This window comes from Cydia amplana, chromosome 17 (genome assembly GCF_948474715.1).
Source record: "Cydia amplana chromosome 17, ilCydAmpl1.1, whole genome shotgun sequence".
In the NCBI taxonomy this organism is placed as follows: Eukaryota; Metazoa; Arthropoda; class Insecta; order Lepidoptera; family Tortricidae; genus Cydia; species Cydia amplana.
The window spans coordinates 10,158,661-10,302,839 of NC_086085.1; the positions used below are offsets into that span (position 1 = coordinate 10,158,661).

The 144,179-nt window shown below is 36.3% G+C and overlaps 1 protein-coding gene across 1 annotated transcript; it reads right to left on the bottom strand.

Annotated features, from left to right (window-relative positions):
- Positions 1 to 3,648: 3,648 nt before the first annotated feature.
- Positions 3,649 to 104,014, bottom strand: LOC134656158 (cell adhesion molecule Dscam2-like). The gene is made up of 37 exons (XM_063511682.1): positions 103,961 to 104,014; positions 97,671 to 97,708; positions 67,682 to 67,745; positions 54,587 to 54,645; positions 50,973 to 51,087; positions 50,282 to 50,334; positions 41,221 to 41,296; positions 36,193 to 36,281; positions 29,422 to 29,490; positions 28,498 to 28,642; positions 27,563 to 27,738; positions 26,423 to 26,513; positions 25,696 to 25,846; positions 24,715 to 24,879; positions 24,511 to 24,646; positions 24,314 to 24,433; positions 23,787 to 23,951; positions 23,566 to 23,710; positions 22,739 to 22,887; positions 21,976 to 22,186; positions 21,071 to 21,266; positions 20,133 to 20,299; positions 19,174 to 19,256; positions 16,385 to 16,522; positions 15,774 to 15,977; positions 15,157 to 15,286; positions 14,655 to 14,839; positions 14,116 to 14,295; positions 13,484 to 13,672; positions 11,767 to 11,991; positions 10,519 to 10,727; positions 9,899 to 10,013; positions 8,745 to 8,910; positions 6,397 to 6,548; positions 5,547 to 5,723; positions 4,695 to 4,802; positions 3,649 to 3,794 (listed from the first exon to the last, which is right to left on the bottom strand). The coding sequence occupies exons 2-37, from the start codon at positions 97,699 to 97,701 to the stop codon at positions 3,661 to 3,663; spliced, it is 4,968 nt and encodes a 1,655-aa protein (XP_063367752.1). The 5' UTR covers positions 97,702 to 97,708; positions 103,961 to 104,014; the 3' UTR covers positions 3,649 to 3,660.
- Between the last annotated feature and the right edge of the window lie 40,165 nt (positions 104,015 to 144,179).

Genomic DNA, 144,179 nt, shown 5'->3' on the forward strand with positions numbered 1-144,179 from the left:
CGTTTGTCGCCTTAGGCACATTTTTGAGGCCGGGATTTGATAGTCAAAGCATACATGAATCGTAGGTACATAATTGTAACCTTGTGTGACCATTGTTCTACTTTTCTATTTCAAAATAAAATTTAGCTTAGTTTGAAAATTGGCTACAATTGGATACCTGTTGATAGTGAATACTTAGGTGGTAGAATATAAATTGAATAAGACCTATTTCAGTGTAAAATGGCAGTAAATGAACCTTTAGCTAAGTTATACTTATAGTAATAGAACAGACCGCCTATCTACTTAATCTATCTAATTTAACTGTTTAACTTAACCTATTTGAATTATATTCAACGATTTCTGTTGGCAACAAGTCATAGAACAAGGGCAGTGATTGGTACAATCTGTGTGACTTTAAAATTGTCTATTTGGCACATTCAATGGCAAGACGTTCTATAAAACTCACATGATACGATTCTTAAGCAAGCAAGCAAGAATACGATTATAAGGTTGTTGGTATTCAGTCAAAGCGCGAGTGCGATGGATCCTACTGAATTAAAATTGGCATCATACATCTGAATAAGCCCATAGACCCTAGAGTGTCGTCGCAAATATTACGCGAAAAGATAAAAATATATGAATGCGGCTCATAGGAAATCGTATTAAGCGATTTTACTGTAGATAAAAATGTAAAAGATATTATAATATTTTGCAAAGAGTAAAATCTTTCAAAACGTATATCGGTAACACAAGTTCAACAATTGTAATGTCCTTCAATAAGTTTTAATCGTTTCGTCAATATTGATATTGAAAATGACAGACAACACTGGATTACTATTAATAATCGCTTACTCACCTAGTAATAAAAAAATAGATCAGAAAAGAATTATAAATGAAGAAAAGTTCGTAGTTCGTTTATTTCACGTCGGATTAAAATGAATTTCAAATATTTTCATAATTAAAGAAAAATTGGTAGAAACGATGTTTTTTGTCGGTAGTAACGGCACCAGTCATGGGACATTTAAGAGGAAATTTGGAGTATTTGTGATATTTCCCTGATACATGTAAAAGTTCTACCGCTTAGCTTGTTAAAAGATGAATATCCTATCCTTCTTTCATGTTTCAGGCGTGTTGTATCAAAGATACTGCAGTTAGTTTCCACATAATTAATAAATTAAAAGTATGTTTTTTTTCTCCAGTCATGGACACCAAAGCTCCAGTAATGGAACCTCGGTAATGGACGTGGATCCAGTAATGGGCCCCCTATAATGGGCATACCCTATCAGTATAAGATATTGGAATAGGGAATAAGTTTTTGGCAAAAAACTAGTTATTAGTCATTTTTGTCACCCGATTGCATTGTCATCCGATTTGCATGCGTATCCAAAATTTCAACTCAAATGCCATTTCCAAGATTTGAACCACACTAACTAATACAGGGTGGATTTTCTTTTTGGGTCAGTGAGGGCAGCTACCAGATTCCGTGCTGCTACGAGAAAACGGTCTTAGAAGACCTTCCCTCGATTTCAAATTAATGAAGATTGGCTTTTACAGATTTTGGAAAAAACATACAGGGTGCGAGGAAAAGGTAATTTTTGACAAACTTTTTTTTTGATGCCAATCGATCCCATTCCTATTGAGGATCAAAAGCTTGTATGGAACTAAAAAAAAATTCCGGCTAGAAAAGCCACAAATCGAGGAAAACTTTTCCCATACAATTTGTATGAAAATGAAAACTTATATTTTTCACATGCTATTTTTGTATGCCAATCGATTCCATTCCTATCCAGTATCAATAGTTTTTTTGGGGTCAAAATTAAATTTCACATTTTCTTCATAGTAAATGTACCTATGGAAAAAGTTTTTATTAATTTGTGGCTTTTTAGTACATTATCGTAAGTTGACCTATTGATTTGTGGCTTTTCTAGCCGGAATTTTTTTTAGTTCCATACAAGCTTTTGATCCTCAATAGGAATGGGATCGATTGGCATCAAAAAAAAGATTGTCAAAAATTACCTTTTTCTCGCACCCTGTATGTTTTTTCCAAAATCTGTAAAAGCCAATCTTCATTAATTTGAAATCGAGGGAAGGTTTTCTAAGACCGTGTTCTCGTCGCAGCACGGGATCTGGTAGCTGCCCTCACTGACCCAAAAAGAAAATCCACCCTGTATACAAACTTACAGGGCAAGTTAAATAAAATTTTGTAAAAACGATATTAATTTATCCGAAGTCCGAGAAGACCTCCTGACATAGTTCGTACGAGTAACTACATTATACTTCTGTATTGTTTAAACATGAAATTACGCCATGGCAAGCATCATTATGTAAATTATCCCATCATAGGAGGTATGCAGTTTTACAGCTCCTATAATGGGATTGGGCAAAATACCTCTATTTTTTATACATCTCTAGAGTCACAACATAATGTGTTGTATACCTTATCTCATGGCAAATGCAATTAAAAAACACATTCTAGTTTACACCAAGTAATAATTAATTACAATTTAATATATGAACTCACCTCTCTTAGCGAAGTTGTTAAGAATTCTTACAAAGACAACTTTTGGGTTGGCGCCAATTTCTTAAAAATTAACCGAAATTAATAAAAAGTAAAACTTAAACAGCTCTATGACTCTTATTTATGGTAAAATATTGCCAGTGTTTATAAACTATTTTTACATACTTATTTTAGAGGATTTCTGGTTTTATGTCCCATTACCGGTTCCACGTCCATTATAGGGTACATTGTTAATAACAACAAATACTTTCGATATTGGCTGAGGCCTTTCAATATTTATAAATACTTATATCTAATTTTGATATCATTCGTACATAACAATTATGATAGTGTGAGCCAACTGCTTTGCGAGTAAAGTTAAATAGACCAGGTATATCAATTTGTTAAGGTTAAAAGGCCTCCCTTGGTCGTTAAGCCTCTGGAATGACCCCTGAAGATGGTTGTTTGTAGCTCGGAGCCGATTGGATCGGCCAAGCCTTGATTACGGGTTGGCGTAGCTATAATTATGTTTAGTGACAAATTCGTTTATGTGAAACAAATCGTTGGATGCAGGTTTTTGTTTTTTTTCCTGTGAATTTTTGTTCAGTTTAAGGTAGGTAAGTCATATTATTTTTATCTAATGGTAGCCGAATTAAAACTACACATTAGTTTAGGCCATGTGTAATTGTTCCATACATTAACTCCTGGACTCTCAGGAGTCTAAATTTGGCAACATAAAACGAAGTTGAGGTTTTAAATTTAAGTAGATTTGTATTTTGATTGCTCAAACGGTTTTTAATCGTTTAGTAAAAATTTAATGTTAAATCGCGTTGGTTTGTAATTCTTGTTATAATATAAGAATTGGCTATAGACATGGAAGAACTAGATTAGAATAAGACAAAGCAATCTATGCTTTACGATATTGGTTCATGGCAAAACATTCATATTTTTTTTTTACAATGTCATCATATGTAATTTAATATTTTCAGACTCGCAAAAAAAAATGTTGGCAAGTACTAAAATGACGTTAATATTGGGTTAATTTACCTAGCCATATTTGAAATTCAGAACCAGCTATTACAATCAGACACGCCTCTAGATGTGTTTCTTAGTTGTGTTGGGAACTACTTTTATTTTAATTTAACTTGTTTATCATGCGATATGCATTGTTTGTAGCCTTCACGCTAGCTGTGCTCGTGATGGGTACGTGGAGAGAGTGAGCCAGGTCCGGACTCGGCGCTGGAGTCCCCGGCATACACTTCTGAAAATCCGCCTCCGCTGCCGCCTCCGCCTCCGCTGCCGCCTCCGCCAGCGCTGCCTGCACCGCCTAATAATAGTTATATTAATGTAAGAAGAGATTTTACTCATAAATATAAAACGCAAAATGCAAAAACAATAGAATAAATTCAGGTAAATGTGAGCATGCAAACCTTTTTAATTATATTTATAGTATTCATGCACAATGCTGGATGAAATCCTCTTAATCAACGCGATAAAACCTTTAATGCATAAAATTATGGCGCAGATAAAATTTATCGTAAAATATCTCTTTAATAAAATGTTGCTTATCCGCCAGCATGATTGATTATTGCTATTGTTTGTGTCACGCTACTCACGCTCATTTGGTCATTTTGATGAAATACCTACTCATTGTCTTGTACCTCCTGCAATAAAATCATGCACACCGAAGCGTGCAAAAGTATCTGACACGATTTTAATTGTCACTTATAAGAGCTCTAAAGAGATTCATAAAGCGTATTAAATATTCCATGCTTTGTTGTCGAAGAAGCCTTCTGTTCTGGTTGTTGTTTAATAATTTTACTAAGCTTTAGCTTTTCATACAAGTCTTGAAATATTATGGACCATTTTTCGAGCAACGTTTCTTTTATTGTTTGAACCTGCATATTTGCCCAAGCCATTATTATTAAGCCATTAATAAATATTTTCCAAGCTGATTTACGTTAGTTAGAAATGATTAGTACCTAAGTAGGTAATTGAAGTTAAGAAAGAAACATAATTTAATGTTTTGGTCAAGGTTACCTAGCGCTATATATTTTAGATTCATCAGTAGGTAATCTAGTAATCTGTGGATGATGTTGTTGGTCTCACACTTTATTATCCTTTGTAGTCTATTTCTGAGTCTTAACCCTGTGTGTTACTGTTTTTTGTCCCAAATAAATTGAAAAAAAAGGCGTATGTGTTTATAAAATGTAATTACCATGGTGTGCGAGGGGCACGCAGTAGGATGTGCCAGCGCAGTGTCTCGGCCGCACCTTCTCGTAGCGACTGAGCTGCTGCAGTTCGCAGTCCGAGTGGTGCTTCTCGACTGTTATACAGATAACATGCATCTATTTAGAACAAATAATAAATTAAGTCACCTACACCTTCACGTGACAACTCCGGATGCGGAGTGAACCGCGCCCCCCGCCCCCGCCCTGTCAGCGCGCGCGCAACGAGCGAGTCAGGCGGGCGGCAGTCGAGCCTGAGGATGGACCCCCGAAGGGCCCGAAACATGTCGCCAATAGCGATTAAAAATTCAAGTGAGTGAAACCGTTGTCGTATAAACAGTTTAACAAATAAGTGGGTACTTTTACTCCAATAAAAGCGTAATCAGAGTTACAGAGATACGAGTAGATGCTCGAAATTTACGAACTTTGATTTTCGCGGTAACACAAGTTCAAAAATTGTAATGTCCTTCAATAATTTTTAATCGTTTCGTCAATACCTATTGATATTGAAAATGACAGTCAACCCTCCTAGTAATCAAAACATAGAACTGAAAAGAATTATAAATGTAGAATTTGTTAAGGTAGAAGGCCTCCCTTGGTCGTTAAGCCTCTGAAATGACTCCTGAAGATGCACGAGATGCACGCGTAGGTACACGAGATAAAAATGAAACGTGGTCATGACATAATCATGCGTTTTTCAAGTTTTACTGTAACATATATATTTTGTAACCAAAACAGAAATATGTACCTACTAGCAACGACCCTTTCGAAAGTGATAAAAAACTATGCTTACTCAGTTGCTAGTTACTAACTAGGGCTAACACAACCGTCAGGATACCTACCATACGTCTTACCCTCAGCCCGATCCCGGTGCCTCTGCGGATGCTTCCTGCACGGCCTGTGGGGAGGAGCATCGTTGTCGCGATGACCGAAGGTCCGGAACTGTAATGTGTGGTCCAGTGTCGCTGCTGTTTCGCCCCCGACAGCGAAAGTTGCGTATGGGCTTATTTCGTATACATCTGTGTGAGCAAAATACAGTGAAATCTCGATAATACGGCACTTCGATGGTCCGGTATACCCAGTAATCCGGCACAAAAATTGGAGTACAACAGTAGAATTTTGTTTGAATTTAGTATTTTAGTAAAATTTATTTCTACGACATGCTAAAAAACACATCAATAATATGCAGATTTGCTTTAACTTCCAGTAATCCGGCTCTCTTGTGTCACCGTTAGTGCCGGATTAGTGAGATTGTACTGTATTGTATATATGTTGGGATTGATTTGGATTGGAAGATGGTAAAAGATACAAGTGTGTTAGACTTATTAGACATACAGTGCTGTATAGACATACCTAGTAATATCTAGGAGATCGATATTTGCTCGGAAAACATATAAAAACTCAAAAATGCGCGTTTTCCCAGAGATAAAACCTAACTAGATCGATTTTTTTCGCCCCCGAAAACCCCCATAGAGCAAATACATATACAATACAATACAATACTCTTTATTGCACACCTCACCAAACTCGTAGTTTACAATAAATGTACAGTAACATAAACAAAGACAATAGAGGTAACAAGAGGCGGTCTTATCGCTTAAGAGCGATCTCTTCCAGACAACCTTTGACAACATATAAATAAATATACAAGAATTGCTCGTTTAAAGGTATTAGATAGATAGACATACGAACCCGAGGCCGGAGACAGCTTGTCGTGCTTGTAGTCGTGCTGACAGTTGCGCATGTTCTGCTGTTCAGGGCACACTGATTTGTCGGTACTGGCGACAGAGTGGCTGCAGCGGCGCGTTTCTTCATCCACTGCTCCGCCGCATGGCCACAGGGTACTAGACAAGTATGCATATTTTTTAATTACAAATATGTTAAACATGTGATGTTGGAAGGGGCCGACATAATTTCATACAAGCGTACGGTTTAACTCGGTTTATCGTGTAATATTTGGACATATAATTGTTGCCCGTTGCTGAAACAGGCCTTATACTAACACCGATAGTGTGGTGTTGGCGTCTGGTTTGATTAAGGTTAACCGAAAAAAATATAATTAAGTACCTACTTATTAAATAGTAATCTCATAAAAGTAATTGAACAGTAGGTAGGTACATTAATTAACTAAAAGGCATACGATTACTGCACAAGAAAAAAGTACAATATTGACTTTAGTCCTGAAAAAGTTAATAAAATCCACTGGTAACTTCGTTAGTAAAACGCGTTCGGTCAATAAACTTACTTTTTTTCATGTAAAATGTAGCGCGAACAAAACAAATGACAACAGAGCTGGCGTTCATTTGCGCTTTACTGGATGCAAATGCCTGTGCACACTAGCGTAGTGTGGCGAAAGACGAGCTAATAGTAAAGACACCCTTTTGTTCATAAAGATTAGCAAAACTCTGTTAAAGTTTGTATCTTTCTAACAATCGTAATGTCAAAACAAAGGTTAGATTAACGACTTAACATTATATAAACGGCTTATTAGAGTTTATAAAATGTTAATAATGCCATAAGCTGTGTTATCTGCCCATTCAAATTGTCACTTTAGTGCAACTGCAAACGAATTAGGTAGTACATTGTCCAATCGAACTGTCATTGTAGAATGTGGTATATCAGGGAATGTTTTGTTCGTCCTACATAATAGTTTAATGGTGACGAAATAAGAGCGTAGTACTTAATAGTATACCTAATATTTTTTTTTCATAATATACCTACTTAATGTTATTTTTGATGCCTACATGGGCTACATGATATAGATTAGCGCTCTTTATTGTCTATATTTTATTCTTGTCTCTGGTATGACGTGTTGCCTTTTGCGAGTTTCATTTCCGCTGCAGCAGCAGTGTAGTAGCGTATGCACCTTTTCAGAGATTTGTACCTGAAGTGTACTTACCAATGTAACTATTTTTAAACGACTTTTAATCCTATAAAAGCATACCTAGTTTACCTTAACTGCCACTGCAGTAGTAAGTAGGTTAACTCCTTATTTCATTTCGCAGAATTCACCGTTTGTAGAGCGATATCTGCCGTAAGTACCTTGAAAAGAGGTCCAGAAGGCCGAAAAGAAAAGGTGGGAAGAAACGAGTTGAATGCATTCAAACGAAATGGTAGAATTAAGTAACTGACATGTCCGGATGGAAAAACAAAGGGGAGGGACATTGCCCAGTAAACTATAATTAAACTTAAAAAAAGTGTATATTTTTGCTGTTACCGATCTATTTTTAGAAATTTATTTTATTTCGAGAATACCATTCATGGAGATTAGGGGAAAAAATCATATTTAGGGCCAGTAGCACCAACCACATTTGACAGACTGATCATCGTCAGCCGGCGCGCCCCGGTGCTTTACTATGAAACTTTCCATACATAAAAAATTTGCGAACTCTTTAACGATACGAACAGTTTGGTGCAACCGACCCTTAATGTTATTGAAGCCGAAAACATAAAAGGATTGTTAAGGTGCATAACTTAACTGCAGCAGGCAGGCTTTGTTTGCTCTGCAAACTTAAGCTACAGGACTATAGGTACAGTATTGTTCAAGCTTACCCAACTGCCGTCTGATATAAGCGAGCTATTATTCCGGTTACTGCCAGCATTGGATACATTCGGGGCACAAATCGCTCTCAGGTTAGTAAAGTTGAATCGTATCTGAAGTTAGGTTTAACTGAGTTGGCGATTATAAGGAGAGAGCACAATTCTATACCATTCAAGTTAAAAGGAGCTCTCATTGTGGGAATGTTCATAGTTTAAAGAAATAATATTATAACGATAAACTTAACGAAATGTACTGCGATGTAGTTTAACGGATTAAAATGACATAATATTTTATCGTGGCAAGTTCGTCGTTTTAATTATTCAACTCCGAAGATGCCGCTGCCTGTTAGACTCAGTCTACAATATAGTTATATATTAATTGCTTACCTACTCACTACTGGCCAGTTTGCCGCAACAGCCAGTACCCATTCAGCTTCGGCGTTTCTCCAACCGTTCCTGCCGAGCTACCTTCTTGAAATGCCACTAGTCGTTAGTCTTACCTTCGCTTAGCCAGCAGGACTAGTATCAATGCCGTGACAGCGACAGCAGCCAGTGCTGCAAAGGCCAGCGATACTGCTCCGAGTACCCGCTCGGCCTCGGCGTTGCTTCCAACGGTCCCTACTGAGCTGCCTTCTGATTGGAAGGCTACTGGTCGTCGAAGACGCTCTGAGGAAATAATGTTAAATTTATAATCGACGTCCCATGATTCAACAAAAAAAATATTCTACGAGTAAATATAGGTACTTAAATGAGGCAATTACAGTATTAAAATTCTGCCCCACTACGCATTAGGTACAGACGTAACCGCCATAGGAAAAAATCACTGTTTCCCGTTATCCGCGCCAGTATACAGGGTGCTTCCTGTAACAAGAGCAATAAATTAAACTAAAGGCTGTACTCCTCAAACTGACCAAAATTTTTTCAGCAACTTTTAAAAATTATGAATCCTTTAGACTTCCTCTTTTTCATACAAAATAAATATTGCTTTCGATGTACGCTGACATCAGTGTGTTTGACGTTGCTTGTCACGCTTTAAACATAACAAAATTTGCAATACATTGCGTCTTAGAATAAACTTTAAAGTGTAATAAAAATCAAAACATGAGTTATTTTCAAAAGTTGCTGAACAAATGTTGGTCAGTTTGAGGAGTACAGCCTACAGTTTAATTTATTGCTCCTGTTACAGGAAGCAACCTGTACCTATACTGTTTATGTCATTGAGAGAAAACTTGTAAGAGCTTTAAACCGAACAATTTAACTTCACTGCAACTTGTAACTTTGCTGAACCGCCCAGACAAGCAGGACGGTGTCAAAACAATCGGAAATGTGTCGCGAGTTAAGGTCGAAAGTTTGAGTGCTGGTATGGCCAACTTAAATTTAATCTCTAAACAACGTACTTACAAACTTTAATACAGAAATAAGCACGTATTCTGGACGGTGTGCTTTGTAAAAGCTGTGATTTGGGACAATGAATAGAATTTAGTACCTACTTGAAGCTAAAGTTCCTACACAAAGTATGAGGAAGCGATATTAACCCCGATTGCTCCTCACATCCCTGCGCCAGGTGCCCCGGCTCCCGAATCCTTGACTTTCGCGCTCGGCCTGTGATAATGCGAAATGCGAAATTTAGGATTATATAGTCATGTGTAAGTACCTCCAGCGTGGGTAGTAGTTGCAGCGTAGATTATGGCTTGGTGTCTCGATGACTCCGTAGACGTCCACAGCCGAAGGGCATACCACGCGCCCGCTGTTAGACCACCGATGACCACCTGCCCAAAAATATAATCAATCATTTATTATACCTTCCTACTAACTAATCAGTAAAGGATATAATCCAGATTCAGTGTGATCTTAATGAGTTGAAATTGCATAGCAGTATGTCAGTCTCTTTTCTTGATTGTCTCAAATTGCAAATCTATCTACGAAGATGGGGCGAGTTAGATCAACATCTGTTGATAACACCCCAGCTACACCCGCGTTGGCCCATTAATTATAGCAATTTCACGAGACTCACATCCCTTTCTGCATATACGAGGTCACAGCAGTCTATTTCTGTACTCGTAGGTACTCTTACCTCCCAAAAATCCTTTCCGTAAGTGACGCAAGTTCAGCATTCGTCCACGACGTTGCACCGGCGTGCAGCCTAACTACACACATTACACCACACGGCCCTTCTAGCGCCCAATGCAAGAAACTTTCTATTGCTGTGTTTGCCAACACATACGAGTATAGCTGGCACTGCATTAATCGTGCTTAATACTCGGAGTAGCTTACCTCCCTATGATGATGTAGCGACGTGAGATCGGCGTCAGTCCACAACGCTGCGCCGGCGTCAGCCCGTCGCCACTGCAGTCTCACTAGGCGCGCATTGCACCGCACGGCCCTTCTAGCATCTAACGCGAGGGCACTGCTGTTGCTCCATATCGCCGCTTCGGCGCCCTCCTCTTGATCGCGCCGGTCTCCCCCTCCCTCCCATACTAACACTAGGGAACACATGTTTTGTAAGGTTATACAATACAATACAATACAAATCCTCTTATTATTTATTATATTATATTATTGCACAACCTCAGAATAAATGTACATGGAAACAATACATGAAGACAGAAGTAAACAACAGGCGGTCTTATCGCTAAAGAGCGATCTCTTCCAGACAACCTTTAGGTAGTGGAGAAATGAAAAATGATATGATATGGTTATAATATTGTTTTATAAGATTCTTCAATCATTTCAAAGTCGTCATCATGACTCTATGGACCGAATAATTCGTAGATACGGGCACGGGTGAGCAGGTGATTAAAGCAGCAAATGTAGAGGCAATTTCTAACATTATTAAATCTGAAATGTACAACGAGCTGTAAGATTGCATGTACACATTATGGATGCAATTCATTCATAAAATGTCCATGCACTTTTAAAGCTCGCTGTACAGGTAGGTATTTCAAAATTAGTTTATGCTTGTCTTATAGCTTTCATCCATTTGAGTTTTTACGACAAAGTCGGTGTTCGCAGACATTAGCAGTTAATCCAAGTTAAAGACTTTCGGACGCCTTAGTTAATTTCTAGCTAAGTTTAGACCTTGACACTAAGTGAATGCACTTAACCAAAGCCTTATCCGAATAGAAGCTAGTTTCTTCTCTGGGTAGGTATGCAAAGTTGATGTACCTACAAGTAACCTTCAGAAAAAAATAGTTATTTATATTTACTTGAGATTAGGTACATATCTAAACCATACAATTTTAACTAATAACTTTTGTAAAGTAATATGTACATCCATGCCCTATAAATATAATTGGGTTTGAAGGTTGAATTATGGGCGCCACAAGACATAATACAGAACCGGCCATAGCACTTTTTTTCGGTGGTGCAGGCACAATGGGACAAAATGTATTTTTCAATAGGAGTTTGACCAAGATAACTCTGTAACAATTTTGACAGCACAGACTGCGAAAGTGTCATTTTTTATACGTCATAATTTCATAAAAGTCAAACATCTTGATCTAACTCTAAAAGTATCCTAACCTGGTGGTTTCGTCTTGACCAATAAAGGCGCCGACGGTGGCGACGGCCCCGCTCTCGAATGCGCCACCGCGCGCACTGAATACGACGCCCCACACGACAAAGACCTGAGCATCACGCTGGATGCCTCTCCACCAGCTTCTAGCTTCCTCTCTTCTTCTACTCTTGAACTAGCTTCTAAGCTGTCCACGCTGTCATCACGAACTCGCACCCACCATATGGTAAAACCTAAAAGTAAAACTGTTATTACCTATATACACTGACAATCCAACCTCTAGACTGAGCTTAGGCCAATCACGGCACGGGATTGACTCGATGATGGAGTAACGCTACCGTATGTGTGGCAGAGGGGGTAGCGCGACTATGCTATGTCTAGAGGTTGGATTGTCTGTGCCTATATATAATCCAAAAGTAATAAGCGTGATGAATAAACAAAGGTTCCGGTTACCGATTTCGGGAAACAGAAAGTTCTCATTGCACAAAGTTCCATAGAAATATCTACCTATTACTGGCAAACTATCAATTTCAATACCAAGGTAAGGAGCACCTGTATTGCAGATTTGAAAGGCTTCGATTCACGGGCAGCAATGTTATTTAATTAGAAAATAGAATAGAATTTGTTTTGTTTTAAAATCGAACGAAATAAAACAAAAGCAATTCTGTTCGCTTTAAGAATGATTAAATCATTTAGGTAATTAGACTAATTAGTAGATTAAAGTGTCATTCAATAGAAGTTGCTAACTATGTAAACAAACCGCCATACTAAAATTGACACTGAATGTCAAATTACTAGTAACTTTTGTTTACAACATAGTTAGCAAGTTCTATTGAATGACACTTTAGATAGAATTATGACGGTGAAACGCTTAACAAATTTCATACTAATGGTCAGTATGAAATTTGTTAGTAATTTTTCTCTCTATTGACCCATTTGGATCACTCTGGTTGGAATGACACATTGATAATAATGATAATATTAGTCTAACATCGTTCAGAACATAGGCCCTTTAAAGACTTTAAAAGTAGAACACTAACAGGCTAAATCGGCACAGTCATCTGGATAATTTCCGTTTGGCATAGTAACACAATCACGTATAGGAGCGAGTCGCAGACGGCGGCCGTAATCCGCCAAGTGAGTTGACGTGCTTAAATTGGGGCTTGGTACAAGGATAGAGCGTCGAGCGTTATTGTCAACTAAAGTATTGGAGGCTAAAATTTCTGACTTGCGGTTTTCAACCGTGATATTGACGAGAATCGTCAGTTTTCCCATATTGAAATCGTTAAAAATGTAAAGCTGATAGGTGTATTTTTAGCATATTATTAAAACTTTAGAAGCAATTTAGAATTAAATTTTGGCATCGCCGTCAAGTAGACCTGGTTTTGTGTTTTAATTCTTTTCGTGTCGAGGTTTCTTTTCTATACGATGAATGCCCAGTAGGTTTTGTTTTATTTCATACTGAAACACTGTGTCATGAGTGTCATGACTATGTAGAATCGGACCACACAAAAACGTAGAATTTTCTGTGTACCTGTATTATATTATGTAAGTTTCGGTTGACTTTAAATAATCTACTGAACTGAATCGAGTACAAACGGGGCCAGGCAAAATCACCGACTTGAATAACGTCAAATATGGTGGCAGCAGATATTTTCATTCAAATTTTAACGAACATTGGCGGACGGTTTGGTGCAACCGGCCCCAAGGTGCTTGTGTACTTGCCATGTGGGGGCGCAGCAGGGTGGTGTGTGGTCCGCCACGTGAGCTTAGCTTCCCTGTGCGCCGCATGGTCGAGGAACAGCGCTGGCGCAGCCGGAGGGACGGCACACTCCACGCGGTACGTCACCTCTTCAGAGCCGAAGGCGTTACGCGCTGAGCATGTATAGTTGCCGCTGGTTGATGCGTCAACTTCTGTTGTAAATTCAAGAAATAGAATAGTGTAAAATTGTTCTCAACCGTTGAACACAAAAAATTGTTATGGTGATGAGGCAAAATCATTTATATTGTGACTGAACTCAAAAGCACTAAGACATGGCTTTCCGCACAAGAGCTCTAAATATTTTCGAGCTGAGAAAGCGTCGCACCTTATGGCTCCTCTACACGATGGGCCAGCGCCGGCCACTCCAAGGGACCCATTTATGCGTTAGAGTTAGAGGGAGCAAGTGATATTGCTATCTCATTCTACCGCATGGCTGCGTCCCTTGGAGTGGCCGGCGCTGGCCCATCGTGTAGAGGAGCCATATATTACAAAGAGCGTGGGGGATCTGAAGAGGAGTTCATGTGCAGACTGTGGTGACACGCTCACTTAATGTGAGCGCACTGGACTTACCGAACTATCTAAATACCGCACTGACCATGTATAGCAAGATGTCCATGCGGCGTGAGATGCGTCCTCGGGTCGTGTGTGACGGGCCGGTCTCCACGCAGCCACCGCGCGCGCGGCATCGGCTCTCCTCTCCACACGCACGCCAAACGCAGCGAATGGCCGCATTGTACTCGTGCCCACACGCCGAACGAGAGCAAACGTACTCCCGCTGGATACAAATAATGATCCTATATGTAGCTTTTCATAAAAAAATCTAAATTATGTATTGCATTTTGGCCACTTTATTTATCACAAGATTGTTTAGCTTGAACGGGAATAACTAAGACTCTCCGTGCTGGCAATGGTACCCAGCTCAATTCGTTGTGTTCTATATGTAAATATGAAGATGTATTTTTATGAGAAACGGGTCAAAACTCAACAGTTATGACGGGATTCTTAGTCTTGCGAGTTGACGAGCAGATGGCTCTACCTCGCCCGCCACAGACAGCGTGGCCACCCACGCCTTGTACGTGACATCTTCGGACTAGAACTTCAACTCAGTTGAGCCACCTGAACCCACGGACTTACCTCTAGAACTAGTAGTTGCAGGTTGAGGAGCGGACGGCTCGCCCTCACCAGCTACAGAATGCGCGGCCACCCACGCCTCGTATGTGGCGTCTTCGGACAAGGACCTCAACTCGGCTGAGCCACCCAAGCCCACTATTGGATCACTGTCTTCAGCCTGCACTGTTGTGGTTTGCGGAGGCCTGTCCCTGATTAAAAAAATTCGAAACATAACAGAATGGTGTTTGTGATCAACTTACGAGTGTGACGAACTAGTGTTAAAAACTTTACTCTCATTAACACAAAGAACGACATGAAACTGCAGCGCATTATTTCACATAATTTCTTTAGTAGAAAATCCAAATCATATCCCGACAGGGGTTCAGATTCATAAACTGGACTCACGATAGGTACAATTTATTTTTTATCATAACAAATCACATATGTTGCTAACACGCTAAACTCACTTGTTTTTTTTTTTATTCAACTGCGTAAAAATATCCCTAAGCCCGAAAGAAGTATTTACCTGCCAAGTTCACGATAGAACACTGTGTAATAGAGCACTGGTCCATTAGGCCGACTAGGAGGTAACCAACTAATTGCTAGGGAAGTCACTGACGTTGCGACGACCTTCACAGCAGCTGGTGGTCCTGGAGCTATAACAAGTCACTTAAGTCAGCTAGCAGCTTTATTTACAACAAGTGTCATACAAGTCTAAGGACCACATACACCATCCCACTAACCCAGGGTTAAGCAGTTAAACCGTTAACTTAGTGTCAAATTGTACTGGTAACCATGGTAACTTCAGGTTTAAATAAAATAAAATAAAATAAAATTAAATATCATTTATTATCAGGCAACTACGGCCCATAGATACATTATACCTTACAAACTAACATACATATAATAATAAAAATCTTACAAGCTAAAAATAACCCGGGTAACTCCGGGTTAGTGGAATGGTGCAAGTGGCGCAAAGACATATTTCTAAAAAAGTCTAAGTTAAGTCCATCAAAATGGGATTGTATGTATTCGTACTTATATTTTGACAGTCCTCTTTGACATAACATTTGATGACTTCATAAATGTTTACCGTTAACTACCTAATACAAATTTTGTTTAAAAGTATTACAAGAAAATTACCATCTTGTTGCGTTACACAGTGCACAGGATGAGCCGGCACACCATCCCCGGCCCCAGTATACGCCAACGCTTGTATTGTATAGTTCGTGTACGGCCTCAACGCCAGCAGGAGCGTCTCCACGCCCGCTACCCTCTTGACCTCCGCTCCCGCCCCTGAATTGCCCCCGCCGCTCCCGCGCACCTCCCACTCCAGCCACTCCGCCGCTGCCGACAAACAACTGCCATCATTCAGCTTGGAATATTGAGATTGTTTCAAGTTTATTTGTTAAATGCAAAGGTTAATATCCAATGAGAAATGTGTTCGCGTGATCGCGTTCAGTTTATTCGAATTGCGTAATTAAGGAAGCAGTTTGTGCGAGTTTATTAAGATTAAGTTATTGCTGGACTTTATATAAAACTGCGCGCACGTTTATGAACCATTTAGCGCCCCAGAGTTATTGTGCAGTTAAAGAACACATTTAAGTATACAGTCACTTGAACGCTTCCTACTATAATATTAACAGATATCGCAGCTGGTATGGCGTTTAACTTCAATGGGGAAGAAAAAATATGATTTCAATATTGTTTCTCGTACAAGTCTGCACACAGGTTATACATTTCCTCATACTCACTATGCTCAGGGCGGTATAGCAGCTTGTATCCGAGCAACGAGCCATGGTGCGCGTGCGCGGGCGGTGGCGACCACTCCACCTTCAGGCTCTGCGGGGATACGGCGCGGCAGCGCACGCCGCGGGGACCTTCTGATGGCACTGCACACACATGTTGGTGTCCTTTATTCTTAATTACAATTTTTATTGGTGTTTACCGATTTGTGATAGGTACACAAATTGTTACTATGTAAGTACAGTCAGCAGCAGAAGTTGCTAAGCGGCGAGGTGTTCAAAATTACCTTGACGCGCTCTTATTCTCTCAATAATAAAGTCGCGTCACAATCATTTTGAACACCTTGCCCGCTTAGCAACTATTGCTGCTGACTGTACTTACACAAGCTAGATTATTAAAGCAAAATTAACTGTATTATAAGTTAAACTCTGTTTAACTGCAGCACTCATTTCAAGTTAATTCGTAGAAACTCTTTCCTTTATACAATTAACATTCCTTTCAGATTATAATTGCTAGACGCGCTACATAAATCCAAATGCTCGCTTTTATAATATTTTGCAGCATTTTCCTTGTCTATTCACTTAAATCCGAGTTAAGCAGTTTCCTGCTCATGAAATCCTCTTAAGATTTTGCATTGGATTGTAACATTGTTGGGTTTTGTCGACAACACAGCGGTGAGATAATATTATGGAAGATTAGTACGTATTGTTCCAAAAGTTACTCTAGAGAACAGAGATGATGTAAGTTCAGATTTGAAAAATGAAATGAAAACAGAAATGAAAAATTATTTATTCACTAACAAGCAATGTTTAACAAAATACAGGTCGGTGCCCCTTTTTATTTAAGTATATACCTGATGTGTTAAGGCACACCGTTCTTCCTTAGTGATTAACTAAAAGCTAAAAGCAAAAACTATGATAGGTAACAAGTTTGATAACAATAAAGTAAAAACTAAACAATTTAATAAGATTTGTCGAGGAAATTCGGATTTTTAGATAATTAAAATCAAATCTCAAAGTTAGATTAATAAATACTACCTATCAAGGTAATATTTATTAACTTTTTGTTCATGATACCTTTGATATAGGTTACCTTTCCGTTCATGATTCGCGTAAGCGCAAACTGACCCGAGAATCTTATCATTTGTGAGCGCGCTGCACGGACAATCAAATTGGTAGGTAATAAATACAATTCTTTGGTTACTGCCAGGCATAGACTAGGAATCCTCTAGACTGAGCATAGTAACGCTACCCCCTCTGCCACTTATACGGTAGTTTTACTCCATCTTCGAGTGAATCCCGTGCCGTGATTGGTCCGTGTCTTTGAACGGACCAATCACGGCACGGGATTCGCTCACCTCGTCCCCCCGCACCCCCGTATTTTTGGCAGCATCGGTTTCATGAAATAATTGCTCTAAACTCGGTCTAGAGGATTCCTAGTCTATGCTGCCAGGTGTCTGTATTTTCAAAAGTCAGACTTTGGATATTATTAAAATTGGCCGAATTTCAAAAGGCTTGTTATTTGGGTCGAGTCGCATAAGAAAAACCCAAGAAAAGCTACAAAAGTATTAATCAATTCCGCAGAGTTCCCGAAGCCATAAATCGCACGTCACTTGCCAACACCAGATCACTTCCGCTTATTACCGCTCCTATAAGTAAGTGTCTGTCAAAGTCAAAGTCAAAATATACTTTATTCATGTAGGCCTAGCAACAAGCACTTATGAATCGTAACATACTTATAAATTATCTTAAGCTAATTATCAGAGCAATTTATTGATGTTATTATTCCATAATAATATTGGATTATTATACAAATAAAATTTAACACAAATTTAAGAATTTATGGCACGAAACTCATTTCAGTTGCGTTTACATTTGTGACTTCTAAGCCCCCCTTAAAAGATTGTTCCTAGAAAACTTTAATACAGAAATAAAGGCCAACAACTGTAATTTAAAGAGCTAATCACTGCATAGTGTACCGTACCCTAACTGTAATAACAAACATTAACCTTTTCGACGCCGTGTCAAACACAAAAGCTGTCACTCAGACGCCACGTCATTGAAATGTCAAAACTGAAATTGAACTTTATGCATATGCACGTAGGTCTATGTTGCTCTGTGGTCTGTGACCGATTAATCGGTCTTTGGCGTTGAACCTACGGTGCGGATATATCGGTCATTGGCGTCCAAAAGGTTAACAAAAATAACAGTGTAACTGTGTAATTACAAACATCAACAAAAATATGGGTACCTAAATACTCTAAATAGGCTGTTGTAATATAAAATGGTACACTGTATGTACATAGTACAAGACCAATAAAAATAACATTGTATGGACCTGAATTGTTAAATTATGCTACTTGAGATTATTTCATATTGATTTCTTATTAAAGTACCTACCTACCCGATAAAAGTCCTAATTTTTACTTCAACTAAGCTCTTTCTATTGCTACAAAAACTAGGTATAAACGTTGTACTTGTATGCCTGCGGAGTCTAACAGCTAGTCCTTACCACTTTCTTGAGTCAACGTATTGACGGACGTGGTGGCTGGACCCGCGCCAGCGCTGTTGAAAGCTCTCACGCTCACGGAATACCTAAAACTATAAAAGTTGTACTTGTATGCATGCGGAGTCTAACAGCTAGTCTATGCTTACCACTTTCTTGAGTCAACGTATTGACGGACGCGGTGGCTGGACCAGCGCCAGCGCCGTTGAAAGCTCTCACGCTCACGGACTACCTAAAACTATAAACGTTGTACTTGTATCCATGCGGAGTCTAACAGCTAGTCTGTGCTTACCACTTTCTTGAGTCAACGTATTGACGGGCGCGGTAGCTGGGCCAGCGCCAGCGCTGTTAAAGGCTCTGACGCTCACGGAATACCTAAAACATATTAGCGATTTGTTTTTCTAAAAACAAAGTTCAAGGGTTATTATTAGACTGGAAAACTAAATAATGACGCTCTTCTCGTGTATAAAGGAGGTTGAAACCTATTTGTATCCATAGTTCTAATGGTTTTGTTTTATATTATAGCTGCCCAGAAGCCTATATCAAGAATTAGGCTTTGCATTACCTATATATCGTACTCTTTATTGTGAAAGAATAATATTGCATGTGTCTTGGCAATTTTTTATTCGTGGACGACTATAGAGGCTAAGTATACCTACTAAAAAAACATAACATATAGTTCGCCTCTAATACTATCAGACTTAAGAAATAACTTTCTTCATTATAATCATTATCGAGAGATTCGAGAGCAAGAAGAACAATTAAGGTTATCGGGTTATGACAATACGATAAGAATAAAGTGAGAAAATCTTGCACACGCACACAAAAAATTTCAAACCTAGATAAAAATAAGGTTTAAGAGAAAAAAATAACATATTTGAAAATTAAAAATTCAATGAGTTCACATTTGACTTTAATTTTCAAATATTAAAATACAGGTTATCTCAAATGGTCGCGAACTATTAGGTAATAAGTATAATGCATTTAGTTTAGTTTGTCTTTATATTCCACTAGACTCGCCGAGTCGAGTCGAAACACGTAGCCGCAGAAATTCGACTGACGAGCAATACGCGCGGAGAGTTGAATCGGCGTGCCGCGGCTATTCGTCAATGGACGCAGTTGCATAGAAAATATAGGGGGCGAATTATTGCGATTCGATTCGATTCGCCTCGGCGAGTCTAGTGGACGCCAGGCTTTAATTATTAAATGATCGAGTCAAGGCAAAAATTGTCTTTGGTAGGTAATATTTACCGAGTATAATGCTCCAGCCCCTCGATAGTGTATTTAGTGATCTGGCCCCGCACGGTAGCGAACTCCATCCCGACGTTGGCCCCTCCTGACAGCGTGCCGTCCGCGGAGGCCCACCACCACACGGAGTAGCCCAGGAGCTCGCCGTTCCACGAGGAAGACGGTGGTGGCTGTAACAATAGCTGGTACGTACTATACACATTAAGGACCCATTTAGACGGTGAGTTCGCATGCGAGTTTCATTACATTGCGTCGTTCGATCGGTCGGCTGAATTGATGTAACCTCAATGGTCCGCAATGTAACTAAAATCGTATACGAGTTCGCGCGCCGTCTAAATGAGCCAAGCCAGAGTTCAGACCTAACGTTATCAAACACATATTGGTGGTTGTCAAAGAGGTTGATTTCTATTTTAATATAATCTTTATTGCAGTAGGTAGCGGTTTACCGACGACGTAATTTTTTGGATAAAAACGAGACAAATTAACCAAATGCATAGCTCGCTACTGCCCTATTTGTGTATTCTATGTTTTTCAGGAGGCCTGTTTTTAATTTCTGTGAAATTTTCCAGAAGTTTTGAAGAGCTTTCCTAACATTTTGGAAACTTTCGGTATAATATCACACCTGTAGTGGTGCGGAGGTTTCACAAGATAAATAATTAGGTCATATAATTAATCCTATCTTTAATTTAACTATCCCTACTAATATCACAATTGCGAAAATAACTCTGTCTGTCTATATTACTTCTTCACGCTTCAACCAATTTTTTAAATGAAATTTAGTATCGAAATAGTTTAAGCCCCCCTTCCCTTCAGGGATAAGAAGGTTGGGTGGAATTTACTATATGGAAGTGGTATATATTTAGTACCTATATGAAAATAATAATTCTGCGCAGACGAAGTCTCGGACAGAATCTAGTAGTAAATAAGTATTTAAACCTTACCTGCCATGCTAGTTCAATAGTGGAAGCTCTCGGAGCCGAAGCCCGTAGACTCAGCGGCGCCCGCGCAGGCGGTTCATGCGACGTCAGAGCGAGCAGCGCTCTCGTGTGAGTCGACGCGAATTGAGCCGTCACCGTGCGAGCTCGGACCAGGTAGGCTGTGGCTGGCTCGAGGCCGGATATCGTGGCGCCTTCGGTTCTGTTGTGAAGGTTAGTTTATTGAATATACCTTGTACACAATGACTAGAAATGTATTAACCACACGCAAGTAGGATATCAGTGATATCACACAAGGTGTTAAGATAATGATAACTCCAACTGAGATAGGCTGTTAAGTGTTAACTTAACAGCCTATCTCAGTTGGAGTTATCATTATCTTCCAAGTTCGACTTAACCCTTAATAGGGCGTTTTTTTTTGTTGTCCCCTACTCTTTTTTTCAAATTTGGGATTTTTTAAGTTATTTCTACTCAGAATCACGAGCTCTTTCTATCCTAATAGGAGAAAAAAAGTGTCCCAAATTTTCCATACATTTTTCGATCTTTCCATTACGCTACCGCCTTATACAAAGTCTATGAAAAATGGTGACGGAATGGAAATAGAAACCCTTGGACACTTTTTTCTCCTATTAGGATAGAAAGAGCTCGTGATTCTGAGTAGAAATAACATAAAAAATCCCAAAATTGAAAAAAAAGTGTAGGGGACAACAACAAAAAAAACGCCCAATAAGGCAGAAGGATGTCAGAAATTACGCAAAATTAAACTCCACCATTTTAAAATAAAGTCTAAATCTTGGCGGTAAATACATACTCGTACATACTTTTTCGTTATTAGGGCGGTTAACGTTGGCTCTGAATTGAGTTCGGGACCTTGATACATCCCCCGTATAGCATTGAATAATTCAACGTACTCCGAGTAACTGTCCAAGTTATGTGCCGAAACCGACACATTGTGCGTATCCGCGTCTCTCCAAGTATCCGAGCTGGTTGAGTCGTGTTTCCGATACTGCACCACGTAGCCCAGGACGGGCGAGTTGCCGTCGTAAGGGCGCCGCCATTGCAGACGGACCGATCTCGATGTGGTCTCTAAGACTCTGAAGTTTGACGGTGGCTCCGGAGGTTCTAAGGAAACGTAAATACACACCAAAAATAAATACTTGCTAGGTATCATCTCTTTTATGCCAAGTTGCGTCTTACTTATCGAACGAGCGAGCGAAGCGAAGTGAAGTTCTTACATTCAACTTGGAGCACACGGCTGGCTAGGGGCACGTCCCGGCATTTCGATGTTTTTAAACTGAACTATCAGAGGATAGTTTGATACACAATAACTTAAGTAAATTTGTTCTAATTTAAATGAAATTGGGTAAACGTGTAGTTGAGGGCATTATATTATAGTCATTAAATTATGAGCAGGCTCGATCAAGGGGTTATTGAGCTAGAAGAGCTTAGAAGGCTAAAAAGCTATTTGTGAGGGGTCTTGCTATTCTGGTCATCTTTTTTGCAAGAAAGTATGGTCGAGTTTGGTATCAAATGAAAGTACTCGGCTTAAACATTTATAATATTGTTTTAATTTACAATTTTAAAATAATGATTTAACATTTTGACGAACCGCGAGTTCTTAGTTCGGGGCGAACTACTAGTAATAATAGGGTTGTAATAGGGTCAGCTACTTACCTTGCACTGCAAGATGAACGAAGTGGTCGGACCGGCCATAAGGATTGGTCGCCTGACACCGATAGACGCCGGAGTCTCTTCTGTCAGCCCGCTCCACTACTAATTCACTCCGCAGACCTTCTGCGCTCCGGGTTTCTGATATGCTCATTCTAAAAATATGTTTCAGTAAGATATACAAAAATATGGGTCAAAAAATTAATGTAATGTAATACGTACGCTTTGTTTACACTGTACATTTCTAATAAAATAGTTCGACAAAGCAAATGTAACTTTTTTAGGATTAGTACAGTAGAATTGAAAGAGACAGATACTTTGAGTATCACATTGTCACGTAGACAAATATTATGTGACCATCGCATAAAGCTAAACAATTCTACACTAAGTGATAGTGGAATGATCGGCAAATAAAACAACTACTAGTAAAATTACGCTTTTATGATAAACCAAGTCCGTCTTTGCAGCTGCAATTCTTTTTTATGACTATCTTTATGTAAGACGTAAATTGCCTTTGTCCGTTTTCCCGGTTCAGGAACGGAAAAACATCGGATAGGGTATTTTTATGACAACACACACTAGCCTTTCGGCGCGCGGGTAGTTATGTTAGACTGATTTTATAGGACACGGTGGACTCAGCAGGAAGAGCATTGCGCAGCGTTAATATAAGTAATATCGCTATGTACCTGTCTATATGGAAATCTTTCAGCTCCTTATAAATATAGATAGACAATTAGACAGTCTTACAGAGCTTTAACATAGTGTGAACCGTAGCAGTTTTTTGTTTAAAATTAGTTTTTAATTTAAGATCCATGTTTATACTAATTCCGTACCTATAATCAGAATTAGGCAGTGCCCGTCCAGAGTGACTCCACGACGTAGAAAGCGGACTGTCTCCACGGGCTACACACGCCAGCCTCACCGTGTCGCCAAGCTTTGCAGTCACATTCACCGAGGGCGTCTCGAATCTTGCCGGTTCTATAAACATTTTGTTTTAATTTTTGCTTAGGTATATAGTGACACCACAAATATTAATAGCTGTAGCTGTTCTTACCGTTAACGTGTATGGTGAGTGTTTTGGACAGCGCGGGTGCGACGCCGTTGTCGGCCCGACACCGATATTTGCCGGAGTGTTCGGCGCGCGCCGATTCTAGTCTTAGAGACCCGTTGTTAAGTACCGCAGGCTCCGAGACGGCTCCTAACGTAGTTTCGGCACTACCTGTTAACAAATAATTCCTTCATAAGTTACTCTAACTATGGATACGTAGGTAAATAGATATTCATATCCCAGACCACATTTCAGAGATAATGATGTGATCAAGACCAATACATTAAAAATCTTTAAATAAAATAAAAAAAATTTGATGGTGGTTGTGAGGAGTGGTTTAATTTGCCTGTCGCGATTGGAACTTTGATCGATGTCAGCGCCGAAGTAAAAATGCTTAGACGGGAATAAATTAACACATCCATGACTAGCACTGTATATACATATACATATAAAAAAATTACACAAAAAGATGAACTATGAATATAAAACCTAACACACGGGAATAACTACTACCTACTTAAATTAAAACTTACCAGAGAACTTGGTCCAATAAATAGCCGGTGAAGGATGCCCCCGGGCCTCGCAACTCACGGTTAGCGACCCGTTGAGCAGCACCGCCGTGTCCGAAGGCTCGATTTGCCAATACGGAGGCACTGAAACAGAACTAACGCGTGAACTCACCGAAATAGAAAAAATAAACTTCACTCCAAATAGAACAGGAATCGAATACCTTTGATAGCTAATTCCGCAGACGTATTAGCTTTGCCGGCTGTGTTGGTGACGACACATGTGTAGATTCCGCTATGGGCTGCAGTGAGACTTTTGAATAGCAACATGCTGTAAAATTCAGCACCTCGTTCATCAACCTAAAATGTAATAAACAGTTAGAATTTAAACTCAACTTTAATGATACTAGCATAAGTTTCAAAATTACCTGTAGTGCGCTAGGAATGTTAATTTGATCTTTAAGCCACGAGAAATAGACGGGCATGTCACCAGAGGTGACAGTGCAGGTGAGTTGCGCTCGGTCGCCGGCTCTTAAGCCAGGTGGAAATACGATTGGCGAGAGCACGGGCGGAGAGACCACCGTTATTTGCACCTGGAAAAACGTAACTTTTAACACATTTCACACCCAGGCTTTGCAAAGTACGAACGTGAACGTACTTACAGTGATTTGTGTGCCCCCGCTAACGCCTGATAGCGATAGTAATTTTAACGTACTATGGTTGTGCAAATTTGATTTCATTTCCGAGTTTTAATGTGATGTTAGCTTGAAATAGCTTCTAGCAGTGACATATGATTGTTTATTTTTCTTGGAAATTAAGTATTCTAAGCAATCTAAACGTTGTACAAGTAGTTGTACAACGTTTAGACTTTGCGCGACATTTATTCAGTAAATAGTTATATAGAAAGTGTTATGTTATACAGATAGAGCTAAACTTTTAAACAATTTTTATTTCAACTCTTTTTAAAGCCAGGACCAACAAATAGTATGATAATTTTACTATGCATACATTGATACCAGATCTCATGCATTTTTATTCCACGTATTTTTGCACCCGGCTGAAAATCTGAATCCTATCGGATAACGTTCTATAGCATTTTATAGAATATTTTGTAGCGAGAACAGAGATGAAAGCTAAACCCACAAAATCGTATATTGATACTTTTAGTCTGCTTTATATTGACGTACTTATTAAAGCTATTGTTATTTCTATTTACTAAAAACTCCTTTGTACAGGTGAGCACATTTATTTCTACAAAATACGTTTCTTTAGAAATTGTACACAGCCACTACAAAGTAACGCAATACCCACCGTAAGAGAATATTTCTAAGCGAATAATAAGAAGTAGCCTTTCAAGTCTTAAGGTTATTTGAAATTCTGAGCATATTGAAACAATGAATAAAATATACCTCTCGCCGAGCTAGTTCCCCGCCAGGTGTCAGGACGGAGCAGACCCACCCGCCCTGGTCTCTATTTCGATCTACATTGCTTATGGTGAGTTGACCGTCGATTTGCTGATATCTGGGATCGTTGCCAGTTCCTCCGTCCCATTTTACTGAACTATAAAAATATAAAGCAGTTTTTTATTACTTCATTTTATCTGTATTGTATCTTACGTACACTGTTTAAACAAAAACCGTGGTTTCGGGGCCTGAGGAAGCGTAAGGGTATAGGCGGTGGTAGGGTTTCTGTCGCAGGGGCGTCGGAGGCAAGCGGGATAACATTTCGCTTCCTCGGACTTCGTGTTGAAACTGTTACTTTAATTGTGTTATGAGTTTTATTAGACACAAGCGACCCGCCCCGGCTTCGCACAGGAAGTTCAAAGAATTTACACAAAAACTTTACAAATTATACACCAAAACCTTCCTCAAGAATCACTCTAGTCTACCGCATGAAAATCCGTACAGTAGTTTTTGAGTTTATCGCGAACATACAGATAGACAGACGCGGCAGGGGACTTTGTTTTATAATATGTATTGATGATGTTCATTTACGGTGGCCTCCTTAAATGTGATTCCTCAAGAGCTGGGTCAATTTTTATTGAGACCTATTCAAATGCTCTTCTGTAAAGAGTTGAGCGTGTTTTAGGGAATGGGCGAAAATTTCATTTAATAGATATTTGTGCGGTTTACTTACTCAATTGGGAATCCGTAGTATGGACACCACACTGTTGTGTCTGAACCAGCTACTGCTTTCACAGGACTCATTGATCGAATATATGGAGGCCCTAAAAGAAATTGTGACTTTAATATACAGGATGCTTCCTGTAACAGGAGCAATAAATTAAACTAAAGGCTATACTCCTGAAACTGACCAACATTTGTTCAGCAACTTTTGAAAATAACTCATGTTTTGATTTTTATTACACTTTAAAGTTTATTCTAAGACGCAATGTATTGCAAATTTTGTTATGTTTAAAGCGTGACAAGCAACGTCAAACATACTGATGTCAGCGTACATTGAAGGCAATATTTATTTTGTATGAAAAAGATGAAGTCTAAAGGATTCATAACTTTTAAAAGTTGCTGAACAAATGTTGGTCAGTTTGAGGAGTACAGCCTTTAGTTTAATTTATTGCTCCTGATACAGGAAGCACCCTGTATAAGTATTTCTAAATGCTTTATTTTATTCCTTATTTATTTTATTATTAAGCCGTCTAAGTAACAGGATTGGGGACTATTGCGAGTGCGAGATCTTCCCGCAAAGCTTCATTCGTGGCATAAGCTTATCGGTACAATTTGGCTAATTTATGCTAAGCTCGCTTCTCCTAATGTGACTAAACGTGTGAAATCTCAGTCAAGACGAGCTTTAGTGTCTACCGTAATGTCAGAGTATATTATATAGAGCAGTTAAACTTTATATAAACGTTTTGAACAATGGTACATGCTCAAGTATCGTTCAGAAAACAACTGATTAACAGTTATTGTGTCCGAGAACTCTAAAATTATAAAAAAAATATGTGTCCTGCACTAATTTCTACATAGTTAATAAACAGGGATATTTAAATAGACAAATATTAAATAATGTAAATGGGTAAGAGTGTAGATAGTACAATAGTGATACGGACTCTTAACCTTTTCGACGCCGTGTCAAACACAAAAGCTGTCTCTCAGACGCCACGTCACCGAAGTGTCAAAACTGAAATTGAACTTTATGTATGTGCACCTAGGTCTATGTTGCTCTGTGGTCTATGACCGAATAATACGTCTTTGGCATTGGACCTGCGGTGCGTATATATATCGGTCATGGCGTCCAAAAGGTTAATTAGATACTTGCCATAGACGTTAAGCCTGGCAGCGTGAGCGACAGAGCCGTGGGCGTTGCTGGCGCGACACTCGTATCTTCCGCCATGTTCAACCTTCGCACTACTCAACGACAGCGTAGACAAGACGTAGTTACCACCAGGCCCCATCCCCGCCGGCCCGCTGTCTCTTCCCTCGGTTATCACCGCCCTAAACATAAAAATAATCGCAAATATACTTCGACCACTCCACTAGCCTTTCAGCAGGCTATAACCTTATTTATTGCACATAACGCGTAGTGCTTGCGTTGTTTTGTACATCAATACCAAACGATCCGAGTAAGGGCCGATAGCCGGAGGTTATACGCTTCCCACGATGTAATAAATGTCGTCGCCATACTTAAAAGGGTCTCATTGAGATAAACTGGATGGGAGATTTTCTTTTTTTTTTATCTGATATGATTGAAATAATAAGACAGCAAAAGATATAACATCATTTTAAGTACGTTCTAATATGATTTGTTCTAACTTTGACATGTTCAGGAAAAATTTAAAAGTTATATCTGCGAAACGTCTGAATATTTTTTAGTAGGAAGTATTAGGTAGGTATATTACATTTTTACTTACCGAACATAATAAAATGAGATTAGTGCGGCCAAGCCAACGAAATTTACCAACTGTGCCATTAATTATTTTAAAGTGAATTATTTATACAAAACTGATGGGGCAGCACCCATGCATGATTTTTTACAATTTAAAAACATAACATCTTGCGACCTTCACCAAGGAGGAGTTTTGGACGAAGGGTGTCAAGTTTCAGCGGTTCCGCGGCCGGCTCCCTGACACTGCGGGGTTGCGTATTGCATCGCAATCATAATGTGATTTTTAGTGTTTAGTTTATATTTTTACGCCACTAGTTGCCTGAAATAAAGATTTCATTCATTCTTTCATAGGCACTCGTATTACTGACCCATGGTGCGGCGGTATTGGTTGCGAGTCGAGCGTCCATTTGAATCGAGGCGGCGGCTCGCCCACCGCCGAGCATTTCAGAGCCACCTGCGCTCCCGGTTGCACCGCTTGCTCGATAAACGTGTACACCAGCTCGGGTCGAGAGTCTGCACACACAAACATCATATCAACTATAGGATATTGGCTAGTTATATTATTGGCAAGCTGCGAAGTCGGTGGAGGGGGAAGTGGCGCAGATCGTCACAAACACAGGTAATCTTATGGAATGTCCGCCATTAGTACTAGCGGCAGCCGCTTGAACTAATTTTACTCCATAAGATTTAACGTAGAAAGTCTGCCAAAATGAGGGCAGCACCAGTCGTGCACCTAGCGAATATGCGAAGTACGTGTGGGGGGATAATAACGATGACTACTTACGGCGTGGGAAGAAAGACTTTAATGGGACGACATGTTTGTACTATTTGAAAACTATCAACTGACAGATATGTAAGTAATGATTAATGATTCCCACAGTTATTATACAGAACAAAGGAGAAAACTCGCGATCGAAACAACAATTTAGTTGGGGAATGCGACCGCTTATTTCAGTTGCATCTCGTGAGCTGTTGTATTATAAAATGGTGTAGTGTCGTTACAAAGTGTGACGATGTCATCATTAATGTCAAATTTCTGTGAAAATATGATTAATAACGAACACTCCCTCACTTTATTTGTTAAAGTTGGTGCAAAGTTAGCTTAGATGGATTTTAGGGTGCAATTCAGTAAAAATTGCACCTATGTGTGGTGACCTCGCGTTTTTCGTAAACACTTCCTGATGCAATGTACACCGACACAATATACAAACACACATCTAACGATAACAACCATGTTAAAAGTTTATCGATGTAATAAATCTTATTTTATTACTAGTTGCACTCCCACTCACCCGGCGAACGTTTTATCCTTTTCCTCTTCAACGGACGCCAGGCCCGTTCCGTTAATGAGCACCATGTTACTGGAAATGTAAACGTCCTTATGTAAACATGATTATTAACACGCATTACGCTTTTACGATCGCGTCATCGGCAATAAAATTACCCACAGACAACGTAGCGTAAATGTAATAAGGGCCTGTTGAAAAATTCACTCAGCTTTCCGTTTTACTATCCACATTCGTTCAGAATTTATAACCTCGTAAATCGTAAAACCGGCAGAAAATTTACAGCTATGTAGAATCCTGAATTGCCGAGATAAACCGAAGCCCCGATAGCTTTGGCTTATCTTTGCCGTAAACAACGGATGCCTATAACGTATTTAAATCGTTTGTTTTCACGATTTTATTGTAACTGTTTGTGAAAGTAATAAAATAAATAAACACACGCATTTATTTTATCTCCAGTAATCTGTTTTAGAAATAAATTCCAGTGATCGCTAAGTCAACAGCAGCGCACATATCAAGAGTCAGGCCGGCTGGACAGAACTATCCTTCAAAGCGATGATAAAATAGCTTGTACACAAAACGAACATTGTGACGAGCGAAAAAACCATCTACCCCCCGACATCCCCACCGCCCGCCCCCACAAAGATGGATGCCAACGCGAGAAATATCCGGGGAACTATTCCAATTTGGAAAGTTTCCTTCTGGTGAAGCAACCGCACTTGGTTGCCCCCAAATATAGTCGAAAAATTTCATCGGGAATCCCTTGAGGTCATCATATTTTACGGGTTTAGATTAAACATTCAAACTAACATTTGACGAGCATTTGATCTGTATAAACTGAGTATGTAAACAGACACGAAATTCCGATTCAGATTCAACAATTTGGTATAGTTTTGATCTTATTTTGATACGACCTTGAAAATCGGTCACGCTGTTTAGTGCATACGAAATGAACTGAAATTCGTGCGTAAGATGTGCGCTAATCACCAAGCCGATTGTCAAGGTCGTATTAAAACCAGTTGAAAACCATAACAAGTTGTTAAATCTGAATCGGGCTCCGACTGTACCTTAAAATTCCGGGAAAGGTCATCTGACACAGTAGGTCACAGAGATCACGTAGCTAGGCACCAACTTTACTAGTCAAACACAAATCACACATTCGGCGAGATCAAGCCCGTTTTGTGTTTGTACTCATCTGCCATCTGGTTCCGTTGCTTCTCGTTTTGATAGATTAGTAGACCGCGGTGGCATGTTAGTAATCTAGGCAGCGACGTTTCCACGTGTCGAGGACATACTCGTAGAAAACGTGTAACATATGCTTGAATGGGCGATACATTTCCTTTCAGAAATGGTAGACGTTTTCACGGTTCGCTTGCTAAAGATTTCTTACGACTCGTACGACTTCTGGTTTGTACTGTACATTTTTATATGTTTGTAAATATGAAAGTTCTGGAGTGGAAAACCGGTCGCAATATAATTTTTAACATACATAATATGAATTTCCTAGCATAATGGTCATAGTCTCATAAATTGTCTTCAGAACAGAAGCACCATCATAAATCGCCAGGTGTTTTAGAATACTTAAATTTTGATAGATTAATTACTAGACCGTAGCATCATTATAACTCTAAAATATTGTTATTGATATTCTAACTAAGCGTTTCTTTCTCGCACCATAAGTAGGTATACGTACTTTCACGAGCGGATAGCACGGGCGAGTGAAGTAAAAATGAAGTGATTTACCTACGTAAATTTGTAGGTAAATTTGTAATTTAAATTTGTAAATTAGATTACGCATCATATAAACTACCTAATGTTCTAAAATTTATCGACAATTTCAAATGGCGTGTGACTTTGAAACCTATTCAGATGATAAGTACATATCAATGATTTTAATCTCAAGTGTTCAGTGTCCGCACCTCATTACAATGAGTGTAGCGCACTGAGACTGAAATGAAATTGATATCATTAAAATTAATTGGCTATCATATTTCACAAATCTGAATAGAGCTGCCGGTAGACATCATAGGTGCATGATGTGTAATACGATGGTCCAATTAAATCCAGTTCGTTTCAATTTCGGTAATTGGTTTCCTATGAATTTGATTTGATCTGACGTTAACGAAATACATTTCCGAAATGGAACGTTAATTTTGATTCGGTATTACTTATTAATTTCTCTTTTATGCATTGGTATTAAATGAATTCTCTGAATTTACACAGTAATTGGATTTTTTACACATCGATAAAATCTTTTGTGATATTTATTCTGCATAAGGGACTAAGTAACTTGTCCACCGATAATGATAAAAGTTTTTGTACTCTAGTACTTTTTATTCCATGTATAACAATGCCTCGTTCCATTAAGGTATTCTTCCTTTTTCTTACAAGTATAATACTCTTACAAGTACATAGTCAGAGTACTGTGAAATTATCACTCTCCACAGTTGACACCCGCGACTTACCCGCTTATGTGTGAAGAGTAAACTTAATAAGTAAGCGCTGCCACGCACCAATTTTCTCTGAGCCGACTATCCGCAGTCCTTATTTTTCTTTCTGAGTGAGTACGGAATTTATGAGAGACCCCAAAGTAATAAAATACCTTGTGAGAAAATGAAGGAGCAAATCGCAATATATTTGTTTCTTCGTGGCTTACGGGAAAATGTCTTTAGTATCCGCACCTAAAACACTATATATCTCCTTATAGTGTTATGCAATTCATTATGTGCCCCGGCCACTACCTATTCGTTTTGTCCGAAGGAAGAAAGATACATTTGAATTAAGAAAGCTTTTTTTTCCGGAATACATTTGTTGTATAGTAACAACCTTGAGGATGGGTAACTAAAAATCTTATGACAATGCAGTGTTGATGTGTGATCATGAGCCATATTCAAAATTTAATAACAGGTCATGAATTTTATCTGGATTTGTTATAGATTTATGATCTGCCAGCAGTTCTGCCAGTGTCAAAAGTGACTTCAACCAAAATCGGCACTTGACAGATCACCGCCATTACAAATTCAGCTCAAATTCATAGCATGTTATTACAATCAGAATACGCCTCTCGGTATAGATAAAACTTTGTAATTAAACATCTGTATGTCTTGATATTGATTAGTTATTGATAAACTTGTATTTTATCCACTTTTATTACTGCTATTTGGATATCAAAAACAAGCACAAATTCCGTTTCTGCAGTGCTGCAACATCAGCATACTCGTAACAGCCTTTTTCCGCACTAATATGCCTACAGCATTGCAGAAATAAGATTTGGTATCCAATAATAGTGTAATATTCCGCGGCGCTGGAATCAGCCTGTCACAGATATAGAGCGCGTGGATGTCGCAAGTGCACGATTATAGGTACTTGTCAGTTGACGCAAAGATTAAGCAGTACATTGTGACTTTGACATTGCGAAGTCACATTTCAAACACAGTGACGAAGACAGATATAATTTGATGCACAAAAACTAAGCACTTATATTTTCGTGTATGTTTTTCTATTAAGTAAGAATAAATAATAACTGAAAAATATGACAAGCCACAAGACAAAAACGATAAGACTCTTAATGTTTATTTTTTTTTTGTTTTGTTAAAGGTTTACTATTTAAGAAATAGGAAAATTTCATTACCTTCTGTATTTTTTAAAAGAAATAAGTAATGTACCTACTCTATGTAATTTGTATGTATTATTAATTTATTAACTTGCTTACTAATGTACCTATTTAATAAGTTAGGTTTGCACACTTAGCAAGGACAGAAATATATATTTTTAATCTAATAGTATCAGGAGTATCGAATGAATGCCTTATAGAAGCTTAGTACAAAATAAACATGAACTTTGGCTCCCTTTCGGTACGGAACCCTAAAAAATATTAAATTAAAATTATTTTCATTCATGAGTTTACTCTAGGGATTAATGGGGCTTATGTTTTCAAGGGACTGAAAGGCGGACCGAGGAAAAACCCTTTTGTTGCACATTCTATTCAAAGGCACATCCATGTTCTTCGCTAACCCGTTTATATTTATAGCCCGTCTTATTATGAACCGCAATGTATATTCCACTTACTAAATTCACAATATCTTAACTTACTTTACTTCTACCACTGGAAAAACGACCGTAGACTCAAGATCGTAAAGTTTAAGTTTCTTTATTTTATTTTAAAACACAAGAGGTGAAGAAACACGTAGTTATATTTTAAGCTCGGCCAGACTTTTGTTACGAATAGGCTGAACAAGATTCATAATTATATTATAGCTCTTTTTAATGAAAATAAGTTTATTAGAGAGAGACTTCACTGTTTCATTTCGTAGGCTTTAATTTTCTATGTCTGCGTGGTGAAATTAACTTACCTTAGTAGTTAATAGAAGCTAAGATTAAGTATAAATCAAAACGCTTGCTTAAATGAAATACAGATGTCATTTATGAAACAAAATTTGTAGAAATAAGGTGCTTATAACGGTTTAGTTATTTTTAGATTTAGTTTTTAAGTTTTATAGGTAAGTTATTTCAGTGTGTTTAATTTATAGGTATATTAAGTTTGTAAGTAATGTTTGAATAAATACTTTTTGAGACCTCATTATAATATTTTACGAAGTAAGTACGCTTGAGAATGTACAAGATAAAATTGTATGCCAGACAATTATACAAACATTCATAATCGTATATTATCTTTGATTTCTGTTTTCAACTGTCTATACTTCGTTTTTGTTAGCATTACAAATAAGGTAAACAATCTTGATGTGTCTTTTAATTGAAAAACACATTTTAAAAATAAGTTACGGTAAATATGTAACAATTATGAATCTAATACGATCTTTTATAGTCTTCTGCTTTCATAAGTAATAGTTATTGATTTTTAAAAAGTGTTTTTCAATTAAAAGACAAGTCAAAATCGCTTACCTTCTTTCAAGTTCTTTCTAATGCTGAAAAAAATGAACTATAATGTTCATAAAGTATATTTATCATTAAGACAAAATACAATATTATTAAATATCTGGTAGGTATCATTTTGTTTTCTCGTAATAATATCCGGAGCCAGGGAACCTTACAAGGATACATACTCAAGTTAATGGAAAAATAAACGATCTCTAGAAATCCGCATTTTTTGCACTATTTAATAATATGATTATAATTTATTATTGCTGTTTCGTTGTTAGTTATTATTCTCTTTAGTAAGTGACTATTATGTTTTAAAGTGTCATTCAATAGAACTTGCTAACTATGTAAACAAAAGTTACTAGACTTACTATTAAATTGACATTTAGTGACAATTTTAGTATTGCGGTTTGTTTACATAGTTAGCAAGTTCTATTGAATGACACTTTACCAAACTAAACTGATGTATGTAGGGGAAATAGAGGTTGCAAGATTGTTTCATTTATTACTAAATAACATGTTTCAAATATAATAGAGTATTTGACTACTAGTCAAATCAGTTCCTTTTTTCGACTGTCAAAACGATTTTGCTTCTATGAAATTTATATAAAACACTAGCATGTGACGTAACAATCAAATAACCTACTCTTTGTTTTATTATAGAAATTGTGTCTAAAAATAACTGCTGTCTACGTTTTTTTATTATTCTTCTGGTCCTTTATTTCATGCATGGTGTAAAATAATTTATTTTTTCTACTCGTCGACTGCAATGCTTGAAATAAGACTTCATATACCAAAGTTAAATCGCATACTTTTTTCACTATGGGACCCCAACTCAACTATAATATTCATTTCGATACTGTTTAGGAAACTATAATATTCATTTCGATACTGTTTAGGCATCTATAATATTCATTAAATACAGTCAAATACCCTTCTGACGTCAGTGTATGTTGGGATTGGCCTGTGAATGAGCTACGCTTTGCTACGGCGTAGCCGAGTGTAGGTCATCGTAGCAGAGGGCCTACCGCGAACCACGTTCGACGTGTTGCCTCCCTGTCACACTTACGTACGAACTTACAAGTGCGACAGAGAGGCAACACGTCGAACGTGGTTCGCGGTAGGCCCTCAGATCGTAGCACTATTAGGGCTTTTTCTAAAATAAATATCGAAAACCCGATTCTTTCAAATCTGGACATTCTTGGGCTCATTCTACTCAGAATCGACAGCACTCTCCATCCTACCATTAAAAAAAGATGTCCCAAAATGTCCATTCCATTACGTCACGTTTTTAGTATGAGAAAAGTTTTCACTTGTATGTAACGTAGTGGAATGTACAATTTTCATACAAAATTTTGGGACATTTTTTTATCATCAGGATTGAATATGCTAGTGATTCTGAGTTGAAAGAACCCAAAAACACCAGGATCTGGGAGAATCGGGTTTTCAATATCTATTTTAGAAAACGCCCATTAACGAAATTTAAAGAGTTATCTTTATCAAAGTACTTTTTACAAAAGGTATTCGCTTATTGTAAAAAAAGATCAACATCAGCAGTGCGCATTTAAGTACTTCCTAATGCTAAAATATTTAGAATGTGTTATTCAGTAAGATAAGGGACATCATAAATAACATTTGGAGCGTACTGAAGCTGAAACTGGAAGTTTTTCTAGCGATATCTCTTTGTTCAATGAAAGGAGTTCCGGATAAATAACGTGTGTAACTTTTATGGGTAGGTACCTATGCACCTACAATATTTTTTGTTCAATAAGATCATAATGAGCTAGAACCACCGGAAATTTAAATTTTAGTTGAAAAATTAGATATGTTATGATATGTTAATGTTATGATATTTCTTATAGCTACATTTCTACGTTGTACCTTAATGAAAATACTTACCATTATTTTTATGTTTCTCAAAAAGTGACCTTCTCGAAGAATTTACCCTGTACGCCTTCGGCGTTCTATTTCTGAATAGTTGCTGGTATCTGTAAAACAAAGTTTACATTGAAGAAAATAAGATATAATTTGTTAATTTAGGAAACGGTAAATATATAAGTAGGTAATTATTTAAACTGTCTATTAAGTTTGAATTATATTTAAGATATTATTAAAAATCTAGCATGGTAGAAATAGTTCACAGTTTTACACTTATACACAAATATAAACATATGAACCGCAGGTACCTCATTTTAACTTTGCCTAGTCTTTTTACAATATATTGAAGTAGTTTCTGAATAAAAACAATAAGAGTAAAGATAAAATGTGACGTGCCCCTATTTTCGAATAGAAACCCCGATAACCAACTAACATAGACTAGGAATCCTCTAGACGGAGTTTAGAGCAATTATTTCATGAAACCGATGCTGCCAAAAACACTGGGGTGCGGGGGACGAGGTGAGCGAATCCCGTGCCGTGATTGGTCCGTTCAAAGACACGGACCAATCACGGCACGGGATTCTGACACTTGACTCGAAGATGGAGTAAAACTACTGTATATTTGTGGCAGAGGGGGTAGCGTTACTATGCTCAGTCTAGAGGATGTCTTGTCTGTGCCAACTAATCAATTAGGTGATTTAGGTACCCATTAACCTCGATCGAGTCTCAGCCGCGGCGGTCCCAACAATAACATTACCTATTAAAATCAAATTAATTCCCTCGACGTAATTACAGAACGAGTTTGTATTCGTTTACTATCAATCTGGAATTAAACGTATGTAATTGAGGTCCTGTTTGATGTACCTGAACAAAGGAGCCTGCCAATTACGAGCTTCAATAATAAACTTGGGTTATTTCTCAATCTCCTTTTTAATCTAAGCCTGCATTCTCGCTTGCTTAACGTCGTATGTTTCAAATTGATCAACTGTAAACCTTATGTGTTGTTGATTAAGGATCATTTTCCCGAATTACGAGATCTGTGGGTTTGTAAATGTCAGCAGCCGATTTTGCTAATTGCAAGAAACAAACGACAGAAACACAAAGCGACATACCTACATCAACGGAGGCCGTATTGTATAATTAGAAGGATAATTATTCTCACAAACTCACTCGATAATTTAATTACGAGACCTTACCTCGTTCGGGTGGAAACGAAACTCGAACAAACGAAAGAGTACATATAAATACATAAGCTTGCTTAAATAACAGCGAAGATATGAAATTCAGAACGTACAAGTAACTTTAATGGTAAATACCTGATGTTTTTTGAAGTCTGTTTTTTTCTATAGATCATTATATCTTTAAGTGCGTTATTATTTATGAGTCAGCCATATCTGTGACAAAATATTTGCTGCTTTCTCTAATCGTACAATCCTAATGCACTTTTTGCATTTTAAAACTTGTTAATACCTTAACGTATGGAATATTGACCCGTGAATTATTTATTCGTACAAATGCATAAAAGTATATATCTAACATGTTCCTCTTTTCCCATAGGAATACTACATCAAACAGACTCCTCAAGTCCAATGTTCAATAAACTATTTTATATGCTCATCCTTTTATGTACCATCAGATATCGCGTCTCCGCTTTTGTAGATTTTATCAAGCAAAAAGAAAACCTTACTACCGCACCGATAGCTTGATACTTAAAATTGAGTTTCAGTGACACAAAAAATGGGGCGCCGTGGAAATATTTTCACGGCAAAAAATGAATCGAGAGACAATTTATATAGGAAGCTGACCTACTATCCAATTCGCTACTTGAAATTAAATTCTTTTGACCATCCGCGCGTGAAAACTGTGACATTTTTTCAATGGGTCATTTTTAGAATTTTTGTAGCTTTTCCAACTTAATATTATATCATTTATATCCACTTAAAACATTAATAAGATGCTGACAAACATTGATAGATTTTGTATGCACCGCTATCTAAATGTTCTACCGGATGTGACTTTTACTTATGAAAATACTCCTTTTTTACTTTTCTAACTACCTATTATTCCTCAATTATTAGCAACGTGTAACCCGCATAACGTCTCAGTTCAACGGTAAGTAGGCGTAAAGATAACTGTTAATTGAAGAAAATACAAACAGCTCTCCTACATATTAATTAAACCAAACCCACGCCAATATATACCTACTCACGTAACCAATGTTTTTGTAGTTTGTTCGTCTTATTTTTCCTTTTCTGCATGTACTATGTTGTGGCGTTAAATATGTAGATGTTTTTTCTTTATCTACAACTAGCGACCCGCCCCGCTAACAAATTATACATAAACCTTCCTCTTGAATAACTCTATCTATTAAAAAGAAACCGCATCAAAATCCGTTGCGTATTTTTAAAGATCTAAGCATACATACAGACAGACAGACAGCGGGAAGCGACTTTGTTTTATACTATGTCAGTGATATATGTCGCGGCAAATATGAATACCCACGTTTTATAATTATTTAACAAACGAATATGTTACAGTTAGAGCCGTTGATTTTATATTTGTTTACACTTAATTATACGTTATATTGGTACACATACACCATGACAGAATGTTTGACTTTCAAACTAATTCCACAGTTTGCACAGCGATTATATAATATTTTCCCAACTGTAATTCTAATGGTCGGAGTTCCAGATATGATTTCTATTCAATCCAAAGATTGAGTTGTTGAGACGTAAAAGTAGATACCTACATGTATATATTCAGGCAAGTTCGCCTGTCGAACAAGTTGAATATGATGAATATGACGAAGTTCGTCGTCGCCAAGGCAAGTTTTATTGCGATTCTACTTCTCTCAAACGGCTATTTGCAATTTAAAACTTGTTCGGGCAAAAACGTATTTCTTGTGGAACCATAGAACACTATTATCTATTGGTTTTCCCGCTGAAGTTAGTGCGAGTAACTAATAGACTTACTGCGGAACTCTACTCGAGTATAATGAAAATGTACAACACATTACTCTCCCTAACCTAAGCAACAAATTGAATCTAGCTTTGCATGGGTAGGTGCCTAAACAAGTAACCATTAGATTTACTGTTCCATTTAAGCGACGCATGTAGAACTACAAAATATTTTGTTTACTTTCATAAAATGTTTATAAAGGGCTTTACAATTTTAGAATTATTGTTATAGCTTAATCATAAATGTTAAAATAATAAGACGCTTTAATTAGTGCCAATTAGTAGGCGTAAATTTGAATATTCATAGTTTCATTCAGGTATTCAATAGGACACGGTTCTCAATAACATGCCTATCTAACGAAACGCAGTACCCAATCATAAGCGGCAAATTGACATGCAGTCAGATTCAGGAGGCCTGTCCGAAGTCTAAAAGTCCAAACAAGATTTATTATTGATATGTAACGAACTATTCTCGACTCGCAGTGTTTCTCGCTCGCGTTTATTTGTGTGCGTGAGATGTACTGAGAGTCGTGTCATGTTCGTATAATATGAGTAATAAATCGAGTTGAGATGTTTAAAGTTCGAAGTGTCGCCCTGCATGGTTATGAAGTGCCAAGCGACCGAAACACGATTGGCAGTAGTAATTGAAATAGGTTCCGGACAACAAGGGTCGACTCCCGTAAAATAGTCGTATTTCTGTCGAATAGCTACAAATGTACCGTGTAATAGTATTAATTACGTACTGTTAGCATTTCAAAGTGCACAAAATTGGATAAGGGTAACCGGGTGAACGTAAACTAGTAGAGTGGTATATTAACAATTAATTGTTTAAATTGTAATGAACAAATTACAGTACGATCACGCATGAAAGAATTATTGTTAATATTTCTGTGGCTTGCCCTGCAGTAAAGCGGCTAGATAAACTTACGTATATGACGTGTTTGAATATCATTGAGGTGAAATCCAAAAAAAGAAGTAGTTAAGAACTGTTATAAGTCTTAAGTTAATTAATTCCATTGTGTTACAAAATTTTACCTTAGATTGCATACACCTAAAGTAAGTTTACAGCTAAGGTCAACACACTTACATGAATGTGCCTTTAATAAAAACGTTAATCTTCGTCACAATGAAATCAATTAATGTGAAACTAATAGGTACAGTTTTTGACTTCGTGCATATTTTTGCTATACACCCATTTGGAGTCGTCTCCGTTGTGGGAATGATAATACATTTAGGCTAATCTAATAACTTTTCAAGCGGTTCGATTGTTCAATCAATGTACTTAAAACCAAGTTTGACAGTTGGTTAGTGTGAAAACCGTTCTGCCTGTCACCCCTTTAGTTTGAAATTTAATGTAAAAACTGTATTTTCACTTTAGTCGCCTTAATACCGGTTAACGTTAATCTGCTTGCAGTGAACGGATAGACCTGATCCGCAAACTTAAGCCTAAAGTTCTATCAACTAGCTAAGATGTCTATTACAATAAAAGATGATTTAAGCTTTTACGAATCTTGGATAGAAAGATAATGAAATATTCACGTCGCGAGCGCGAAAACTCTCCAGTGTTGAAACATATTTTTCCCGCGCTAATGGTTACTTTGTTTTTAACCCTTTCATTCTATAAATAGTAAACTACTTAATGGAGAATTTTTGGCAGATTAATCTATGTTTATTTAACTTTGTTAATCTCAATATTGTGACTAACAGTAGCGGTAGCTTAAATTAATCGAAAACGTCAAGTGTCCCAGTTTTCGCAAAGCTATCACGGCAACAAGGAGGATGAGACGCCGGCAGGGCACAACAGATAAAGTTGTCTACGGGGTGAGACGCGAAAATTAGGGTAAGAAGTGGGTCAAAGTCGAGCGGGGTCGACGACCGCGGCCCCGTCTAATTACGTAACGATGTCGCCACCGGCGCCGCACGACTTTATAACCTAACACAAACACCTCTAGACACACTTTCCCTTAACAAGAACACAGGTCGAGTGACTTTCATACTTTTATGTAGAAACTTACATTGTTGTTTGTAGAATAATAGCACTATGGTTTACGGCATTGTTGTAACTTATGATCGTTTAAAGCGTACTTACTCCTTCAGCTGGATAATAATGCATTTATGCAGCTCTCTCCTTTTATATCTGCCTTTCTTTGTAAGCTGGGATAGACCTGCGGAACATAATCATTATATTAGATATTTTACATAAGAGCTTTATTAAAACACTAAGATTAGAAGAAGATCAAAGAAAATCTAATTTTTCTCAAGCTTAGTAGTGAGAATTAACATTTTCGCTGCAGCAAGTTAACAGGTCAATTAAGCATACCTACTTGATTCGACTTGTATCACTTTCAAAAACTACTACTCCAGCGCCACTTGCGATAAAAAATTGCTTATTTAACACTTTCCAAATTTACTTTGAAAGGCTTGATTCCGTTAAATAACATTTTTTTTGTTAAGTGTCCAGCTTTTCATCTACAATTATTTGAGTGTTGTTTTATGAATTTGTGATTAATTATTTATTTTTAATTCTGTTTGTTATTTATTATGTATATAGGTAATATGGATTATTTGTCTGCAATAAACGTTACATTACATTACATTACTGACACAGTTACAGCGTTCACACGCACAGCGTCATCCCAAAGGCACATTTCATTTATATTTTCGGGCATGCCCAATAAAATCAATACTGTGAACTTTCCAAGAGTGCAGTGACCTAGTGACAACCGCGCCACACGTTGCATTGCATAAACTTGCCGGGCCGTAAAATAAAACTGTGTGCCTGTGATTTTCGCCAATTTCGAATTCGGATCATTCATCATCCTCGCGTTGTCCCGGCCATTTGCCACGGCTCATGGGAGCCTGGGGTCCGCTTGGCAACTAATCCCAGTAATTGGCATGGGCACTAGTTTTTACGAAAGCGACTGCCATCTGACCTTCCAACCCAGAGGGTAAACTAGGCCCGTATTGGGATTAGTCCGGTTTCCTCACGATGTTTTCCTTCACCGAAAAGCGACTGGTAAATATCAAATGATATTTCGTACATAAGTTCCGAAAAACTCATTGGTACGAGCCGGGGTTCGAACCCGCGACCTCCGGATTGAAAGTCGCACGCTCTTACCGCTAGGCCACCAGCGCTTTTTTTTTCGAATTCGGATCATTATTTAATCCAATTGGATTTAATGGGTTCTTTAAGAGTTTCATCGTGGTAAAGCATGTTATACCATTCAGGCGCATTATAGCTAATACCTATAGGTCAAAATGGGAATAGGTAGTTAAACAAACATTTGAGATGACGATATTACAAATGTAACTAATATGTAAATATGGTTTTCAAAATCTTCGCCTTTCAACAATTACCTAGTTCGAATGATATGAAGTTCATAATATTAGTAATAACAATAATCCTAATGGAATACATTTAATTACTTACAACTATATGAGGTACAAACAAATGTACACATAATAAACTATATCGGAAAAGTAAAGGTGGTGTTCACTAAATATAATGAAAACAAACGATATTCATGAAATATGTAAGGAGCAAACAACTCATACTTCATTCCGCGGCACAGAAAGATTCATGATTGTCAAAAGGCCCACTATTCACCGAGACGCGGTAAGACTACCTTCAGGGAAATATATATTTCTTGGCCTCTATTTCGTAATATCATACTGTGCATACCTTTTACTCGTATCTACAACGTAAGACGTGAGTAGGTGATGTAGGTATACAAATTGTCTTTAGCCTTTTAATTGAAATGGCACGGGCTTACATATAGTTTTAAGACAAACTGACCAGTTTCACACATCTTTTTTATACCACGTCGGTGGCAAACAAGCATACGGGCCGCCTAATGGTAAATGATCACCGTAGCCTATGGACGCCTGCAACGCCAGGGGTGTTAAACGCGTGTTAAATTTGCATATGAATCTTGCGTTGCAAACCCTCATCAATAAATATAATGAGATATCGTTCTCCTTGGTCAGCACCTAGTTGCTTATATATATCTCTTAAATTGCTGGATATATTTCCTTTTAGAAGGCACAGCTCCCGTGCTAGCAACAACATTCGTTTCATATAAATTCGAATGCCGTTTTAAAGCACACCGCGCATTTCTTACGACAACACGCGGCATTCAGCAGATTTACATTCGCCAGGACAGATTACCTCCGCACACAACTAAAGCGTACCACTTGAAAAACGATAAAAATCCCTTCTGAATGCGCATATTTCCCTGCGTGCCGCGGGACCGAGACAAAGGCCTGCGAAATTACAGTCTTGCTTTTAAATGCGAGAATGAATCGCAATGTCTCATCCCCTCAAAGCTTTGAGATCCGTTGTGCGATGCAGCGTCGAGCCCCAGCCTTCCTTGAATACACAACGTTCGGGAACTGTTTCTGTTTAAAACGTATTGTTTAACTGTGTAGTTCACTTGATTATACATTCATGGATAAGTTTTGGTGGAGCGTAATAATGAAGATAAATGTTATTCTCGATTAACGTATAATTTTCAGTCCTTATACTAAAATAATATGTTTGTAATGGTTAATGAAAACCAACACAAATCACTAGCTTAAAGCTAATAATTTCTCATACGAAATCCCAATCTAGGAACAAACAAGTAGAGACATTTATAAACTGCGCGCCCCTCTCCAGAGCACCTAAGTATTTAGTCCCAGATTAGAAATCTATATATATAAATGCAAGTGTCCTGACTGACTGACTGACTGACTGACTGACTGACTGACTGACTGATTCATCAACGCAGAGCCGAAACTACGAAAGATAGAAAGTTGAAATTTGCACACTAGGTTGCATTTATAAAGTGTACAAGAGATAAGAAGCGATTTTGAAAAATTCAACCCCTAAGGGGGTTAAAAAGGGGATGAAAGGTTGTATGGGGTACAAGTTTTATTTTAAGGTAGGAATTTGAAACTTCGTAAAGATCTATTATATTAAAAAACAAGAAAACTAATTTCAGCGTTTTCAAAAATTCATCCCCCAAGGTGGTGAAAAAGGGGTTGAAAGTTTATATGGAGATCAAATATTTTTGAGAGTGTGGGCCTTGAAACTTTGTATATGATGATATTATTATAAGACAGGAAAAGTAATTTCAGCGTTTTTGAAAATTCATCCCCAAACAGGGTTAAAAAGGGGTTGAAAGTTTGAATCCATTACAAAAGCTTTGAAACTTCTTAGAAAGGCATAATAGCCGATTAAAAAAAAAGTAATTACGACGTTTTAGGAAATTCAACCCCTAAGGTGGTAAAAAAGGGGATGAAACTTTGTCTTGTGGTGCAAATTTTATTTTAAGCTAGGACCTTGAAACTTCGCAAAAAGGTATTAAATTATAAAACAAGAAAAATAATTTCAGCGTTTTTAAAAATTCATCCCCGAGGTGGTGAAAAGGGGGTTAAAAGTTTGTACGGAGATCAAATATTTTTGAGAGTGCGGGACTTGAATCTTTGTATAAAGCCATATTATTAGAACTCAAGAAAAGTAATTTCAGCGTTTTTAAAAATTCATCCCTTAAAGGGTTAAAAAGGGGTTGAAAGATTGTATAGGGTTTAAATTTTATTTTAAGCTACAAATTTGTAACTTTGTAAAAACGTATTATATTAAAAAATAAGAAAACTAATTTCAGTGTTTTCGAAAATTCATCCCCCAAGGTGGTGAAAAAGGGGTTGAAAGTTTGTATGGAGATCAAATATTTTTGAGAATGTGGGACTTGAAACTTTGTACATGGGGATATTATTATAAGACAGGAAAATTAATTTCAGCATTTTTGAAAATTCATCCCCTAACAGGGTTAAAAAGGGGTTGAAAGTTTGAATCCATTACAAATGCTTTGAAACTTCTTAGAAAGGCATTATAGCCGATTAAAAAAAAAGTAATTACAACGTTTTAGGAAATTCAACCCCTAAGGTGGTAAAAAAGGGGATGAAACTTTGTCTTGGGGTGCAAATTTTATTTCAAGCTAGGACCTTGAAACTTCGCAAAAAGGTATTAAATTAAAAAACAAGAAAACAAATTTCAGCGTTTTTAAAAATTCATCCCCCGAGGTGGTGAAAAAGGGGTTAAAAGTTTGTACGGAGATCAAATATTTTTGAGAGTGCGGGACTTGAATCTTTGTATAAAGCCATATTATTAGAACTTAAGAAAAGTAATTTCAGCGTTTCTAAAAATTCATCCCTTAAAAGGGTTAAAAAGGGGTTGAAAGTTTGTATAGGGTTCAAATTTTATTTAAAGCTAGGAACTTGAAGCTTCGTAAAAAGGTATTTTGTTAAGAGGAAAAAAAACTAATTTCAGAGTCTTTGATAATTCATCTCCCAAAGTGGTGAAAAGGGGGTTGAACATTTTTATGGAACCCAAATATTTATTTGAGTGCGGGGCGTGATACGTTGTATAAAGGCATATTATTAGAATACAAGAAAAGTAATTTCAGCGTTTTTAAAAATTCATCCCCTAAAACTTTAAACAGGGGTTGAGAGTTGGTAGAGGGTTCAAATTTTTTTTAAAGCTTGGAAACTTCGTAAATAGGTAGTTAGGTAGTAGGTTTTATTAAATAGTGGACTTGAAAATCTTCTGGGGGTTGAGAGAGATTATATCGAGAACAATCTTATTCAGTTCGGGGCTTGAAACTTCGTAGCCAGGTTGTGAAAGACAAATCTCATGCGTTGTATAATAATTAACAAATGATTAACCGTCCCTACTGCTATCTTTTGCTGCATGCCTGCGTTATCTAAACTAATGTAGAATTTATAACCACCAATATACAAATCCACGCGTACGAAGTCGCGGGCAACAGCTAGTAATCTTATAGACGTATAATAACTAGATGGAAGGCGTGTGACTTTTATTGTGTTTGTGTGCGTCTGTGATATAAGTTTGTGGACGCTATCTTAAAATAGATAGCGTCCACGCACGCACGGAGAACACGCACTAAAAAACTATGCTTCTATCATGTAACTGACAGTGACGTTTGGTTGATTGAGGTTAATTTCTGTTTCGACATAAGTTCCAGGAAACCGTCATTTTGCGGCAGCAGACGTCCGCTTCAAAGTTAAGAGATTACCTGCTATAAGGATCATGGATAGTATTCGAAAATCGGAGTCTAGTAAACAAAGATGACGACAACCCCAAATTTGCGAGAGCGTAAAATTGTCAGTGTATGTGTTGTAGATGACATTAAATATTATTTTTACATTATTATTATTTGCATATGAAAACTGCTACCCTACTGATATTCATAATTTCAAAACAGGAATTGGACTGGCTTTTAATACGTGAATAAAGCATTACGGCCCACGTTAGAAAAGGGTTATAAATGTTAAATCTAGATGGCGCCATGAAATAAAATTGTACTTTTGTGCATGTGACAGCGGCCAGGAAATTCAGTTTTTACATTAAGAAGTCATTAATTACTATGAAAAAACAGTAAAAACGCACGCGAGGAACACGTTGTTGTATAACCGTTCCGCCTCCATGTCCTGTCCGTCTTAAATATTTACTAGTCTCTGGCAAAATCAAACAGTTGACACAAACGATATTTTCGATAAAACCATTATCACTCTCATTAAATTCGTTGAAACAAACGATAATGTTACCAAACACTTCATAGAGACGCATTGTTTGCGCATTAAACTTAACAAGGAACACAGCGAACCGTTTAAGTTTCGCAATAAGTCGGCTACAAGGGAGCTCAGAGTACAAATAGTTTCAATGTCTCTCTCCGCGAGCTGCGGGTAATCGCGGCCAAATGACTACAAGTACAGCGAAACTGCTCCAAATTTAGGATATTGTTTGCACTTGTTTGGATTGTGTGTGAAAACTTAGGGTGGGTAATATAAATAGGCTATACTGGACTTTTTTAAAGTGAGAATTGCAAAGCGTCATGCTGTTGTAAAGGGAGATGCGAAAATGTACCAACTTTACGAACAGAATTCATGCATAAAGCGGGTATGCACTTTTACAGCCCGGGTGCACTGTCAGGTCATACACGGCTGTTTTTCATGTCAGTTTAGAATTGAAAACTCTGTCATTCCTAAGTTATTCAATCACGGTGTATGTTAGGAAGGTTAGACGCCCTACAAAAAAAAAGTCCTACAAAAAATCATGTTCTGCAATAAATGTTGAATAGGCGTAAAATAGGTTGCGTAATGTGTATACCTGATATTTGCCTGATAATAACATTTAATATTTGGCTGTAACAGTATATATCCCAGAACGGCTCTAGATATTATTATCGCTCCGTAATAAATGATAGCTATATCATATTTCACATTTAACACGATCTATCTGAAATCAATTTCATGTCCGTATTATATTAAATTATATAAAACAAAGTACCTACACTTGTTCTTGTTGTTGTTGTTCTAGTTCAACTAAATATACAGCGTCAGCAGACAGCGTAACTCTGTTGAAAGCTACACAGATAATTATTTTAAAAAAGGTTAACACGGTTTCTCCCGAGCATAGGTACAATAGGTAGGTACATGTTTACTTAAATTGAGGGTAACAAAGTGAAACCTTGCGCTTTTGAAGTCCATTAGTAGGCGACGCAGGGTCGACTTTTTCCAAAGCTACCTACCGTCCATTTTAAAAATTCAACACCCCCTTTTGAAAGTCGGCGTCTTTCCATTTGTGGAATGTGTTGCCGTAAGACAAAAACCTGCGGAAATTACACTCTTGTTGCTCAAATACGGGCTCGGCGCGCAATATCTCTCCCTTTGAAAACTAGGGAAACTCATAAATAGACAAAACAGGGACGGAGAGAAAAAATGCAAACGAGAGCTTTTCTCTCTACGCTACACGTGTGTTTGTATGCAGCTTAATTGCTTTATTGCATTGTTATGACGGATTGTTACGGTTTTACACGGGCGCTAAATGAGGCATGAACGTGATAAAGACTTTAGTGCTTTGAGCGGCAAGTACTTTATAATTTGGTTTTATGCTTGGTAAAAATAATAAATATCTTACAAGCTAACCACGAACCTCTCTTAAAACTTATATAAGTGTTGTACGACCCACCAGGGAGCTAGAAAATTGAGATAAAATGTCGCCAGCGCAATTTTCGAAATGACAACGTGGGAGAACTTTACTCTATCTTAATATCATGAATTGTGTAGTTTTATTCAATTCGTGCCCTAATGGTGGGAAGATAGTTTGGACCTTTGCGGCTGTTCAATTATTTGTGGTGGTCCGGGAGGATAAATAATGGCGAGGCTTACGCGTAGCAACCAGTAGCAACATTGTGACACGTAAAACAATGAAAAACGGACTGTCGTTCCTGCGGCCTCCGCGAATTTGTTCCGTCCGAGATAGTGTTGGTAACGACTCGTGTCTTTGGGACTCAACTCAGTTTTTTTTAAATTCGAGACAATAACTCAAAGCAAGGGGCCCTTTTGATCTTGACCACCACGACACCATGACATACAATTAATTCATATTTCTAATACATAGTATAGATTTTTATTATATACTAATAAATAGTTTATCCTGAGCAAACATGATTTCCGAGTGTCTTTTCTAAAACACTTGACTTTATATTTCACGCTTCAGAATTATTAGAAAACTTTACTTGTAACTAAACATTTCGTAAAAGACCTGTTATTCAAAAGACACGTGAAACTCAATTACAACTCTAGTCCGAGACACCAGCAATGGAGACAAAGTGGGACGAAATGCGGGAATTTTACGAATGCCACTAGAGCAGGCTATTGTGCGATACCGGCAAACAAGATGTTTTATGTACCCGCATTTAGAGGGCAATGGATCGAAATTGCCCGGTAATTTGTCCTATTGTTGTGGGTCTATTGTAAACTCTAATAATACAATTTATGATGGCTTTATTAACCTTCGACTGCATTTGAACAACGGCGAGATTGTTTGACGGGATTTTTACTAAAAACTGCTGCCTTTTTGCTTAGTTTAAATTACTTGCAGCGTTAAAAAAAGTACGTGATGCTGTGGTATGCTATAGGTAAATTCACGGTGAAGTGTTTTAGTATTTTTGGCCTTACTCATAATGAGGTCAACCAGTGACATATGGTAACCCGTAAAATTTGAATTTCAAAACATCGAAATGCATGTACCTACATAACGATGTCAAAAATGCTTGAATACAACAAACAACTATGTACTCATATTTCCTGTACCTATTCTCTTTTACCAATTTTATACTTTCCGGAAGAGCAACGCCACTTGCCATTGTGTCTTCATGAAAACCCGGAAATGTTTCAGGTTAAACTTTAAAATAAACGAGACATTCCTCGAACAAGAATTTAGCTTGTTCAGCAGCCGAACAAAAAACAAAGTAAACTAAATCTAGAAGAGTAACTACAAAACTGCAGAAAAAGACAAAGCAGGGATCCTTGCACCTTTTATTTGTCGAGCTAGATCGCGGAACCGCCGCAAACTGCCGCAAACTGCCGCTAATTGGATCGTTAAACTCTTCGAATCAGGTGAGCAATAAATCTGTATTTCCATTTTGCGTAACTTCGTAGATAAGAAAGTTTTAAAGGCGGTTTTGCAGCGCGGGCCGCGGCGTAATGATGATGTAGTGATAATTTCAGAAAACTTTGTGCAAACACAAGCACATAGTAAAGACTGATAAGTTTCAAAGGAAGAATGTTGTGAATCTTAAATATTATTGTTGTAGGTGACACTAGCTAATATCGTAACGAGTTGTAGATAGACTTAGGTAAAAGGTAAAGTACAGTTAAAGTACCTTATAAATATCGACATGGATAAAGTGACAAAACTATGTACACACTACCTTAATGCATGGGTCGTGTACATATGTTTGGTACTGTGTTACATATGTTTTGCACTTTGCCTGAGTCGATTTTGAATACCTTGGCTGTACACTCACGTTTGTGGGCGAGTTTATAAAAATCTTATGTTATTTTAATTAAGTCATTTTTATGTACATTAGTCTAAACTATATAGGTCTCAGGCGTCGAAAAACAGTGCAATACTTTCTACAAAAGCTCTGTGACACAGTTAAATAAAATAGATGACACTGGGCTGGGCTTTCTAAGCTTAATACGTCTCTAAGTGGCCTCATCTACAATGATGAGCCACTCCCTGTGTACGAAGATTTACCGTCTTCATTTTTAACTAGTCTAGTACAAGAATATGAACTCACTTGTGTTGGCGGAGTTTGCTGATACATCTCTGCTGAAGCCCGTTTCGCTCGTGCTGTAAATAACGGCCATTTTCTAGAAAACTGCGAGTTTCAAACAGGTGGACTAAGTGTGGGATTTATAGAACTAACTCGACTTAGGAAAGTTTGTGTTTTGTGAAGTAGTCGAGAACTTGGAAAAAAGCTGATAAAATTCAATTTAGGTAGTAGTTTCGGAGTTGGAAGTCTATTGTTGTAAATCAGTATGTCGTTCGGTGAGTAACGAGGCTGTTAGATAGTTCAACTTGGTGGTTGTTCGATGGTATTTTAAACTATAGGAGATAAATTTGTAGTCGAAACACCTATTTAAAAATTTGAAAAAATAAGATCAAAAGATGTTTAAGAGGCTTCATGAAAGTGTATTCAAATATTTTTAAGAAGCTGATAAAACGGATAAAATTTTGTTGTAAGGAACAGACCAAATTTCCAGATTTTCTCTCATAGAGAACTAACAAATAACTTGAGATACATTCTTGACTACTATTATAGTACTGATACTATAATATTATTAATAGTGCTATTAATTGTAGTCAGAATGTATCTCAAGTTTTTACTTTTTCTATGGTTTGCATCAACGTTTTTAAGCAGCAGCCATTGTTACTTTGTTTTATCGGTAAATGTACCTAGCTGAATTGTTTCTTTTGTACCTACTTACCCATGGATATATTTGTCTTCAATTCGCCGCGATTGTTCGTCGCATTTATACACGCAGCGCTCGGAGCTCGCCCGCAAAGAGCTGCACTTTTCCACGTGTACGCGGCTCGGCGAACCTGCGAACGCACACCGCAATGTCAACCGCAGGCTAGAAATTCTACATGCGGTGTACCTATATGTCTGGGCGCAACTAACATTTGCGTTGGTTGGATTTGTGTTACACGTTAGTAGGCTATTGGTCATGTGGAATATAGGTGGAGGTAGCAGCAATAACGTGAAATTCTTGAGGACAAAAACTGACGGTCCATATTAAAATTATTATGCAATTCCATAAACAGTTTTTACTTCCATAAACCTATTTGTAGGTACAGTCAAGTGTAAAAATATGGGTGATCACATCATACTAAAAAAGCGGCCAAGTGCGAGTCGGACTCGCCCATGAAGGGTTCCGTATTTAGGGGATATTGACGTATTAAAAAAAACTACTTACTAGATCTCGTTCAAACCAATTTTCGGTGGAAGTTTTATATTTTTTTTAGTTTTATCATTCTCTTATTTTAGAAGTTACAGGGGAGGGGACACACATTTTACCACTTTGGATGTGTCTCTCGCGCAAACTATTCAGTTTACAAAAAAATAATATTAGAAACCTCAATATCATTTTTGAAGACCTATCCATAGATACCCCACACGTATGGGTTTGATGAAAAACATTTTTTTAAGTTTCAGTTCTAAGTATGGGGAACCCCCAAAATTGATTGTTTTTTTTTTCTATTTTTGTGTGAGAATCTTAATGCGGTTCACAGAATACATCTACTTATCAAGTTTCAACAGCATAGTTCTTATAGTTTCGGAAAAAAGTGGCTGTGACATACGGACGGACAGACAGACGGACAGACAGACAGACATGACGAATCCATAAGGGTTCCGTTTTTTGCCATTAGGCTACGGAACCCTAAAAATGCTCTTATGTCAGCGAATTAAGAACTATTGAGACATATTTTTGAGTAAGTTATAATATGCACCCATATTTTTACACTTGACTGTACCTACAAATAGGTTTAAAACAGCAAAAGTTGGTGGCTCATTGACGACCACCATGACGTAACCAGTAACGTTTCTAACGTTAACTTAAGTTAAAGTCTATTTTTTATTCGGTAGACTAAAATGACATTACATAGTATGAAATGACATTTTATGTTCATACTATGAAATGTCATTTTAGTCATTTTAGTCGAATAAAAAAATAGACTTTAGTTCAGAATAAAGTACGTTAAACGAATGAACCTACTCCAACATGATAAAAATCAAAACATTATAACGGCGAAAGCAGTAAAGTATAAGCATCATATCGTAGGCTTACGGCTGATCTGGCCCGTATTTCACCTTTCAATTCCTTTTAGTGCAGGTACACATATAAATGTCTGCTCCAATGGCTCCGCCGGCGCCCCGACGCGCGCTCGAGCGTCAAATAGGCGTTCTTTTAAATGCATGTCACGCTAACCTCTGAGTTCGACGTGTCGTGTGCATAGATTGGGATTAACTTCAAGACAAGTGTATGTTGACGTCTAAATGCCTCGATTTTGGCAGTGATGTTACTGTACCTTTCGGTGATGTCCCTAGAATTCCACTCCGACCGTCTTACCTAATTTAAGACATTCGTGGACCCTTAAATGCATGATTTTTTCTTTTTGGCCGAAATTAATATATGTATCACATAATTGTTTGCCGTTTCTAGGAAAAATAGTAAAAAAAATTATATCATCGATTTTCACTGCGAAATCAGTGTTAAAAGTTGCATAGGCTAAATCATATTTTTGGAAATATATAGGTATTTGTAAAGGGTATAGGAAAAATCTTAACTGCCATCAGAAAGGTACACTATTTATGATGTTCCTATAATAAAGTTTGTAAATATAAAATAATTACAAACCCCGAAAAATCTGCCCAAAATCACATACTAAAAATCATCAACTTCCAGGTTTTTCCAAATTTTCCGACATTTCGTCTATAAACAAATGTAATTTTTATGAATTAAAATACTGCGTAAATTTATGTAATAATTCGGAAAATTTATTAGTTTTACTATTGAAATAATATACAAGAACAAATAGAATTTGTTTAATAATGCATAACATTTGATGTTTATGTTGTGTGTATAAATGCATCACTATGCATTTAAGGGTTAAAGTCCAAAAAGCAAGCCAATTTTAACTATTATTTGCCCTACGAGGAAGCCCTCCATTTCGATGAAGAAGTTGTGTATGTTTAAATGTAAGGTAATGGCTGTCATATATTTGCTAGCACGATTTTATATTTAATTTTTTTTTATTACAGATAACAGCCATACGTAGTTTTTAAAATATCGACTAAAACTGAATTTATTAAAATTCCATTGAACACAAAACCAATAATCCTTTCAAACTGAAAGTACATAAGCAACAACATTATCTACCGACTGCGCCAGTACCAAAACAAGATTAATTTACAGGCTTTCACGATACCTACAATAAATATTTTTTCAGCTACAACCGATTATCAGCACCAACCGCTTTTATATCCCTCACCCATTTCAATTGCAATTAAATTTGGGGCAAATTGAATCCGACCGGATCGGAGCGTTCGCAACCAAGTGTTCGGCAAATAGTCTGTTCCAATTTATTTCTCGTCTCACTCGCGTAATGAGATACGTTTCCAACGAATACGGTTCGCATAAAACGCTCTTTAATTTTCATGTTGTTCCGTGAGAGAGGCACTTTATACGCGTGCCCGGTAATCACGTAGGTATATAAACTCACGTATCGCAAATCCTTTAAATCTGGTTTAAAGCTCTTTTTTATATTTTATGTGAAATGATTGCGCATTGAGTGGATACGCTACGATGGCTGCATGAGCTTAACACGCTTTTTAATTACGTTTAAATTAAATCTTTTAACTTTCACAATTTTAAAATGGCAACTGTAATGCTTATAAGTAATTAATAATTGTCATGACACCGACAGAACTTTCAGAACTTAGAGAGTTATCAAAAATACTTATTACTTTAGTGAAAATTGTATGATTTAAAACTACTTAAAACTTTCTTCCTAAGAACTTGCCACTAACAAAGTAGGAACTCTGAAGTTCTTAAAAGCTATTTCTTTTCGTTACTTCAATAAGACAAAGGAGCAACAAGACGAGCTCGTTAAAAATATCAATTGGTGTGAATATTGTTGAAGCGAAATACTAGCAAAAACTAACAAAATATTATGTCCATTGAAGTCTAAAGTTGAGCCGAATACCTTGAATACAAGTATTGATTTAAAAAGTACCTACAAGTCAAAAATGCATTATTAAATGTAGCAATAAATAAATAAATACATAAATATTAAGTAAATATTGGGGGACATCTTACACAGATCAACCTAGCCCCAAACTAAGCAAAGCTTGTACTATGGGTACTAGGCGACAATATACATACCTAGGTACTTATATAGAAAAATACATACTTATATACATAGAAAACATCCATGACTCCCGAACAAATATTAGTGTTCATCACACAAATAAATGCCCTTACCGGGATTCGAACCCAGGACCACAGGAACTTAATAATCTCCAAATAAAGGTACTTACTGATGCCTTTTGGCCGGCACTCATAAATCCTCTTATCATCAGCCTCCACGTGTCGATACCTGCAAAAAACAAACAATCCTCATCAATTAATAGAAAAGTTATTTACTCAACCAAATCGTTATTGTTTTAATATCAATAGCCTATTCAGAATAATATAAAAAATCGACATTATCAAATACTTTTCATTCTTTCAAAACCTTTTTCTTTTATTTGCGCAGCTCTTTTGATGGCTATTTGTGTTACATCACGTGGAAAGTCCGATTATAAAAAGGACTTTTTACAATCCCTGACCGTATAATAAATTCCCATTGCTCATCGAACACAGGTCTTGAACGCTTAAGAAAACTAGTATACTTAATTGTGACCTTGTTGACAATAACAAATATTGATGCATAAAAATTCGTTTTATATGTGAACAATGATGGCGATACTACGACTAGCTAGAGCATAGACTAGTAGGAAACCTCTAGACGGAGTTTAGAGCAATTATTTCATGAAACCGATGCTGCCACAAATACGGGGGTGCGGGGACTAGGTGAGCGAATCCCATTCTGGATTCAGGATTCATTCGGGATTCTGACACTTTGACTCGAAGATGGAGTAAAACTACCGTATATAGTGGCAGAGGGGGTAGCGTTACTATGCTCAGTCTAGAGGATGTCTTGTCTGTGCTCCTAGCGAGTCCGTTTTAGTTAATTTTGTCTTTAACAGAACAAAGGAAAGTGACGGAAATGATGACACTGCCATTCTTTGTCATTGTAAATGCCATGCCTCTATCGGACGACTCTTTCCTTGCGCAAGAAACGTTACTTTATCTTAAGATTCCATACACTCGTACATAGGATGCGTAATACAATTATTGATTGTTAATAGCTGGCTGTCCACATTGTAAGCCATATTTTTACCTAAAATCGGAAAGTGTCTCTCAAATCTTCGGTAAGCGATCATAATTACATTCCTGATAATGTAAACTCGCTTCTAGTTCGACATTATTTGGACTCAGTTCGTTAGTTCATTTTTGCACAAGGACATTAAGATATATCGTAACAGTGTAAAACAGCCATTAATTAGGTAAGTAGGTATATTCTTTCAGTGCTTTTTATGAACATGGTCTATAATACCTGAAACGGAGTGTAGGTACATTGTAATGTCCTAATATGTGTATTTCTAACCTTTAAGAAAATGCGAATAAACGAAGACTAATTTTAAGGTGAAAGACAATATGTAGGTACACTAAAAATATTAGAATTTTGGATATATAATATGTAAGTACATAAATTAGGATGAGAACAATTAAAACATTTGTAAGTAGGTAGTTGAAAAACCAGCACTATTAATAGGTACACAAAAACTATAAACAGTAATTAAATACATAGGTAAGTCTATGTATAACTAAAGTAACGAACCGTATAAGGTGACTGCTATAGTAATTGGCCACTCCTAACAAATCAGAAAGAAACAAGCAAATTGAAACCATATTGTTAAGAGACTTAAGAGGTAAGCTAAGCCGACAGGTGAACATGAGTTTAGCTTAGTTTGACATGACCTATCATACTCTCAGTGTCTGGATGATATACTAAGGAGCAATAAATGCGTGAAATGGCCAAGTAATATGGATTTTTTCGGAAGCATGTGTAGTAAAGTACACTTCCGTGGCACAATGCGTTGTCGCCTCGCAGACAATGAACCGGTAGTGTGGTGCGATTAACAAAAGCCGAGCGAAAGAAAAGTCCTTGTATGGAATCCTCATAGGTACCTACTGTTTCTCTTCCCCTGTGAGAAAAATAAACAGGCCGCGTAGCCAACGCGCCAATCGCTCACGCTACGTGGCGATCGAAACGCAACTGTCACTGTCGCACTAATTTGGAAGAGTGATAGGGAGACACAAAGCGATTCATTGTCGGAGCGATAGCGATTGTCAGCTTGGCTAAGGCCGGCTGTTTCTCTTACCCCACATTACCTTGTAGGTACAAATAAAGTAAGCGTCCTACTTACTGCTCGACATACTGAAATGTAGTATTACTGGGAACTTATTAGCCAACTTACTAATCGTTTACGCACCGTAGCGTAGCTTAGTCATCTCTCTATCTCTTCCATATTAGTGCGACAGGGACATTTGCGTTTCGGTCGCTACGGAGCGTTAACGATTAGCACGTTGGCTACACACGGTGATGCCTAATAGATGACATCTTGGTTACCCCTATTGACAATGACTTATGTTTCAAGATGACTGCACTGGGACAGTGACGAGCACTTGTCCGTCCTTATTATACATGGAGAGTCTTAAAGAACAGTTGACCACATCATGAAGTCATGATGATTATTGAATAATTATGAATCTTCTTAGAATTTTGTTTATAATGCCTATATATAATTGACCGAAGCGTAGCAAAGGTCTACGTTTTGACTCGGGCATTTTGCTTTTGTATGTCCGGATGTTCTCCTCTACAGGTCACAATTCTCAACCGATTCTTGTGAAATTTTGTGACCAGATTCTACGAGTAAATAATTTTTTTTTTTGTCGATCCCGTTTTTGGAAATTTTCAAAAATGGAGGAGTTGTGATACCTCGCGCTTAAACAAATAGTCGTATCGATATCATAAGAGTATTTTCTTTTTGAGACATATTTACATAGTAAATGGCAAAAAATGCAGAAAAATTGTATTGCTGGTTTAGGCGGTATTTAGATATTTAGTTTGTACTCAAGAATGAGTAGCCGAATTTCGTCAGCTTAGCTAAGAACTATCATGGCGCATTTTGTAAACAATCGCTTTTTTTGTTTGCACACAGAAAGTCTGGGTTCGATCCCCAGTAAGACATAACCTTTTGTATTTTTTTTTCATTTAACTTCGTAGTTTTTTTAATAAATTCAAATCTTTATATTGTTGATTGATCAAACCGCTGTGTGGCGCTGTCATCGTGCACGGTCCCAATAAGCTATGCTCGCGAGGTCTACAGCTCACAGAGCCACTAGTTAAACTTTAACTGCAAAATCCCAACGACGCTCAAAAATCCTAATGATATCCCTACGTCACTTTAAACCAGGCCGCCTCTATCGAGTGTCGACACTAGACACTACCCGCGTCCTCTCGACACTTGCCCCAAAGCGATACTCCGCCACGCTCTGAGCACTACCACACTCCACTAACTCCTCGATGGAAGTAACCCACCCCATAAAGAAGACATTGTTACACTGGAGTACTTTGAGAGCTACCCTTTTAGTTTAGGACATATTATTATTACCGCGAGACGTTCCTATTGTGTGACAGAAAAGGGAAATAAAAGTTTACGCCTCCCAAGAGGATAAAATGGATTTTTATTTACTCGAGCGCCAGCGATATGTACACTTCCTTTCATGAGGGCACTTAACAGACACGAATTTCACACGCTAAATGATTATTTTTTTGTAGTACGCTCGAGTTTCAAAATTTACACGACCTTATTGTCAGTCTCTTACTGAGATGTAAATGTTTTGAAACGTTGGCTTGTGAAGAAGTTTGTGAACTTGACTGTACAATTGGTACATTCGACTTTCCAATAAAGTGACGACTCATAAACTTGAAAATTATATCTTAATAAAAATGATATCTAGGAAGCAATCATCAGAAGCTTTATAAAGTTCTCGTAAAACTTTATACTTGATAATTCATTTGTAGGTAATTAACTAGTGAACGAACTGGTACATAAATAATCCTCATTATTCTCGCTGTTAATTACGCAAACTACGACTAAAACGAATTCAGACCACACTCATTATTACTTGAATAACACTCGTTATCCATGTGATACAATTGTTATAATTTAATGTGATGCTGGTCTTCAGTGAATATATTATGATACCTTTTCGTAAATTAGCTAAATTAGTTATTAAAAAAGGCGTATTCAGAAACATTCAACATGATTTCAATAATACCGTTGTTGCGAAGTTGTCATCATGATAGCCTCACATTCCTAATATTGCTTTTATTGCATACAGTTTTCTAAAAGATAGCATATAGGTATATGTATGAGTTATTATAATGTAGTGTGATACATTGGCAAGCTGATTTATTTACTTGAATCAATATTTGCCTCGATTACTGCGATTAAAGTCCCCTATGGCAGTCGGACCAAACTAGTTAACTTTGCACAGACATACGGTGCATTAACTGAGAGTAGAAGTGAAAATAATCGTGTATTAGCACCTTCACATATTGTCACTTAAAAGTCAGTACACAGTTAGCTTAAACGACCTGACCAAAAAACAGGTATGTACCTACGTTTATTTAAATAAAATGAATCTATTCAGATAAAATGAATTTCATGTTTCCAACACTCGTTTCGACTCTTTAACCACCTAACAGCGCGTCAGTCGTAATTTAAAAGATTACAAAGCCATTGGCACTCCGGCCTACGTATTATACGGAAACGAAACGGGTATTGAGTGATAAATCTTCGTGTCGACGCCATTAGATATTCCCATCTGCGTCATCCATCACTGCTGTCGATATATCGACGGGACTTATGAACAATACGATTGGCAGATCGATTATATCATAACGGGCCTAAATAATATAGAAGTATACTTCATTCCATATAACATGATTCTAGAACATCACAGAATCAGAGATTCTAAACATTTTCTGTGAAGTAAAATAAACAATTTCGATAGAACGTGAAAAAATACAAAAGCAAATTGTAGGCAGAGACAGTAATGACCTTTAGATGATTTATAAGGAAGCATTATTTATTTTCTATACATATATCAAAACTTGTATTTCTTCCACCGCTGGTTTTTCAGCAGCATCTAGAAATCTTTGCGAATTGATAAAATACAAAATGAAAAATTGTTAATATTCAAAGTATTGAACAAGCCCGAAAACATAATGTAGACAAATTTAAATAATAGAAATAAGTAAATTAATAACAAAAAATTACAAAAATATTCAATTTCCTCAACGCAAAAAAGCCCAATGGTGTTTTAATTTATTTCATGACTCGTCATTTTTTATCCATTTCCGAGAGCTGATATAATGGGCAGTTGAGAGCCATATGAGTTTTATGAAAATAATCATCATTTTATACATCTAAGCTGTAAGATTTAGGTTTTATATTGTGCAATTCACTAAAAGTACTTATTTGTTTGAATAAAACTTGGCATTTGACATGAATATCTATGACCGGTCTAAATAGTTGTCGTTGCTAAAAATTGTAATACAAAGAAAATAAAGTGAGTAGAAGATCTGTACGTATGTTTTATTTCATTACAACTTCAAGCAATGAAAACTAGTATCAGACATAGATAAATATTACTTTATTATTATTTATTATAATCGTACATTAAATCAAACATTACGTACATCGTGAAACTATATCGGGTCAAATACAACCTCGCTACTTACGACTTAAAAATGAATATGTCATTTCAGAATGTCGTTTTAAAATGAGAGCGTAACTTCTATTGCATTGCGCGCGTAGCTTCGTGTGACTCTGATTCCCAGACCTACCACACCTTAACAATCATTCTTACGACATCACATAACATATTAAGTATATACATGTTTTGACATATGCCAAATTGCAAACCGCGCAATGCATGTGCTTAAGCTGCCATTGGCATGGATGATAGATGAACGAGTGTAATGGTAAACTTATTCCAATTTATCATACAGCCCGCACTGCGCTTATACACAACAAATATACAGCGCTATTTATTTAACCCCGCTCACAGCTGCGTCAATATAACATGATACCCAAATCAAATGCCTGTATGGTGGTGACATATTTATAGGGGACCGATAAAATCAATCTTTATGAACTCTTGGGTCAAAAAAAGAGCAGTCGCTCACACAGTACAGAACCTTTATTTGACCGCACGACAAATCAGAAACTTCCTATTACCTAAGCCATACGTAGCTTGCGTATCAAATAATAAGACGTTCCATTCTTAATTATCATCAGGTGGATCTAAAGTGTAGGTATGATTAAAAATCCTGGTGTGCATGATCTGCCATTATAATATTCTATACCTGTTAATTTTAAGGCAATAATGTGATATTATTGTGAAGGTAATCAATGGTCGATGGTCGTTCATGCTTCACGATAGGTAGGTACCTGGTTGCTGACTAAAGACGAATAGAAACGTAACTAAGAAATGTTATTGCGGAAATATTGTAGGATAATAAAAACACTAAAATAAAAATATAACTATGCATAAAACTATTAGGTAAATACATAGTTGGAACTCTGGGGTTGTGGTTGGGACACACTCAACAGTTAACTTAGGTACTCCCACTCAACTAAAACTACGTTTGTAATGATTACAATTACCTTGACATTAGGTAATTACCTGTATGCCTAAAAGATGTTCCCACTCGTAATGTACTTACCCAGAACCGAAAACACAAACATTACTAACTGTCCGTTAACCCGATCATACCTATTACCAGATCCGCGCTGTGTAAAAACAGCTACTGTCCATCTAATGAACTTCCAATTACATTTTTAATTTTTAACTAGTTTAACGGCATTTAAACTTATTTATTTTGTACGGTTTTAGTAAATAAAACCAATAGGTACAGTAATTAGGTACCTGGCAACGTTTTCTGTAGGTATATACATTTACCTATAATGCCAAACATTACGCACTCAGAATCTATTCAAGAGTAAAATTAGGTATAACATATTTACCTATAATGTATTCAGAGTGTAAACTCGTACCTATTTATTTACGCCTACGTGGAATAGAATCAAAGAATATGTTTTGAAAAGCTTTCGGCTCAAAATATATTGAAACTGAATTAGTTCACGAATTTTTTTGAATGTCTCTCACAGGCTTTTAAGCGTTCAATGTTGAGCTTGAATTCAGGATACTTATGAATATACACATAGGTACCCATATCACATACATGAATATGAATATAAAACCAACACGTTTTGTTCAGCTTATGAAGAAAAAAATACTGGAAATATCACGTTAAAATCTGAACACGACGAACATTTTTAAAAAATATTGAAAAAAAAACCGGCCAAGTGCGAGTCGGACTCGCGCACGAAGGGTTCCGCACCATCAACAAAAATTAGAGCAAAACAAGCAAAAAAAACGTCACCCATCCAAGTACTGACCCCGCCCGACGTTGCTTAACTTCGGTCAAAAATCACGTTTGTTTTATGGGACGGATAGACGGACGGACGGACGGACGGACGGACAGCGGAGTCTTAGTAATAGGGTCCCGTTTTTACCCTTTGGGTACGGAACCCTAAAAATCAAATTGAATATTGCTATAGTAATAGTTTCTACATATAAGATTCAATAAGTCGAAACTTTGTACCGTAAAATGGGGTGAGTAGGGGCAAAACTGACATTTAAACCTCGATAACATTTTATTTTTACATATGCAAACTGAAATTTTAGTTCTTATTTTATTTTGGGTAGTTCCATTTCATAACTTTGACGATAAACAGGAAATCCCACCTCACACCCTGTAGTCCCTCGTAATTGGGGTGAGATGGAATTTCATACAAAGGTGATTTTGGAAGTTTGTTGGATCGTTTTTTTTTTATTATGAGTGTAATACTCCATTATATCTCCATTTTAAATTGGAATACATTATTTTTGTAGCAGTAGCCTTAAAATCCCATCTCACCCCCCTTTCATCCCTTCTCTCCCTATTCATAACCCAACTCTCCCCGCAAACCCCACTCACCCCATTTTACGGTATGCACGTTCGTAAAGCATATCATTTCTATGGTGCAAAATACAGGTATCGGCAACAAATCCATAGCTCAAACACCATCTAGCATTTCTAAACCGCTTAGTGTCAGAGTCCAATGCAAACTATCATCGCAACGAGCATAAAACGGTAAGTTAAACAATGACGCCAACACGCACATGAAATTTACGCCAGTATTGTACGAGCAAATGTACTCCCGTCATATGCGAGCGAAGCTAAATGGAAGCTAGCGTAGATAGTGGTGGAATGGACGTATACGTCCGGCCCACGGGACGAGCTTATCTTTTATTTCCGTTAATACCCGCTAATACAGATGGCTTCGACCGGCTTACGGCGTCGGTGGATGCTTTTCTATTACCTCTCTCAATATGTTTTGTCTTAGGATGTTTATTTAGTATGATAGATTATTATTGTTAAAGGTATGATATGAATTGTTCAGCATTTGAGCATTCATATTTGTACAATAAACTTCTTAAAAATATCTGACATGTACTTCCATACCGGAATGTCATGTGTCTTGAGACAAACCTTGAAAATTTCAAATAGTAAAAGTCATACAAAATTCTACACACACAAAGTGACATCACCATGCACTGGCTGGTTTATCAAACTGTACAGTCGACTACAAAGAGATGTATCCACTTTTTCACCTTACTGCCTTGTAATAAGGTGAAAAAGTGGATACATCTCTTTGTAGTCGACCCTACAAGAAAGAAGTCGAATTTATCTCGTAAGACTGTCAGTATTACAAGATTTACAAGGTGTGGTGTGGTCACCAAATATCCAGTTAATAATTTATAGTATTAAAAAAATACAAAACTAAATACTGGGCTCCCAATTTCATTAGGTATAGAGCTTCAATCGAATAAAAAAGAACTAAAGATTTACAAAAAAAATATAGTTAAGTTATTGGTAGGATTTATCGGTATTCCAATTTTATTGCTAGAACCAACTGCGATTTGGCAATCAGTAAAAATAAAAATACCTATCGAATGAAAGTCGATTAAGGTAGCGCTAATAACCAAGTCTCAATTATCGCACAGCTAAGCTTAAGCTGTTCGCTGTTTATATCCGTTTAAATATTTTTAACATTAAGCCGTGAGCGTTTGAACTCGAGCACTCGAGTACTTACATAAACACGCGGGTTTTCAAACTCGAGTGCAGCGGCGCTCTGGGATGGCATTGTGCTATATGTCGCGTCTACTACGACATTGCGTTTACCCCGCCATGTTTATGCAAAACAAACATTCAGACTACAAATGTCTAAAATGTAGAAGAGATTGTAATCCCTTCATACAAACATGCTTCTAAACATACATACAGAATAAAATGTAATTACTCACAAGACTAATATCCACTTTAAAATATTCAAGTAAATTTTCACAGCTAAGTTTACTAATAACCTACTAATCCTTCTAGGGTTCAACAAAAGGTAATGGGAGTAACAACGACACATACTTCTCATGCAGGCGGAGCTGCGGTCTGGGCATGTATTTATAAAAGTACCCATTTAGGTACAACATTAAAAACCCACGCGCGGTACGTGTACAAAGGTATAATAATTAACCCCTAAATTAATTGAATGTACGACTTAAACGTGGGGATTAACAACAAAAGGAAAATGCCGGTCAAATGTAAATGTCATATGACGGGTTTAACCCTCTGAAATCCATATCCCTCACCCTTGTCACACCTTTCATACGGTCGCACCTGAAAATCTTGGAAATTGAATTTTTACGTAGCTATCACGCCTATAGTACTCGAGCTTATGACCCGCCCGAAATGGAATCCTACTTTCGGGTATAAAAAGGGATCTCTACTATGTATTTAGATTAAAGATATTTGTGCGGCATTATACTCTCGTTGGTAGAATTTAGTGAAATTCTTTTGCAAAAATGTGTAGCTTTTTTATTTACATTAACGCGTTATTCGAATTTGGAAATGGCTATACAAATTGGTTCAAAATAGATAGTTGCTGACTATTTTTGGGAATGTTAATAATAATTTACTACCTATATGTTTTGGGCCACTATAGTTTTCAAGTACCAACTTACCTATTGTTACCTAATGATTAAGTGAATGTAATTGGGATTAAACGTTTAAAGGCTTCTACGCGAACTATACTACACTATACTATACTATAACTATAGTGGGTGCAGGCTAGTCTTATGATACCAAATTCATAAACAAACTATTTACTGTGAAACCAAAACATTTCATAAATATTTCAGAACTGAAATTTTAGCAAAAACAACCCACTTTTATTAAATTTACTTACTTAGTTATAATAGTTTAGCTTCATAACTCATAACATTCAAGGTAAATTTATCATAAAACATAAAAATAAATAAATAGGATGTTGTACTTAGTCACGGGGTCACAAACTTAACTCGGAAAGTAATTATGAGTGATATTCAACTTGCAGCTACCAGACTTTTTTCGGTTCTATCCGTACTTTTTCAGCAAAATTTTACCGAGGGGTTTTCCAGCAAATTGGACTTAATTTCAAGGTAATTTAATTGGAAAAACATTCATTTAAACACGGTTTTTATACGAGATCCTTTCAAATAATTGCATTGTATATGCTCTTTCCATTACTGTTGATCTAACTTTGATTATTCGATTACGAACACCCGTTTCATTGTTGGAAACTAAAAGGGGGAAGGCATCAAGATCAATTATTTTTGTAGGTAGTTTTCGGCGGTCTCGCTTTTATCCTCAGAGTTTAATTAACGGGCCCACTTCAATAGATTCGCACTCGGCTGCGGCCGCTGGTTTCGTTAAATGGGCAGAAAGTAAACATTTGAGGCAAACGGGTTAGATATTTACATTTAACTAGTGCGTACGCATATAGAATTTGGAGCCCTCTACGTATTAAAGTAGTTAATGTTTTGTGTCCATGGTCCGTTTTAGCCACGTTTTAGCGCATTGTTACATGTTTAAACTGACCCAATCACGGCCACGGCCGCAACCACATGTCTGTACATTTTGATAACCAAGTTATGTAACAAAATAATGTAACGCTGTAATTTTGTTTATTTAACCATGCTCTGAGAGATAAATTATATGAGTCATACATACTACACAACTTTTGACTAATAAAGGCCAATCGCGATCAAAAATCGCGAAAGATAAAATCTTCTGCTTCATACATTTTGGAGAATATGTCAACGTTTTTTCAAACTTACAAAGTTTATCAGACGCACGGTATGACTAGCCTAACTTAGTACTTAATACGCGACTCGCGCTCATCGTAAACGCTACTCGCTAATGCACTGTTAGTAGGTACCTACTTGAAAATGGAGACCTCTACGAAACATATCGCGTGAGTGACTAAAAACGCGTGAGTTAAGAGCCAACAGGAGCTATGATTTAAATATTTTAGGTAAATATACCCGTCTCGCTAACGGAAGCGGCTCCTAAAACTAGTGCGATAAGGACAAGGCGAAAAATCCTGCGTAAAAATCTCAAAAATCGAGGTTTCGTACTCGACTGTTTCCTCCTCCAAAACTTAACCAATCGTAACCAAATTTGGAAATCTAAATGATTATGACATTATCTGTGTCGGACCGTTTTGCTTTTTTGACTAATTGATGTCAATTCATTTTGGCCATTTTTGAAGGGCTCTAGCGCCTTAAAAAACAAAAATATCAAAAAAATCAAAACGGTCCGACACAGATATTGACAATATTAATCTGTGTTGAAAAAATCATTGCTCTAGCTTCAAAACCCACGGAGGAAACAGTCGAGTACGTTTGTATGGAGAAATGACCACTCCTGTTGACTCTTAAACCGTAAAATTATTAAAATCCATTCAATCTTAAAACAAGCAAACTTCGTAATCGTCATCGTATTGGTAGGAAATTAAAGTCACTTATCCTGAACTAGAAATCAAATCATCAAATACCACGAATCCGCCCAGTACGGATATGATGGTCGTTCTTGTCTACGTGACAGCGTGATAAAACGATGTCCGACACTTTCTATCCCGTGGTGTTAAAAAGTGACAGTTAGTTTATCATGTGGATAAAGCCATCCATAATACGCCAGCAGGTTAGTTTCGCCTTAACCATACATTGAGAATGATTGGCGCGTGTTTTTCGTGTTGCTTATGTGACATCAGTCACGTTTTGGTAACGCCAGCAAGAGTGACGGATGCAAGTAATATATCTCCATCACTCTTTCAGCGAAAAACGATGTGAAACCAGTCAAACCAGCAATCATCGTTTGTATTTTTCTGTAACTTCAAAAATTGTATTTGCTTCAAAGAACTTTTTTTACCTACATATTTTTTACCTACTTTTCGACATATTTGTGCTTACATTCATCCTCTAGCGCTGGAGGTTCATCATTTCATGAGTTCGCAGATTATCTATGGTCAAGATTTTTAAAGCCTTGTATATCATATCAAGATATTTTTTGAGTGAAATATTTCTTCTGCACTCTAAGTAGAACGGCGCGATGTCCTAATATTGATGTCAAATCGGAAAATACCACAATTTAATAAATATTACACACAGTGTCCATAGAACACCTTTTCCACTAGCTTGCTTAGTTTTCAAAGAAGCATTTAAATTGCTCATATAAATTGACAATGTAACTCCAAGTAACTCCAGCTTGCCTATATTTGTGATGCGCCGCTACTAAACCTCTCACATCGGCTTACACAACAGAATGTTTGCCTTACTTTATGTTCGTTGGCATCGACAGTTTGCTTTGAACGACGCTGAGCCGGTTAGCCGTTATGGCGTTTGAACTAACAGCAACAAGCTTAACTGTTGTGGACCTTATGGCTTTGCGATAAGGTTCACTAATTGACAGTTTTTTGGACGATCGAACACAGGAGTGTCAAGGGAATACCGAATATACGTATGCGTACGAAAGCTACAAAAACCTTAGAGCATTTATAACCCTAAGATTAGTACGACTTTATTGATATTTATAGCACCAATAATGCACAAATATAAATAACAGAAACGGATAAAAAATTATGTTGGAATTAGCCTGTACTTATTGATAGTTGCAGAAACGGCTACGCTACGAAATGCTGCGCACGAGTCCAGAGCGCGTAGCATAAGTATCTACGGTATACTTGTATGGCGTATCACAGAAAATGTGTAGCGCACCAAGCAAGTACGATACCGTACTAAAATAAATAAAGTAAACTGACATGTTTTCCTAAAGATCTGTTATTTATTGAATGTCATAACGTAGCCCTCATAATTTATAGGCACGCTTTTGTTAACCCACCGATTACCACCAAACGTGAGCGTGACAATAACGGAACATCACCTTCAGGGCATTCATCTTTCAGGGCGAGTTATAAAGGGCATAAATAAAGCAAAACCTATAAGGCTTTAAAGCAACAATGAAAAATACGAACCGTTTTATGTGGGGAGGCGAGTGGGGGTCCGCGCTCGAACAATGGGGGCCCGCCGAGAGCACGCCTGCAGAAGAAAAAAACACATGAACAACCGTTCCAATTATTGACGTGGGCGTGATGAGGGCCTCGAGTTACGCGCACACCGAGGTACGGCGTGTGGCCATTACCAGGTAGCAAGTTGGTTTGGTAATTACTTTGCTTATGTCGTGGCAAATACAATATACAAAATATATTAAGCTATGAACGATTTGGTACTTATTTATAATTAATGTTGACCAGACAGTAAGTCCATTTGGTAACGATTTGTGGCAAAATATAATGTCCACGAAGGACGGGACACATGGGATGAGGACCCAAGTTACATGTGTAAGTTCATGTGTAGTTTGGTGCTATTTTATTTGCAACGCAAAAGAAACGAACCAAAAACTGCAACGCATCTTGCCTAATAATACTGCAGTAGAAAGTGCTACTAGTTACAAAATTATTCCCCTTTCGAAGTTACCTCAATGCACGTTACCTCAATTACCAACTAGCATGTCCGCTAATAGCATGAGATGTGAATATCAAAAACGCGTAGCGATAATTTAATAAAATATTTACCAGGGGTCACAAAGGGGTCCAGTAACAAACGTACTTCGGGCATAAGTATCATAAGTACCGGTACTTCATAAATAAATATCGCCTGATGGACTTGTAATTAAAACTAATTGCCTCCATAAAGTCGTAAGCATTTCGTATTGCAGCGTTTTCAAATAACCGTGTGTACCATTATGCTTACAAAGCAATATAGAATCCAAAGCACTTGTTCTATTGCCAATACCTATTCGTGCGCTTTACACAAAAGTCTTAGCGTGCACAGGTGAAATCGAATAATGTTCAATACAAAAATGGCATTAGGTACTATGTGCTTGTTTATTTCAATTTCAAAAAGTGGTTTAAAATTACGTTGAAGTAGGTACCTAACGTAACGTTTTCTTCCGAAAATAACCTACTAACAACTTAAACAGGAGGTATCAAATAGCGCTGGTAAATTTCTGTTTATTTTACTACTTCTACGGGCGAGATGAGATTACGAAAATAAAACAAAACAAAAATTGTTGAAATGGCTTCACATGATAACAATTATCCTTAAAAACCAACATACCTACATTCTACTCGTACAGTCGTATATACTACCGGTCGCGGAAATTAGTTAGCCGATTTGCCGATACATGACGCTTCTGACTTCTGATCAACAGTTTTTAGTACGGAACCATCGGTGCGCAAGTTAAACGAACTTGCACTTGACCGGTTTATTTACTTATTAATTGAAAAAAAAAAAAAAGAAGGAGATAAACAAAACTCTAGCAGTCTTTAATTATTGGTAAAAATTCTAAGTACTTTATCGCAATGAAAATACGTACCTCTATAACGTATTATTATATTATCCTAAGTAGGTAATGATGAGTAGGTATTCTTTGCAAGACGTGAGCTTTTGTTAGCCGCTAATGGATTTGACAAATTGTTCCACTCGACTAAGTGCTAACGGTGCGTACACCTGAGAGCATTGTGTTTTATCAGCCTTACAATAAATTCATATGAATTAATTTCATGTTTATTTAGACGTAAAATCGCCATGACATCGTCTCGTGTTAACGCTCTCGGCGAAAGACGTAGGTACCCATCAAAAAATGAATTAGGTAAATTATATTATTATAGAAGGATTCTATGCGTAAGAAAAAATCAAATTCATTTAATCCATAGCTAAATTATAAAAGCGGCCAAGTGCGAGTCGGACTCGCCCATGAAGGGTTCCGTATTTAGGCGATTTATGACGTATAAAAAAAAACTACTTATTAGATCTCGTTCAAACCAATTTTCGGTGGAAGTTTACATGGTAATGTACATTATATATTTTTTTTAGTTTTATCATTCTCTTATTTTAGAAGTTACAGGGGGGGGGGGGGACACATTTTACCACTTTGGAAGTGTCTCTCGCGCAAACTATTCAGTTTAGAAAAAAATGATATTAGAAACCTCAATATCATTTTTGAAGACCTATCCATAGATACCCCACACGTATGGGTTTGATGAAAAAAAAATTTTTGAGTTTCAGTTCAAAGTATGGGGAACCCCAAAAATTTATTGTTTTTTTTTCTATTTTTGTGTGAAAATCTTAATGCGGTTCACAGAATACATCTACTTACCAAGTTTCAACAGTATAGTTCTTATAGTTTCGGAGAAAAGTGGCTGTGACATACGGACGGACAGACAGACGGACAGACGGACAGACAGACAGACAGACAGACAGACAGACATGACGAATCTATAAGGGTTCCGTTTTTTGCCATTTGGCTACGGAACCCTAAAAAGGGTCTGATTAATTTATAGTTTTCCATGCTTAAAATATTTATACCTAACCAATCCTGAATCAAATAAAGATGTAAAAAAATACCTGTTATCATCTAGTAATTATGAATATATTTTATAAAACGTAACTGTAACATGTGTACAATTTTATAACATAAGTACCTATGTAGTGCATTTAGTCCGAACTCTAGCTGTATACAAGCCATTTTTGGCTTAGCAGTTAAGATACATGAAACTCTGCGATTCATTTAATTGTTTAGAACTTTAATAAATGAAAATTTTTTTGAATGTAACAATTTTATACTGTTACATTCAAAATTGCCAGCACATTTTCAGCACTTATACGTCTAGAGGCTGGCACGTAGAGAAATATAAAATGTAACGTCATAAATTAAGGGGGAGGATAGTGGGGGTGGCGGTGTGACTTCCGCCGGATATACGATCGCGTTGGATCATTGCGAAATATATGGAACCGTTATGTTGTTAGAAGTAATGTCGTAATGTTGCAGTGATTCTCTTTACTTTCACAATTTAGACTATAGGTATATTATGCATATAATATAGAAATGTACAAATTGCGGACTTATTTGACTAAGGTTTTTTTAACGCGTGACATCACCGCGTATTGGGTACTTTCCTCTATACTTAAAATAAATTATTTCGCACCGTGCACGAAATAAAGCACCAGATAATTCTTAGAAAAACATAGAAGTTATTTTTAAACACAATTTATAATTAATAAATCAGATAGAAATATAGAAAGTAGGCGAGTTGACCGTGACGTCACAACACGCGTTTTCATATAAATTCTATATTGGCAAATTGTTTTGACAGTTCTAAAAAAGAAGCTGAATTGACTAGTAGGAAAGTAACCAATTATGCATTGAAAGGGTTACAGCGAAGAGTTAATTAATAAAGAGTTGTAGTAGTAGTTAATAGTAGGTATCTTATATACTCAGTAGACCCTACTCGATGATTTTAGCGAGTTACTCTTAGATCAATAACATTCATATTAACTATTACGATTAGGCGAGGCATATAATTAATACAATACTAATGAATAATTTTAAACTCCACAGTCCTATTTGTGCAAATGATATTTTAGTTCAGCTCATGTTTAGTGCACATTACATTTTAATTTCACCGTCTGGTAAACCCCTATATATGATTATGAGGTTAATTACTAAACTCTATCAGAGTTTGCTTAACCGAACATTAGTATGTGTAATATTCGTATTTGAAATATAACGATTTACTATATTATGGACTACGTATTTCTTTTATTCCTTATACTCGTACTATCCAGGTCCCATTTTAAAAAGCTTCAGTTTCAGTTTCATTTATTTTGTTAAACATAGGTTACATGAAAGATACAAGGATGGTAGAAGCTGTAAGTTTTTTTTATGATATAGAAGGCAAACGAACAGACAAATCACTTGATGGAAAGCAATTACAGTTGCCCATGGATACCTGCAACATCAGAGGGGTTGCAATTGCGTTGCCGGCCTTCCTAAGGTTCCTACCTTTATTCTCTAAGTTAACGTTATAAAAGACATACATAAAGTCGGCTCTGGTGCTCGCCGGCCGCAGCCGCGGCACGTTTGCTTCGCTTGCTTGACTTCGCGCGCTATTTGGTCACGGCCAAACACGCTCCTCCTCGCTTCGCTCGTCGTTGCACCTATCTTTCGTCTTTGGCAGAATATCGTGAAAACTAAATTTAACTAGTAAAAACGGAAAAAAGGGAATTTTCGAAAACTAATTTAGACTGAAAAATCTTAGTTAAAACTATTTTCACAGAGACCTTACAGAAATCTAGTTTCAACTAGTTTAAAATGCGTTTTCACTGAGGCGATACGGCTACACATACATTTGATTGTTATTTGGGAGCCACGAACGATCGTTCTTGATTTGTCACAATGATCGTGTTTGCCACATTTTCTATAAAAGATATTGTACGTATTGTACCTGCAAAAACTTTAGAAAAATTCATATCGGGAAATTGGACAGAATTCCAACCATGTCAAAATTTTTAATTAAAACGTACCAAAAAGCCAGTTTCAATATTGAAAGGCTACGGGAATTTTTCATTGTCCTGTTTTTTGTTCACTTTTAAAAGCTTGAGTCCTTTGCGATGGCCAGGTTACTAATTGAAAGCGAGGGTAAAACAACCTGAAAAGCCATATTTGCAGTTATATTCGTGCTAGAAAGAGTAGCCGATGAAAATTAGACCTGGCTACGTGGTTACGTGACAAGTGATTAACTGATTCGCCAGAGAACAACATCGTTCTTTAATTTAGTAAATACCTACTCGAGTATCTTTGCGTTTATTAATTACATACCTTAGGAATACAGGTAATAATAATAATAATGTGCGCGCCTTCAACGCCTGGGTAATGCCCCTACTCACATACTCCTTTGGCATACTAAGGTGGACTCAGACCGAGCTGGACGCCCTGGATCGGAGGGTCCGATCACTGCTCACCGCACATCGCATGCTACACCCACGCTCGTCGGTTATGAGATTGTACATCCCACGGAAATGTGGAGGCCGAGGCTTCCTAAACGCCAAGGATCTCCACAACCGCGAGGTGTACAATCTCAGGAATTATTTCCTTAACAACGAGTGTGGGATGCATCGTGATGTGGTGGCAGTAGACAGGAACCTCACGCCGCTCTCCTTGGCAAACGAGAACTGGCGCAAACCTGTGGTACTAAGTACTGCGGATCGCAAGGCGGCATGGGAGAGTAAGGTGCTACACGGGCGGTTCTACAAGGCCCTCACGGGACCCGATGTGGACCTGCTCGCGTCGGTGAACTGGTTACGATTCGGGGACCTCTTCGGAGAAACCGAGGGTTTTGCCTGTGCAATTGCGGACGAAGTAATGATGACGAACAACTATCGGAAATATATCCTGAAGGACGGTACGGTCGACATTTGTCGGGCATGCCGCCGTCCCGGAGAGTCACTCAGGCATATCATTTCCGGTTGTTCTCATCTTGCTAACGGCGAGTACTTGCACAGACATAATCTCGTAGCCAGGATTATTCACCAACAGCTTGCTCTTCTATACGGTCTTGTGGACCGCGAAGTACCGTACTACAAGTATTCACCTGTGCCGGTTCTTGAGAATGGTCGTGCCACGCTCTATTGGGATCGATCTATTATCACTGACAGGACTATTGTAGCCAATAAGCCTGACATTGTGATAATAGATCGAGCGCAACGCCGGGCCGTGCTCGTTGACATCACCATCCCCCATGATGAGAATCTCGTGAAAGCCGAGAAGGACAAGTCCAGTAAGTACCTAGACTTGGCTCACGAGATAACCGCCATGTGGGATGTTGATTCGACGATCATTGTCCCGATAGTTGTTTCAGCGAACGGTCTAATAGCGAAGAGTCTCGACCAACATCTTGAGAGACTCTCGCTAGGTGGTTGGATCAAGGGCCAGATGCAGAAGGCGGTGATCTTGGACACGGCGCGGATAGTCCGCCGGTTCCTCTCTCTGCGGCCCTGACCACCGGTAGCTTGGGCCCTGCCCCGCTGCCGGCGGCATTCTAGGTTAGGTTTTTTATAATGTGTTTATATGTATTTTTTATTGTTTTGTAAGTGTTTTTATATTTTACTTTTATATTCATATTATAAATAACCTAACGTAAGAGGAAAGATAAATAAATGAATAATAATAATAATAAAGCTTTATTTAATTCTACACACAACAAATAAAACAGGGAAAGTACAAAGATAAAGTATAAATTAAAAATAAAAACTATAAAAAATAATATAAAGTAATGATCAAGTGTGTGCAGACCCCTTCTGGGTAAAAGCCTCCCCCAAAGTGTTCCATGTGTCTCTATCAGTGGCTTTATGGAGCCACCCTTGTCCAGCTATGGCTACTATCTCGTCCGCCCACCTGGCGCGCGGACGGGCTCTGGCACGCGTACCCCGTGGTCCCAGCCATTTGATTGCTCTGATGGTCCATCTGTCGTCGTTGTACCTGGCCACGTGACCTGCCCACGTCCACTTTCGTTTTAGTGCGAACGTTAGGGCGTCCATAAAGTTTGTTTTCTTGCGTATAAGCGTATTTTTTACTCTATCCTTTAATTTTATTCCTAGGCAGCTTCTCTCCATCTTTCTTTGAGTAATTTGAATTTTATTTCTTGTCTTGAGGTCAAACGTCCATGTTTGGCATCCGTATGTGAGGCACGATAGTATGTCTGAGTCCATAATAATTTTCTTAGATGTCATCGGGAGTTGTGATTTAAATATTTCTTTATGAGCCCAGTATTTTCTCCAGCTGATTGCTATCCGCCGCTCTACTTCTTCAGCATTTCTATCCTTGTTAATACAGGTATTAACTATTAATTGACATTTAATATTAGTATAATGGGGTATACTAGACTAGCATCATGTATTCTACCGTAGTGAGTAAAATACTGAACCGATTTCTCGTGAGTAAAGTACTGTGTGTCCATCGATTCGTTTTTGACGACGCGGGTGACTTACCTATATTTTCATCAAATTTATAACCAGTTTAAATTTTTCAAAAGTTTTCCTCGTTTTAATTCCACTGATGCTACGAAGCCGAAAAACGTCAATATTAAATCAAGCAAAACCTGCAGAGTTACTGAATTCACCGTCTAGCACGTTTGATTTGGAAACACACAGGCTGTGTCACACACGTGCGCCTAGAATATTACCCGCTTTGCCGATACAACGAAACTCTCTCGGTTTATTGCAATTCCATTCAACCAATTTAAATCTATAACAAAATCAAGATACCTACGGAAAGATTTTAAATTTAACACCAATATTTTGAGATTGAGAGCCCTATATTTAATGTCGGGCAGTGTCATTACTATGAGTTTAGTCAGTCGCTAGTTAACATTAAGTCTACAATTTGTACGTTATTGTGTATTTTCTGGAAAAATGTTTAAAAACTTTACTTAAATAATCAAAATTGAATACCTACTGTGCATGATATTGGAGTTGTAGCTATTTGTATCAATAAAATACTGAGAAATGATAATGCAATGTAAGTACCTATAAAAATGACTCTAATGGAAAATGTATGACTTTCATTGCGTACAAAGCCACGCGAGAATAAGTATACAAAAGGCGACCGCAAATAACAGGCGCAAAGACCGGGGAATAATAAAATATTTAGAAGCAATAAAGTTGCAATAAGAGCAGAGAAACAATTTCAATCGCCCGCGCATGGAGTCTTGACAAAAATGCGTTTCCCAGAACAGGCTATGAAAAGAAAATGCAATTATTTCTCAGTCATGAAACGTTTAAGATCACTTTAAAAGGACGGCTTTACTTTATATTTTATAAACCATAAAAATGACTTCGTGGAACTTAAGTGTGATAAAAATAAAAACTTGCCGCGTAAATTCTATGAATATGCCTTGCCAGTCGCTCTTATAACATTCCTTCCAGGTAGGCTGTTCTGCACAATTGAAAGAGGTCAAAAACCCACAAGCTACCCACACGACACAGATATTCGGCGTCACAGATTTTCGCTGGCATCATAAAGGCCGTCAAACCTTTCATATTTTCCAGGCAGCATTGCCCGGAATTTATTAAGGTGTGATATAAAATTAAGGAGGAAAAGTGTTTCCACGCCAAACAAGACTGCTTTGGACACAAACACGCACATTGTATTCAATATCCTCAATTTGGACAACAGGATCGGCGGTGATGTGTTGCGAATGGCGCGGACTGATAAGGAAATGGCCAAGGGTGAGACGATCTTAGGGATTAGGGAGTTATTGCAAATTTGTGTTGCTTTGTCCTACATGTAATCCAAATTAGTGGATGCTTTATAATTTTATTATGAACAAAGCATAATTATATTACTAGGCAATGGCTGGTTATGGCGTTAAAAGCTAAAGACGCGGGATCAATCCTGCCTTTGTAATATTTCTTTAGTCACAAGACATCTTTTTTTTTTTCAGTGTAGGTATAATGAAAGTTTCATGAACTTATAATCCTGTTGTGATAAGGCAGACATAATAGAAACAAGAGATATAGGTAATAAACTAACGAAATTAGAGTTGGTAGGAAGTTGTATTTAAAAAAACGTCACTTTTGACACTTACATATCTAATCTATATCGTTTCTAGATCGTGAGCCGTGAGATTAAAGAGGCGGCTTCTTATGACATGTTTGTTGAAAAGTTGAAAGCCTATATGTTAGATAAGGCATTTTTTACGATTAGAGAATTTTACTGTAAATTTAATGTTAAATGATTTGCATAATATTGACGTTTGTGATTATCTTATATGATTGTTTATTGTCCTTAATTATTATTATTTTGAACCAGTTATATTTTTAATTTAGTGTTGTTTATTTTGTATTTTTATTCTGGAAATGTGTCTATAATTTATTGTTAGTGGTATATTTTGTGTTTTTATTTTATTGTAATTTTGACATGTGTGGTTTAAACATTAAAGATTTTGAAATTGATCTATTAATTGACGTACCTTAAAGTTCGAATCGGGCCGTAGAGCGCAATGTCTGTGTCGAGCACAGTCAATATAAGTTGTACTCTTAAAGACACATAGTAGCGCCATCTGTTGTTGGCTGTAGCGCAATGCTGAAGTTGACACATATTCGTCAACATGAATAATATTTTCAGGAAATCCATTCCCAAAAAAAAGACGACTACAAAGACGTACCTGCTGCAAGGGTAAGAAGCCATCTTCAAGTTTTCCGCCACTTAGTTTTACCCCTTTTATTGCGGAACCTTAAAAATGGGTAAATAAGGAATGGCGAGAGCAGTCCCCGAAAGGTCGGAAGGGGAGACGGGGAGAGGGGGTGGGGGCCACTTCCGCCGGATATACAGCCGTCCGCCGGCTAAGCCAGTATTTCATCGCCCCGGGCAACGTGTCCTAGCACTTTTATGAAACATTGAAATTTACCAGCACATAGTAATGTGCTATAACAAAGGAATAACGCTGGAAACAAATAGAGCACGACGGCCAGTTAAACATTCCTTTGTTTCTTCGCGCGGTCACTAGCTACTGTCAGATATAAAGATTTCAAAACAACTATATGATTTCCCGCCACAGTCAAAGGAGCTTACCGAGAAAGGGAAAAAAGCGTCTAGTGAAAGAGAGGAATAAAAAATGCAGAGAAACACGGAGGTCGGAGTTTTTCCTGTCACCGGGCACAAACAATGCCTCCATTGTAGGGCTGCGCCCCGCGCTGCGGCTCACCCCCGGGAGCCCTGGCGCTCAGACGAGGAAACGAGCATCTTTTGTTGCCCCCGCCCCGCCCGCCAGGAAACGAGGGCTTGAGCCGCGGTCATCTGTTTACATCGTGCCGACTTTAAAATGCTCACACTATTTGTTTGATTCCGTTGAAATGGGATGAAATAGTGGCGCTAGCCTGCTGCTGCTGATGTAAAATGCGCAGATGATTTTTTTGAGAGTCTATTTTCTGCCGTAATGCGAGTACATTTTTTAATATGGCAATTCTAGTATTACGCTGCACATTTCGCTCCTCATGTATCACATAAGTTTTTCCTATTTTCACTACCGTTTGACTTAACGTTTTGATCTGGACATGGATATACATATAAAACTTATTGTATATTACGATACAGAATGCAATATTTAATTTAGTTATTAAATTAAACGTTTTGCTTACTAAAACGCCACCATCAAGATCGTACTAGACCTGGAGCATACGGGTTGTACCAAGAATCGGTAATACGTTGACAAAACATATCTTACTTACAACACAATTTAACTGTAACAAAATGTATAATCTTCAAAATATTTTCCTTTGGCTTTGATACACAAACGCAAACGTTTGTTAAAATTATCAACAATAATGCACAGTAATAAAACGAATAAATCTTTGTCAACGTATGTTTTGGCCAGCCTGTATATTATAAGCCTGTATTGTCAAATATAATCCCAAAAAAATGTAAATAAAATAAATAAAAATAAATAAATAAAAAGTACTCCTCTCTAATAATATCGGTTACTAAACATTGAAGAATAAGTAAGTGTGAATACCACAGAGTGATACCTAGTTGGAAAAGTTTACTTAACCGAATAACTCTACTTACCTTCTACTTAAGAAATGGAATTCGGAAAACTGAATAACATTTTACAGTACATATGGGGCTACTTTTCCGCACTAGTGCGTAAAATAGCACTTTTCGTGCGTATGTCGAAACTTTAAAGTGCCATATGTACTGTAAAATGTTGTTCGATACACGTGCGAATAGGTAATTTGCAACTCGTGTCGATTTAAAACACTCCCTTCGGTCGTGTTTTAATTTATCGCCACTCGTTTCGAATTTCCTCTTTTTCGCACTTGTATCGAAAATAACTATTTTCTAAAATTATGTTAATGCATTCTTAAACAAAAAAAGCATCTAACAATGCCCTTAATTAAATACAAATTTAATAAAAACAAAGAACTAATAAAGGTAGCTTAACGCCTACAAAAGCAAGCTCATAGCTTAAAGGCTTAAGTTCATACTAGGCGCACCTTAAATTACTTAACTAGTAAAAGTACGCTGCGTAAACTTAGCCGCGCTAATAAAAACTTACACACCCTGCGAGCCGAGCTGAATAGTTCTTTCACTGAAACTATTAAGAAGGTCTTCAAAGTTGGTAATTGTTGATTTTTAGATGGTCTATGGTCTGAGAATTTTGATTAGTTAGTTAGTGTAATTTTTTTCAAGGTTCATTTATTTTTATGATATGATGCTTTTATGTGTAACAATCAACAAATGAGGAGTGAGACAGGGGGATGTTATATCCCCGAAACTGTTCACAAGCGCGTTGGAAGATATGTTTAAGACGCTGGACTGGAAAGATAAGGGCATCAACATAAACGGCGACTACATCTCACACTTACGATTCGCAGATGACATAGTCTTAATGGCGGAGTCGCTGGAGGAGCTGAACCGGATGCTGGACGGCCTAGCTTCAGCCTCGCGACGCATCGGTCTTGGCATGAATTTGGATAAAACCAAAGTCATGATCAATGGCCACATTGATGAAATACCGATAGTCGTACATGGTCACCTTCTCGAAATCGTTTCCGAATACACTTACCTTGGGCAGAGTCTGCAGTTAGGTAGAAACAATTTCGAGAAGGAGGCCAAGAGGAGGATTCAGCTGGGCTGGGCAGCGTTCGGGAAACTTCGCCGAGTCTTCTCGTCATCCATACCGCAATGCTTGAAAACAAAAGTTTTCAATCAGTGCGTCCTACCCGTCATGACCTACGGAGCCGAGACATGGACTCTCACAGTAGGGTTGGTCCACCAGTTCAAAGTCGCTCAGCGAGCTATGGAGAGAGCTATGCTCGGGGTTTCTCTGAAGGATAGGATTCGTAACGAATACATCCGACACAGAACCAAAGTTACCGACATAGCTCAAAGAATTAGCAAGCTGAAGTGGCAGTGGGCTGGCCATATCTCACGAAGAACCGACAACCGCTGGGGTAAACGTGTTCTTGAGTGGAGACCGCGACTCGGCAAACGTAGTGTAGGGCGCCCTCCGACCAGGTGGGATGACGATCTGCGAAAGACTGCAGGCAGATGCTGGATGCGGCAAGCTGAAGACAGGGCGCTTTGGCGCTCTTTAGGGGAGGGCTATGTCCAGCAGTGGACTAATATAGCCTGATGATGATGATGATGATGATGATGACGTGTAACAAAAAGCATAAACGTCCTGACGACCAGCGTTTTAGATAATATTATAGTAACTATTACATATAGGTATAAGGTAGTCCTCTACTCTATGTTAAATTTTATTTCCGAGTAGCTCAGGCATCACTTAGATGACGGGTTAAATTGTTTTAATAAACTTAAATAAATATGTAGACACAATAACTCCATAGTTACATTTACCCCGGTCGACCTTACAGCCCATTTTATTATAGCCTTAGCTTAGCGTATGTTTTAAAATCTAGGTACCTAGGTATCTACCACTAAACTTATGAGGCTGTGAACAGCGCCATTTTTAGGGTTCCGTAGCCAAATGGCAAAAAACGGAACCCTTATGGATTCGTCATGTCTGTCTGTCTGTCTGTCTGTCTGTCCGTCCGTCTGTCCGTCTGTCTGTCCGTCCGTATGTCACAGCCACTTTTTTCCGAAACTATAAGAACTATACTGTTGAAACTTGGTAAGTAGATGTATTCTCTGAACCGCATTAAGATTTTCACAGAAAAATAGAAAAAAAAACAATAAATTTTGGGGGTTCCCCATACTTAGAACTGAAACTCAATTTTTTTTCATCAAACCCATACGTGTGGGGTGTCGGGGATAGGTCTTCAAAAATGATATTGAGGTTTCTTTATATAATTTTTTTCTAAACTGAACAGTTTGCGCGAGAGACACTTTCAAAGTGGTAAAATGTGTGTGTCCCCCCCCCCCCTCCCCCTGTAACTTCTAAAATAAGAAAATGATAAAACTAAAAAAATATATGATGTACATCACCATGCAAACTTCCGTCGCCAAAACGTCAAAACGCCGTCATGCTCTGTACATACAAAAAGTACTTGGAGGAGTGACTGAATTAGAATGACAATACGGATAAAAATGTTTCCGAGAAACCACGAAGAAAAAGGATCTGTACAATATTTTACAATATTTCACGCGTCTTACTTGTTTATGTTTTATGTTCCAAACTTATTTAAATATCATGCCTAAGGAAGCTCATACGAAAAGTTCCACGTGTAAGAAGAGTTTTATATGAGTGAATTTCATAAGTGCGGGACGAACTTAGGTCGATCTCCTCGGGGAAACATCGCGAAACAAGTTCATAAGAAAGCTTTCTGGGAAATAAAACGAGTTACTTTAATGGATATTTAGACCACGTGTCCTGAAAGCTAAGGCGAAAATCGCAAATAATATACAAATAATGTACTTTTTATTTCCTCCGCACGTTTTCAGTGTATTCTTTGGAGGGTTGCACGTCAAAGCAAGCTTAATATAGATTTAATTTGGAATCAATACATTCAATACCTATAGAATTTCCTAAAACCAGCACATACCAATTCATTAGGCATAGATATTCATAAGAAGGCCTAACAAATTGTCTCATTCTTAATAATTTTCCCTCGTGTAACATGACTATAGTGGCTAGAATTATAGACGAAAATGGCGGCAGATCAAAAGAGTTCTCAAATTAATTCAGTTAACATAAATAAACCCTTAGACTCTTTGAAGTTTCTGTATATTTCTGTGTTACTGTATGTTACATGTATTATTATTTATTCACCACCCTTCATAAACAAAGTGCTATAGAAATATCGTACTTGAAAAGGTACTACTCTTGGCATTATGTACGAAAACAATTCCGTGTGAAAATAAATGCACACCGCTAGAGACTTTCCTGAACTTTTCAGACCAACACTATGAAAAAATGAAAGTCTCATTATGTAAATCGCTCGTCTGATACCGCGACTAAGCGACGTGTTGTTTGCGAGTAATTCCTCGGTGACTTTTTATTTATGGCACATTCCAAATGGAATTTATTTACGCAACATGTTCCCATATTTTTTAAGGGAACGTCGTTATCGTTTTCACTTTAAGCAGACAACTGGAAGCTCTTTTATTTATTCTGATGTGGCGTAGGTGTTATTTAAAACATACATCCATATTTGCGCAGAATTGCAGTACACAACTAAATATATACCTACCTACTACCTGAACAACCTAATAGAATACGTACAAGCTATTGTCGAGCAACGTATCATTATTTAACATAATGCAGTGTTAAATTAATCAGTATAGGGAAGTCTGAAAATTCAAGCAAACCCGATTTCAGAGCCATTCCCGTACATCATAAACCTTTAAAAAAAGCCCGCATCGGGACAACTATTTAGAAGTTCATGAAATATTAACAACCCGATTTTAGATCCAGTAGGCTTACATGTGTAGCAGTAGGTAACTATCCCGTGTGCGACATATACTACCTGTATTAATTAGAAAGGAACGGATAGTATATCTCGCGCGCGAGATACTGTCGCGAGGTCCCCGTGCTAAGCTTACATATTTTGTTAAACAACTATATATACACCTAAATAGATGTGTCTACATAATATAAAATCACATTTAACTATTTCAACGACATACGGACTATGAATAGGTATGAATAATATTTGATCAAAAGTTGCCTGTAGATTAAACCTCACCTAATAAACGCGAAGGTTGAAGTTCAAGCGCTGTTTCCACACCATCAACATTGAATTGGACTGTTATACCCAACATAATTAAAACACTAACTTTAAATACATTACGTGGTTAATTGCTACTGTTGAATGATGATATCAAATGTGAAACTTACAAGTGAATATTTTTTTAAGTATATGTTAGAAAATAAAACTAAACAAAGTAATCGAGAGTGCAATCGAAATTAAATACATTTATTTCATTACTTTTTTACAGCTGTTCTTAGTTATAATACAAAATTACGCTAATGTGGAAAATATACTAATTACTTTTTTTGTTGGCGACTGGCTGGCGTGCGACCTCTTTTATACCTTTTTATTTTGTATCCTAATTCGAATCCATGATTGTCAGTTCAGTCTGTCTGTCACCGTGTTATTGATACCATCTTTGCGTTTAATTTTATTTATTAAATTACTCAATTAAATATCAATCTACGAGTTTCCATCATCTCCATTAATACAGTCCACCCCAGTAGCTATCACTTTTATTATTTACGCCTTCTTAAATGAAGACTTTAAAATAATTCTGCTTTTTTTTATTTATCCTGTATCGTTTTAAATACGCCACCCCCTTAACACAATTTCAAAATTTGTTGTGTTATCCGTCATTGTATACAAACCTATAAATACTTCAGTGTTCCATAATAATGCTGTACCCTAGCTGTACCCTAGTGTAAATTTCATACGATAGCGTGACGTGACGCGTTAGGTGTCATTTTGTATGGGATTTTGAGTTTCCAAAACGTCCCCCGCTGTTCAAAATGCTCGTCACGCTATCGAATTAAATTTATACTAGGGGTTCTGAAGTTAGAGCTATAAAACGTCTCAGGTAATTAATTGGCTCGGTGGTCGACTGCGCCGAATGTCTTACTTCATGAGGTACAATTAAGATGACGATCGACGCATAAAAGAGGGCTGCAACATTGGGTAGTGCCTTGAAGTATGACTCATGTTTCTCAATTATGAACCTTGTGTTTAAGACTCAAAGTACTTTATTGCCCGTACGTTTTCATGAGAATTAGGCTTGAAGGAATAAATACATCAAAGTTAAAGAGGTGGCGCGCATTGGTGTAACCGTAGTGTTTCAACTAAACTGAAGGTTTATTACGTGCACTGGGCTGGCAGGACTAGCCCCTATCACGCAAAATAGGCGCAGGACGTCGAGTTGCGGAAAATCGCCCGTACTACAATACAATACAATACAATACGTGCACTTGATACTTACGTCCGCAGTTAATTTATAATTCTGATTCTTTTTTTGTTTGTCATTCTTGGTTTTGGAATCATTTTCACATTTCACTCCGTAACCAAATTCCACATTATAGACCAAATAGAAATGAGATCAAAAATACAAATATTATACAGAAACTCTACCCAAGAATCTTTGCCAGTCGTGTGATAAATTTTCATTTTCGCTACTCTGTCAATAAGTATCGTGCAAAACGTCCGAAACGTGCCGACAGCGAGTTAATAAAAGCGTATCAAATGAACCAAATGCCTACGTGTCGGCCGACTTGCATTTCTTTCCATTAACCAACTCCGGAGCCCGCTATTTGTTACGGCATGAGCTACAAAGCGTTTGACGGGTTAATGCTGACAAAGTGTGAGCAATTTTGCGACTGCATGTTAATGAAATGGGGTCTAAATGAAAAAAACAAATGCCGCGTTACGACTGGAGATTATTTTACATTACCCAGGGCACCTCGGGGTCAGTTTGTTTTCAGAGACAAAAATGTAATACGTTTACGTAAGTTTTCCTACTAATAGCGCACATATAAATATCTGACACAACCTTATTTGCTGAGGCATAATAGCGCGGTATACCGTATTTTTTGTTCGCTTCGTGCGTATTATTGCGGGCGCCTATTTCAACCGACCTTAATACTCGTAATCTGCATAAGTACAGTCAGCAGCAGAAGTTGCTAAGCGGGCGAGGTGTTCAAAATTACCTTCACATGCTCTTATTCTCTTAACAATAAAGTTGCGTCAAGATCATTTTGAATACCTGGCCCGCTTAGCAACTTCTGCTGCTGACTGTACCTATATTCTTACGGGATTTAAAATTTTTGAACCAAGAAATACTGCACTCCGGATGTACTAAATTATTACTAAAAAACTAATGAATATATTTTTTGAAGATAATCAATGTTCAAGAATTTAAAGTAGTTATGTGTAACAAAGATTAATCTGCGTTTTTAATTCCCACGGAAGCTAATTGCACAATAAAAGTATTCCTGGATGCAGAAATCCGCGTTAAGCACTCCCTATTTCTCGAGATGTTCCCGGCACTGCCGCCAATTAACAACGGGGGAAAAAACAGTTTATCGCTGATAGCATGTATTTAGTAACGAACAAACATACGTGCCTCGAAACTCATTAGCTACTTCCCAACAGCTGGGAGAACACGAAACAAATGAACAAATAATGGCAAAACGCTTAGGCGGAAAAAGACGCGATAATGATGTGGCGTAGAACTTTTTACTTCTTGAAAATACTTCCCGTAAGTAGGCATAACGTTCAGATATAACCTATAATACGATAATACATTTCGAAACTTGTATTTATTTCTAATGGTAATGAATATTTGTTTTGTGGCGATTTCACATGGGGCCTGGGTCAATTTTCAAATAGGCATTTTTTGCTGTCTCACGTCCCACGGCTAAAACTCGAAGTCCATATAAAAGACTGGGTATGTGTATATATTTTCATTTAATGTATTATAATCTTTAAAAATAATGCACAACTGTACCTTAAATATTATTATTTTCTGACAAAATTGCATTTGAAGGTCCTAAAACGGCGAATTTGCCGCTTTTTCGCGTGTCCCAGTGGCGGCTAGCCCAATAAAAAAATCATAACTTTGGATGTAGGCAAATTATTATTAAAAGCTTTGTATTTTTATAAAGAGCACTTTCTAGAGAATTGATTTAATTATTTCGATAAATTAATGTGTTATTTAATAAAACAAGGGAAGCCTTTTTATCGTTGTCCCGCGCGGCACTTGTTTTGTTATGACTTAAAGATACGCCCCAAAATCTTCTTTGTCTATGGAATAACCGTTAGATTAAATTTACGACGCAATAGTGCGGTTAGTTGGGCGTCGATCACCATCAAGTATGCACGCGGAAACAGTTTTATTTATGTAGAAATAGGTAAGAATCTCTTTCGACATATTTTGGTACGACTACAATGACATTCGTATAGACGCTTAATATGTTGATACAGTCGAAATAAAAATGTGTATTTCATAATAATAACTACAAATATAGTGTTAAAATATATAGTAAAATAAATAAATCAAAATAAATAAATAAGTGAATCGATTATACTGTGTAGGAAATTTCGCCAAAAATTATTATTGGCACCATTTGTATGGCGACATTTATACGGCTATTTTGACTGTACAAATGTCGATTGCGGCATACAAATGCCGACATAGTGCCATACAAATGTCGAAAAGGAGTCATACAAATGTCGTCAGGATCTTACAAATGCCACAAAATTCATAAATAATGAATAATTAAACATTAAGATACTGCCATACAATGTCGAAAAAATGTCATATACATGTCAAAAGCGCCTTACAAAATGCTAAATAGTGCCATACGAATGTCGATATTTAAACGTCCATAACTAGCTAATCTATAAAAATAAGAGTAGTGCCTCATAATACAGTATATTTTTTGTTGTTAAGAATCCTTCCTAAACCGATGATTATAAATCTGAGTTTCCAAAAATAAAAAAATGCCATACAAATGTCGAAAAAACACACTCTTCAAAAATTTACCCGCCTACGTTTAAAAGATACCTTTATAAATGTATTTAATAAAAACGTTTACATATACTTTAAGTAACACTTTTGAAACAATAATAGATTTCATAAAAGTGTAAATAAAATGTAACACATTTATGAATGTACAGCGCGCTGCGAAATTGCCAAATAAAGTCGCCATGCACTTTTGCGTTAGGTATGCGGCTGGTACCTATACCTCAATCCCTCTAGCCTTACCACGACTGCCTTAGCAATGTCAAACTGACATATTCGTTGACGTCAGCGTAACTTACTTTCTATACATCTCGCTCGCACTTATATGCTCGGATATACGAGCGAGATGCATACAGTCACCTTCTAAGTTACGCACACGCTAGCGAATATGTCAGTGCCAAACTGGTGGTATATTAAATATACCTATATATTTTTCTCCCAGTAATTCACATCACTATGCATGCTCCACGCAATTTGTCATCTGTAAACGTTGCAAATAAATCATACTCCAAGATTTAAGAAGGAAGAAAACCCGCCTAACGTCACACTTGACCAACGATGGCAATGAATACGGATGTCGCATTATTCAAATGTGGTCTATGCAAAACTATAAATCACTTAATGTAGGTTACATTTAAGTGATTCACAGTTTAGTATACTTAAATAAACAAAATTTATGACATAAACATACCGCTTTTTGAGATTATACAAATTAATTTGTGCTTCAAAATTCAACCTTTGAAAAATTAAGAAACGTAAATTTTTGCGCAGTTATTGCGAATGTGCGCGGTGCAACTCGAATGCAGGATTCGAACCCGGGACCTCCAGTTTCGTAGGCTAGATAGTCGTCGATTTCAATTGTTTGTTCTGTTTTCGTTGAAGTTGGTTAATAATATTATATACAACCTGATATAAACCTAATATTAAAGGAATTTAAGCTGCTTTAAATAAATAATGTTTAGGTATTATTAGATACGTTACTCTGAATGCAGGAATGTACGAGTTCGCGGCTTATGTCTGTCGAAGAATCGTTTACGACAATAAATTCGATTTGAAAATGGAGAGACGTTCACCGACGTTCGAGGAAATCTTGGCGAATTTGCAGCCTTCGTTTAATATACTCTTTAAGAATTTTGTACTTACATTACACACATTTGAAAGCTCTACACTGCTCTATTTCACATCTTTTATTTTGAATTTTAATTTAAAAAATATTAGGTAGCTATACATATTATTTATCTCATCATTAATGGGCGTGGGCGAATATACGTCTTATTTAAACCAATTTTAATTATCTACGTATATCGTTTGACATGATTTTGACGTATATTACATCCGTCATCCGCCCATTACTCATCACATCATATCAGCCCTTTATCGCCCACTGCTGAGCATAGGCACTTGTCCCGGTTCTGAGCTAATCTCATCCAGAAGTGACCCACAATCTTCCGGATGTCGTCCACCCAACAAGCCAGCCATTATTTCTCTCGTAAGGCATCAACAATTTTTAAGCAAAACGTGTTTTCATCACACTTGCACACACAGGTGTAGCGGAAGTTATTGTCCATTTTATTATTCCCTAAAGTAGTATGAACCAAAAAGTTTTTAAGTCAAATAATTATTTAAAATCAAGCTATAACTTCTAAATTGAGTGCTACTTTCAAAACACTGATGTTTATTATTTTCTTGTTAACAATTTTGTCCATACCTTCCTTATAGCATACCGTCTGTTGCAACGCCAATACAGTCAGCTGTAGAGATAGCTGATCCCGTGCAAACAAATTTATATTCTGTGATGTCCAGGCGCCGTTGTGTACTGGGTGACCAAATGAAACAACTGTTATCGCTTGTGCACTCCGCAGCCACGCGCACGCCATGACACTTCCCTATGGAGTGAAGCTAGCGGGTAGTTGCGTCGTACTGTTTATTGTGTAACCGTCACATCTCTCCCTTTTTATAACAATTTATTTATTTTACTTTATATATTAACCATGCAACAATAATTCAGTTTATCTTATTATCTTATACTCGCTACGTTGATTTATTTTTCCAATCTAGGTATACTACCACCGGTTTGGAAAAGTTAACCTGAGACCCGAGAAGAACCGGCGTAAGAAACTCGGCGAAGTGTGGATCCATTTTACAACTGTTAAATAATAAATATTTTCCAACACTAGCAAGCCTTTAAACCTGTAAAACTATTATTTGATTATTCCTAATTGTTACCGACTTTTAATTTACTTTAAGTCATGTTATGCTTGCCACATAAAACTTATAATTTGATTTGTTACAAATATTTCTTGCGATACCCTACCAGGGTCCATGTGCCTGTATGTTACTATGTAGTTTACTCGTATGTAATATAAATATGTACATTGGGTGCAAAATAAAGATCTCTATCTCTATTTTACTTTTACAATTTCTTATGTGTCAGTCCCTCTCCTTCTCCTATTTGCAGTTTTGAGTTTAAGTCCTTTTATTAACTTGAATATAATTCAAAGAATTATTTTAAAAGCCTTAATTACTAAATTTTCCTTTTGATGCTTACATATTTCCAGGTATTAACATTAGCATACAATATAATATTTTACTAAATTAATACATATTTCATGATTTAGGTACAATAAAATTGTAAGCTTGCCAAGCGTCTTGGACATTAGTTACTTACTGGCAATAACTGATTGACTCAGTTTTACTTGTCTTGTATGATGTTAATATATATGAGGCAATTTATAATACTTATAGATAATCCAATGTCAAATAAAGTAGCAATGTTACTCTATTCATAGTAGAGGTACCACGTCAAGTATATTTAGTTTTACTTGTGAATAGGTTAAGCAAACAATAATCTATATAAATATATTTATATATAATTAATTTGTTAGGTACCTACTAAGATTTACCTGCCTATTTGACCATTGTTATTATCTAATCATAATCATATCTAATTATCGTTCTTTAATTATATGTAATACTTGGATAATATAATATTGACATCAATTAATCCAAATATTTATTTTATTCATTCTATTACTCAAAAAGTAACACAGCAAATATAATATCGAATGTAATATTAATCTAGCAACTTTTGCGAAGAATCATAATTACAATTTATGTTATGAAAATAACGTAACTCCTTCTTACTAATCGGAAGCTGATTTTTCAACTAGTAAGCCAGTAAGTATTGTATTATTATTTCCACAACAATTACTGTCAGACTATCATATAAATATTAATATTTGTATACACTTTTTCTTCGGTTTATTTCAATTACTTGCAACAGTTGCAACATATTTTATAAACCTGAAACATACACACCTTGTATGTCTGTTTCCTATGTCCTGTCATTGGTAAGTATGTCATTTAACTTCAATAAACATCTTACAATGAACCAATGGAACTCCATTATATTAACCATGATCCCATGAAATACAGAGTAAGTAGGTACACAAGAATACACTGTTCGAATGTTTACTTTACCATTTTAGCGTTACGTTTAACGGTTCTGTTTGATATGACCTAGGGTTTTGGTCTTTTGGGTCTTAGTGTAGATTAGTACCATATATGTGTACTCTTGGGTAGATCCATGAAGTGGCTCTAGATGCAACTTTAATCTACTAGTTTTACTAAATTAGTTAGTCTCAACTAATTAAACATCAATCAGGCACTGTCATTGAGGGCGATCAAGATCACGGTTAATTCGAATACTTATTGTTTTTATTTTCTAATGTATACCTACTCAGACACACTATTTACTTATTTGATTGTTTCTGTTTTGTTTTAATGTATCGGTTCTGAGACTATGTATAATTTCCAATGTATGTATTGTCTCTACCGCATACCTAAGCGTTTTGGCATCCTTAATTATTGTAGTTTTATGCATGTGACTGAAATAGGGAAATATATTTTCCAGTAAATTGCCTTTTTAATTACACCTAATTATAATTAGTCATCACATCACACATATCACTCATCTTAATCTGAGTAGGTGTACCTACTACCTAGGTAGGTACTTAAAAGGTACTTCGTCATCTACCTGTCAACCGACAAAAGTCGTATGTCTATTTACAAGGCATTAGGTTAACCGCTGTTCACTAGAGTTTTGCTGTTAGTACCTAAGTCATGTTTGCCTTGGGTATAGTTTCGTAGTATAGTTAGTAAGCTGTGCTTCCTCACTGTGCAAGGCTCCACGCATCGCCACTCCCGTTTTTACAGCATTGACTTTAGGTACTACATGACATGATGTATTATGACAGGGCCAGCGCATCTATTTACGTACCTTTTGTACTTGGGTTTGTGATTGAGCTTTGTCCTGATTATTATTCAATAGAATCATGTATTCCGGCTTTAAAATAGATTGGGATTGGAATTTATAATATGAAATCTGGGTCATATACGATTTTGAAGGAATTGTATATCCTCATCTATTTATAGATTTTATTTGGGCAGTTTAGGCATGCCTCTGTGTTCCACAGTTTCCACGGCTGCGCAAAATGCATTATTATCCTGGTCACCTGCTTGTTTCTCTTAAACTATAATTTAACGCGTCCTCTAACTGTTCCAACAGAATGGCTACAACAATCTTTAATCGGAATACCGTCTATTAAGTCGTCGTATACTTTATATACTTGCTTTGTTCGTTTTTATTTAAGCTGATACATTGAGTACTTACCTATACGAACATCTGCAAAATGCCGTAAATTTATGATACGGGTACAAGTTAGAGGAAGGTTTAATTGTAGTACTTTACAGGAAATATTTTTTCCAAATATATTTGTAAAATTGAAAATCTACCTGAATCTATATTAGTAGGTATGCCTATTCCCGAGGCCATCCATCTATACCTACGCCTTAAGTGAACTGGAACAGTAGGCAGAGGCACCAATTATATAATTTTCGCTGCTTATTATATAATTTTGAATTAAATAAATACATAGCAGGTTACTCTACTAACATTATGTCAGTTTATTACTATTTTGCCTCCCTATTAAGTCTAATGGTGGTATCTGGGACATTTTGGATGACCTATGACAAGATCCTATCGTTAGTACCAACCAACTCTAAATCGCGTCTACTAGACTTGTTACTAGGTACATTTGCCCCTTTTGGCTTGTTAGTACTGGGTAGTTGAACATAATACTAATTATACCTTGTTTATATCGTAGGTAAGCGTTATGATTTCGCTGTATCATTTATTTTATTTTGCTAGTACCAGTGGAACATTCAACCTACTACTTATTTATTTTGCCAGTACCAGTTGAACGTTTCAATTCAACCTACTAATTATTTGTTTTGCTAGTACCAATTGAACAATTTCAACCTACTACCTATTTGTTTTGCTAGTACCAGTTGAACATATCAACCTACTACTTATTTGTTTTGCTAGTACCAGTTGAACACTTCAACCTACTACTTATTTGTTTTGCTAGTACTAGTTGAACGTTCCATCCTACTAATTATTTGTTTTGCGTCATTAGTAGTTTTATACCAACTGCAGCATAGATGTGATGTACAGTTTACTTCTTGTAATTTATTTTTCTTGTTAGTCCGACTCCGACTTACTACTCAATTCATTTGATGCTGAGTTTACGTGTCTACTCCTACAGTAAAACAATAACAAAGCCCTCGGCATTCATCAGTCTAAGTACATATCTATAGTTCTTGACTCACTTGACATCGTAACGGTCCTTGATAATTTTACTGATCCGTTACCTGCTAGCATTCTTTATTGTCATAACACACCTATGTGTATATAAATACATGTTAAGTCGACACCAAGTTAGGTAACAGCGATTCATACCATTTCAATTGATTATAAGTATTATAACAGGTTATTTTAATCGAACAATATTTCTTTTAGGACATAAGGTCCCTAAAAATTTATACGACTATACCGACTTAATATGCAGGTTTCTCAATAGGTTTCCTTATGTAAAAATATCTTAGTAATTACACAACTAAGTAGGTAGGTATATTTTAAGTATCAACGGCAAATACACAACAACTCATAATAATCGTGATTTCCGCGAAGATAGTTTAATGAATTAAGTCAGAAAATAAACCATGTACCAACTGTATTTGTAACACGCAAACCATCAGCATATTCGTTTCTGTCACTTCATGGAAAAATTAATACACCGGTGCCACATCATTCTAATAATGCAACATGAGTACATTATTTTTTGTAGGATTTTCCCAATTATTGATCTATCTTGCATTGATTGCACTTTTGGATTTACAATTGGTAACCAGGCTCACGAACAGTAGCTACTGTCAAAGAGTTAGTGTAATAAGCAAGCGCATATTTCTTCTTTGCTTGGTAAACATTCCTCCCGAGCTACCTACCATCAATTACTCACTAAATAGTTGTAAAGTTAACTACTGTTCTTATGTAAACAGTCGACAAAATCAACTGTGCATATACATAATTGTTTTTATTAACATTGATTGTAAACAAAACTATAAAATTAGGTATTTATATTTATTATTATTGGGGTGGTATCGGGCCTTTGAGTGTCACGTCGACCACGTATTGATCTATGGTGACGGCCCTTTAAAGTTCATTACTAATGCCCGTTGCATCCAGAAAATAACAGATGCTTTGGGCCGTAACGTTCTGTACCTCATAGGGTTGCAATACATGTCGCCCTAAGTAGGTATAAAATTAGGTATAGGTACAAGATCTACCTTTTTACAGTTTTGCACTAATATTTAAATTCTGCACTAGTTTCTTTAATACTCCTCTGACGTGAGTTTGGAATTTCATAACCTAGTTACGTAACAAAGTCGTTGCAATTTTAATATTTCCGTATTATGTACAACCGTACGTCACTCGTTACACCGAATATCACCTCGCCCAAACTTTTGTATTGCCTGAATACAATCGGGAGCTCGGGAGCAAATGGACAACTACGGTAGCTATTAGGTTAGGATTTCCATACCTTAGGTATTTTGTTTTTTTTCCGCCACCGTTACCTTTCCTTTTCGTAATTTTTTTGGTGATGTTTTATCCTCGTCGCCATTTGTGATGTCCAGGCGCCGTTGTGTACTGGGTGACCAAATGAAACAACTGTTATCGCTTGTGCACTCCGCAGCCACGCGCACGCCATGACACTTCCCTATGGAGTGAAGCTAGCGGGTAGTTGCGTCGTACTGTTTATTGTGTAACCGTCACATATTCAACTACCTACATATCTCTGCACATACAATTACCGTAACTACCAGGAGCCGAATAACAAGCCCAAAAATGATTCAACGCTAACACAATTCGAAACTTCTAGATGATAAATAAAAAAGTTCTTTGTCCCGGTTCTAATCTGATTGCCACGTTCGTGTGTCAAAGAGCACGATTGGAAGTACTTTTATTTTTCTTATCAAAATACTTACACTGGGTCTGGGTAGGATGCTTGACAGAGAAATTATCTTTATTGAGCTCATTTTCATTTTCAGTCTTTGGGTAATATGGTTACTTCGATAATGTCAATGATTTAACCAGAGAATTCTGCGACTATACCATATAAAAATCAGCTCATAGCAAGTTAACTCGCACTAATATGCCGGCGCCACATTAACGGGAAACGCCGTTGATTACCGAGATAATTGACACTTTTCCACAATGGGATTATCGCGATTACGGGTATCAACGGTGTTTCTCGGTGTTTCTCGTTAGTATATATGGATAAAGGATTATCCCCGTTTGTTGCATACGTGTATACCATTTGATCTAGGTTTAATTCTCTATAGTGTCTAATACCTAACAATCTTATCCAGCAATTCCGAGTTCCAGCGGCCATGACAAACAATTAGCCGCTCGGAAGCAAGGTGACTCGGTCAACAACGCCCCCGGCCCCCGGCATACGAAGGATAATACCCGTTTCTTTCATACCTTTTTTATCAAAGATTTCGCCCGTCAAGGTAAAATTCTATTTACTTTTGAGGATTCTTTAATATCCAGTTGAGCTTCAATGAAAGTCACTTTTTTCCTGCTAATATTTCTTAGATACCGAATGGTGTATTACTCTACTGCTGTTGAAGTATTATTAATTTATAAATTGATGTATTCCGAGAGTATGTATTTATTTAATATACATACATTATTTATTTAAGTATTTATTTCTTTGACTGTTTTTCTAAAGAGTTTGATTCATTTAATGGCTGGGTTCTTTTACGGTTTTTATAGTCACACATAAGTCACATAGCATAAATAATTTATAATAACGGGACTTTATGAATTAGGATTAAGTGCTAGTAAAACATAGGTTAAATATAAGTTCATTCTGATGTTTTGAACATGACGCGCATGTAACACCTCTGGAGTTGCAGGCGTCCATAGGCTACGGTGACTGCTTACCATCAGGCGGCCCGTATGCTTGTTTGCCACCTATGTGGTATAAAAAAAAATGACCTAACGTTGCATTGTATTATTTGTCACAGTTTGTCACTGAAAAACCAACGGGCCTTCAGAATCAATAAATTAAATCACGTGATTAAGTACCTATATGTGTAAAACAATTTTACATTCGTTAATGTATATCTATTAGTAGGTACGTCCTAAAAAGTAAACTGTTACTAGGTAACAAATTATAGAAAGAATTACTATTGGTATATATTTTTGTATAATATGTAAATACACCTACTGTCATAGAACACTGTCTTGTTAAAACAGCAAATATTAAATACAAGTACCTAAATTATATGCCAGTAGCATAAATTTACGACTACAACCTGCAGGCCAAATAAAATAATTGTAATAACCATAGGTACCGTTAAATTTCAAACGGCTCTCAGTACCTACACACCTACCACCTACATTACCTATATGAAATAACGTGAGCTTACGTATACATGTTCATGAGCTTCATGACCATGAAAATTATTCCCTTTAGGGTAATTCATCCGGATCGTTTGAGGCAAACGACCGCGATTATATAATTCCTCCCAGGCCTCCTGCCGTTGACAACTTCATAAAGCGTAAAATTCTAATTTAATGAAAATAATTAATTCTGCCCCATCCCACTTAGAATTTTAACTCGCCTATGTCACCTCTTCTTCCCTTTCGCACGTATAAAATCAACAAAGTTGGTAGTTTGGCTTCTAGTAATTTTATTCACTCTCATTATCATCATATCAGCCGAAAGACTCCCACTGAAGACTACGGCAACTAAGGTTGCCATTACAATTGGTTGATCGTCGATCTGCACTAGATCGTAGCAAACTATAGAATAAGAGTAAAGTACGAACCGTAGTTATTTAAGCAGATCTATTATATGATGATGATTTGACGACTAATACAAAATAGAGAAATAGTTATTTGTACAACAAGAGATCAAAGTTTGATATTTCTTCGAGTGCTTATTTTGAGTCCCGTGCAAGCGAAAGATTCTATACTCGCTACGCTCGTGAATCTAATTTAGAATCTTGAGCGTAGTAAGGGACTCAAAAGCGCACGAGATGTAAATAACTTTGATCTCGTGTAGTTCACAAAACTTTTCACCTCAGCAGTGAGAACATATTAGAGAACCGGAAAAATGTATTCCTTCTTCATCACTTACCTCTATTCACTCATGTTTTCTTAAGATATACCAACAATTAAGTTTTCACCTCAGCAGCTCGAAAAAGGGTACTTTGCTACTTAAAAACAGTGAGCAAAATCGCATTTTGCTCATTTTGTCTCACTCAGTAAGCAAAATGCGATTTTGCTCACTGTTTTTAAGTAGCAAAGTACCCTTGTTCGAGCTGCTGAGGTGAAAATAATTATAAACCTAATATACCTATACCTATTGAAGTAATCATGATGTCCTTGCTTCCTTCCCAGAGAAAGTTTAATAAGTCTAAGTTACCCAATACTATGCAAATTTCGTACAATTAGTTTTAATAGCGTAATTAGTAAGAGTTATTATCTAATAAGAAAGTCAATCGGGAGAAAAAAGCCAGCTTAAAGAAGATTCTACTTCGTGCCGAAACAAGGAAAAACACTTCAAATTATCCTGAAGGGTATTATGGAGCCGTGTCGTGGATATCATTTTCAAAATATGATTACACAAATAGGGTCATTTTAATGATATATATATTGAAGGAGTCATTCATTTAGAGTCTGACAATTTTGTATTTATTTGTGTATTTGCTGCTAACGCACGTGTCAATGTCAAGAACGCCTATTTCGATACATATCGAAATAAGTATGTCATGCTCGGTCGTTAGTTCAATCTTCTTGGTGTTCAATAGTCGTCAAGAATCATAGATATTTGGGTATACTGATGTGCTGTCAGAAAGTTCCAAAATTGCGAAATTTCCACATTGAAAATTTTCGGAAACTTCTCATATTTTTGTATGGAGATCGAAATTTTCCGCTCCAAAATGAAAGATTCCTTAACTTCCTTTGAAATTTTCCTGAAATTTCCGAGAACTTTTCGCACTTTTATGAAACTTTCCGCACCTTGCACATCTGGCGGTCTAGCATGAGTTGCGGTCTCGCGCGCGATTCCATACATCTGGCGCGACTTCAAGTATGGACTCGCGCGCGAGAACGCAACTCATGCTAGACCACCTGTATTTAGGTAGGACAAAATGGGAAAAGTTAAAGTACTGAAAAGAACAGCAAAGTTTATACCCAGTATTTATTTACATTGTCCAATTAAGGATTTAAAAATTTAACTAAAAACCGCTTTGAATTATAATGATCCCAAATAATAGGGTTATTGGAGAAGTTTCAAAAAAGATCGTGAGCTAGGCAGATAGGCCCCAAGCTAATTAGATTGGAGAGGACACCAGTCAATTTCTACGGTGTTTTCTCTCGGTGTTTTTCTTTACCGATTATTACTAAAGTTTGCAAAGTTACGAGTAGACCGCGTTCCGATCGCATCTGAAATCGCTCGAATGATCTCCCAAGTCACAATATTAACAAACAATCCGCTTGCATAGCTTATTGAATATCAGTCTGACCGTCTCAAATTCGGCAAATAGCTAAACCGAATGTCGACATAGCTGTAAGACCTCTGTAGAACCCCACTTAGCGAGTTGGGACAAATGCTGAAGCTATTCAAACTCCTCCGTGGAACAGATTTTCGACATTATTAATACAAATACAATACAATAAAATACTCTTTATTTCACACCTCACCAAACTCGTAGTTTACAATAAATGTACAGTAACATATACAAAGACAATAGAGTTAACAACAGGCGGCGGTCTTATCGCTTCAGAGCGATCTCTTCCAGACAACCTTTGGGTATCGGTATTTATCAGTGGCGGCGCGTCAAACATATCCATTGGCAAGCCGGGGCTAATTTGGCTTACATATTTCCTTTAGAACTCTGCTCAAACGTCCAAAAACAGGCAAGCCGGTGGGAATCGGCTTTTATGGACGCGCCGCCACTGGTATTTATATGGATATATACTATGTTTTTTAAATATTTACGATAAGTACTTGTGATCAATTCGTGCAACTAGTAATAATACCATGCCTATTGCCACGAGGATATTCTCTTAAAAATGAATAAACGAATAATCCAAAAACATACTTTATAAGGTAAATACACTGCTTGAAAATAAACTGAAGGTTGAATACGCCTGGTGATAATATAGTATAGGTACATAAATAGAATAATTATATACATAATACAAGTAGGTACGTAGGTACCTAGGAAATATTTACGAAAAAAATACTTACCAAAAATTGCTACTAAAAGAATTGGCGACATCGTTGACCTAGAAAAGAAAAATAAGTGTTATAATAATAATTATCAAATTATCATACATATTGTTTATTGTCACAGAAAAAATAATACTATTGTTGAAAATAGGCGCTTGTAACTTGGCACCAAGTCACATATATTGTCTCATGTACAATAAAGTGTTTACATACATACATACGACGCAGGCAAAAGTTTAGTACAATATTAGTTATTGTTAAATACAATAAAATAGCACATAGGTACGGAAATTATAACGTGGAGTGAATGTCCAAAATGACCTCATTTACTCGTCATCCTAACTTTCTGAATTTGTAAGTATAGTACTTACAAAAATAAAACAATAAAATCGATATAGTTAATTCCAAACTATAGCCCCAAGAGGAACGAGAGCTTTAAGTAGGTAACTACATCGTAATGTCTTTCAAGTTACGTATTAGTTGTCAACTAGTGCCGAAAGCAATATATTATATATCCTTCGGCTGATGATGGATCCCTTAATTCCCTTGAGATATTGCGGCTTAGGGATCGTTATTTGCCCTCTCTTCGATATTATATTTAAGGGCTCGGACACTGTGGCAAGTATGCCGTATAAAGCTAATATGTTTCATAAGGGAAACAAAGTAGGTATTGTCTACTACAATGTAGAACAATAACATGTATGGAGCCGAGGTTCAATTTTTGAATGTCTAAGGCCTTAGGTTGGCGATACGAGTAGGTACAGACCACGACTCCTTTCATAACAAATTATTGACTAAATTCCGACCTTGTTATCGCATTTGATATAAAAGTAAACACAAAAGTTATAAAATAAACACATAATTAAAACAAAAACAATCCGGGCGGAAAATTACAAGCTGTAAAACTTAATTATTGGGCTGCGACGATAAAGTGAGTATTTATTATCGGTGTGCAAACACACACATGCTTAAAAAACCTTATAACGTTGCAATAAGGTACACAAATGGTCGTTTAACTGCGGGGGTTGCTTAATTGGATGCTGAAAAATATTGGATTATTCGAATTATTGCGGGCAAAGCTCTGCACACGGTTATAATTAAACGTAAACAGATTCCGATATTATGAATTGGAGCCTCGCGTATGGTAATGTACATGACCCAACGTTTCGATGATAATAATCTATCAAAACCCACAAATATGCAAAACATGCGGATGCTCCTCATGACCCATTCTAAAAACAAGCAACGGGTTGCACTCCGGGAGTGCCGGCAGAAGTGAAAACTCAATGACATTGTAACAGTTTTTTGATCAGGTCACGTGTCCGTCTTACGAAGCGTCTTACGTCTTACGTCAACATATTTTTTCTTGACTTTTGCAGTTTTAATTTCCTATGTGTTTAATAAATACACAATGAACGATGCTATACAAATCTATGCCTTGCTTTGCCTTTAATATTCCTTGAGAACCGATAACTACAGAAATATCTACATTTCACCCGAGCGAAGCCGGGTTTTCATCTAGTATATTTATAAAGTACTCACTCATTTTCTTTCGCTATTTTACATAGACGGTCAAGCCATCATCAGTCACAGTCGCAGTCGTGTGAATTAATAAACATGTATCCTTATATATTTTTATCATTCAAATGATTCAAACGCTTTTTTAACGCGCGTTTAAAAAGCTGCCATGCGAATAGGGCCTTACGCTTGTTTAAAATTCGAAATTCAAATTTGTAGCGTAAAGTCTATGCGGAAAGAGAAGAGTCGTGAAATGTATGGGATCCAATACATTCTACGACTCTTCTCTTTCCGCACAGACTTTAATTGTTTAAAATTCGAATAGACATTGTAAAGTTACCTTGCAGACCTCGTATCTAAATAGTAAATATATTTGGTCATGGTATTTTGAGTTTTATTCACCAGTACTAGAGTTCACTTTTATTAGCGATTTTCATCAAGATGTACCTAGCTTTATTTGTTTAAAATTCGAGAAATTGTAAAGTTACCTTCCAGACCTCGCATCTTAATATATTTGGTCATGGTATTGTGAGGTTTATTCACCAGTACTAGAGTTCACTTTTATTAGCGATTTCATCAAGATGCAGCTTTATTGAATTATCTCATTGAGTGGTCCTTACGCTCTCGAGTTTATAATTTTTTCCCCACCTCAAAAAGTGCCCAGCGCCGCTAAAGAAGTTTTCACTTCAAAAACGCCTTTAATATTGATTTTGACCTTTACAATTTCTCTCACAATCTTAAAATCTTATTTACGGAAGGTTATGCTTAAAGTGACAAAAAAGTATCCGAAATTGTAATTGTTCAGAAATTCAAAGCCAAATGTATTTTAATAATATCAAGTGGACTTATACGCATAAATTTAGGACAACATGTTTTCAAATTTTAATAATTAATTTAATTTAAGCACATTTTACTGCTATTTAATTTATTTATGGAACGATGCTAGAAAACTATAAATTTATATAAGTATTTAGTTATTTAGGTAGTCGTAGAATAAAAACAATGCTTCCGCATTTCCAGAGGACCAACAAAGAACTTATTTTAAAACTCACATATAGACGGCGGGTCTATCGCGACCACGACCAGTGTAACCTGTGTCGAAACGTCGATAAATAAAGGTAATTAAATAAATTTCGCGATAACGAAAGTTTTAAATAGTATATTATTTTAAAACTGCCAAAGCGCTTCAAAACCTTTAAGAGATTTTCTTTATTACACTTTCTGTAAGGCATTAACTTTTCTTATGGCATTCATTAGAACCATTCCCCGCGGATTTCAAATTCCAATATTGAATATTTCACTGTTCGTAATATCAGCCATGAAATTGTACATTAAACTAAATCGCCAGGGAGTCCGCTGAAATTATTACAAAATTTTAATGTTAATATTACTAGGTATGAAAACATTTTATTGAAATACTGGGTAATGAAAATAAAGGTGAATAAACCACAGTTTTTGTTTCACTAGGGAGTTAATTTTACTCCAATGGGACGAAACACAATAAAATCTTTTACTTTTACGTTAAAGAACAGTTTAAAAAAGAGAAAAAAGTATTAAAGAGTTCAATAAAACTCTTTTTGCTAAATCCTTTAGAAAGACTTTATAAAATAACAAAGAAAGCCCTTTTACTTGCACAGTACGAAGGCACTGAAGGTCTCGATAAACAACGACTATTTCATCTTGTATCAGCGCTAGGATAGTAGTATCTGCCAAATAACGAAATATTGTAAATAAGCAGGTACTTATCAAGTCATTCCTATGTATATACTCAGAATTTATTAAAAATATCAAAGAGTTTAAAAACCAAGTCGCGTATATTCACGGCACTAATGACATTTAACAATAGACGGCATAATTTACATGACTGTACGTACTATAATAAATCAGTATCCTAAAACGACGCATAATAGTACACATTCAAAGTGGTTTGTCATAATACCTAGCCAATTGACGTCCAACATTCCATTACTCGAGCGTTGAATTGGCGGGCCCATTGAAGGACTAGCCAGTTCCATTTATTTGTGGGTTCAGGCTAATTTAAATGCCTGATAAAATTCCAATTTGTTGTGGTTTTATACCGACAGGCAATGGAAAATATATTTTATTGATTATTTTTTTTAGTTTCTGGCAGGCGATGCGTACGAAGTACTCGATTTGACAATTTTTCGACAGCCAAAGACCTTATTCTACTGATCTCAAAAAATGGTAATTAAGAAAATATTTAAAGTTCCCAGTAGGTCTACTCTACAACTCCACTAGGCTCTAGGCCACGGTAGGTGATATGATAGTGATAGTAGACACTACTTATTACGGTAAATGATAGAAATAGTAGACATTATCACTATTCACAAGTAAAATAGCCTTTTTCTCGGATAGCCAAATAAAAACGTGCACTGTCTAACAAAAAGCTGTAAGGTTCGTACATGTTTTGTGAACGTCACGAATAAAATTTTTATCTTTATCTTTAATACCGTAGAAATAAATAACAGCACATGCAATATGCATGCATGGTCAAGGTGAAATTAATATGCATGATTTTCTGAGCTTATTAGTTTTGTAAAAGTATATTTATTTGTAACTGTGTTGCAACCACTTAATGCCGGCCATGCTCAAATATCTCTCTGATGATATTCTATGAACATGGCTTTTGCTATAATTTTAATTTTGGTTCTATGAAGTAGAGTAGAGTAGAGTAAAAATGATACATCGTATGAGGAAATTAAAAGACTGGCACAAGAAAGGAATGATTGGCGATTACTCCACCGACAAGAGCAAAGCTCTTAAGTTATGATGATGATGATGATGATAAGTAGACCAAATATACCTTCAATAACAATATGCCTTAATGAACAAATCATATGTAAATGAAACCCAAAACCCGATACGAATATAATAATCCATTTCCATTTCTAAATTTGAGCGCTCGCTCTTAAGCTCTTAAAGCGACGCACTCATCTCGTCGTATTTACGAACGTGTAATGAAATAGCCGCCTATTGCGGGACTAGGGAGTTTCATTTATTTGCGGGCTCGGACTAATTTAACTGTCAGGCGAAATTTGCGAGGAGAACAAATTGTAGCGATGTGTTGCGGTGTATACCGCTAAGGAAGTAATAACAGCCGGTTAAGGGCAGGTTCTTTCACGTGGACATTAAAAAGCTACATTTTGCACGACAAATTCTAGACCCCGTTTGGTTTTAAACTATTTTGTAGTTATAAAATATGAGACTAACTAAACGTTAACTATTTTTATATACTTTGCAAACAATTTTCGTTGTATTTTACGTGAAGAAAATACTTTAGCTAAGCCCTCGCAAAGTTTAAATGAACCATTTATTCATTACTGAAATTAAATATATATGTATTGTATACCATCGAAATAGAAAATAAATAATAGGTTACGGTATAATATATCTTCGTTTTGGGATAACCTGGCCTGTCAGGCGAATTTCGCCCAACAAATTGTGCCAATATGTTGCGGCGTGTACCTAATACCTATAGCGGAAATAATAACAGCTGATTAATTGTTCTGAACAGACGGACGCCTTACGGCTGAGGCGAGACGGCTGATTTATTTCGGTAGCGGTCGATACCAGTGTTGCCTATTTTTGCCGACTAGTCTATGCGCTGGTTAACCCTCACTTACTTAGCTGACAGATTAATCCAGAAGAAAGGGTATTCAGCGGACAGCGGATATTCAGATGGTTCAAGATCTTGAATGCGATCGACTGAATTCATTCTACACAGTACATACAATTAGCATTGTATCGAATATTGCATGAAATGTCAGGGTGGTCCATTTTTCCAAATTATCGATTTTCATGTCACTTTGCTCGAACTCTGGTTTTCACTGATGAAAAAATGTTACTGCCCAAAAAATTTAAATCGGTTAATAATCAAATATATTTTATTTATTTATTACCTCCAAGTAGGCATACAAGACCATTTTCCGTTAATAGTTTAATTATTTGGTATTACTATATATCACTTAGTATTTAATCAAAATAAAAATAAAAATAGAACTTTTATCAAAAGTTATTATGTTTTAATTTAACTCGAACCTGACACGAAACCACGCAACAATAGTCCGTTTGTTTGTAATTAATTCTTGCTTTCAATTTCCATCCAAATATCATGCAAAATAAAATAAAACTGCATAAGTTAAGTTTCTTATACCTACTCATGCCTCCAGTTTTAGTTAGGTACTTACCTAATTTATTGTTGTTAAATACATTTAACAAAAAAGATTTGTTTAAATTCTAACTTTAATAACTTAACTTTAACTTTAATAGAGTTGAATATCATATCGGTTAAACGTATATGAAATAAAATTCATATCTTAAAACAATAAAATTGCACGGTATAAATAATTATTTCCAAAAAAAAAGAAGTTCATAAATGTACGGAGAGTTATTAAATAGATCAATAGAAATTTAAAACATTTACAAAAACCTAATCAATTAATTCGTGGCTCCACTTCACATTATCGTAGTTGAAAAGTTTTGCAGAAAAGTTTTATACTTGGTTGGAGAAGCACCACTAAGTATATCATCAATGAATTTTATTGTGAAGAATTTAGAAAGTCGCATACTCCGTGTAAAAACAAATAATAAAAGTCCTAATTCGAAGAAAAGTTTGACAGAATAAAACGTAATTCCATTGTCAAGAAAACACATTATTTAACAGACGAATTATTATCTCCTCGAAACTTTTCCAAAGTTGGAAAAAGCGCGCGTCACAGTTTGGGCACAAAATCTCTGTTGATTACGTTAAAACTTCGGTAAACACTTACCTGTCGAGTTTTAGGAACTTCCACACAAATATCAGTTTTTATTTTTAATATTTACACGGATTCACTTAACTAAGTCATTGTAAAGTATTAATGTCAAAGTTTGTTAGTAGTGAACTATGAAACACGCGGTGGGGCCGGCCACGCTCCAGCCGGAGGCTGTATATGGAGCGCGCGCTTGCAAGGCCCGAGAGCGACTGCCGTGCGAGCAACCGGCAGCGCGCTTTCCACCTATATTATATATAAACGGCTTTATATACCGATTTTTATATTTACCCGCACTCATACATATTTAACTTTTTTCCCATTTCACGTCGTTTATTCCCCGTATGTGGCGCGGTGTGCGCCGCGCGCGTGTGTGCCACCATTGGAACCGAACGGAACGCTCCGTACTTCTATTTACGTGTTTTTAGAAAGGGTAAAGCTTTTATACCTTTCCTTTCTACTATTCGCTCAGTAGTTCTGCGCTCTCTGAATACCAGCGAAATATTTCGCTTCGATTTGTGAGTTTTATTTTTGCTAGTAATATTTTGTTGGTTGGAATGTTTTATCAATTCAAACCCGGTCGTGCTGCCAGCATGCGAATGGGGACTGAAAACCACTTAGGTTTTTACGCGTGGTAATATCATGAAATGCTTGTGAAAGGAATGCTTACCGGAGCGTTCAAAAAAATATGCAAAAAAAGTATCTGTATCTACCTATTTTTGTTTGCATCAGCAAGATTAATTGAAGCCTATGAATCTACCGCTTTATTATCAATATAATGCGCGAGTCATGAAGTTAACAGGTTTTTTCGCTCATAGGTACATGTACGAGTACTTATCTATATCATTTTAGTTTCGTTATTTGTCCTCGTAATAAGTTTTAAGGTTCGAGGAGTCGGTGTACGAAATGTAATGTTCCTGTCTAGAAATGTAATGTTGAAATACCTAAGAAGACAAGAGAGTTAAAAAATGCGTCTGCTTAATTATTATACTTAATATTTCGCATGGTTCTGCCTCCATAGTTGCAAATAGCCCCACACGTCGATCCCTTGTGGCAGCCACTAACACAACAAAGTCAAACTGCTTTCACTTTACACATTACTACAACATGGTATTTACTATAATGATCACCTACCGCGGTATTCGGAAAACAAGATCCGTTCTAGAGAAGAGAACAATACGATATGTACCTACTAGATACCTGGTAGTTTAGATTTCAACTAGATATCTTTTGCAGCTCAATTCGGGCAACCAATGTCACTTTTTACGTTAAATTATCGTATTAAGATCGTTTCAGAATCGTTTTGAGATCTAAAAATACATAACGAGACGTTTTAGACATTGTGGAAATCGTTAAAGAGAATCGCGGAAATGTCAAATTTGACAGGCTAGATCTTAAATTATCATTGTCGTATCTTGGTGATGTCTAATAGATATCTAATAGATATCTAGTTCAAAATCCGAATCAGGACCCTAGTTTCTACCTACTTTGGTTCATCTATTAATTACGTCACACGTTTAGATGGAGGTGGGTCAAAAGAATTTGACATATGACATATGACAAAGGGGGGGAGTAACAAACGTTTAACTTCATCTGTAAACGAAAACCGTTATGAATTTGTTTATTCACACAACTATAGTCAAAAAGCTTTCAACTATAGTTCAAAATGTACTTAAATATCTTCGTTCAGATGCGACTCTTATCTGAAAGTCGTAGTTCCAATCCAAGTAGTATTCATAATTTTTATTATTATATATTTATATATATATAACATAATATTTTATATTGAACTAGTGGACTATAGTATGTGATCACGTATGACAAGGATGGGATTCACATGATATATATAGTGAAATTCGTGTAGAGCCTCTACTACAAATAGATTTAAATGAAAGGATTCATGCAAAAAGTACCCACCATTGTAACAAATATTTCAAAATGAACAATATATTTTTACTTTGACAAATAGGTATGCAAGTACGGGCGTTCTGGCCCGCTTTGTCCTCTCAGGCTGGATTTAATAGTGCCATTGAATGGACTATTTGAAATAAATTGCGACCGGTCAATCCATTAAACTGGACGCGATGTGAAATGTGGCTGAATGCCGCTGGACGTTTTTGCGAAATTGTTTGACTGTTTACGTTGCCGCATTCGGTATGTATTTAAGCTTTGCACACACCAACAGAGATCACCAGTTCTTATAAAAACAGTTTGTTTATTACTAGCTGTGGCCCTTTCTCCTCTTTCCTGTGAAAAGGTGAATTTAAAAAAAACATGACGATTTCTAAGACTAAACTTTGTAGGTATATGTTAAAAACTTCATTAAAATCGGCTAAGCCCTCACCAACCAACCCAACCACACACAACCCTAAAAACACAAACACCCTCAATGGCCTCAATTGACTACAAAAAACTTCAATCTCAAGGTTGGAAAGAACTCATAGTAGTATGTAAATAAACATAACCTACTTAGGCAGAATCAGGCTCAGGGCAAATCTGGCTATTTTTGTAAGAAATAAATTATTATACGGCATAAACTTCCTACTCGACTTGTATATACATAAGTTCCCTCAAGCTTACTTCAGCGCAGTTTTTTCTACGCAAAAAAAAAAACTAATTATTATGTATACTCGCAACTATAGTAACGCGTAGCGCTGCGTTTTCCCGATTTCGAGTTCACGTTACATTGGCGCCCTTGTGAACTTGACTCGTAGTCGTGTAACCAATAAGAACGTTACCTTTACCTTCTTTTGTTTCGATTAACTCGGCTGAAGAAGCAGATGGTCGTTTGGCGGATATTGGGGCTGCGAGCGCATGAATGATGATTGACAGTTGTTATTAAGGTATCAGTGGAGAAATCTTTGTACGGTTTTTGGTTGCAATAGTGTAAATTCAAGAGAGTTATAATTGAAGCACGCTTCAAAAACTAAGTCCAGAGCTTAATATCGAGCTTTAGAAAAAAATCTAGTGCTTCAGTAAAGTAATCTCATATATGGGTCAAAAGAGAATTTATGTTACACCCAGCACTGCCCGCGTCGCAGTCATTTCAAATTTACGATGCTGCCGCCCTGTCACAGACTATATACTACACCAGATTCGGCATTAGTAAGCTAAACAAAAATACGTTCTAAAATTGTGTGTATATCTGCCGCACGTTCTTCTACGACATAATGCTATTATGTTCGTCGCGCGGGAAGCAAAGATACTTATCTATTATACTACCTACTTATATATTTTCCTAGTTTTTATTCAAAAGTTTCATATAACCAACAGTGTTTTATTTAATACTTAATATAAGCAGACTTATATAATATTTATCAGAAATGTAGATATACAAAAATTAGGTTTTCATCAAATCTGAATAGGAACAGGCGGTCTAGCATGAGTTGCGTTCTCGCGCGCGACTCCATACATCTAGCGCGACTTCAAGTATGGACTAGCGTGCGAGAACGCAACTCATGCTAGACCGCCAGGAGCTGATATAATAATAATTTGTTAAATCATTAGGAATCCAGTTTTTGCATAGAAGTGGCGTATTAATTCTAGTTTTAAGTAATCTAGCATCTCGTGGCGCTGCCTAGAATAGACAGCATCCATATTTATGGCGGTTGCGAATATTTCAAATATGGCCACACGCTCCCAAGGCTATTGGAAATGTTTTGCGATTTTGACAGCGCGAATGTTATTGACAGAACATTAATCTCCAAAGAAGCAAGATGCGGCGTTCATTGCGACGCTGTGATGGCGATGTGACTTGGATATAACAGTAAAGTTTTTCTGAGAAAGTAATTTCTATAATAGGATGGGAAAGCAATTTTATACGTTGGTGGCAAATGAGCTAGTGCACAGTGAATCAGCAATGAGTACGAAGGACTAGGCGAAATGGCTACTGGCACAGTGTTTATTTGACTTTTATAATATATCTACAAAATTTAGTATTATAAACAATCATATGATTAAATGTTTTCAAATCTACAAGTAAATAGTGGTTACCTTCGAGATTTTAGGTAAAAAAAATCAAGATACTTGGGTAAATGGGCATATTTTTTCCTACAAAAATTAAAAGGGGTGTAATATAAAATATAAATACCCAGTTAAATACCTAATTGAGCCTATGATATGAATTTGAGAAGTAGGTACAAACGAAAATGTGCAAAATTTCATTACAAGAGATCATTCTTTATCACGTTGTTAATTTGCATTTGTTTGCTCCCGAACTCAAGATACAAACATGAATTATTACACCCATAAACATTTTTCTATAGGTAACATCATCTTCCTCGCGTTGTCCTTTGCCACGGCTCATGGGAGCCTGGGGTCCGCTTGGCAACTAATCCCAGTAATTGGCGTGGGCACTAGTTTTTACGAAAGCGACTGCCATCTGACCTTCCAACCCAGAGGGTAAACCAGGCCCGTATTGGGATTAGTCCCGTTTCCTCACGATGTTTTCCTTCACCGCAAAAGCGGCTGGTAAATATCAAATGATATTTCGTACATAAGTTCCGAAAAACTCATTGGTACGAGCCGGGGTTCGAACTCGCGACCTCCGGATTGCAAGTCGCATGCTCTTATCGCTAGGCCACCAGCGCTTTTTTCTATAGGTAACAAAGTAAATGAGTGATCAATATCTTTTAGGGATGTACCGACTAGTCGCCGACTGGTCGGGAAAGCCGACTATCCGGCCTCATTTGTAGTCGGCGATTAGTCGGCGACTAGTCGGCAAAAATGGCCAATTAGTCGGCACTTTATAAGTGACAGAAAAACAGGGCAAAAATAAATAAACAGCAAATATTTACCATAAGCTTTTTACCTATTTTACCCAAATTCTAATTTAGGGTGCTTACGAAAACTGTTGTTCGAATTACTGACCGTGTGGTTGCTTTCTTATGGCCGATTGTCTGGTTGTCGTAGCCTTAGGATTTATTTTTGACAGTAACTAATGATATTGCCGACTAGCAGACTAGTCGGCCGACTAATCGGCCATCCGAACGCCGATTAGTCGGCTAGTCGGCTAGTCGTCCAAATCAATAGTCGGTACATCACTAGTATCTTTGTAGCGGCATATGAGGACAGCATCGATCACTCTTTATTTCAGCAGTATACGAAGCCGCAACATGCCATCGCCGGATTAATGTGGACTCCATCTTAGCTAGATTACCAATGCGGCGTATAAGACGCTCTATACTCGTAAACAGCATAATATACTCGTAAATACGAATTTAAAACGGTTGGTTTAAAGTTTAATTTGTATTCGGCGTTTACCCGTAACGTAAATTATAACATTAATCTATATTCGGCGTTTACCCATATATATCTAGGTCTACCCAATCCTGGGAGAGTAATGTCAGAAGTGATGATGCAACACCTAACATCACCCAGCCAGTGTTGGGTAGACCTACATGTACGTACTGGTAAACCCCGAATACAGATTGTTTAAAACACTAGTTATACGGGTAAACTTGAGTTTAAATTAACCTTCTAACATTACCCGTAACATATGTAATAAATACTATCTGTCTGTATGTTACCTCTTAGATAGTTTGAGGTCCGGGGAAAGAAGGTAGTTTTAGGGTTCCGTATCCAAAGGGTAAAAACGGGACCCTATTACTAAGACTCCGCTGTCCGTCCGTCTGTCACCAGGCTGTATCTCACGAACCGTGATAGCTAGACAGTTGACATTTTCACAGATGATGTATTTCTGTTGCCGCTATAACAACAAATACTCAAAACAGAATAAAATAAAGATTTAAGTGGGGCTCCCATACAACAAACGTGATTATTGAGCGAAGTTAAGCAACGTCGGGCGAGGTCAGTACTTGGATGGGTGACCGTTTTTTTGCTTGTTTTGCTCTATTTTTTGTTGATGGTGCGGAACCCTCCGTGCGCGAGTCCGACTCGCACTTGGCCGGTTTTTTTTATCGATCAATCAATCACAGACGAAGTCGCGGACAAAAGCTAGTCATTTATAAACTAACATTTTTTGATAAAAATTCGTATTGATCTCCGTTTCGTTTCGTTATTGTTTTTAAGGCAAGACACGAAGTGACATTATTTAAGTATGAATTTACCTGCAGCATTCACAGCACTCCGTGTAATTCCTCCAGGGATTACAGTCGATGTTCTTCAGAAAAGGATTATACCCATTTTAAGGATCGGTAATGTACTTGTGACAATTGCAGTTACAAACTTCTATGCTAGGTTATAATAAAGACGTATCATCTGGGTCCTATTTCTCAAACGGTATTACTCGTGGTCTAATATTATTAGTGTGTTGCCATAGTAACCTATACGATTTGACAGGGGCCCATTTCTCAAACGGTATTAGACTAATATTATTAGTCCACGAACTGTCAAATCGTATGGGTTACCACGGCAACACACTAATAATATTAGACTAATACCGTTCGAGAAATGGGCCCAATAATATTAGTCTAATACCGTTCGAGAAATAGGCCCCAGGCTGTATGCTTCTAACAGTAGATACTGTAGGTACCTATTAAGAAATATATACCCTCATCTGTTATTTATTTGTGATAAGAAATAAATCACAGATAATATTGACACTTCTGTGATATTTAATAAGATTTTGAGAATAAATTATAATTATTTAGTGTGAGTTAGGTTAAAATAATGGTATTCAGTAGGTAGTGATTAAAAATATGATCTGTGTATACCCGAATATTTGTTAATTAATCTGTCGGTCGTCGCGAAAATGACCCTTCTCTCCTACCCGCAGATTGTAATGATAAAAGAGTATAAAATATAATGTACCATGGGGTGGAAGATTCATTCTCGCTCGGCGCTGGAACGAGTAACACTAAATTTAGCACGAAGGTTACTGCTTGTGAACTTAAGATTGTTTAAGAGTGTACGTAGAAGTAACTAGTCGGAGTAAATTAAAAGTAAATGATTGTACCAAGGACTTTGATTCATTACAAGTCAGACGTGGTGGTCAACGGCGCCCATAAAAGGACTAGAACGTGTGAGTACCTAGTATACATATACATGTTTTATATACTCGGACGTTGTGGTAGTAAGTTTTAAGTTGTAATAATGCTTATAATCTTAAAGCCTGATTGAGAATATGTAGATACGCGATTATGGTTAAGTTGAAGTAACAAATGCAGACGTGTTACGTAATTTATAAATCTGCTACTAATCAAAATCGATACAGGCATTGAGCGAGTTGAAAACCTTATTTTTTTTACAAGAGTCATGTTATTTTTAGGCCGTGGTTACAAGTTGTCTTAGAATTTGAATACTTACGATTAGGCTGTACAGTGTAGTAGTATGTTTTTAAGTATAAACGTGCTCGGTTGTTATGCAGATTTAGTTAAATTACGTACTGTCGTTAAATTAAGTGTTTACGTGTATTAGAAGGTCATCTGCTTCCAGAAATATATACATTTGTAAATCAATGTATTTTGCTTTTCCAATTAATTAAACGTATATTATTTTAACAAAGAACCAGCCGTTACACATCGATCATCTTGCCTGTCCAGAATACCCTCCTGTTATATTTTTTTATTCAAAATAATTCCTTACCCACATTTCATTTGTGTTTTTTTTAAACATTGCTAGTGTTGCTAACACGTGTACCTACATCCTATACTTGAGTTTCGAATACTGAACTTAATCTATTACATAGTATGAGCTAAATGATCTAATAGTAAAGTCATGATTAGTTCCCAAAATGAATAAAAGGACTCTATTAACCTGTCAGCTCCCAAGGGCTTAATCACACGTTGTCATTAGTATGTATGAGTGGCATATAGGTGATTGGATAGCAACAAATAAAATTTAAAATTTCAATGTTGAATTGGCTGTTATGTATGTGCACCATGTAGGTGATGTACTTAACCAGATCTAATGTCTAGTTACCTATGTATGTAGGTGGGTAATAATGAATTTAGTCACCATGTAGGTGGTGTACTATAACCAGATCTAATGTCTAGTTACCTATGTATGTAGGTGGGTAATAGTGAAGTTAGTCACCATGTAGGTGGTGTACTATAACCAGATCCAATGTCTAGTTACCTATGTATGTAGGTGGGTAATAGTGAAGTTAGTCACCATGTAGGTGGTGTACTATAACCAGATCTAATGTCTAGTTACCTATGTATGTAGGTGGGTAATAGTGAAGTTAGTCACCATGTAGGTGGTGTACTATAACCAGATCTAACGTCTAGTTCCCTATGTATGTAGGTGGGTAATAGTGAAGTTAGTCACCATGTAGGTGGTGTACTTAACCAAATCTAATGGCCAGTTATCCATGTAGGTGTGCTGCTTATGAGTGCGGACATGTAGGTGTGCTGCTTATGAGTGCGGACATGTAGGTGTGCTGCTTATGAGTGCGGACATGTAGGTGTGCTGCTTATGAGTGCGGACATGTAGGTGTGCTGCTTATGAGTGCGGACATGTAGGTGTGCTGCTTATGAGTGCGGACATGTAGGTGTGCTGCTTATGAGTGCGGACATGTAGGTGTGCTGCAGAGTTGAGTTAAAGATTTTAAAGTTTAAAGAGATGAGTTAAAGATTTTAAAGTTTAAAGAGTTGAGTTAAAGATTTTAAAGTTTAAAGAGTTGAGTTAAAGATTTTAAAGTTTAAAGAGTTGAGTTAAAGATTTTAAAGTTTAAAGAGTTGAGTTAAAGATTTTAAAGTTTAAAGAGTTGAGTTAAAGATTTTAAAGTTTAAAGAGTTGAGTTTTAAAGTTTAAAGAGTTGAGTTAAAGATTTTAAAGTTTAAAGAGTTGAGTTAAAGATTTTAAAGTTTAAAGAGTTGAGTTAAAGATTTTAAAGTTTAAAGAGTTGAGTTAAAGATTTTAAAGTTTAAAGAGTTCAGTTAAAGATTTTAAAGTTTACAGAGTTGAGTTAAAGATTTTAAAGTTTAAAGAGTTCAGTTAAAGATTTTAAAGTTTACAGAGTTGAGTTAAGGATTTTAAAGTTTAAAGAGTTGAGTTAAAGATTTAAAGTTTAAAGAGTTGAGTTTAAAGATTAGTTTAATGATTTTAAAGTGTTGAGTTTAAAGATTAGTTTAATGATTTTAAAGTATTGAGTTTAAAGATTAGTTTAATGGTTTTAAAGAGTTTTGAGTTTAAAGATTTGAGTTTAATGATTTTAAAGTTTAGTTTAATTTAATGATTTTAAAGTTTAAAGAGTTTTGAGTTGAGTTTAAAGGTTTTAAAGTTTAAAGAGTTTTGAGTTGAGTTTAAAGGTTTTAAAGTTTAAAGAGTTTTGAGTTGAGTTTAAAGGTTTTAAAGAGTGCGGCCATGTAGTGTGCTGCCAGAAAGTCTACAGCCATGTAGATGTGCTGTTACATTCATAGTCTACAGCCATGTAGATGTGCTGTTATGAATGCAGATATGCAGGTATGCTGCCAGAGTCCATAGATCTGAGTAGTCTGATAGATCTGAGTAGTCGGAGTAGTCCGAGTAGTCTAACGAGTCTGTTCAATGAGTCTTAACGAGTCTGTTCAATGAGTCTAACGAGTATGTTCAATGAGTCTAACGAGTCTGTTCAATGAGTCTAACGAGTCTGTTCAATGAGTCTAACGAGTCTGTTCAATGAGTCTAACGAGTCTGTTCAATGAGTCTAACGAGTCTGTTCAATGAGTCTAACGAGTCTGTTCAATGAGTCTAACGAGTCTGTTCAATGAGTCTAACGAGTCTGTTCAATGAGTCTAACGAGTCTGTTCAATGAGTCTAACGAGTCTGTTCAATGAGTCTAACGAGTATGTTCAATGAGTCTAACGAGTCTGTTCAATGAGTCTAACGAGTCTGTTCAATGAGTCTAACGAGTCTGTCCAATGAGTCTAACGAGTCTGTCCAATGAGTCTAACGAGTCTGTCCAATGAGACTAACGAGTCTGGTCAATGAGTCTGTTCAATGAGTTTAATAAAGAGAGTTTGGACAGTTTAGAGAGTTCGTAGAATTTAAACAGGAAAAAGCATGCTGTGTAGGGTGAAAATAAATTTTAACAAACAATCATACAGCGCACTGAAATTTAATTACAGGAAAAAATGAGGTCAGCGACGGTGGACAGATGACGTGGTACACTGCGACAGCCGAGCGTGAGGTGCCTGAAGACAGATGTCGTCACAACAGCGGGCGCAGACGACGGTGGCCTCTCTCAGATGACCCGTACGAAGGACCGCGGGAGTCAAGGCGACGGTCAAGAGGGATCTTACGAGTGGAAGTTGTCATCAAGTTTGTAGCCTAGTATTGTAATCGTACACCCATTGCAACTGTTAATTACAAGCCTGATTAAGTTGTTAATGTAATTACGTATTAGCTTCCCCAAAAAACATTATATTCATAAAGTACATGTATTTCGTGAACCTTTACATGCTTTTTAGTATAAATGCTAATGAGGTATACAATGAAGAGTATTAGTATTCTATAAACTGACTACAACTAAAATAAATAGGACTGTAAAGGCATTTAGGCAACACGGCCGAGTGTGATATTATTGTTGATCGTGCACCGGAGGTAGCACGCAGTCGGATGGCCGAGTGTGATATTTAATAAGATTTTGAGAATAAATTATAATTATTTAGTGTGAGTTAGGTTAAAATAATGGTATTCAGTAGGTAGTGATTAAAAATATGATCTGTGTATACCCGAATATTTGTTAATTAATCTGTCGGTCGTCGCGAAAATGACCCTTCTCTCCTACCCGCAGATTGTAATGATAAAAGAGTATAAAATATAATGTACCATGGGGTGGAAGATTCATTCTCGCTCGGCGCTGGAACGAGTAACACTAAATTTAGCACGAAGGTTACTGCTTGTGAACTTAAGATTGTTTAAGAGTGTACGTAGAAGTAACTAGTCGGAGTAAATTAAAAGTAAATGATTGTACCAAGGACTTTGATTCATTACACTTCGGACAGTAATTTTTTTGACTGTTTTTTGTTATTTAATCGTCTATAATGGATCAAATGATTTTATTCTTAATCTAACTGTCACAGGTTACCTTATTAAAAAGTTGGTCCAGTCCATGGTTACCTAGTACTCCTAGTATTAGTAAATCGAATAATCTAAACATGAAAACAATTACTAATGCTTTTATTATCAGAAACATTTCAAATTCAAGTAAACAAAATCCAAAGACACAATTGATAATTTATTTTCGTACTAATATAATATGTACTAATAAGTAATGAATAATGTAGATTCAACACTGAAATATTGCACGAAATCCGAATCCGTATTCAAATTTTAGTAATATTACAAAATAATAATATTAGTTACCTCTTTCACCTTTATACGAGTGCGAATCATATCCACATTTAGGTATCTCACATAGATATCGCATTTTTAAAATTTGAATATGCAATCTGGGTCACAGAGAGGAGACCCATTCGCATGAAACCGAAGCCCAATTTAACTGAAACCACTTGTTAGGGAGCCCCACCGAGGAGGTCGGAAATTGAAATTGGGATGCAGGTACATAGGCGTTATTGGAATCATTCGCGTGCTCATGCTAACCTATGTAATACAATACAATACAAATACTCTTTATTGCACACCTCATTACAGAAAACAATACAAATAATACAGGAAGAAGAGGTTAAACAACAGGCGGTCTTATCGCTAAAAAGCGATCTCTTCCAGACAACCTTTAGGTAGCGGAAATTAATAAATTTATGTCATGTCAGTAGGTGTAATAATGATCACTTAGCCGTGATCTTAACCTATTTGATTAATACAAAGTCGGTGGCCAAAAAGCATACATACTGCAAATTTTTAAACGGAAGTATATATCTACTTTCAGGGATATTTATTAACTCACATTTATAGACGGGTCTAACGCGAAATTTATTCAATTACCTTTATTTACCGACGTTTCGACACAGGTTTCACTGGTCATGGTCGCGGCTAACCCCAGGAATTTAAATAGGGAGGATGGATTCAACTTATCGCCAACTTGGGAACCAGTGATACAGAAGTTAAAGCTAAAGGATATATCTTCGGACGTGTGCGTGGATATTGTGAGTGTTGCGTGTCGGACTATTGACAATAATTAACATTATGTGTAGTGGGTGGTTTGAAAATGTGATGTCTACCCCAAACTTTTTCATACACTTTTCGTCGGGTAGTTGCACAAATCTCTGTTTTGACATTTTGCTGGGACATCAGTTAGCCGCGACCATGACCAGTGAAACCTGTGTCGAAACGTCGGTAAATAAAGATAAGTAATTGAATAAATTTCGCGTTAGACCTGTCTATAAATTGACGAAACCTGAGGTGGATGAGCTTTCTGTATGATGACGAAGCCTGCGCTGTGAATCTGAAGGTACCTATGCTGTTATTATTATGTTGGTTTAATAAATAATTTCTTAAGTCTATAAATGTGAGTTAATATGTGTTCAAAACGCGAAGGTTTTAAATATTATATTTCAGGGATATTGACGAAAACTGTTAAAACCCGCGCGATCGCGAAATGTTCCGTCGCAAGTTTCGCGCGGCGCGCCTAATCTTTTGTTCCTTTCTAATTTCCTGGCTTTACGCCCTCTCTTAATAATCGGTATAATAAGCGATTATTGGCGTTATTCATAAACGCATTACAAGCCTGAGTTAGCTATGAATCGTTTGTGTTTATCTGTTATTTTATATTATGTAATTGTAAGAAAGAGACAAAACATAATTTAACTAATTCGGCTTGTAAAGTTGTATGAATTAGGAGGTAAAAACGTTCACTGTGGTTGTATCGTAGACGCTACACGTCTGCTACGCGCTACGTATCTACGAAGTGCTACACTGTCCCCCACTGCTGATCACGCATAACAACAGTAACTGTTGGCAACAGTTACAACAACAACAATTACAACAACAACAGTAACAGTCAGGCAACGAACTATTCGGGCCAATGAGTGAAGCAATTTCGCAGCTTACTGTACGTTCAGCAATTTATTGTTTTTGTTTGTCATTCATCGTTAATTCTGTTTTGTTTTATTCGTTTCCTCAAAGGTTAACTGGAAGAGATCCCATACAAGGATAAGTTCGCCTTTGTTGTATTTAATTTACTCTGCAGCTATGTTTCTCGTGTTTTTATTTCCATGTGCAATAAAGTATATACATACAGCAATCTAATACATCGGAGCAAGGGGGATCAAAAATATTTAATTTAAAAGGGCACTGTAACGCTTTGACAATGTTCAGATGTTTATGAGCATCTGTGCTGCTCCGATAAGACTGATTACGAGTGTACACTCAGCAACCCCCTAAAACGTCTTCAATGATTTATTCTCAATCTTTCACAGTAAAAGTTTTACGCCACTTTTAGACATCACCGTGTCACTGGAGAGACACATTTCACTCAGGTTTATACATTATTAACAATATCCATTACTTTATTCCTATTTTCCTAATGGAAACTGGAAGCTTATCCAACTGTGTGTAACAGTATTTTAATGTATTACATTACATTGAAATGAAGTTTAAAAAAACCGGCCAAGTGCGAGTCGGAGTCGCGCACGGAGGGTTCCGCACCATCAACAAAAAATAGAGCAAAACAAGCAAAAAACGGTCACCCATCCAAGTACTGACCCCGCCCGACGTTGCTTAACTTCGGTCAAAAATCACGTTTGTTGTATGGGAGCCCCACTTAAATCCTTATTTTATTCTGTTTTTAGTATTTGTTGTTATAGCGGCAACAGAAATACATCATCTGTGAAAATTTCAACTGTCTAGCTATCACGGTTCGTGAGATACAGCCTGATGACAGACGGACGGACGGACGGACGGACGGAACCCTAAAAAATCCCTTTCGTCGTATAAATGGTATTTATGTTTACTACACCAATACTACCAATAAAGTCGATATAACTAAAGTTGTAAGCAGAAAACGAACAGTCATTACAAAACTAGATGCCCGAAAAAACACATATACCTATAACACGAAGACACTAGCGACCCGCCCCGGTTTCGCACGGGTTCCGCAAAACCTTAACAGATTATGCACTTACACCTTCCTCAAGAATCACTCTATTGATAAGTGAAAACCGCATCAAAATCCGTTCTGTACTTTCAGAGTTTATTGAGAACTGTTTATACGACAACGGTTTCACTCACTTGAATTTTTAGTCGCTATTGGCGACATGTTTCGGGCCCTTCGGGGGTCCATCCTCAGGCTCGAGTGCTCGCGGCGACTGCAACTCGTGCACTGATCGCGAACATACACATACACCATACATCTATTGAGAACATACACATACACTTAAACAGACAGACGCGGCGGTGGATTTAGTCTTATAAGGTGTAGTGATATGCTTTTATAGCGCGCAAGTATGAGTGCAAGCATGACGCACATTTTGATATTAACCCTTAAATGCATAGTGTTGCCAAATGTCTACAAAGCATTAGACAGCTCACAGATTAAGGGTTAAACAAATTTTATTTGTTCCTGTATATTATTTCAATAGTAAAACTAATAATTTTTCTGAATTATTACATAAATTTACGCAGTATTTTAATTTATAAAAATTACATTTGTTTATAGACGAAATGTCGGAAAACTTGGAAAAACCTGGAAGTTGATGATTTTTAGTATGTGATTTTGGGCAGATTTTTCGGGGTTTGTGATTATTTTATATTTACAAACTTTATCATAGGAACATTATAAATAGTGTACCTTTCTGATGGCAGTTAAGATTTTTCCAATACCCTTTACTAATAACTATATATTTCCGAAAATATTATTTAGCCTATGTAACTTTTAACACTGATTTCGCAGTGAAAATCGATGATATAATTTTTTTTACTATTTTTCCTAGACACGGCAAACAATTATGTGATACATATATTAATTTCGGGCCAAAAGAAAAAATCATGCATTTAAGGGTTAAATGCTTACCATATGTTTTTTTTTTCCTTATAAGAGGCAGTGTACCCACAGATTATATAGTAGTTCTTACTGTAACTATTATTTTGACAATGCAATGACTCAATAAAAGAGAAGATGGATTTGTAGGTACTTACCATTAATTAAGTTGCTATTCGATTAGACAAAAATAGAAGTAAACTGTGGAAAATTATTGTTAAAAATTAAACAAGACTAAGACACAAATTGAAGATAAAATAAGATGATTATTAAGGTGAAAGACATTTGGAAAAAAATGTTGCAAGAATTATTTATTGACGTACTAATTCGTTGCTGGGCTTAATATTGAGAAGGGGATTATCCCTTTTGAGCGCCATTTGTTATTATACAAACAGCAACACTTAACTGTCTATCGGTGGATCTTATTACAAAAGGCATTGGGTCCACTGATGGACAGTTAACAGTGTGGGCGATGGTACCTGTGTTAATAAAGGAATTAAGGTTAGGTTAGAGAAACTATGGGACACGAGAAACACTTTTAGGGAAAATAAACAGTCGGAGACACTTAAATAAACATATTAAAAAAATGAAATTAACTGATACTCATAATACTAAAACAAAAAGACCGGCTGAAGTGAAAACTCAATGACATCTTACGTCTTACGCTCTCGCGAGTTTAATATTTTTTCCCGATCACAAAAAGCGCACAGCGCCGCTAAAGAAGTTTTCACTTCAAAAACTAATGCATAAATAAAATTAACCTAAAAATACTTACATAGAAGGACTTTCTCTTGTCCCGAGAAAAATAAACTACGTTGCTCTTCCTTACTTACTTTAAGTATTGCAAATGACTATATTGGAGAAGAAAAGGAGTAAGTACCTATCTAAGAAAAGATTTTCTTGTCTAGATATCGTTGTCATTAAGCTAGCATTTACTGTGAATAAATTAAAGGTTATCGCAAAGAAACAATACAAATGTTTCGATTTAAATAAAAGCTCATAAGAAAATACTTGAAGCTAATCAAATGAATAGCAAAACTCTGATCCGTAAAACGAAATTGAATACAAACTTAAATGATAGAAACGTAAATCCCACAGCTCAATAAAACGGCGGCGAACGCTCAAGCTGATGGGTCTCGAAAAGTATTTTCACTTTTTCTTTATTGAATCAGCGTCTGAAAACAGCGTTAGTGAGGTGACCTCGTTCGCCTGATTTTGTTGGGAAGACACTTTACGTCAAATTGAAAGCATTAAGGGAAAACGTGTCTTTCGCAGGGGTTAAGCAAGCCTGCTCTATTGATGGTATCATCGATTTTTCGTACGCCTACATATCTTTTCTTAGAATAGGATCATTGGGACTTTGTGTTAGTAGCTAAAGTATTTCAGGAATCTGAACGCCTACTGTTTACTAAGTTTATATACATTCGTTTCTGTTTAACAGTTATTTGTTTTACAAGCTGGCAAAGTTGTTGTTCAACCTCTCGTGCTACTATTGATATTAGCTACCCGAATTACCCAAGTAAGGGAAAGATTGCAAAATTGAACCACGAGCGTAGCGAGTTTTTGTTTTAAATCGACACGACTTGCGAATTACCTATTCGCACGTGTATCGTACAATCAATCTTCCAAAATCACCTTTGTATGAAATCCCATCTCACCCCAATTACGAGGGACTACGGAGTGAGGTGGGTTTTCCTGTTTATCGTCAAAGTTATGAAATGGAACTACCCAAAATAAAATAAAAACTAAAATACAAACGTCCGGAACACTTATTATATACACCATTCAGTTTGCATATGTAAAAATAAAATGTTATCGAGGTTTGAATGTCAGTTTTGACCTTATTCACCCCATTTTACGGTACAACACTTAAATACTTAGATAGAAAACACCCATGACTCTGGGACAAATATCATAGTCCGGTCGTCACATATGTGTATAGCTAACGGATTAAAAGTATCTTCACACCATCATTAGTTTAATCTTGTCGTTCTATACAGGAGGCGGCCCACATTGCCCTTGAGCGCATAATTTGAAGAAGCATTGTGATTGGATGATCGTCAGCCATTTATTGGGCCGTCTGAAAGCTAGAACCTATTGGACACATTATGGTGGCGTATCAAAATCTTAGGTCGCCGTTTAACAATACTTTTCGGTCCCGTTTGACTCGCGCCCGCTGTCAGTGTCACGACCTCTTCCCAGGGACCGGAACCGGTTACCTTAACCGGGGTTTTTTATAGGGTTATTTTAGAAGTGGTTATAAAAACCCCTACCATAACGGTAACCGTCTGATAAGGTAACACTTTGATTCGGTAACCGTATCAGATCGAGTTAACCCCTGTTACCGGTAACCGAAATAAAAACCCAGTCTATTCTGTTACCTCATAATAAGGTTTTCAACCAGTTCAAACGATTGTAATCTTTACGCAGACTTAAATTCGACTTATTATTGAATAACCGTGGTTGGCATGGGCGGTCTATGAAGCCTCCAGCACAAACAAGTTTTTTTGCCGGTAACTTCGCTTATTGTCAATTCAAACAATATTGTACTTTGAGTCCTTAAGCTAAAATTGAAAACATAGTGAGCGATTACAGTATTATTTTCGAGCGTCAGCCGCAGCGCGGCCATTCCTTTGTTTATCTTTATACCTGTGTGTTCCTATTGTTTTTGTTAATTTCGGAGCAATTCTAGTTTAGAAATTTTTAGAAAAGGGGTTGCAAGTAAACAACATCATATCCTAGTAATATCTGCTATTATTTAGTTATATTTTATGCTACTTAGATTATTATTTTTATTTTCGGGTTCACACTTGGTACCTACAGATTAAAGACTGATTTAAAGAAATTTTTTCACCTAACTAGTAATTTTACTGGTACCTAGTTAGGTATAATTTATCTTAAGTGATTTAAAAAAAATCACTTTGTGATAAAGATACATGCGCTAGCGGATTGTGGTAGATATTTTACCATTGTTAACAAATGACATATGTACTAGTTATTATGAGCTTATTTTATAATAAGCAATTAAAGTCTATTTTTTTATTCGGTAGACTAAAATGACATTTCATAGTATGAAATGAAATGACACATGATGTTCATACTATGAAATGTCATTTTAGTCTACCGAATAAAAAATAGACTTTAGTTTTCAGATGCGGTGAGTTGTATGAGCTAAGTCGTAATTTACCTTGTACCGCTTAATGCAGCGATCAGAAAATATATATCTATAGCAGTTATAAACTTATTTTAATACTACAAATCTTTCATTATACATATTCATTGGGTATCTATAACATTGGTAGGTGAAATAGTTTTGATTAAATTAAATAGATACATACATACTTAGTAAGCAGTGTTGGGCATTCAAGAATAAAATCATTATTTAAATAAGAATTCCTAAGAATAAAATCATGTTGATTTTATTCCCGTCAAAATTATTCAAATAATTTTGATCGGAAATAATTCGTATGTGAAAAAATTGAATAAGAATAATCTCATTCTTAATCAAATAAATATAATCATGATTTTATATTCTAAATAATATTCCTGGATTAAACATGTAGTCTGCGTGCCGTATAGGCGTTACGTATAGATAGAAGTAAATTAGACAAGAAACTATTATGTTTCTTGACTAATTTATACCTGATTTTATGCAATAAAATCTTACAAATTTAATTTACTGCCGCATAGTCTTGGTATTGGACGATACCCGTATTTATTTTAATGTGATAACTAAATCATCAGGTACAATTCATTCAGGTGCTCTGAACGGATGGTGGATAGCGAAACTCTTCAATGGCTCACTGTGCCTAAATTAATGTAAAAAATAAAAAACCGGCCAAGTGCGAGTCTGACTCGCGCAGGAAGGGTTCCGCACCATTACGCAAAAACCAGCAAATAAATCACGTTTGTTGTATGGGAGCCCCAATTAGATATTTATTATATGCTGTTTTTAGTATTTGTTGTAATAGCAGCAACAGAAATTCATTATTTGTGAAAATTTCAACTGCCTAGCTATCACGGTTCATGAGATACAGCCTGGCGACAGACAGACGGACAAAGGAGTCTTAGTAATAGGGTCCCGTTTATACCCTTTGGGTACGGAACCATAAAAAAGATGTTTTTAAAGGTAGGATAAGGAATGGCTCGATATGGTGTATTCCTATTTCTCCCCGCCGGGCACAGATGGGAATAGGCGCTTCATTTAAATCATTCCCATATGTCCCCGCCTCATGTATCGCGGCGATCACGTTGGGCAGGAACAAATGGGGAAAATACTCATGATTTTTTTCTGTTTTCGAATTATGTTTATAGTTCGTTTTTTTTAGCATTAGAAAGAACTTGAAAGAAGGTAAGCGATTTTGACATGTCTTTTAATTGAAAAACACTTTTTTATAACCATAACTATTACTTATGAAAGCAGAAGACTATAAAAGATCGTATTAGATTCATAATTGTTACATATTTACCGTAACTTATTTTTAAAATGTGCTTTTCAATTAAAAGAGACATCCAGATTGTTTACCTTATTTCTAATGCTAAAAAAAAATGAACTATAGTATGTGGTTTCAGTATCCGAGTTACTACCAAGACTTATGGTGTTTTTAAAAGCTCTTCTGATATTTAAAATTTGCATGTATTATTTAGACGGAAATTAACAGGTATTAATATCGTTTGACACAACGCTTGCCGCACGTGTTTAGCAAATGCTGACAAAGAATTCACCACGCCACGACTTAATCCTATTGTTATTGCCAATGAGTAATAAATGACGGTCTCAAGTGGAAACACGCCTGCAACTTTCTGCAAATCTATTTAATTATAGTGATAAGCGTAGGACTCTTTTCTTACCTGCAGTAATTTACTATCTCATTCACTTTCCGTAGGTGTGAAAGAGATAGCATACGTAAAACCTCAAGGCTGGTAGGAATAATAAACAAAATACATACTTAATACGCAAAGAAATATACATTGAACCATCATAATTATAATTTCGCAGTTTACTTTCTATGTAGCTTCATTATAAAATTATCATCACCGTTTCGAAGGCTTCAAAAAATTCAAATCAATCCGACCATTGAAAAGAGGTGTGAAATTCATTTTACTATCTATATACATTGTACTACATATAATATGACGTATAAAATGACCAAATAAATGCCATTTAACCTTGTTACCACTAACTCATGTCGCCGTGTGCCTGCTACACTGCCACATCTCAAAAAACCATTTTTTCGAGAAATCGCGTCTTAAAGTTGTGAGACTATAGTTCAGGGTGTTTAATAGGATCTTACTCCTTTAGTTTTAGGTCTATGAATTCAAAATTTAGCTTTTTTTACTCGGAATGATATAACCCTCCTTATGACAACGCCACTTTTTAAAAGAAATGTATATTTTTTAAGACACAAGGCCCGAAAGACAGGTATTTAGAGTTGTGGCCGTATTGCAGAAACGTTTTTTAAAGATTTTGAGATGCGGCCAAATTTTAACACAAAATTATTGGATAAAGGTTACCATGCAAATATAAATAAAAACACCAAAATAGTTAAAATCCCTTTATTTTATCAACTTTGATAGGAACAAGATCACTGTACGCGATAATATGTGTAACTAGCTTATAATCAGCAACATTATACCATGTCATTACCAAATAATATTAATTGTTTAAAAGGTTCTTTATAAAATTTGAACAAATAAAACTTTGAAACTTCTTTTTTAAAACATTCAAAATAATAAAAAGTATTTAGAATACCTACTATATTATAAAATAAGAAATCAAAACACAATACTGTTCCTTGCTAATTTGTGAAATCAACATCTTTAAGAACATTGCAGGCAATTTATTTATTATAATGTATTCAGTAAGTTAATTCTTACAAGTAGGTAACTTCTTATAAGTAACCAGTACAAGAAATAACGAATATCACAATGTATCTCAACTTAGCACTAATAAAAAAAGCGTTGATATACAAAATATTTTGTTTTTGTTACTTTACTAGAATCAACGTATGTAATAATCAGTCTTCTTTAAGTAGACTTACAAAATACAAAGGTAGTAAATTGCTGTAAGTATAAATTCCTTTAAAAGGCCAATATTTAGTACTTACACAATACACATCAATAACACGTAACTACTGGACACTAAGCTTAATCATAGGTAATTCTGTTTTCTGGTGAATCCTTCGCTTTTGACAAAGGTGTCACACGAGAGAGACTGTCCGAGGTGGCATTACGTGTGTTAGCAGATCTACTCGTAGTCCTCGAAATTTTAGATCTAAAACAAGAAAGCATATAAAACATAGCTATATCTAGTTTCTATCATTCTTCATAAAAGCATTTTAATGGAAATAAATTGAATAGCTAGGACACACACCGAAAAAAACATTAAACACAGTCATTACCACGAAAATGCCTTTACCATTATCAAATAAGTAAATGTAAATATATCAAAGTAACGACTTTCCATGTGATTTAATTTTTGGCGCCAAAGTCCCCAAAATAAAAGCAGTTATTATAATATTTAACAAAATTCCAATATTATGACACCATCCCGAATACAACCATCCCGAACACAGTTAGTAATTTACCTCACAAAATAAAATCCGTTGCATATTATTGGCAGTAAAGCGTGCTATAGAATTAGACACACATAATATTATATACTTACAATAAAATGTTAGTTAAATACATACACACTCTTCGAAAACATGCTCAATACTTATCTTTCTTCAGACGGGTAAAAATATGTATTAGGCTCACGACCCTCACTGATGAGCCATATTGAACCGCACTTGTAAGAAAACAAAGTTGAGATTTGCTTAATCATTTTGTTGCGTTGTGGTAGTTTCGGTGGCGAGCTGGTAATTTTGTAATAATAAGTGTAATACTTACTGCTGAGACACAACCAATTGCCGTTTGTTTCTTTTATATTTATAGTGATTCATCGTAATTATCACTCAACTAATTATTATTTTCTAGGACGCAACTCAAAAGCTTCATTTAAAACGTGTGCTATATAGCCACAACTCAAAAGGGCCGTCAGTTCACGTGCGAACGCCAGACGGCAGACTGGCAAGTGGCTGTATTGCAGGGAATCGTCTGACAATTTATGGTCAAATCCATAAGGCCACTTGTGAGAAAAAGGCTCTTAAAGACCTTTTTTGCTATGGCTCTCGAAATAAGGTCGTAAATTGAACAATTTTGAATACGAATCTGCAATAATCCAGAAAATTAAAAATTTTGAATTGTGGCCGTATAGCAGGCACACGGCGATGTATCTACAATTACATCAATTAGTCATGACACGGCAGAGCACTGATAACAATACTGTAGTGTAGTACAATAATAAGGCTTTATTGTTGTCACTATGACTCTCACCGCATTCTGCTTAATCCTAAATATCCTAATACAATAGAAAATACCACGACCTTTAAATATTCGGTGCACTTGCGTTGTAGCGCGTGCCAGCGGAGCGCAGCGTTTCGATTTAAATACGCATGTTGCTTCGCCTGTGTAGGTATATTTATTATCTTCATGTTATTAGGTACTAGGAAGTGCAAATAATTGACTTCATACATGAAAGATATTTTGCAGATTTTGTTCAATAGTCACCTTCAACAACACGAGAGTAATCTAGAGCAGAGTTGGGCAAAAAATAACTTGAATAAGAATAAGAATAAAAACAGAAATTTCATTCTTATTCCAATCGATTTGAATAAAATAAATAAAATAAATAAAATAAATAAAATAAATAAAATAAATAAAATAAATAAAATAAATAAAATAAATAAAATAAATAAAATAAATAAAATAAATAAAATAAATAAAATAAATAAAATAAATAAAATAAATAAAATAAATAAAATAAATAAAATAAATAAAATAAATAAAATAAATAAAATAAATAAAATAAATAAAATAAATAAAATAAATAAAATAAATAAAATAAATAAAATAAATAAAATAAATAAAATAAATAAAATAAATAAAATAAATAAAATAAATAAAATAAATAAAATAAATAAAATAAATAAAATAAATAAAATAAATAAAATAAATAAAATAAATAAAATAAATAAAATAAATAAAATAAATAAAATAAATAAAATAAATAAAATAAATAAAATAAATAAAATAAATAAAATAAATAAAATAAATAAAATAAATAAAATAAATAAAATAAATAAAATAAATAAAATAAATAAAATAAATAAAATAAATAAAATAAATAAAATAAATAAAATAAATAAAATAAATAAAATAAATAAAATAAATAAAATAAATAAAATAAATAAAATAAATAAAATAAATAAAATAAATAAAATAAATAAAATAAATAAAATAAATAAAATAAATAAAATAAATAAAATAAATAAAATAAATAAAATAAATAAAATAAATAAAATAAATAAAATAAATAAAATAAATAAAATAAATAAAATAAATAAAATAAATAAAATAAATAAAATAAATAAAATACATAAAATACATAAAATACATAAAATACATAAAATACATAAAATACATAAAATACATAAAATACATAAAATACATAAAATACATAAAATACATAAAATACATAAAATACATAAAATACATAAAATACATAAAATACATAAAATACATAAAAAAATATATAAAATAAAATAAAAAAATAAACAAAATAATCAAAATAAAATTAACAAAATTAATAACAAATAAAATAAATGAAATAAGTAAAATAAACAAAATAAAAAAATAGACAAAATAAGTAAAATAAACAAGAACATTAAAATAAACAAAAACATTAAAATAAGCAAAATTAAAAAAAAATACAAAAATAACAAAATAAACTATTAGTTCTATTAATGAATTAACTTTTTCTTTTAGTAGGTATTTGACTGACGGCCAGGGACCGGAACCGGTTACCTTAACCGGGGTTTTTCATAGGGTTATTTTAGAAGTGGTTATAAAAACCCCTACCATAACGGTAACCGTCTGATAAGGTAACACTTTGATTCGGTAACCGTATCAGATCGAGTTAACCCCTGTTACCGGTAACCGAAATAAAAACCCAGTCGATTCTGTTACCTCATAATAAGGTTTTGAACCAGTTCAAACGATTGTAATCTTTACGCAGACTTAAATTCAACTCATTATTGAATAACCGTGGTTGGCATGGGCGGTCTATGAAGCCTCCAGCACAAACAAGTTTTTTTGCCGGTAACTTCGCTTATTGTCAATTCAAACAATATTGCACTTTGAGTCCTTAAGCTAAAGTTGAAAACATAAGTGAGCGATTACAGTATTATTTTGGAGCGACAGCCGCAGGCAGCGTGGTTATTCCTTTGTTTATCTTTATACCTGTGTGTTCCTATTGTTGTGTTTCGGAGCAATTCTAGTTTAGAAATGTTTAGAAAAGGGGTTGCAAGTAAACAACATCCTATCCTAGTAATATCTGCTATTATTTACATAGTTATATTTTATGCTACTTAGATTATTATTTTTATTTTCGGGTTCACACTTGGTATGTACCTACAGATTAAAGACTGATTTAAAGAAAAATTTTTACCTAACTAGTAATTTTACTGGTACATAGTTAGGTATAATTTATCTTTAGATTCCAGAGAATAGAGATAGAGTGATTTAAAAAAATCACTTTGTGATAAAGATACATGCGCTAGTGGATTGTGGTAGATATTTTACCATTGTTAACAAATGACATATGTACTAGTTATTACGAGCTTATTTTATAATAAGCAATTAAAGTCTATTCTTTATCCGGTAGACTAAAATGACATTTCACAGTATGAAATGAAATGACACATGATGTTCATTCATACTATGAAATGACATTTTAGTCTACCGAATAAAAAAATAGACTTTAGTTTAAAATGTTTTCATATGCGGTGAGTTTGTATGAGCTAAAAGCCGTAATTTACCTTGTACCGCTTAATGCAGCGATCAGAAAATATATATCTATAGCAGTGATAAATAAACTTATTTTAATACTTCAAATCTTTCATTAATACCAGAATTCATTATATTTATTGGGTATCTATAACATTGCTAGGTGAAATAGTTTTGTTTAAATTAAATAGATACATACATACTTAGTAAGCAGTGTTGGTCATTCAAGAATAAAATCATTATTTAAATAAGAATTCCTAAGAATAAAATCATGTTGATTTTATTCCCGTCAAAATTATTTAAATAAATTTGATCGGAAATAATTAGTATGTGAAAAAATTTAATAAGAATAATTCTTAATCAAATAAATGTAATCCCATCAAAAACCTTACATGTAAAAAGGTGCAAGTCTCGCAACGCTTTTACTACAAAAAAGTTTTGAGATGTAATGTGAAACCAAGTCGGTTATTTTAATCAGTGCCAGGGGGTGTTAAAACCGTATCAATAAGATATCTTTAATTTGTAATACGTATAATGACTTGGCCATCGCACGGCTGCATAATGGCAAAAGGATCATCGTCACCTATTAAAATAATTCTAATTGAACATAACGCTAGCGCTAATTGCAGTTTGAGCATTACACATATTTACGAGTACGGTACGAGTAAAGCATTATGTGCGATTGCCAAGTCATTATATGTATTACAAATTAAAGATATCTTATTGATACGGTTTTAATACCCCCTGGCACTGATTGAAATAACCGACTTGGTTTCACATTACATCTCAAAACTTTTTTGTAGTAAAAGCGTTGCGAGACTTGCACCTTTTTACATGTAATGTTTTTTTAAGGGATCTCATCTCTTTTTGTAGGCAGTCCTTCTTTTCGGGTACTCATACCCATACTATGTATACACATATCATAACTAAATATATCTTCATTTATGAACTGCAACAGTAAATTTGTAATATCATATATTTATATGGGATTACAAACTTACTTATGCAGTTCTTAGATCTTTAAAACGTGAGTGATATTGCAATATTTTTAGGTGTAACCTTTATGTGGCCATTAAACCCTAACTCTGTACCAAATTTCAGCTCTCTGAGTTTATGGGAAGTACTAGTTCTATCTGATGATCATGAGTGAATGAGTGTCATAAATGCGAAACTTTGCTTTCGCTTAACTTCGGAACTAAATGACCTACAGACTTGAAATTGGGTTTTAAGTATGTGATTATAACTTACTGGATGACGAAAATTTCTGCGTTCTGGTCTTATCCAGAGGTTCTCAAATAGGGGCCTGAAAATGCGGCGAAATGGTTCCAGTAAAGGATGGTACGGCAGTGTTTGCTTCGCGCTCGACTTGGCGGGGGCACTGCCGTGCCCCAAGATCATGATTTTATATTCTAAATAATATTCCTAGATTAAACATGCAGTCTGGGTGCCGTATAGGCGTTACGTATAGATAGAAGTAAATTAGACAAGAAACTACTATGTTTCTTGTCTAATTTATACCTGATTTTATGCAATAAAATCTTACAAATTTAATTTACTGCCGCATAGTCTTGGTATTGGACGATACCCGTATTTCTTTTAATGTGATCTAAATCATCAGGTACAATTCAGCTGCTATGAATAAAAAAAACCGGCCATGTGCGAGTCTGACTAGCGCAGGAAGGGTTCCGCACCATTACGCAAAAACCAACAAAAAAATAACGTTTGTTGTATGGGAGCCCCACTTAGATATTTATTATATGCTGTTTTTAGTATTTGTTGTAATAGCAACAATAGAAATTCATTATTTGTGAAAATTTCAACTGCCTAGCTATCATGGTTCATGAGATACAGCCTGGTGACAGACAGATGGACAGCGGAGTCTTAGTAATAGGGTCCCGTTTATACCCTTTGGGTACGGAACCCTAAGAAAGATGTTTTTAAAGGTAGGATAAGGAATGGCTCGATATGGTGTATTCCTATTTCTCCCCGCCGGGCACAGATGGGAATAGGCGCTTCATTTAAATCATTCCCATATGTCCCCGCCTCATGTATCGCGGCGGTCACGTTGGGCAGGAACAAATGGGGAAAATACTCATGTTTATTTTCTGTTTTCGAATTATGTTTAGTATGTGGTTTCAGTGTCCGAGTTACTACCAAGACTTATGGTGTTTTTAAAAGTTCTTCTGATATTTAAAATTTGCATTTATTATTTAGACGGAAATTAACAGATATTAATATCGTTTGACACAACGCTTGCCGCACGTGTTTAGCAAATGCTGACAAAGAATTCACCACGCCACGACTTAATCCTATTGTTATTACCAATGAGTAATAAATGACGGTCTCAAGTGGAAACACGCCTGCAACTTTCTGCAAATCTAGTGATAAGCGTAGGACTCTTTTCTTACCTGCAGTAATTTACTATCTCATTCACTTTCCGTAGGTGTGAAAGAGATAGCACACGTATGACCTCAAGGCTGATAGGAATCATAAACAAAATACATACATACTTAATACGCAAAGAAATATACATTGAACCATCATAATTATAATTTCGCAGTTTACTTTATATGTAGCTTCATTATAAAATTATCATCACCGTTTCGAAGACTTCAAAAAATGTACCTATCTATCACAATAAAATCTTTTACGCTAAAAAAAAATTCAAATCAATCCGACCATTGAAAAGAGGGGTGAAATTGAAGTGGATTATGTATTGTATATTTAAACACGTATCATCGTTGTTTCTTATTTATTAACAAAGAATACATGTTTTTGGTGCAAATCTAAATAGAAAAGTCACACTCTTTTAATATGTCAATGTTTTAAATGTATAAAATCAATATAACTAAACGGAGAAGGTTTTAATACCGAACATTCATTTTACTATCTATCTATAGTTAACATTCTAATTGAATAAAACGTTATTTAGAATAATCCTACACCTGGAATAAATATTCCGTTTTTTATTTTTCATTTAATAAAATAAAAGTGACATGATTTATTAACTTTTATTTTATTCTAAAATAACGAGTGTAAGAATTATTCTTATTCAAATCGATTGGAATAAGAATAATATGTATGTTCTTATTCTTCTTCTTATTCAAGTTATTTTTAGTCCAACTCTGAGACTTGAGACTTAGTATGCTTTTTACATTCCAACAAAACTTTCTTCTCCAATTCACGGGATTTTTTTAAACCCGAAAGAGTAAAAGGAATTAAGTAGTAATGTATGTAGTATAAAAATGCAAGCTATATCAATATAAGCCAGAAACCCAGAACGCCTGAATTAAAACTTGGGAACATTTAACTATATACCTAAAGGAAAATACGTCAGGTCTTCTAAATGTTTAATAGAGTAAAAAAAAATGTTTAACAATAAAATTAAATAAATAAATGCTTATGACAAAAAATAATGAACAATGGTTAGGTTATGTTTAATAAACAAAATTAATAAAATTAAAAAAATAAATAAAATAAATAAAATAAATAAAATAAATAAAATAAATAAAATAAATAAAATAAATAAAATAAATAAAATAAATAAAATAAATAAAATAAATAAAATAAATAAAATAAATAAAATAAATAAAATAAATAAAATAAATAAAATAAATAAAATAAATAAAATAAATAAAATAAATAAAATAAATAAAATAAATAAAATAAATAAAATAAATAAAATAAATAAAATAAATAAAATAAATAAAATAAATAAAATAAATAAAATAAATAAAATAAATAAAATAAATAAAATAAATAAAATAAATAAAATAAATAATTTAAATAAAATGAATAAAATGAATAAAATGAATAAAATAAACAAAATAAACAAAATAAACAAAATAAACAAAATAAACAAAATAAACAAAATAAACAAAATAAACAAAATAAACAAAATAAACAAAATAAACAAAATAAACAAAATAAACAAAATAAACAAAATAAACAAAATAAACAAAATAAACAAAGTAAACAAAGTAAACAAAGTAAACAAAGTAAACAAAGTAAACAAAGTAAACAAAGTAAACAAAGTAAACAAAGTAAACAAAGTAAACAAAGTAAACAAAGTAAACAAAGTAAACAAAGTAAACAAAGTAAACAAAGTAAACAAAGTAAACAAAGTAAACAAAGTAAACAAAGTAAACAAAGTAAACAAAGTAAACAAAGTAAACAAAGTAAACAAAGTAAACAAAGTAAACAAAGTAAACAAAGTAAACAAAGTAAACAAAGTAAACAAAGTAAACAAAGTAAACAAAGTAAACAAAGTAAACAAAGTAAACAAAGTAAACAAAGTAAACAAAGTAAACAAAGTAAACAAAGTAAACAAAGTAAACAAAGTAAACAAAGTAAACAAAGTAAATAAAGTAAATAAAGTAAATAAAATAAATAAAGTAAATAAACTAAAATTAATACAATAAATACAATATATACAATAAATACAATAAATAAAATTAATAAAATTAATAACAAATAAAATAAATGAAATAAGTAAAATAAACAAAATAAAAAAATAAACAAAATAAGTAAAATAAACAAAAACATTAAAATAAGCAAAATTAAGAAAATTGACAAAAATAACAAAATAAACTATTATAAAATATGTAGTTAATTTATTATTAACAATTTTTCTTAGTATTTGACTGACGGCACATCACTAAATACGAATGTAGCAAACCAATAAGCAACCGATAATAAAGGTTACCATAACTGAATAAAAACCGGTTAAAAACCCCTAACAAAAACCCTAACGCGATGGGGTTTTGAGATTAACTCGGTTAACGGTTAAGGTTACCGTTTCAATAAGCTTACCGTTACAATCAGGTAACAGTATGATAGGGTTACCGAATGATAAGGTAACCGAATTGATTGGGTTACCGAATGGATAGGATTAAGCGTAAAGAGGGGTTTTCCGGTCCTTGCTGACGGCACATCACTAAATACGAATGTAGCAAACCAATAAGCAACCGATAATAAAGGTTACCATAACTGAATAAAAACCGGTTAAAAACCCCTAACAAAAACCCTAACGCGATGGGGTTTTGAGATTAACTCGGTTAAAGGTTAAGGTTACCGTTTCAATAAGCTTACCGTTACAATCAGGTAACAGTATGATAGGGTTACCGAATGATACGGTAACCGAATTGATTGGGTTACCGAATGGATAGGATTAAGCGTAAAGAGGGGTTTTCCGGTCCTTGCCTCTTCCACAAAAGCATAAGACGAATTGAATATCGTTAAGCCAAAATCGGCTTACCGACTAAGAATTTTTGCTGTAAGTCGTGCCTTATCGTGAAGCTCTTTTAGGTATACATTTCTTTAATACATGATCAGGTTGTTTTGACTTTTGTAGAATTATTAGCTTCAATGCAATACGGTTAAAACATAGCGAAAATGTACTATATTATATGTTCAGCAAATATTTTCAGTTCGTTTGAGCATTTGTTTGCCTCTGAAGAGGTTTATTCTTATTGAAATTCTTTAGATGTTCTTCTCGCAGAACGAAGCAAGATTGTTATGGAACTTTGTTTTGTGCTTATATAAATTTGCTTGTAATTATCTAGGTAAATAAAAAACCATGTACTCGAATACAATAAAATTTTATTTTTTATATCAAATTTTATTACGGAATTAAATACTTTCAATGATACTGAACATCATTCCAATTTTGGTCATACTTTTAATATTTCATTGTAGATCTGTGTTAATATAGACTCTAGGCGTTATCGAGAACTAAATACGTATTATATAACGTAGCTTAATGGATTTTTACCTAGAAACCTACTAAAATAGGTAATTTGTTTTTCATATTTGTAGGTCTACGTCGTGCTTTTACAGTGGTTGGTTTAAATTATGTTATTACCAGTTAGGCCTAGCACATGAAGGGCGCGACAGTTACTTGTTTTTAAACTAAGGTGTTTGGAAACGTGGCTGAAGGACTCCAGCCTTTACGTCAAATACCCAATCTCATCGCCGACATTGGGGTGATTTAAAAAAATTCGTACAGAACAAACCGCAATAAGACTATAACATAATTACATAGGTTTTGACCGGCACTTGTTACGTAAATAAAGCTTTACTTTACTTTACTTTTACTTTAAATAAGTTCAACATGCCTACCATAATAAGTAAGAACAGAACATTATCTTATCACGTGATCGCATTGCTGTAGTAGAGGACAAGTTTGGCATCGGATTGGGATAAACAAATACATAATACTCTAATTCCCATATTTATGGCACTCATTTATTATGTGATATCGATAATATCGTAAAATATGTTTTCTGCCTTCAACACAGCAAGACTTATTGTTATAGCCTACAGAAAATAATGCAGTCGAATGTAGGGTAGTTACATACATATGGATGTCATACCAAATAATACGCATTCTAAATGAAACAATAAGTTTTAATTGTTAAATAGGTTTAACATACTAAAGTACTTGCCTAAAATATATAATAATTGCCTTTATTGCAACTGAAACGAGTATTTGGTTGCAAAATCGTTGGAATGTTGTCAAATTTGTATAAGCATTCTGCGGTGCAGCAGCTAACTATGACGCATGCTGAGCCTAATTAAACTGTAATCAATTTGTTTTGTTGCTCCTATTAATAGTCATAGTATCTTGTCACTATATTGCATATCATGCAAGAGATCGGAAGTCAATAGAGGCTTCTACAGACGGTGAAACAAATGACATGCTATTTTAGATACCTAATTGGCGGCTAAGCAGGAGCAACGAATTTAATCGACCAATCAAATACCGCAATGTATCGCAAATAGCATGCGATTTTCGGTGACGTTTGTAGAGACCATAAAACGCATCACCAAGTTTAAAAAAACCATTAAGTCCAACTAATGCTTGACTGCACATTTCTAATAGGTTTTCCTGTCATCTATAGGTGATGATGACAGGTAAAGAACTATTTTGGGTATTTATTTCAAAATTTTAGACCCAGTAGTTTCGAAGATAAAGGGGGGAATGGTCGGACAGATAGACAGACGCACGAGTGATCCTATAAGGGTTCCGTGTTTTCCTTTTGAGGTACGGAACCCTAGAAATGGCATGTCTTCCATGCCTGAAGATGACGACTTTAGAGAAATTTAGTAGCGTGCTGCAAAAGTACCTACATTGTATATCCACTTTATAAATAGAATTCATTCGTAAAGTAGATAAGCTCTTTTGCAAATGGATGTACAAGAATAACCTAAAACGTATCAGTTTCAACTTCAAGCTATTTGTTAATTGAATATAAAAGGATGCATTTAATTAACGGTACAAAGAGCTGACCGGCATCAGTTACACGTAATAGCGAACTGAGCCTTAGCATTTAATTGCAAGGCCATTCACCGACAAGGCCAAAGGGATAATTGATATGGTAATATTGCAGATTGAGATATATATAAGTATACAGGTATGTAGTTATTTTTATATTTGGTTTATTTATTTATAATGGTTATCTAAGGAACGTACTATCTAAATAATATAGAAATTTGACCATGCTAACTTTGCACAAACTTGGCAGTAAGAATGCATTCATATATACCTATCAGCCCCATGCTTGACGTAGGTAGGTATCTGCAAAATCTCAATGCAATACTCGTAACGCTTGTATTATGTGCACGTCGAAACGAGGACAAAAACCTAATTTGGGGGCCGTATTCGGATTTTGAACTAGATATCTATTAGATATCTATTAGACATCATCAAGATATGTCAGTGTCAAACAAGTGTCAAAATTGACGTTTTTGTTTGAAGAAAGAATAAGAATAGATTTATGATTTAATTATTTTGTTATTTAATGTCTGTTTTATAAATAGATATCTAATATTTGACGTAAAGTTCGATTGGCTGTGGGTAGAGTAGTGTAGAACACACTAAAGGACTAAAATATGAATAAATAATATTTATTTAATTTTATATTTGTTTTAATCCTTTAAGAACACACCTACCTAGCATACCTACGTAGGTATGGTGGATAATATTGCTATTTTATTAAAGTCGAGACAGATAATATTTTAGAGTACATACTCAAACTTATATGAAGAACCTATTTAGGTACTCACCCCAGGTCATAACTAAGACCTGTCACAGCTATAAACCACAGTATTTTCTTAGCTCTCGAGGCTCTAAAGCACCTAATCTCATCTGAGCAAAGTACTCACGTGCCATCTCAGGAGAATACTACGTCTTAGTGTAAGGCCTGAGTGGACGCTCGAGTTGGGCGTGCAGCGGGGCGGGGCGTGCGGCGTGCATGTTAAACAAATGCAAACGTATAGGAGCGGCCTTAGTGCACGCTGCTCAAATTACTCCTGACCCCGACGCCCCGCCGTACGCTCCGCTTCGAGCGTCTACTCAGGCCTTACGACACTTAGCATTAGAGGGCATTCACTGAGAAAATTCACTAAAGTGCATAACGCACCTGAAAAGGGTCTGGAAATGTCGATGTAAAGTAGGTACCTATTTTTGGTTTTATTTTTAAAATGTGAGTTTTACTCAGGTAAAATGAAATACTCTAAAGGGCTCATTTAGATGGTGCGAGAACTCGCATACGAGTTTCATTACATTGCGTCATTTGATCGGTCGTCCGAATTGACGTAACCCCAATGGTCCGCAATGTAACTAAAATCGTATACGAGTTCGCGCGCCGTCTAAATGAGCCCTTATTGTAAATAGTTGTGGCGTTATTCATAAACACGCTACAAGCCAAGCTAATAGGTAGCTAGAGTTAGACCAAGAAAAGTCTGCAGCGGTTTTGATAGCCTACGCAGTGCAAGTGTTATTTACACGTCATAAATTCATAGAAGTTTGACGTTTCCAATGACACTTGCACTGCGTGGGCTGTCAAAATCGCTGCAGACTTTTCTCGGTCTGACTCTATTAATCGGGGATTAACCGGTTAAACCGTTAACACAGTGTCAAATTGTACTGGTAACCATGGTAACTCCAGGTTTAAGCGGTTAACTCTGTGTTAGTGAATGGTGCAAGTGGCCCTTCATATGTCATTTTGACTCATGTATTTGTAAGGAATAGAAGGAATTATAGAGTCTGTGCGGAAAGAGAAGAATCGTAGAATGTATTGGATCCCATACATTTTACGACTCTTCTTTTTCCGCACAGACTTTACACAAAATAACTAATTGGTGCTTGTAAAGTTATATGAATAATCACAATTCAGATAGATACGAGTAGCTTTTGGATGTTAACGATTCTCACATTTCTGCCCCACCCACATAACAGCCGTAACGTAACAGCAATTAATAGCCAGTTTCAATTTGGAAATTATGAAAGTAGGTACAAACAGCAACACTCTTATCCTTTTGGACGCCAATGACCGATAAATACGCACCGTAGGTTCAACGCCAAAGACCGATTAATCGGTCACAGACCACAGAGCAATATCGACCTACGTGCATATACATAAAGTTTAACTTCAGTTTTGACACTTCAATGATGTGGCGTCTGAGTGACAGCTTTTGTGTTTGACACGGCCTGGAAAAGGTTAACTGTCCATCGGTGGACCTTATGTCTTATGTAATAAGGTTTACGGTCTGTAAGTAAACATTGTGGGCGATGGTATGTAGGTAAAAAAGCGGCCAAGTGCGAGTCGGACTCGCCCATGAAGGGTTCCGTATTTAGGGGATTTACATGTATTTAAAAAAACTACTTACTAGATCTCGTTCAAACCAATTTTCGGTGGAAGTTTGCATGGTAAGGTACATCATATATTTTTTTTAGTTTTATCGTTCTCTTATTTTAGAAGTTACAGGGGGGGGACACACATTTTACCACTTTGGAAGTGTCTCTCACGTAAACTATTCAGTTTAGAAAAAAATTATATTAGAAACCTCAATATCATTTTTGAAGACCTATCCATAGATACCCCACACGTAAGGGTTTGATGAAAAAAAATTTTTTTAGTTTCAGTTCTAAGTATGGGGAACCCCAAAAATTTATTGTTTTTTCCTATTTTTGTGTAAAAATCTTGATGCGGTTCACAGAATACATCTACTTACCAAGTTTCAACAGTATAGTTCTTATAGTTTCGGAATAAAGTGGCTGTGACATACGGACGGACAGACAGACGGACAGACAGACAGACAAACATGACGAATCCATAGGGGTTCCGTTTTTTGCCATTTGGCTACGGAACCCTAATAAAAAACACGCGCCTGGTACAGTGGAATTTTCGTATTCAAAACGAGTTTAATACGACATATATATGAAAGGCTGAAGAGCAATTTGGTTCCAAAAGATATTCGTGCATTGAAGGGCTAATCTGGGAAACGCGTATAGAAATAACCAGGAGTCTTGTTCAAACCACTCGCTGAGTTCTAGCGTCTTGTATCGTTTTAACTTTAATATTTATTTGACAATCCGAGGCCGCGACGGAACGTCCAAACAACTCTATTATATTGCCACTGTTTTTGGGCATTTTATATTACGGTAAAACTGATCTTACAATGAACGCTAATAAGTACAATGTATTAGGTAGTGGAATAGCATAATTATATTTTAAGATTTTTTTGATTTTTGTATAGCATGAGTTTATTTCATTAGAAGCCAGTAAACATTACCTACAATAAAAACAGTACACTCTATTAGACGAAGTACAAAGATTGGTAGTAGGCATACTACTCTAGTTTACCCAGCTAAAACGTAGGAGTAGGTAGTCAAAGTAGCTATAAGCTAGCTCCGGCTCGCTCTTTGGATACGTATGTTGTATGTTAGATACTCCGCCACATATTCGAGTAAACTACAATACTACTGTAACAAACAACAATTTGACTATTTTACTTCCAATTAAATCTGAACATGATACTTGGCCCTCACTTTGACTGCCCACTTCTGGTGCCTGGAAAGAGCAAGTAACACAGAAGAATAGCGAATCTCGCCCCGACCCATCCAATTTGCAAACTTACGCCTCCGATGCGGTGGAACTTTAATACCGGCTGTGTATTATCTTTGCCTAACGAGTGTAGGCGAGTAGAGTTAGACCAAGATAAGTCGGCAATGATTTTGATAGCACACGAAGTGCAAGTGTTATTTTAAACGCCAAACTTCTATGAAATTATGACGTATAAATAACCTTTGCACTGCTTATGCTATCAAAATCGTTGCAGACTTTTCTTGGTTTAATCTAGAATCCTTAGACAATTCAAAAGATCTAAGGGAGGAAGTAGAAAGTTGAGGTAGGGAGACATACATACGATAAAAATAATGTAGTTTCCGTGTGTATGTTTTTTTTATATAGCATTTTCGTTTGTGAAAACGGGGGGAATAATAAATATTTTGCAAAATTAAACCTTTTGAAAAACCAGCAGCAAATAGGTACGCACATGCCGATTATTAACATAATTTAGTTTTGAGCGTACCATAATACGCCCACAGCCTGTCAGCCATACCTAATAAGGAACTCTAGTCGGCGCAGCAAATTTGCTCGGAGCATTTTTCATTTATTCGTAGGCAAAGAATTTGCATTTGACTCGCCTACGCTCGGAAAGCGGTTGCAATAACACACGAGGGTTGTCATTTACAACGTTGTTGAAATCAGAACTGGTATTTCTGTGACCCCGAGAGTTATAATAATACACGTAATCGTAGATCACATATATACTGGTTTATTTTAGGCTAAACGTTCGATAGACAGGAATAGCAGCCAAGACTTATAAAAGTTATAAGATCCTGTGATTGACGGGAGGACACTGTAAATGTGGAACAAGGAAATGAAAACTCGTTCATACGTCACGTCACCGTTTTCTTAGGACTGCAAATCCCAAGAGGTTTATATTTTCCATAAGTATTGGCAGGTTTACGTTTGGTGGGTCTACTCATAGTGTTGTTCCTGCGGGTAAGGTTGCCAGAGCTTAACGAGGGTGCGGTGTTTTAGGGTCGGCAACGCGCATGTAACACCTCTGGAGTTGCAGGCGTTCATAGGCTACGGAGACTGCTTACCATCAGGCGGGCCGCGTTTGTTTGCCATCGTCCTAATAATTTTAAAAAAAGTTACAAATATGTTAGGGCCTACCTAAGTACCTCATCATACGAGTATTCTTAGCGTTATCCGTTTTTCGCCATGGCTGATACATAAGATAACGATACCCGCAAGTGAAACAAACTTTCCCTTGCGGGTAGGTAATAGGTATCGCAAATTCAAATATTCCGTTTCCTTATTGTGCCCGTACGTTTACTTTATAACATTGTAAGTTAAAAGAGCCCGTTTTTAAACCGTTGCAGCCGTCACCAGTCGGCCACAGATTATACATTAGGTACAGATACAACATGCACAACTAATCGAGCTCCTTAATCATTATTATGAACCATGCGATCGTCTACGAACCAGCGCAATAGCTAGAGTCTACTGCGTCCACTTTGCTGCCCAGGCGGCCTAGCCAAGGTGACAATCACTATCGCTACGACAACGAAACGCTGTCTGTGTCTCTCTATCATTCTTCCATATTAGTGCGACAGTGACAGTTGCGTTCCGATCGGTACGGAGCGTAAGCGATTGGCATGTTGGCTACGCGGCCTGGGGGGCTTACCACGATGACAATCGTTAATAGGAAACGCCCCTTACGTAATAGGAAACTTAAATAATGTATGAAAATGGTCACGTGACTTTTCCTCTCAGCGCCCTCAATCACCAGTCGCATGACTTCGGTCACGCTTCTAATACCTAGGTTACGTAATGATTTCTTCATTTAGATTTAAAGGCAATGTAATGATCTAATACCTTTAAATCTAGCATTAGGTAATCTGTGCCCCATCCGCCATTAGACGCACGCCGTGCACATATTTCGCAATTTCCTGCGCCGTTCGAAACTCCATCTTTTTCACTGTAGCCGCAGTAATCTCGTAAAGCTCTGTTTGCGCTGTCCCCAGAGCGCCGAGAGGCGATTTCTTCCAGTTAACTTATTGAATTTGTGGGGCGGGGCACGCGACAACACGTATTGTGGAGAAAAGTTAGGTTAGCATTAACTGATTGGGGCCGCGGAAAGTTACTCACGTATTTTTACGTTGTCTACTTTTTTATTGATGGTTCTAATCATTTAATGAAAAGGTCTTAGGTATATGTTTTTAAGAAAATATGTGCAACTTAAAGAGCCTGCAGAAACACTCTTAAGGGCAAGAAAAACGAAGCTACATGACCAGTATAGATATTAGTACCTTAGGTATGCTCTGAATCAGTTATTGTATTGTATCTAATTCAATGAACTTATCGCTTCATCCGATAAAATTAGTCAGCTGTTTTCATCAACTGTATGTAAATATACCTACCTACTCGTAAAAACTAACTAATTTCTGTTAAATTGACGACTATTTTTAACATAGGTAGGTAGTATATGTCCAAATAATGTAATGACTTGGTTTAAGTAGAGATTGTGGTCAAATGCTTACCTATTTCTAATAAAAAAAGTAGGTACTAAATAAATATACCTAAGTGGCCATGAATTCATATTCGAAATATCCATAAACCTCCTGTAACTTCAGTTTACCATATTGTTTACCCGCAATAAAACAAAGCACATAATCCCATAATTCCTGATGGAGGTAGAAATGGCTGCGCTGAGTCGGGTCGAAATCTAAAATCGCTGCCTCGGTTTGCGTTTCTATAGATGTATTATGGCTTCTACACGATGGGCCAACGCCAGCCACTCCAAGGGACGCATTTATGCGCTAGAGGGAGCAAGTGATATTGCTATCTCATTCTACCGCATGGCTGCGTCCCTTGGAGTTAGGGTTTGCTCCCGGGACTGAGTTTGTATGGCGAGAACCGGGAATTCCCGGGAATTCCCGGTTCTCGCCATACAAACTCAGTACCGGGAGCAAACCCTACTTGGAGTGGCCGGCGTTGGCCCATCGTGTAGAGGAGCCATTAGCTGAATTGATGGGACAACGGATAGAACGCTGAATACATAGCTCAAATACAGGAACCAGCGCCATTTTTTTGTGATTTTATTAATTATTATAATACCTACTGAGACCCCAAAACGGCCGGGCGGTTAAATAATTGTATATTACTTGATCAGCATAATATACCGTAAAACGGGGTGAGTAGGTTTCGCGGGGAGAGGTGGGTTATGAATGGGGAGAAAAGGGGGGTGAGAAGGGATTTTAAGGCTACTGCTACAAAAATAATGTATTCCAGTTTAAAATAGAGCTATAGTAATACGCATAATAAAAAAAATCGATCCAACAATCTTCCAAAATCACCTTTGTATTAAAACCCCTCTCACCCCAAATACGAGGCACTACGGGGTGAGGTGGGTTTTCCTCTTTATCGACAAAGTTATGAAATGGAACTTATTATTATACTAGCTGTGCCCGCGGCTCCGCCCGCGTGGAATTCGGTCTGTGTCAGTAAGCTAATTCATCCCTAATTTCTCTTTCTCTCCCCTGGAGGCGGAACTTGAAGTAAAGTTGACAGATGGATACGATTAGCGGACTGATAGTGTTATTTATTAAATAACACTTAAATTTAAAAAAATTGGCCTATGTCGTAGTCGCTTGGTAGGGTGCCCAGAATGGCATCTTTATTAAAGTAGGGCTTAACCCATAAAATGGTATTAAAAACGCGAGCGTAGCGAGCGCGAATTTTTTTTGATAGAAAAAAAAATTCAGAGATGCTATGTCAGGGACACAGCCGCAATGGTTTACGTGAAACGTTGGTGTGGATATCTAATGCGAGAGCCGAAGGCCGAGCTCCATGTAGGGCCGAAGGCCCGAAACGTCCAGGCTGTCAAGTGCTTTAAGCACAGAACAATAGTATAAGTGTCTAAATACGAAGGCCGAAGGCCGAGCTTCGTGTAGAGTCAAAGGCCCGAAGCGTCCAGGATGTCAGTGCTTAATCACAGAACAATGGTATCAGTGTCTAAATGCGAAGGCCGAGCTCCGCGTAGGGCCAAAGGCCCGATGCGTCCAGGATGTCAGTGCTTAAGTCGTAGTAGTAGTCGATCGGTAGGGTGCCCAGAATGCCACCTTTATCAAATAAGGCTTAACTTATAAAATCGTATTAAAAACGCGAGCGTAGCGAGTGCTAATTTTTTTTGATAGAAAAAAAATTTGAGAGGCTATGTCAGGGATATAGCCGTAGTGGTTTACGTGAAATTTTGGTGTGGATATCTAATGCGAAAGCCGAAGGCCGAGCTCCATGTAGGGCCGAAGGCCCGAAGCGTCCAGGATGTCAGTGCTTAATCACAGAACAATGGTATCAGTGTCTAAATGCGAAAGCGGAAGGCCGAGCTCCGCTTAGGGCCGAAGGCCCGAAGCGTCCAGGATGTCAGTGCTTAAACACAGAACAATAGTATGTGTCTAAATTCGAAGGCCGAAGGCCGAGCTTTATGTAGGGTCGAAGGCCCGAAGCGTCCAGGATGTCAATGCTTAAGTCGTAGTAGTAGTCGCTCGGTAGGGTGCCCAGAATGCCACCTTTATCAAAGTAGGCTTAACCTTAAAAGTTAAAAACGCGAGCGTAGCGAGCGCGAATTTTTTTGATAGAAAAAATTGAGAGAGTCTATGTTAGGCACACA

What these genes read in the sequence shown, in the direction of transcription:
- LOC134656158 (XM_063511682.1), bottom strand. Translation starts at nt 97,701, where the DNA reads ATGTCGCCAATTCTTTTAGTAGCAATTTTTG. An exon ending in TCTTTTAGTAGCAATTTTTG is followed by an intron (nt 67,746 to 97,670) that starts GTAAGTATTTTT and finishes TTTCTTCTGCAG; the next exon opens with GCGTGCTCTCGGCGGGCCCC. An exon ending in GGTCAAGACGAAACCACCAG is followed by an intron (nt 10,728 to 11,766) that starts GTTAGGATACTT and finishes TGTGTTCCCTAG; the next exon opens with TGTTAGTATGGGAGGGAGGG.